The 144179-nt window shown below is 38.3% G+C and overlaps 1 protein-coding gene and 2 long non-coding RNA genes across 3 annotated transcripts; all 3 read right to left on the bottom strand.

The window, feature by feature from the left end:
* Window positions 1-33634: 33634 nt before the first annotated feature.
* On the bottom strand, window positions 33635-109347 carry LOC141567791 (uncharacterized). Its single transcript, XR_012490618.2, has 5 exons — window positions 108269-109347; window positions 76649-76732; window positions 51016-51189; window positions 36047-36156; window positions 33635-34906 (listed from the first exon to the last, which is right to left on the bottom strand). It is a non-coding gene; the product is annotated as an uncharacterized LOC141567791 (long non-coding RNA).
* Window positions 63996-68841, bottom strand: LOC141569154 (endogenous retrovirus group K member 10 Gag polyprotein-like). The gene has a single exon (XM_088799060.1). It carries the CDS (start codon window positions 68697-68699, stop codon window positions 67098-67100), a length of 1602 nt encoding a protein of 533 aa, XP_088655186.1. The 5' UTR covers window positions 68700-68841; the 3' UTR covers window positions 63996-67097.
* LOC148757856 (uncharacterized) lies at window positions 63996-69375 on the bottom strand. Its single transcript, XR_016021520.1, has 2 exons — window positions 68848-69375; window positions 63996-65682 (listed from the first exon to the last, which is right to left on the bottom strand). It is a non-coding gene; the product is annotated as an uncharacterized LOC148757856 (long non-coding RNA).
* Window positions 109348-144179: the final 34832 nt, after the last annotated feature.

Raw genomic sequence — 144179 nt, 5'->3', positions numbered from 1 at the left:
AAGTCTATATAGTGAATTACTCATTCACCCATGTGATTTGGGAAATGTGAGTATCATAATGATTGATAGACTTAAAAATGGGAGGAGGTATGGTGCTGTGCTTAAATGTCTTTCTATTATGAACTTATAGTTATGGTTGAGCGTACTATGTTCTGTAACCTGCATATAGAGCTTTATATAGATTATTCACAACTCTGTGAGTTAAGTATTATTTTCTTGTCACAACTCTGTAAGGTAAGTATTATTTTCTTCAATTTACACAGGAAGAAACCAATGCATGAGTTATTTAAAAGAGAGCTAGATAATTACATACTTAGTAAGTGACAGGGCTGGATTCAAGTCCAGGCATATGTTCATAACTGCTGTGGAAATATAGTGCAATGGCTAAATAGACAAAAGGTTATGCCCTCCAGTTACTACATTCTGTTACAGTTTTTGAAAAGGTATGGTGCTGGTATAAGAATAGATGGATTAACAGAAGAGTAAATTCAGACATAGACCCAGTATGTATCAGAATTTATAATCTGATAAAAAGTTTATCGAAACAACAATGAAATGATGGAAAATTCAATATGATATAATGAAGAACCTGGCTAACAATTAAAGGAGAAAAAGTTGTTAAGTTCCTAATTGATGCTGTATGCTAGAATGTATGAAACATTCCAGTTAGATTAAAGATTCAAATAAGAACATTTAAATAATAAAAGTACGGGAAGAAAACACAAATGAAATTGGTATAATCTTGGGATAGGGATTACACCAAAGATAGAAATCATGAAGGCAAGAGATAGATAAATTTGATTACATATCATTTTTAAGGTTTCTCTTTGACCCATAATACCATTAACAAATTTTTTTAAAAGTCAGCAATGAATATGCTTAATATATAAAAACTTAAAAATCAATAAGAAAAATATGAACAACTCAATGGGAAAAAAATGAGCAAAAGCTATGAAGAGGCAGATCATAAAAGAAAGAATATAAATGGCTTACAAGCATATAAAAGATGCTCTAACTTAGTAATAAAATAAATGTAAACCAGTACAAAAATTTACAACATTTTTAAATTTAACCGATTAATATAGCTTTTTTTAATTAAAAACACAAAACAATGTTGGCAAGGGTTTGAGGGAACACAGACATTCTGTCCTGGCAGAACATGAATTGGTTTAGCATCTTTAAATAACAGCTTAGCTATCAATTTATTTTTCAGAAATTTTATTTCCTAACATAATTTGTCAAATGTGAAAAAAATAATTGCAAAGATATTCATCATAGAGATTTTTATAATAGCAGAATAGTGGAAATAAACAAAGTATCTATCGGTAGGGAACCAACTTAATAACTAAAGACAAAAGCCACACAATTGATTACTATGTGGCTGTTAAAAATTATGACATAAGCTTAATGTATTAACACACCATAATGACCATGGTATTATCAAGTGAAAATAAATTATTAAACAACATGAATGTAATGGTTACATTATTATATGAAAAAATAAAGTATTATAAGGGGTGGTTTACACATGCATAAGAAATAGTTTTAAACATGCCAAGATAATAATTATCATGGTGATGGTATTACAATTCAAAGATACTTTATTTCTCTTTTATTATTTTTTCAGGTTTTCTCTGTCTTTGTTAATGAGCATATATTACTTCCATCATTGACAAAAGCAACAATACTTTATTAAAAGAAGACTTTTTTATCCCCTGAGATTCTTTCCATAAGAGCTCCTATTACACACACGAAGTGTGATCAAAACATACAGTGAATGCTGCTGCTGAGTGACATCCAGTGGAAAGGCAAGGATCTTCAATACAGGAAGCATCATGCGGGGAACCTTAATAACAGTATGTGGCAAGTTTCAACTTGTTCAGTGCAGTCAGTTAAGTGTGAGCTGCGGTTGAGAGAAGGTGTGTTTTAAAGTGTGCTATAAATCATCCTCCATCATAACAATGCTCCATGTCACACATTGCTTCTGGTACAGCAATTTCCATGAAATAAAAACATTACAGTGTGTCCTCATCCATCTTATCTGACACCATGTGACTTCTGGCTCTTCCCCGAAGTCAAAATGACCATGAAAGGAAAACATTTTGAATCAATTCAGGACATCGAGGCAGCCATGACAGCACAACCAAAGACACTCATGAAAGAGGACTTCCAGAACTGCTTCAGAAAATGGTAAGAACAGTGGGATAAGTGTGTTTGAAGTGAGGAGGACTATTTTCAGGGGGATTAATAGCAATGTGCCTTTTACTATAATAAATTTTTTTAATTTAAATATTCACCATATTTTGTGATCACACCTTGTATGTGATTTGTTTGCCTACCAAAGAGCAACAAGTGTCTAATGATTAGAGAAAAGCAAGTCCTGAACTTGGATGGCTGGGAGCCTTTGTCACCTGCTAGATGAAGAGCAGAAAGCCTCTGTGGATCAGTTTATTGTGAGCAGAAATTTTTGAACACTGTCCCGAGATCACTTGAGTGAACTCTCGTCCTCTACTCAGGAAAACTCTGTAATGAATATGGCATTTGGTTCATCCTCACATATTTGCCATTTGTTTCTCTGTGTTTATTGTCAGGTGGATTAGCAAAGAGTACTGAACTGTTCAAGAAATGTCAAAGAGGGAACTCTCAGGGTTATTCTTATGGCAAAAGTGTCTTAAATTTGGAAGACAAAGGAAAAGTTAATAAAACATTTGTGAGCCTCAAATCTTCTACCCTGCCACCCTCTTTGCTTATCTGTACACCATATATATCCACGGACATCATTATTCTCACCTCTTGGAAAGCTCTAGCAGAAAAGCCAGAGATGTCAAAGAAAATCCTCTCTGGGGTACAACATGTGTCCCCCACTTGAACAATTACAGCCTTGTGTTCCTCCAGGCTGGACAGGCTGACTGCACTCTTAAGTTCTCACGTGGTATACACATGAGATACGCCACATGTGTATCTCACTTTCCTATTGTGCAAGGTAAGAGAGAGATTCTCATACAGCCTGATAACAGCTGTTTTGTCATTCCTTCTACAATCTATGAGAACACCAAGGGAAAAATTCCAACTGTGAAGCAAGGATAATTGAAAATACCCTGAGTTTCTGATTAAGAGCAAGAAAATTGTACCAAACCTCAGAGAGATTTTTTTTCTATGCTTCACACAGAGGCCCCACCATCACTGACTCTTCGATGAAATTGTTAAAGTATAATAAATTATTATCATGTTCCTGTGGGAAACTATAACTTAGGAATTGTTGTTTGTTTGTTTTTAACTAAAAGCTCTGTTTATTGGCTAGCAATTTTTCCACCAATGGTAATAATAATAATAATAATAATATATAATATATATGTATAATATATAATATATATATGTATAATATATAAATATATATATATGTTTTTTATGTAGAAACACCCCTCTCACCCTAATCATTGCATTTCTTAGGCATACTTCACTTAGATTCCAGACAAGTAACATTACAATTCATCTTTGTATCAGCAATTGTTACATCAAAATGAAAAGACAGACGCATAACTACATAAATTGCACACAGAAAACCAGGTGGATAGGAAGAGACAGCTTTCATTTGCACATTTATATAGCTCAAGAATCTACTGAAGGTATATAAGAAACAAAATCTGAAAACTCATTTCCCTAGGTTTTTATTCATTTGTCAGAAAACTTTCATTTAAAAAAAGGTAAGACATAAATAGGTGACTGGAGAAGAATATATAGTGAATTATTCATTCTAGCTGGGCCATTTCAGGTCACAAGACAGGAGACTTCTTATAATCTTACTCATAATAGAGATCTAGAATGACAGAAGCTCTGTTAAATCAACTCATACTGCGTTCAGTTCTTCAGAATGTAGCACTGATAAGGCGTTGGTAGACCCAGGGGAGAAACATCTGAGATGAATTATATCAGAGAAAAAAAGCAGGTTGAAATGGAAGCCTGTTTTTTACAGCAATTTGTCCAAAAGTCCAAACAAAGGGAAAATATTGTACACCTTTTCATCTCTTCCTCCAACTCCGTGCCACCATATTAAGATAACTACAAAAACAAGCCGAACAGCATAATTTTAGGGTGAAGGGGAAAGGAAAACATCCAGCCTATGATTGGTTTTTTAGAATATTTTAAATGATTATAAAAATATTATGTATGCATAGAGGTAATTTTGAAAAATACCGACAAGCAAACTAAAGAAATCATCTTTCTTCTTACTACTCAGAAATGAAAACAATCATTGACACTTGGTATAAATTCTTTTGGTCTATTTTATATGGAGATATACATATTTGATGGTGATGATCATCTAAAACATATATACATATGAAATTCTCCCCAAAATTGGATTTATATTATATGTAGTGTTTGTAACCTGTTTTTTTACTGAACATTCTAGAATATTTGAATTATAATGTTACAATCTTTTAGATTGATCATTACCATCAAAAGTGCTTTTAGGCATCAATATACATATTATATAAAGTTAAAGAAAAAAAACCTTGCTATAGGATCAAGCAATTTCCTGACATATAAGACATGTATACCTGATCCTGGTTTTCCAATATCCTATGGCGTGTCATGAATGTCTAGGAAAAGAAGACAAGCTACATAACTTCTCTCAACTTCAGTTTCCTCACCTATAAAATGCCACAGTATCGTTGCAGCCTCCGTATCGTGCATAATTCAGTCCTCAAAATAATTATATAAGCAAAATAATCAGTTAAAAAGGGGCTTCCTAAAATGATACAAATACACCTTAAATATTTTATAGTAACTTAAAACATACAAATGAGTATTCATTAAGGTTATGAAATGGTGACAAAACCTTTTTTTCTTGCTTGCATAAACCACACCCATAATATACCTACAATTTTTCAGTTTTACTCTACAGAGAAACAGAACATACAGACACTTGTAAAATACTCTAAGTGCAAAATCCTTCTAGATATTTTCCCCCACACTAAATTTTACAGATACTGGTTTAGTGAATTTCTTTATTAAGACTTTCTGAACATTCAATTTAATTTTCATAAAAACTATCCATCTTTCTTTCCCATCTACATATCATCATTTTATATAACATCTAATCAACTTACATAATTTCAACAGCAAACACATGTGAAACACAGGTTTGGGAATAAACTTAACTGAACCTTCTGAGTTTATCCCTCCAATGAGGGCAGCTGAAAGATTCAGCACAAAAGAGGATAACCCAATGGCCTTGAGCATCCAGTGTGCTGTGAAGACCAATCAATGTGTGTTAGAGGGAAGGAAAGCTTCAGATAGCCATGGGCTAAGTGCATAAGGTTGCTATAAACATTAAATAAGGCAATGCATGAAAAATCTTAGCACAAGCCTTGGCACTTAATTAGCTCTTGGTAAACATTAGCTAAAGAGAGAGAGAGAATAAGAAAATGGCAAGAACCCTTTCTGTTGCTTACTCACACTCATTGGAATCTAGTCAAGTTTCAAACAAGACCAAGCAAAGAGAGCCTAGATGCTGAGGACTTGACGTCAGACTGCAATCAGATCTTAAAGATGGGGATCTGGTATAAATCAGATGCAGCAAGCTAAAAGTACTTTCCAGAACCCACGTTGTCTGGTTCTGATGACAAGTTATCATTGATGCCATTGAATACATGCCAAAGTCAGATGAAACCATATAGATTTATTATATAAGCTGGAAAAATGTTGGATCAAGTAGGCTAATAATCAGGGAAAAAAGAGACTGAGTGGGAGCATTAAGTGTTGGACTATTCTTGTAGTCCCAAACTATCTGCTTCATCATCTCTGGAACTTTTAATGTTTACATTTATAAGTGGCTGTTTAGTGTTTACTGTTAACTTCAAGCCAAGTGACAGTAAATGAAGCACCAGTGAAGACTTAATTTAAAAGAAATTATAAACTTGTGTTATCCTGGCTTTAATCAATTTTTATCATTATCCTTCTCATCCTAGAAAATTTATCTCTTGCCGCTAGCCCAAGCAGAGCTGTTTTCTTTTAAATTGTCCCTGTAGTGAAAAGGATGATAGCTAACACTGGATTTCAATGATCTGCACCTTGGAGACATAGGGAATGCAGTGAAAGAGTAAGTAGAAAGTACTTAACTTTCTATAAAATATGAAATTAACAGAGCAGAGACTGACAATCAGTAGATGGAGCATCGATAATGTAAATAAAAAAGAACAGTATGACAAAAAATGCAGTCAAAATACTTGAGAAGCAAGAGTTGATGCTGTTTTCTCTTGCAGGTAATGGATGTTGAAAAGATGGTAGATGAATAGAGGAAGCTAGAAGAGTCCTGGGACTAGAGTTGTGACTAAGGAAATATCATCAAAGAGCTGCCGTTGAAGTTTTGGGGTGAAATACCTATTAGCAGAAGAAAGAATGGAAAAAGAGGTTTCCTTACATGACAATTTGGAGCAAATAACTGGATCAAAGGCCAAATTTGGGTCATGTCAATTTGGTTCAACCTTCTGAGAGTCAGAGCTCTCACTGATAATCTGTGAGAAAGCTATGGGCCTCAAAATAGTTTTGCAGTGTCTTATAAAACTACATGCACTTACCATATGACCCAGCAATTACACTGTTGGGCACTTATCCCAAAGAAATGAAAACTTGTGTTCACATAAAAACCTGTACTAATGTTTACAGCAGCTTTATTCAAAATAGCCAAAAACTAAAAACAACTTAGGTAACTATCAGCGGAGAAACAGCCAAACAATCTGTGGTACAACAGTTTGGAATATCACTCCACAATAAAAATGAATGAACTATTGATACACTCAAGAACTTGGATTACTCTCTAGGGACTTACACTGAGTGGGGGCAAATAAAATAAATCTCAAAAGACTACAAATTTATGATTCCATTTATATGACATTCATGAAATAACAAAATTATAGAGCTGAAGAACAGATTAGTGGTTGCCAAGGATTAGGGAAAGCAGGGAGAGATGTGGATGTGGTTATAAATTGATTGCTGGAGAGATCCTTATGGTTATAGACAGTTCTGTACCTTGATTGTCGTAGTGGTTACATAGATCTACACATGATATAATTGTATAGACACACACACACGCGTGTGTGCACAGTACTACATGTAAAACTGTTAAAATATCGATAAACTCTGCAGATTGTACCAACGTCAGTTTCCTGGTGTCAGTATTGTACTATAGTTATACAGTATGTTACCCTTGGGGGAAACATTGGACCTCTCTATATATTGATTTAAAATTTCCTGTGAACCTGCAATTATTTTAAAATAAAGCTTAAAAAAGGTAGGCCTGTATGTACTACCTATGAAATATGGCTTTATATTATTAAAGTCAGTTGCCAAATAGAATTATGATGAAAGAAACTGAGAATATAAAACATGAGAAGTGAAGAAAAGAAATTCTAACTTTTTATTTGATATACTTCTGTACTGGTTGCATTTTTTTACATGCTATTCTTCTGTACAATTTGATTTTTTTTTACAGTGTGAACACATTGCTTTTATTATTCAAAAGGTGAGTAAGAATGATATAACTTAATTTTTTAACAAAAACCTATGGATGCTCTCTCCCCCACCCAAATTCATATATAATTATGTACACAATTTCAGCAATCTCGTAGACCCAAAGCCCATCCATGGATCTCCTAAATGGTATGTGTCCCTGAGCAGGTGCCTCTGCTTTAAAAAATGGATGCTTGTAGGAGTGGAGAGAAGTAGGGTCAAGGGACCTAGTAAATATATTCTGTAATCACCCTGGGATCTATTTGTTATGACCCCTCAGCCACCCTCAAGTGGGAAATAAAGATTCATTTCTTTGTCTCTTTGGAAGTGACTAGATGTGGAACTCTGAATTGCAACTTTAAGAACCACACCAAGGGTGATCATAACAAACATTAAGGAATAAATTAACATATAAATAACTTATTACTAAGAGTACTTAAAACAACATCAGGAAATAGAATAGTTCTTTGAGTATTTGTTTACTAGCCTTATTCCAAGCAATATGCTAGGCACTGGAAATAAGGCAGTGAAAAAATAGGCTTGTTTTCCACCTAGAAACTACTGGGTGCCTACAGGCATGAGAATGCTTTTGATCCACTTACTGCAAGACATCCCATCTTCTTGAAGACCTTCTATATATTAACAAGATGTATAAAGGATATATAAGAACTATGGAACCAAAGTAAAAAAATTTATATTCACCCCTAAAAGAAATACAATAAGCAAATATATGAAGAAATATCAGATATATGCATGGAGAGACAGAGAGACAGAGAATTGGCTATCAAATACCTATGCTCATACAGAACCCTTTCAAACAAACACTGGTTTCAATCTTTTGACTCAAACGTGGCAGAAAAAGCTAAATGATTCAATAATCCAGACAAATGATATCTTGGGGTTTTTTGTTGTTGTTGTTTTACAAAATGAAAGGCTTAATGTAATGCAATAGTACATTAATAGAAATAGGACTGATACGAAGACACATGAAACATTAAAAAGTTTGAAGTTTAGAAACAGCATGACATAGAACACATGTGGCTAATCACACAGATCCTGCAGCCAGACTTTCTGTGTTAGATCTTAAACCTGCCACTTAACAGCTCTGTAACCAAGGCTGTTACCTTACTCTCTGTGCCTCAATTTCCTCATCTGTAGAATGGATGTATGATAGAGTTGTAATGAAGGTTGAATGAATTAGAGTGCTGTAAACATGTTTGTCAGATAAATTTTTCAGCGCATATTTATTGGAATGAAACCAAATTCTATGGCTGTTCATAGGGAAAAAAAATCCTGAGAGAGGAGTTATTAAAACAGGTAAGAACTTACCAGATGGTAATATGAATAGGTGCTCTTCTAGATGGAATCTAGGCAAGGCCAAACCCGGAAGGTGAGAGCAGGTTTGGGGAAAAGCAGTTCTGGAGATATGCCACAAAAAAACAGAGACGGGCCTAAAGGGACAGATTAGAGGCACAGCAAAAAAGACACTGCCTGCCAACTAATAGTTTGGGTTTTACTTGATAAGTAATGCTAAGTCCCTGAAGGATTTTGAACAAATGAGAGACTTGATCAGTGCTATGCTTTAGGAAAATCAACCTATCCCATGGTTTAGATGAGGAGATGGAAAAACACCAGTTATAAAACCACTGTATATTAAAAGACCAGAAGTGTAATCAAGACCAAAGCAGAATGGTGACAATGAAGATAAATAAGAGACAGAAATGAACATAACTGAATAAAGAGACAGACAGATTAAAGAAATGGCAGGACCGGCAAAATAAATAGGAAATTATGAAAATAGAGCTGAGAAATTACAACATGCCAGACATGCTAGACAATTTCCTATAAGTTTTCACATTTAACATACCAAACAATCATATGAAAATAATTGTGGAAACTGGTAAAACTATTTCCTTGCTTTCCTGTAAGAAACTGAGGCTCAGAAAAGGTAAATTATTTGCCTAGCCACATGGCCAGTGAGACACAGAGCTAGTCTTCGAACCCAAAGCTACTGACTCCAGAGTTCAGTTCCACTCCACTATTCCATGCTAGTATCATGGGGAAGATGTCAACTCCATTTCTGGACACAACGCTGGACCTCCAGATGAATATTTTGAACAGGCAGCTGGAAAGTCATGAGTAAGTCTGAGGAGGAAAATCAGGGTTGGAAAATAAAATTCAGAAGCTTCATGGAAGTTTTGTAAGGATTAGTGAAGTCACTGAAGTGAACAATCCATAACTGATCATTTATAATTATTAACTTGCATGTTCACGTGCTGGGATGTAATCATATTTGTTTAAAGAGCCAACACAGCAGTTTAAAAGGGATTTGCAAACAGAAGAAAGCTGCTGTTGTCTCCAGTAAGCAATATTTTAGTGGCAAAACACCCTGTGAATGGTTTGTGAGTACAAAGCAGCAAGCATGTGAATAGCTTTTTACAATGTCACGTTCTCTTCTTCCGCTTGGGAAGGAAGCACAGTGCTACCATACGCAGATACTAACAGCACAGATGCTGGCGTTGATGTGAGCATAAATGCTGTCCCACACCAAAAAAACAAAAAACAAAAAAAATAAAGTACCATGCCTGTATACGTCTTACACTTTTATGTATCACGGCCATTATGGCAACCACACAGTGAAAATTTGTATCTTAGGATGTGAACGGATCTTTCTAGACAGTTTATCTTATCTCAGACTCCTCATAATTTATATTTGTCAATGAATCATATCCAAACAGAGCTCTGCTTCCTAGGTTGCTCAAGTGGCAGCCAGTAACCTGTATGGCTAAAGTTCAAAAATATAATTTAACAGTAATCCAGAGGAGCAAAATCTTTCTGATGCCTCTGTTGCCATGTTGTCAACATCTGACCACAGATTCAACATTAGTTTTTCCATTTCTTACTAACAGCAGTTTTCTAGAGCCAACAAATATATTCTTCCATACAATTTTATGTTTTGTAAAAGGTGACCTATACTTTTTTTAAATGCAGTTTCTTTAATGAAAATATTGTAATGTCAGTACATGCAAAGCAAATGCATATTAATGTGCGTTTACATCTGTCTCATATTAATATTCATGCCTGAATCCACATCCCTACACAAAGCCAATTTTCTGACCATCTGTGTGATGGCTGGTGGATGCAATGAATAAATTTTATTTGTGAGGGGAGTGATAAATCATGTATCTTCAGTTTTTTACCAACAATCTTTCTTCTAAGGTGCAAAAATGTTTTCACTGTGGTTTGGAATATTTAAGTAAATGAAATGCTTTAACACTTAAATATCTCTACATACTGTCAATTTTATAAAAGCCATGAAAATGCAATCTCAACACCTCAAACCAAATATAAAGAGAAGGAACTATGAATTTGCTTAGTTGGATTTGCCATCTCTGCTTCTTATATGAGTTCCAATCTTTTATAATAATTTTCTCAGTTGTTTAAAATGTCTTCCAGCTGTTTTTGGAAAGTTTCACAGAGTGAGACAAGGCCTCTGCAAAAAGTATTTCTGAAGTCCCAGCAACCATCAAGAACCTTAAACGTAATATGAAGTACAACCATATACAGTAAAAAAATTTCAGGGAAAGTTTATCAGTAGTTAGATTATGATCTCAGTAATTTCAATTTTACCCAAGTGAAATATCAAGATTTCAGTTTTAACAATTTGTTTGTAAAATTGGTGATCTGTTGGGGAATATTGCATCCATATATTAGAAACAATTCCCTTTCAGGATAGGAGAAACATGCAGTTCGTTAACCTGGTAAAAAGAACCTAAAAGGAGGTATTAAATTGAAAAGCAATCATATCATGGTAGGAAGAGCCTAAAAACATCATACCCTAAAAAAAGAAACATGGTCAGATGGCTTGAATAATGAAAATCATGTCCGGTGGTTTAAGGTGATTTCCTTGCATCTTCCAGGGATACTTCGTACGAATTCTAAGTAATATAGCTACTAGATTGAATCCAAATCCAAAGTTTCAATTTGACTTAATTTTCTTTCTCTGAGTTAGGGCTTTTCTAAGGTCCCTAAAAATGTCATAAATAGCACAAATGATAACTTCTAGGTCAAAACAGAGATAAATTGAAACTCGGTGTTCTCAATTACTGACTGCTGAAAGCTTCTATTTCTGCTTTAATGACTCTGAACAGTGTGGCAAGGTCAAATGGGTATTCTCAGAGTTATCAATCTATTGTAGATACAGCCCCAGTTAGCAAATGAATTTTCAAACCATAAATGGAGCAGGGTCGGAGAAATTTGTCTCAAGTAAGCAAGTTACCGAGTGAGCTCCTGCTGCTTGCAAGGCACCATCCTAAAAAGATTAAGATGCCACGCTGCCCTCAGAAAGCCTACCACCTAGCTAGTAATGAAGACAGATTCTCCCACAAGAAGATTTTCAACCATTTAGTTGGAGTATGATCAATATGAATTGAGTACTATAAAAAAATTTTAAAAGATGGTGCGAGTCCCACAAGCCCAGGAAATCAAGGAACCTCTCCAAGGGGACTTCAAGGCTGAAAAGATTCAGATGGTAAGAGAAAAGAAGTGATATCAGATGGGAGAAGCTTTAGAAAGGCTCAGAGCAGGAAGTATTTAGTGGGAAGAAGAAGGAGTAATGGGGGAAATTGTGGGTAGACCACTCTGGTTACATCTGAGAATTAATACTCAAAACTATGGAAGTTAAGGGAAATGATTTTGAATAGTATATATGTAGGCATTAAATAACATTGAATTTAAAAATTGGAAAAAACTCTCTTAGTAATTGTTAATTCTCCTACCGTGTTTCCCCGAAAATAAGACCTAGCCAGACAGTTCTAATGCGTCTTTTAGAGCTAAAAATTAATATAAGACCCAGTCTTATTTTAATATAATATAAGACCAGGTATATAATATAATATAATATAATATAATATAATATAATATAATATAATATAATATAATATAATATAATACCGGGTCTTATATTAATTTTTGCTCCAAAAGACACATTAGAGATGATTGTCTGGCTAGGTCTTATTTTCAGGGAAACACTGCAATTGCCTCAAGATGACAATCTCAGTTTGGTACCAATATATCATTCATACCATTCCATTACTTGCTAAAGCCCTCTTTTAAACAAAGAGAGAGCCAACCTCAGGCTTAAAGTCTACAGACCAGAATTTAATAACATTGTTTGGTTTCATGGTGTTTAATTTTAGTGTTAATTTAATTTATTCCAAGTAGTACTTATTGGTCTTCCATTTGTGGTAGTAATAAAGTTTCCTTTTAAGGAAGATTTATTTAAGATTTTTGTCAAATTACTTGTTTTTAGAGATAAGTAATAGAATTAGTGAAGGTGATGAACAAATGACTAAAGTTTGGAAAAAACTAATGTGACATAGTAACTGGCAAGATAGAAAGACAGGTTGGACTCAGTCCAGAAATGCCTCAGTATAGAAGCTGACTGGATTAAATTACCGCCCTTGATTTCAATTCCATTTGGTAATTCTAAGTATCTTGGTTTTCCTTGTATATGGTCATTGCTGAGGTTGTGTTTGTAAAATCTCTGTCAGGCCTAGAATATTTTTTAAAAATATACCTAAACTTTTTTCATATAAATGCAAAAGGAACATTATCTAAATGAGAAATGGAGAAAAACATAATAGTTTGCCAAACCCTAGCCCTCAGAGACTTAATGTAAGAGCTATAAACATAAAATACTTCACCAGAAGCAAAATAATATTTCTTTCATTAGATCGCTCAGGATTCCACACCATATACTTAAGTATGATTTAGCATAATATTGATATGCGTTTATATTTGCCAACTACTTATTTCACAGTGATATTATAAGGATTAGTTATATAATATTTCTTAAGTCTTTTAGGCTCTTAAAGAAAATATATACTATAAGATCAAGGTAATAGTAATAATAGTCATCATCATAATAGCAGTAACTGCTCATGCGTTTCAAACATGGGTCTGTGTTGATGGAAGAGGAAATTAGGTTGTAAGGTAAAACTGCAGGCTTATCAACTGGTTAGAACACAAAGATTTAGGAGGAGATCACCGTGGTGCTATCTACAATTTATCAAGGTCTGGAGTGGGGTCTGAGATTCTGCATTTGTAGCAACTCCCAGATTGCTGGTACTTCTGGTCTGAGGCCACACTTTGGTGGTAAAGCCTTAGACTACACCACTCTGTCAGGGTCAGATATAAAATATATTCCATTGACTGTCAGAGGGTTTAAGGAATTGTGTCTAAACACACCTCGGTAAATCTGTCACAACTGTTGCTGCCTCTCCTGGTTTTGCCACCTTTGCGCCTGTATTCTGTTTCCATTGTCCAATCCACTACATGTGTGAAAATTATTTCTCTCATTATCTCCGTGCCCTGCTCTCATTCTCAAACCAGATATGAACTCTTTGAACAGAAAATTATAATTTGTTCTAAAAATTGATTATAACGTTTGAACAAGGATTTATGCTCAAAAATATTGACTTCAGAACTCTTTGTATCATCAAAAAGTAGAAAAATACTGTTTCTTATAAGATATTCAATAATATAGGATATGTTCATGATATAGCATCAGATTAAAAACGCAGGATGTACAGCTATGTTCAGTACCCTTTAACTTTAAATGTAGGTAGAGAGAAATATATAAAGTAGTATGTATAATTAATAAATTAATTAGCATCTTATCTTTTTTCCTACTGAGTAATCATGAGCAAGAGAATGGAAGTGTAATTTTCCCTCCCTTCTCCCTGAAGAACAATAAAACCTGTAAGGTTGGAGAATCTTTTGCTCCAAAAAGGAGTACATGTCTTTGGTATTTCAGTCATAGCAAGAGAACAAGCTGGATCTTTATGACACAAGGATGATTTAGAAGTAATGGAGGTCTATTGCCCAGACCTAGGAACAGAATTAGATTCCTTAAGACTGTGAGATAGAGTAGTCAAGTGATGAATTTCTCCTCCTGATCTCTATTCTACATGCCCCACAAGTGGGCATGGATTTGAGAGATCTGGGTCTAAACAGCAATCCCTTGTGAGCCCTGACACCAGGGAGTCTTCACCACTGAATAGTCCATGAGAGCTGGGAACACAGTGAGCTAAAGATCAGAAGCCTTACAGATTTTTCCAGACTGTACAAGCCCTTGGGGTCTTTTACATCTCCAGGGAGCCATTTGCCAACCCAAAACCAGCTAGGTTAGGGCAGAAGTCAGATTTAATGGGACATGGAAAAAAACTTTTTAAAATGTGATTTTTTTTTCTCTTACATTATAGTATTATAGAGCAATGCACATACATACACATATACATGAACACTGAGAGGAAAGATTTCCAAATATTAATGGTAGCAAACATTTGAGGTTGGTTTATAAGAAAATTTTTTTTCTTCTTTATACATTTCCATATTTTTCAAAATTTCTGAAAAACACCTAAATTGCTTTTAAATTTGGGAAAAAATACAAGGAATGTCATTCTTTAAAATCAGCGCACACATCTTATTCACCTTTTTTATATGCAGCATCTAGCACAGTTCTTGTACACACAGCAGGCAGTCAAAGAATAACAACTAAATTAAATTAAATAAATAATTCAAAGCCCATGCCATAATGATAAGTTAATACAATCATCCTGGTGTGCAAAAAAGCAGTGCATGCACATATGAAAGAAAGTTATTCTGAGAATAGCTATTCAGAGAATATAATTTTACATGACTATTAAAAATTATTGTGAGAGAAGTATTATATAATCATTAAACAAAGGCAATCTGGGCTCAGGAACAGTGCCCTTGAGTTGGAGGCAGAGGCTTTGTTTAGATCCCCATCTTGCCCACTAATTTTATCCCTTTGGTAATTCACTGACCTTTCCAAACCTCCAATAGTTCAACTCTAAACATAAGTTCTATCAAATTAAACATTGTTTAGATCAAATGAAATGTAGAATGTGAAAGGCATTTTGAAACTATAATGTACTATACCAAACTATTTTTATTATTAGAGCATGTATTTGACAGAATTTGAAAGACAGACTAATAATATAGGTAATTCTTATAATTCATTTGTCAGGTAAAAAAAAATAAATTGAACTAGACATCTACTTCATACCTCTTTGTCCAGTCACTGATCCGATAAGTCAACTCCTAACATAACCACAAACTAATGTGATAAAAATTAATTTAGATGGAAGAAATGGAGGGTGGTTAGTAATTTCCTGTACTTTACCATGTACTAGTTCACTCATTTTTCATTCTTTCAACAATGTTTATTGTGTCAAACAATCTATTGACTGTAGATTTAGGAGGGAGCCAGATAAGTGTCTCTGAAACTTTCATTCTAGTGGGGTCTTCCATCAACCATCAACAAGTAAACAAATAAACAAGAGAATCCAAGATTGAGATAAATGCTATTAAAAAAATAAGCAGGACTATGGTCACCAGTGCCTCCAAGATAGTCCCCAATGATCCTGCCTCCTGATATTCACACCCTTGTAGTCCCCTACCACATTGCACAGAGTTTCTCTGACTGACCAATAGAATATGGAAGAAGTGATAGTATATCACTTTCAAGATCAGGTTATAGAAGACACCATGGCTTCTGTTTTTATGAGCCCCTCATGCTCTGTCTCTTTCTCTGGGGGAGAAACCAAATGTTACGTATGGAGGACACTCAGAGAGTCTATCAAGAATCCCATGTGACAAACAGCCAGCAAAGAACTGAGGCCTGCTAACAATGATGTGAACAGTCTTAGAAGTGGGTCCTGCAGCCCTTCAGATGACTGCAGCCTTATGAGAAATCCTGACCCAGACCACAAGCTCCAGATTCCTCACACAGAAAAATGTGTGAGACAATAAATCTTGTTGTTTTAAACTGCTGCACTTTGGGGTAATTTGTTACACAGCAATACAGGATGGTAAAATACACTGAAAAGACCTACTTGAGGAGATTATATTTGCTCTAAGATCTGAAGGACAAGAATGCACTATGCAAAGAAAAGCCAGGTTAAGGGAACAAACCAGCAAAAATGAAAAGGACATGTAATGTTTTTTTTGTTTGTTTTTTTGTTTGTTTGTTTGTTTTATTTATTTTTTAAATTTATTGGGGTGACAATTGTTAGTAAAATTACATAGATTTCAGGTGTACAATTCTGTATTACATCATCTATAAATTCCCATTGTGTGTTCATCAGCCAGAGTCAGTTCTCCTTCCATCACCATATATTTGATCCCCCTTACCCTCATCTCCCACCCCCAACCCCCCTTACCTTCTGGTAACCACTAAACTATTGTCTGTGTCTATGAGTTTCTGTTTCTCATTTGTTTGCCTTGTTCTTTTGTTGTTTTTGGTTTATATACCACATATCAGTGAAATCACATGGTTCTCTGCTTTTTCTGTCTGACTTATTTCGCTCAGCATTACACTCTCAAGATCCATCCATGTTGTCACAAATGTTCCTATATCATCTTTTCTTACCGCCGAATAATATTCCATTGTGTATATATACCACAACTTCTTTATCCATTCATCTATCGAAGGGCATTTTGGTTGTTTCCATGTCTTGGCCACCATAAACAAAGCTGCAATGAACATTGGAGCACATGTGTCTTTATCTATAAATGTTTTTGGATTTTTTTTTTTTTTTTAGACAGTGAACTTGATTTTTAATAGAAATAGTTAATCCAATCAGCATATGATAACAGGCATACTAGTGATAAGGATTATGAGATTTCTTTTTTTTTTTTTTTTTTGGCATTTTATTTTATTTTATTTTTTTTTTTATTAAATTTATTGAGGTGACAATTGTTAGTAAAATTACATAGATTTCAGGTGTACAATTCTGTATTACATCATCTATAAATCCCGTTGTGTGTTCATCACCCAGAGTCAGTTCTCCTTCCATCACCATATATTCGATCCCCCTTACCCTCATCTCCCACCCCCCACCCCCCACCCCCCTTACCCTCTGGCAACCACCAAACCATTGTCTGTGTCTATGAGTTTCTGTTTCTCATTTGTTTGTCTTGTTCTTTTGTTGTTTTGGTTTATATACCACATATCAGTGAAATCACATGGTTCTCTGCTTTTTCTGTCTGACTTATTTCGCTCAGCATTACACTCTCAAGATCCATCCATGTATGTTTTTGGATTTTTTGGGTAGATACCCAGGAGAGGGATTGCTGGGTCATATGGCAATTCTATTCGTAATTTTTTGAGGAACCTCCACACTACCTTCCATAACGGCTGCACCAGTCTGCATTCCCACCAACAGTGTATGAGGGTTCCTTTTTCTCCACAGCCTCTCCAACACTTGTTACTATTTGTCTTGCTGATGATAGCCATTCTGACTGGGGTGAGGTGATATCTCATTGTGGTTTTGATTTGCATTTCTCTGATGATTAGTGATGTTGAGCATTTTTTCATAAGGACATGTAATGTTTGAGAAGCAAACAAACTTTCTACCCCAGCCTGAGTCTGTGCATTGATTAGACAAGTCTCCATTCTGACCCTCATATGTACCCTATCGCTGGCAATTCTTGTTTTCCATTGCGACATCTACCACTGTCATGCTTTTTCCCTCCAGTGTTTCTTAGTAGAGGAACTGTGAGCATTTGGGTTAATTAGTAGTATAGGTCTGCCCACACATTGCAGAATGTTTTTTTTACCCCTGACCTTTCCCAGTAAATTCTGGGAGAATCTCCAGTACATGTCACAACCCCAAACTTCCCCCTCCCTCACTTTTCAAAACACCCTCCAGGAGGGCAGTATTGCCCTCAGTTTAAAACCACACAGTTTGGACTGTGGAGGCCACAGTGTAGTGAATAAAAGCATTCTTGGGTACCAGAGGTTCTTAGATATCAGAAAACCATTATACCTATCAGAAAACAAGCTTCATCTGCGTAAACCTTATTTTGTTAATCTGTTAAATAAGCCTTCCAAAGATTGAATGAAATAACTAATATGTAAAATAGAACAGATCTAACACATGGGAAATACAACATTTGACAAGTTCGCTAACTTGTTGCAACACTGTTGCTAACCTTTTTTGACATCAAAGGGATTATTCATTATGAATTTGTACCAACTGGACAAACAGTTAACCAAGTTTACTATTTGGAAGTGCTGAAAAGGCTGTGTGAAAAAGTTAGACAACCTGAACTTTTCACCAACAATTCATGGTTCTTGCATCACGACAATGCACCAGCTCACACGGCACTGTCTGTGAGGGACAATACACAAATAACTCTCTTGGAACACCCTCTCTACTCACCTCATCTGACCCCAATGCCTTCTTTCTTTACCTGAAGAAAAAGGAAATATGGAAAGGAAGACATTTTGATGGCATTCAGGACATTAAGGGTAATACAACAACAGCTTTGATGGCCATTCCAGAAAAAGAGTTCTAAAAATGCTTTGAAGGGTGGACTAGGTTCTGGCATAGGTGCATAGCTTCCCAAGGGAAGTACTTAGAAGGTGACTGTAGTGATATTCAGCAATGAGGCATGTAGCACTTTTTCTAGGATGAATTCACAAACTTAATTGTTATAGCTTATACTTAGAGATGGAAGCTATCATTAAATTATTTCTCCTCTCTGCCTAGCCAAATCCCTCTCACTCCTTAGAATCAAACTGAAGCCAGATCTTTTCCAAGAAGCTTCAGAGGCTTCCCTTCCCCTATCTTTGAATTTATTACACATGCATTGTCAACTGACACCTTTCTGAGAAAAGACGGCACATGAGGGCTATTATTCTCTGTGGAAACTACAAGAATATCCAAGACAATTTTTTAAGCCACATGGGGAGGCCTCCTCTTCTTCTCCACTGCAGATCACAGTGATGGAAGGTCTGCTCACCTCCCTACAATTCTATACCACCTTCTTGAGATTTTTTTCCCCATTGTGAGGGGTATAAATGATAAATGTCTAACTATTACAGTGTTTTGTACACATGAAACTAATTTAAAAAATTTTTAACAAGATTGGTTGCGGATGGGTGATGAACATACAATGTAATATATAGATGATATATTGCAGAATTATACACCTGAAATCTATGTAACTTTACCAACAATTTTCACCCCAATAAACTTTAATTAAAAAAAAAAAAGATTGGTTGTGGAGTTGGACACAGTCTCTACAGTACCCACCCCTTTCTTGTGGCCACACAGAAAAACACAGGGGCCTTTATAACCCAAATATCTGCTGCCTGGATGTCTCCATAAAACTTTCTGGCACTAAGGGGACAAAGATGGTGGGATAGTCTGCATCAATTTGAAAAATGCTCAAGCATGAATTAGCATCACCCCCGTATCTTAGCCCTCTCTGAAGAGCTCTATATCCCAAGTCTTGCCTTGTTTTGATTGCCTGCTTTCAGTGCATTCTCTCTACCTCTGTTTTGTGTCTTTCTTCCTTCAGTCACTCTCTTCTCTCTGGCCCACATAAATACCAATGTCAGATGCATCTGCTATTTCCTTTTCACTCTCCCACAAATGATCATCACTGTACAAAAATGTAAGGCAGAGTTTTAGAGTGAGAAAGGAGCTTCAGTATAACCAGCACAGCAAATAGCTGAACACGTATTATTATAATTCCTTTTACTAATAGTCCACCAACTCCTATTATTACAATTCCTTTTACTAACAATCCACCAGCTCTAATCTCCTGAAATTTGTTTTTCTCCTTTAAAATACAGCTGATAATCACCATGGAGAAAGAAAGCTTTAAAAAAAAAATAAAACACAAGAAACTTAAAGGGTAGGAAATGTTTCAAATGGCTTAGCATGGATGTTAGATCTATCATTCTGACCCTCTTTCTCAAATGGCATCAAAGCTCAGTTAATCAAAGATTTCCCTTCATTTTCTTGTTGCTTTTGTTGTTTCTCCAAAACATTGCCTCCACAATCACCTATATTACATTGGATAAAATCCTTTATTTTTATAAAGAACCCCCCCACTATGAACTGAAGATGCAAGTCAGAAATGTGGACAACTGTCTTTGTATGCGCCCACCTTCCTCCAGTGTGTGGTTGACATTTCCAAGCAACTCCACGCTGGAGAGTCCCACTTCCAAGGATTCCTAGGTTCTTACCCACCCTAAGTGACTACTATAGCTTAGCCTTCCTTCTCTAGAATAGAAATCCTTTGGGACATGTGCCCATGGTTTTTGCTCTTTTGTCCCTATGCCCCCCAATACTAGTCCTAGACATTATTGAATGATTGATTCTTGAAATCACACTCCCTTATCAATCAGTTTTTGCTTTCTTCATAACTGACCATATCCACATCTACTCACGACAAAGGCACTATATGTTAGTTCTTATGTTGGACTAAATAAAGAAAAGAAATTTAGAAAGAGCTTCACACATCATCTGGGTAATTATTTTGTATTTATAATAGAGCAGATTAATGTCCCTGCATTAATAAATGACTCAAATGCTGAACATGACAGGGGCTGAACATGATTATCTGAGTTTATTACTTAATCCACTAAATTAAACTAAAAACTCCTGTGTAGCAACAAAAAGAAAGCAAAATGTCCACCAACAGGTAAATTGATATGTCAATGGCTGTACCTTTAGCATCAGAAAAATCAGGTAAACTAGAGCCCTACCAATCACCTAGACAAATCTCTAACACTGATGTTTTCTAAAGCACTTTTCAGGAGAAATATAGTGTGTTACCAATTACATGAAGTTTAAAACATGCACAATGCTATGTTTGAAGAACATAGGTATATAGTAAGAATGTAAAGACCTCCTGGGAGTGATAAACCCCAAACTCAGGAATTAGCTACAATGGGGAGGGGACAACATGGAGAGATGAATAACGGGCCTTCATCTATTTTTGCAATCTTTTTCATAACGGGTGTTTTTACATGTTTATTTGATATATTATTATCTATACCCTCTGTACAGCTAAAATACACCATTTTTAATTTTTAAAAAAATCCTGTGATTTGATGTGACAAAGAATAACCTAAATGTTCTTTAACTTCAGCAAAGAACAAAGCTATTCAATGATATGGGAGTGGGGAATGGTCAGTTGGTGGATTCTAGACTTGACAGCACAGCCACAATAGCCCTAAAGAAATGGTGGTTTTGTAGTCTGCATGGCTTCCATGCTAACGTGCAAACCTAAATCCACTTAAGCCTTTACTTTAAATCCACACAGGCACCAAGCTTGCCCTTTTGCCATAAGTTGAGGAAGTACTAGTACAAGGAGCCTTAAGCTACTTGCCTGGGCAGTTAGTAGGATTTTATTCTGGTTTCTGGGCTCACTGTGGCATTGTCCCCCTAGTTCCCAGATAAATAGATTTCTGCTTTGTAACCAAGTGGCAGTATCTTGCCCTACAGATAAGTCTCAGACCACAACCCCACTGGCAGGAGTAGAAGTTCCACCTCCAAACTCCAGGATTCTGATGACCTGACAGGTGGATCCCATATACTATCTACGGTGCACAGCTCTGCATTGGATACTCCACGTGGGCAACTCCATGGCAACTAATTTGCTTTCCTGGAATCCTGAAATTAACTTATCCTGTCCCTATTTGGGTTCAATAAATTTTGAATTCACTTTGGGCTTTTTAATGATATTGTCCCCCATCATTTCCTACTTCCACAGTATGGATCTAAAGTGCTCAATCCTTAAATCAGTGCTTCCCAACATCTTACACACCATAGCACACACAGAAAATAAGATTTGTTCTTTTATTTGTTTGAGATATAATGGGTATATAACATTATATTAGTTTCAGGTGTACATAATGATTATATATGTGTATATATATATATATATATATACATATATATATATATATATATATATATATATATATATATATATATATATATGGTCACCACAATGAATTTAGCTAACACCCGTCAACCACAGTTACAAATTCTTTTTCTTATGATGAGAACTTTTAAGATCTAATCTTTTAGCAACTTTCAAAAATCCAATACACTATTACTAACTATAGTCACGTTACTGTACATACGAGATTTGTTCTTATATGGTACAACTGTTCCCAAAGGCCACTGGCCCAGGGTGATTGGCCCTCCAGACACATTTCAGCTGAGGATACCATTATTTGGGCACACTGGTAACCCATTTGTGCCTATTCTTTGGATGTCCCAGCCTTAAGGGGCTAGCAGGCTTCTAGCTTGGGTCCATTGATCTAATAATTTGTCTTTGGGTCATCTGGATTTCCAGGCTGGATTTTCTCCCTATTCTGTAGCCCTGGTGTTCATGGAAAAGTAATAATGTTTCTATATTGTATACCAATTCAAACCAAAGTTTAAGAGACACAGGTATGGAAAACTTGAATTTTCTTCAAACTTAAGTTGTCCAGTCAAAAAGCCTTCTAATTTGGAAGAATGAGAACCTCAGAGATAAGGCAGAATCTGACTTGAAAAACAAGTTTTTCTCTTTTCCTATCTGTGATTACCCTATTTCCCGCATACATTTAGTGTTATTACATTATGTGCCTTTAAATAATATTAATAGCTCCCAAATATTTGGTGTCTATTCTATGCCAGGCAATGTGTTCCAGGCACTAATTTGTTGATTCCTCACATCATCTTTAAGACAGAAATTGTTAATGTTATCTCATTGTGGTTTTTATTTGCAAAAAAAAAAAAAAAAAAAGAAAGAAATTGTTAATGTTCTCTATGCTCAGAGTTCCTCTCCTATAATGTAACCCATTGCATGTGCCAGTATCAGCTGACCTTCCCCATACCACCCTGTAGGCACTGGGGCTCAGGGAATCAATGCAAAATTGGTGATACTCTGACTATCTATATTGCTGTGAGTAATAAACTATTCTTCATCTGACTTAGGAGTATATCTTCTGCTAGCATCCGTGAAACAGTAATGAGGTAACTTATCGGCTTGCAAGTAGGGTAAGTTCTCAGACCCTTCACAGTTCTGACAACCTTCGCCTCTCTAGAATCTCACAGAAACGTGGGAGGGTCACATAGTACCCAGAAAACAGAGACAGGCCTTCAATGTCCCATCCATCTGGTCACAACTGGTGCTTTATGGCCCATCCTCACTTACTTCAGAGACAGCCATCAATCCCAATGGATCTGAGTCAAAATGGCAAATCTTTTCTTGACTAGAAAACCCTGTGCCTAGGATCCAGCCTTTCATATTGTCATTTCCCTCTGAGGCTCTGTCACCTCTGTGTCCACTATGAGAGAACAGAGTATAGGCATCCATCATGCCAAGATCTTGACAGTCTTAGAAAATCTCATCTCTCTCCTGTTCTTCCTTCTCTTACCTCTCTCTCCTGACCTCCAGGGCACTTTAATATAATCAGTTCAACAAGTTTATGCTTCTTCCTATGCAAAGATAGGAAGAGGACCCAGGGATTTGCCACCTTCTCTTTATGCATAGGAAAGGCAAAACACAGTTAATATCTCATTAAATGATCCTTCCATGACAGTAATTATTCAGTGTTGTTAGTTGTGGTTCTGTTAACTTTTTCTTTTTTTTTTCTTTTCTTTTTTAATTTTATTTTATTAAATTTATTGGGGTGACAATTGTTAGTAAAATTACATAGATTTCAGGTGTACAATTCTGTATTACATCATCTATAAATCCCATTGTGTGTTCATCACCCAGAGTCAGTTCTCCTTCCATCACCATATATTCGATCCCCCTTACCCTCATCTCCCACCCCCCACCCCCCCGCCCCCCTTACCCTCTGGCAACCACTAAACTATTGTCTGTGTCTATGAGTTTCTGTTTCTCATTTGTTTGTCTTGTTCTTTTGTTGTTTTTGGTTTATATACCACATATCAATGAAATCACATGGTTCTCTGCTTTTTCTGTCTGACTTGTTTCGCTCAGCATTACTCTCTCAAGATCCATCCATGTTGTCACAAATGTTCCTATATCATCTTTTCTTACTGCCGAATAGTATTCCATTGTGTATATATACCACTACTTCTTTATCCATTCATCTACTGAAGGACATTTTGGTTGTTTCCATGTCTTGGCCACCGTAAACAAAGCTGCAATGAACATTGGAGCACACGTGTCTTTATCTCTAAATGTTTTCAGATTTTTTGGGTAGATACCCAGGAGAGGGATTGCTGGGTCATATGGCAATTCTATTCGTAATTCTTTGAGGAACCTCCACACTACCTTCCATAAGGGCTGCACCAGTCTGCATTCGCACCAACAGTGTATGAGGGTTCCTTTTTCTCCACAGCCTCTCCAACATTTGTTACTATTTGTCTTGTTGATGATAGCCATTCTGACTGGGGTGAGGTGATATCTCATTGTGGTTTTGATTTGCATTTCTCTGATGATTAGTGACGTTGAGCATTTTTTCATATGTCTATTTGCCATTTGTATGTCCTCTTTGGAGAAATGTCTCTTCAAGTCCTCTGCCCATTTTTCAATTGGGTTGTTTGTTTTTTTGTTGTTGAGTTGCATGAGTTCCTTGTATATTCTGGATACTAGCCCCTTATCGGAGGCACTGTTAGCAAAAATCTTCTCCCATTCAGGTGGTGGCCTCTTTATTTTGTTGATGGTTTCTTTTGCTGTGCAGAAACTTTTAAGTTTCATATAGTCCCATTCGTTTATTTTCGCTTTTACTTCCATTGCCTTTGGAGTCAAGTTCATAAAATGCTCTTTGAACCCAAGGTCCATAAGTTTAGTACCTATGTTTTCTTCTATGCAGTTTATTGTGTCAGGTCTTATGCTTAAGTCTTTGATCCATTTTGAATTAACTTTGGTACATGGTGACAAATAGCAGTCCAGTTTCATTCTTTTGCACGTGGCGATCCAATTCTCCCAGCACCATTTATTGAAGAGGCTGTCTTTGCTCCATTGTATGTTTTTAGCTTCTTTGTCAAAAATTATCTGTCCATATTTATGTGGTTTTATTTCTGGGTTCTCAATTCTATTCCATTGGTCTATGTGTCTGGTTTTCTGCCAATACCATGCTGTTTTGATTATTGTAGCCCTATAGTACATGCCAAAGTCAGGGAGTGTGATACCTCCATTATTGTTCTTTTTTCTTAAGATTATTTTGGCTATTTGGGGTCTTTTGTGGTTCCAAACAATCTGATGATTTTTTGTTCTATTTCTTTAAAAAATGTCATTGGATTTTGATGGGGATTGCATTAAATCTGTATATTGCTTTGGGTAATATGGCCATTTTAACTATGTTGATTCTTCTAATCCATGAGCTCGGAATGTCTTTCCATTTCTTTGTGTCTTCTTCAATTTCTTTCAAAAAAGTCTTATAGTTTTCAGCATATAGGTCTTTCACATCCTTGGTTAAGTTTATTCCTAGGTATTTTATTCTTTTTGCTGCAATTGCAAAAGGAATTGTTTTTTGTATTTCTTTTTCTGAGATTTCATTGTTAGTATATAGGAAGGCAAGGGACTTTTGTGCGTTGATTTCGTAGCCGGCAACTTTACTGTATTCGTTGATTGTTTCTAATAGCTTTTTGGTGGAGTCTTTAGGGTTTTCTATATATAGCATCATGTCATCTGCAAAGAGTGATAATTTAACTTCTTCATTCCCAATTTGGATGCCTTTTATTTCTTTCTCTTGTCTGATTGCTCTGGCAAGGACTTCCAACACTATGTTGAAAAGCAGAGGTGATAGGGGACATCCCTGTCGTGTTCCTGAACGTAGAGCAAAGGGCTTCAGCTTTTCTCCATTAATTATGAGATTAGCAGAGGGCTTGTCATATATGGCCTTTATTATGTTAAGGTATTTTCCTTCTATACCCATTTTATTAAGTGTTTTAATCATAAATGGATGTTGTATCTTGTCAAATGCTTTTTCTGCATCAATTGATATAATCATATGATTTTTGTCCTTTATTTTGTTTATGTGATGGATCACATTGATGGATTTTCGTATGTTGAACCATCCTTGTGCCCCGGGGATGAACCCCACTTGGTCGTGATGAATAATCTTTTTAATGCATTGTTGTATTCGATTTGCTAGAATTTTATTTAGGATTTTTGCATCGGTATTCATTAGAGATATTGGTCTGTAGTTTTCTTTTTTTGTGCTGTCCTTACCAGGTTTTGGTATCAGGGTGATGTTGGCCTCATAAAATGAGTTAGGGAGTACTGTCTCTTCTTCAATTTTTTGGAAGAGTTTGTGCATAATTGGTGTTAGATCCTCTTTGAAGGTTTGGTAGAATTCACTAGTGAAGCCATCTGGTCCTGGACTTTTGCTTTTGGGAAGGTTTTGGATGACTGATTCAATTTCGTTACTGGTGATCGGTCTGTTTAGATTTTCCAGTTCTTCATGGTTCAGCCTTGGAAGGCTATATGTTTCTAAGAACTTGTCCATTTCTTCTAGGTTGTTGAATTTTGTGGCGTATAGTCCTTCATAGTATTCTTGGATGATCCTTTGTATTTCTGTGGTGTCCGTGATAACTTCCCCTTTTACGTTTCTGATTTTGTTAATCAGTGTCTTCTCTCTTTTTATCTTAGTAAGTCTAGCCAAGGGTTTCTCAATTTTGTTAATCTTTTCAAAGAACCAGCTCTTTGTCACATTAATTTTTTCTATTGTCTTTTTGTTCTCTATTTCATTTAGTTCTGCTCTAATTTTTGTTATTTCCTTTCTTCTGCTGACCTTGGGTTTTACTTGTTCTTCTTTTTCTAGTTCTTTAAGGTGTAACATGAGGTTATTTATTTGGGAGTTTTCTTGTTTCTTGAGATAGGCCTGTAATGAGATAAATTTCCCTCTTAAAACTGCGCTCGCTGCATCCCAAAAATTTTGGTAGGATGTATTTTCATTCTCATTTGTTTCTATGTATCTTTTGATCTCTCCTCTAATTTCTTCTTTGACCCAGTCCTTCTTTAAAAGTATGTTGTTTAATCTCCATGTATTTGTGTTTTTTCCCGCTTTCTTTTTACAGTTGATATCCAATTTCAAAGCCTTGTGATCAGAGAATATGCATGGTATGATTTCAATCTTCTTAAATTTGTTGAGACTGATTTTATGTCCCAATATATGGTCTATCCTTGAGAATGTTCCGTGTACACTAGAAAAGAATGTATAGTCTGATGTTTTAGGATGAAGTGCTCTATAAATGTCAATTATGTCCATTTCATCTAATGTGTCATTTAGGGCTACTATTTCGTTATTTATTTTCTGTTTGGATGATCTATCCATAGCTGTCAATGATGTATTTAAGTCCCCTAGTATAATTGTATTTTTGTCAATTTCTCCCTTTAGTTCTGTTAGTAGTTGCTTGGTGTATTTCGGTGCTCCCTGATTGGGGGCATAAATATTGATGACTGTTGTGTCTTCTTGTTGTACAGTCCCCTTCACCATTATGAAATGTCCATCTTTGTCTCTTGTTATCTTTTTCACCTTGAAGTCTGTTTCATCTGATATCATTATGGCTACACCTGATTTTCTCTGGGTACCATTTGCTTGGAGTGTCAATTTCCACCCTTTGACTTTGAGTCTATGCTTGTCCTTGTAGCTGAGATGTGTCTCTTGGAGACAGCATATGGTTGGGTTTAGTTTTTTGGTCCAGTCTGCTACTCTGTGCCTTTTTATTGGTGAGTTCAGTCCATTTACATTTAGGGTGATTATTGATATGTGAGGATTTCCTGTCATTCTATCTTTAGTTTTCTGGTAACGCTGTGTCTCCATTGTTTCTTTGCCTTTTTGTTGTTGTCTATTATTTCTGTGTGGTGGTATTCTATGATGTTTCCCTCTGTTTCTTCTTTTATTTCAGTATATATTTCAATTCTGGATTTATTTTGAGTGGTTACCCTTAAATTTATGTAAAAGAAAGTTTGATATTTAGAGTATTCCATTTTCTTCGGCACGCTTACTTTCTCCATTCCCATATTCCGGTTCAGGCCTTTACTCTCCCCCTTTTTGAGTTGTGGTTGCTACAAATTGTCCTTGTTGATGGTGGTCAAATAGCCTCCTTTAGTATTTCTTGTAGTGCAGGTCGTGTATTAGAAAATTCCCTCAGCTTCTGTATGTCTGGAAAGGTCTTTAGTCCTCCTTCATATCTAAAGGATATCTTTGCTGGATATATTATTCTTGGCTCATGGTTTCTCTCTTTCAATAGTTTGAATATTTGGTTCCACTCCCTCCTGGCTTGTAGAGTTTCTGCTGAAAAATCTGATGATAATCTAATGGGCTTTCCTTTGTATGTTACCGTCTTCTTTTCCCTGGCTGCCTTGAGGATTCTTTCTTTGTCGTTGATTTTAGAAAGCTTCAATACAATGTGCCTTGGAGAAGGTCTGTTGGGATTGAGGTAACTAGGTGTTCTATTTGCTTCTTGGATTCGAGGGTCCAGTTCTGTCCACAAATTTGGGAAGTTCTCATCGACAATTTGTTTGAATATATTCTCTGTTCCCTTCTCTCTTTCTTCTCCTTCTGGTATGCCCATTATTCTTATATTGCTCTTTCTGATGGAGTCAGAAAGTTCTTGTAGAGTTCTTTCATTTCTTTTAAGTCTCAAGTCTCTTTCTTATTCTATTTGTGTCATTTCCAGGTTTCTATCTACGATGTCACTGATTCTTTGCTCCATCTGGTCAACTCTACTACCTAAGCTGGTTATTTCATTCTTAATTTCTTCTATTGAGTTCTTCATCTCCAGAAATTCTATTTGGTTCTTTTTTAAGATTTCAATCTCTTTCGTAAAATGCTCATACTGTTCTTTGATTGAGTTTCTGAGTTCATTTAACTGCCTATCTGTACTTTCTTGTATCTCGTTGAGTTTTTTCAGAACTGCAATCTTGAATTCTCTGTCATTTAAGTCACATATTTCTGTATCTTTAAGTCCCTTCTCTGGAGATTTTTCACTTTCTTTCTGATCTATCTTGTTGCCTTGGTTATTCATGGCGATTACTGGTTTACTATTTCTCTTCCTAGACATCTACAGGAGTGACTTCTGCAACAGGTTGATAGAAAGCGGTCTTTCTTTTGTTTGCCAGTACTTGTTGGTAGAATGTTTTATTATTTCTCCAACTGCAACTAATTTTTCTTCTCCCACACTGTAGTGCTATGTTTTCTCTGCACTATTCCAACTTCTCACACAATGGCGGGATTCCCTGGGAGACGGGCTTCTCCTCTGTTAATAGTTCGTCTAGGTCACAGGGCGCAGTGTCCCGGTGGGTATGCGGAGAGCTTTTGATGTTCCAAAGCTCTTCCAGCTCCTGATTCAGAGCCCGTATATTTCAGCAGTTCTGTTTACTCCTGCAGGGATCCGCCCAGATAGGTGGGGTCAGGGGCGGGGTGAGTTGTGAGAGGTGGCCCAGAGCAATGGCGGCGACCACCACCACAGCCGGTCCTGCTTCCACAGCTCTCTCCCCTTTGCTGGAACTAGTTGGGCTGTGAATTTGTGTTTGCGGTCCACAGTTCTCAAAACAGCAAATTTTCTGTTGTTTTGATCTGACACTGCTACTGTTTCGCTTCTAGCACCGGGCAGGTGGGGGCGGGGCGAGTTCTGGGAGGGGAAGGAGGGGGCGGCTAGTCTCAGTGCCTAAGGCTCCGTTCTCTGCTCGGCAGTGCGGGCTTAAACCACCATTTTCAGCCTTTTTCCCTCAGTCTTTTCTCCGAGGTCTCTGCTGTGAGCGTTGGGTTCAGCCGTGTTATATGCTGTCCCCTTGGCCCTGTGGAGCCCTGGTGGAGCCCTAGCAGTCCGAATTCTTCCCTCTCCCACAGCTGCGGTAGTTCCGGGAAGCAGCGAGCCTGGCCCACTGAGTGAGGTCTGCGTCCTGCGCCCGTGCGGCTCCGTCTCTGCGTACTTCTCCCTTTCCTCCTCCCTCCACTCGCGCGAATCTCCCACCGTTAGGTGATTTCAGTCGGTAGTGGGCCTCTTCGTCTTGCCTGTCTGCTGTGCAGGGAGTCCTTTGTGGAGTTTTTGTTGTTCAATTCTTTGTAAATTCCAGGGGAGCTTTACAGAGGCTCGCCTCATGCCGCCATTTTTCCGGAAGTCCTCCTGTTAACTTTTTCTACCAGTGGCATCTCTTTACCCCCACCCCTTTTTTTTTAATCTTATCTTTAGGTATAGATAGGAAATATTTCTCTTGGTCTCTCGGTCAAACATCAAGCCAGTGGAAAGGAAACTGTCTTAGCTTTCTTTCTTCTAGTCCATCAAATTAAGAAGAACATTATCTGAATTACATACATACACACACACACACACACACACACACACACACACCCTCACACCCTAAAATGATGACGATGATGACAATTAACTCCCTCTCTGTATGTCTCTGTATGTCCCTAAATATATGTCTTCTTCCTGCCTGGCTAACCCCAACAAAGAGGTTTGGGAAAATGAGCTGAAAGAAAGTGAAATCAATTGTTTTTAAAAGATGCTTGGCAGTCTTTGGGTTTTGCCTTATTTGCAATGTTACATCAATGTTGATATCCTTTAATGATTGATTTTACTGATATATTTATGACAGTTAACATACCTGCACAGACAAGATTTCCTACAAGTGCCAAATCTTCGGTTTTCCCAACTTTAAATAAATTCTCAATTCTCCTAATCCCCAAACAGCCCTGGATATGTGTTAGCAATTGACTTTAACGACACAGTTTACATCTACCTCTCTTACAAGGCACGGACAGTACATTTACCCTTGGGGATACAAGCTTGTCTAGTTATGAAGAAATGTGGCCGTAGTTATATTTTCTAAGGTCCTACATAAATAATTCCTGGCTGAAAAAGAAGCAATTGAATCACCTTTTATGGTTTATCCCACCTTGGAATTTTGGAAGTGTAAACTCCCACTTGCATGAGGACAGAGTCTTTGCCTACTTTGTTCATGCTATATTTCCTAAGCCTAGAACAGTTCTATGCCCATAAAAAGTGTTCAATAAATATTTATTGACTAAATAAATAACTATATGAATAAATGAATAAACTTTATTAAGAGCTAGAAGATTAAAATATCCTTTATCAGATCCAAATTTAAAATGCTGCTGTTTTAGTTTTCTGCGGAAACAACGTTTTTTTGTTGTTGTTTTTTTAAATTTATTGGGGTGACAATTGTTAGTAAAATTACATAGATTTCAGGTGTATAATTCTGTATTACATCATCTATAAATCCCATTGTGTGTTCACCACCCAGAGTCAGTTCTCCTTCCATCACCATATATTTGATCCCCCTTACCCTCATCTCCCACCCCCAACCCCCCTTAACCTCTGGTAACCACTAAACTATTGTCTGTGTTTGTGAGTTTCTGGGAAACAGCCTTTTAATAAATTGTTCCCTGTATGTTGGCACTTCAAAAGGATCAACAGAAAATATTTTCTCTCCTTACCAATACAATAAAATTATTCACCATCTGAACCCTGTAAATATTTGGGAGCTTTCTTTCAAGCTTTTAGTTAGTGTTATTATACAGCTTTTCTCAACAGGGGTGTTACTGGCATTTTGTATGGGATTGTTCCATGCATTTCAGGACACTTAGCATCACTCTTGTGCCCCACTAACTGTCAGTGGTACTGTTCAGTCAATGTGATCTCCCAAACCATCCCCCCATACTACTCAATGCTCTCCATAAGAACCTATTCTAAATTTTTATTGGATAAGTTATATCCAAGACTTTCCAATTTCCTTAATGATAAAGTTCAAACTTGAAATCAAACCTGATCAAGTTCTTCATGAATTGTCCTGTTGCCATTGACAGTTTTATTTCCTGTGATAATTCCACATATTCTTGTTTCCAGCATCACAAATCTACCTGCCATTGCACAAATGTGCTTGTTCTTCCATGCCCCTGTACCTTCAGTCATGCTGTTCCCTCTGCCTAGAACGTCCTTCCAATCCCTGCCTCCCACATTCACCTGACTGACTAGCATGCGTCCGGCAAGTATAGCTCAAGGATTTCCTTGTCTTGTCTGCATGTCTACCTCACCCACTACTCAGATTTTATACTTGTTTGTGTCATTGTCAGTCTCTTCCCACTAACCATTGGGCTTTCTGAAAATAAGGAGTTTGGCTTCCTCATTTCTGATTCCCCAGACCTAACACTACGTGCACTTAGAGTATATGACATACCAAACCATATTATGTAGTATGCACTGTGCCACTAAAGTTTATAAGTCAAGAACAATGTGCTGGTATCCTGCCATGTGCTGCCACTATGCTGAGCTCTGGGGATGCCATGGTGAGGGAATAAGACAGACATGAGCCCTTCCCTCATGTCTAGACATTAAACAAGTAATTGTAACTGTGGTATGAGAAATAAAAGAGGAGGTACAGAAGGAAGGCTATGGGAGGGTAAGGCTTGGGGCTCTGTCATGCCTGGGTCCCCTCAAGGAAAGGACAGTGCAGGATAAGTAGGTATTAGCTGAGCAAGGAAGAGAGAGAAGAGTGTCCCAGGTAGAGGGAGTCTGTGGAGGGGTCAAGAGTGACAGACTCTATTCATTTTCTTGCATAATTTCAGTAATGCATTCAGAGTGAAGTTCTAAAGTCCAATTACCTAGGTTGCATGCAGGCACCATTTCCAATCCACATGACTCTGGGAAAGTCACAAATCTGCTTCATTCTTGCTTCTGTAAAATGAGGGTAATGATCTCACTCTATGGTATATTCACTGTTAGGACTAAATAAGATCATCTATTTAAAGTGGCTAGTACATAGTCTGGCATATAGTAAATGCTCTGTAAATATTACTTCATTGCTATTATTATTACTATTATTCAACAAACATTGATTATTCAACAAATGCCAAACCTTATTGGCCTCCCTCTCCTGCTCTGATGAGAGTGTCTTGCTTTGTTCACTGCTTTTTCATATATGCAACCAGAAAAATAGATAAGCCTTTAAATGGTGTGTTCTGCAATCTTAAAATAAGGAAAACAATGGGCCTGTGAGCCCAGTATAAGTAATCAAAGAAATATGTTTGTCATGAAAAATTCATATATAAAATTGGCAAACAAATCATGTGGCATCTTGGAGTCATATTCTTATAGTAAGCTTACCATACTGTTCGTTAAAAACAGATTTCTCCACCCTTACCCCTGGTCAGACCAATTAAGTCAGAATGGGTGAAGCATGGGAATCTGGTTTTCACATGCTCCCCGAGTGATAGTTAGGAAAGATAACTTTGAGAAATACTGGCTTATCTCAGTAACTGCTGCTACAAACCAAACACCTCAGAACTAAGTGATGTCAAATAACTTTATTAATACCATGGATTCTATAGGTCAGAGATTTGGAGAAGGAAAAGGAAGCATGGCTTGTCTCTGCTCCTCAGTGCCTGTGAAGACTCGAGGTGCTGCCATGTGAAGCCTCAACTGCCTGTCAACCAGAGTGCCCACCTGTAGCCATTCCAGCATGGCAGTCTCAGGGTGATGAGATTTCTTTACGTGGTGGCTGGTTTCTCCCAGAGTGATCATCCCAAGAAAACAGGGTGAATGCTGCATGGTCTTTTCCAACTGAGCCTCAGAGTCACATGGCATCACTCACTGCATTCTATGGATCAAAGCAGTCACAGACCCAACTAGATTCAAAGGGAAGGCACATAAACCTGACTCTCACTGGAAGGAGTATCATAGAAATTGGGGCATATTTTTAAACTGACATATGTCTTGTTTCAATACTTCCTGTGCACCCACAAACTTTCCTTTTCTCTAGACATTCTTCACATTTGTAAGGTTTTAACAAATACCAAAGCAAGGCTATGGATTACTGGTTTCTTGAAACCCATCTATAGTCCCAGATGATGTCTGTATCTGCTTATGAAAATATTCTGCTTTGTAAAGTTGGTTCCTAATGTCTTCAATTTGGAAACAACCCTTTGTTAATTCTATCTTTAAATCCATTGGCACTAATCCATCTTCTCTTTGGACCTCTTTAAAGAGGTTTAAAGATACTAACAATGTTTTACTCAACTTTTTGATTCACGTAAAACTAAGGATTAAAATCTTTGTAGTACACAGATTATAATTATGCCTTTTCTCTAAAATACTTCCTATATTCAGTCTTATATAAAATATTGTGATACAAAGTTTAGAAGAGATTAAAGGATGAATTTTCATCCTAATTCATGAGTCAATAAACAATGCTTTTGGCTGGTATGTGCCTTGTTTATGCATTTGAACATGTTTTATTCATGTTCCTGTATATAATTGTCCATACTTATGTCACACAATCCATGTAAATGCCTAAACATTGTAAATACATATATAATTTTATACTACTTGGGATTACATACAAATTAGATGTATCAGGTTTTTGTATATTTTGATATGACACTAAAATAGTTGAGTTCATAAGTTCAGTATTTGAAGCATATTAATCATTTCATTATAGCAAAATGCACAAATGCAGGAGAATAACAGCAGTCTATGTGATTGTTCCAGCAAGTTCTATTAGAAATGTGTGTATTTTTCCCCCAAAGCCATCTTCCTTTTCTTCGTTCCATGTAAAATTGATTCTGGGGAAGAAAAAGATTTAAATTCGTATTGGCATTTTCAAGGAATCACACTAACGTGAGATATTTTATCACATTAATAATCATTTTCAGAGATAAAGCTATTTTGGACATGTGAAATTTTCAATTCAGCTCAATGGCTATAGAACTAAATCTGTCACCAGAACAAACATAACCACATAGGCCGAATCACACAATAATAACCCTTCCATACAACTCCTCTAATTTGATATTGCTCCCTGTTATAAATTACCTTTGAGTTTTAAAGAATATAGTCTATTTGTTTTTTAATACACTGTGTATTTTCTTCTGATTACATTCTGATCACATTTTACAGAGAAAAATATATCTGGCCTACCAATGGCATAAAATGGGAATTTCCTCAGGGGTGTGTAAAGTGTACATAAATTTCAGCTCCTGTGTGAGATTTGTAGAGATGCTAATATTCAGGTCACTTGTGCACTGATTTTTCTTGGTGATTGGGGAGCAATGATTGCAAGCTCTGTGCAGTGTAATGAGATCATGGGCAGTTTGGCTTACATGTATAAAGATTTAACTCTTTTGCAAGTAGTCCCTCTGCCCCTGAACATTAGGTTTCTACATTGCCTTAATGTACCAGCCTCCCATCCCATCCACATTTATTTGGGGGAAAAAATAAAAGCAGTGTTTTCTTCACTTTATTCAGACTAAAAGGAAAAATTTCGTATATATGCATACAATTGTATGCTACACAGATGATACTAAATAAATACATTATAGCAGCTTTCATTTTTAATGGCTCAATTTTTTTTCCTTTGATTGCCTTCTCCAATAAAAGTGGAGTCTGTAGAAAAGCACCCTTCTGGGTAATCCATTGTCTCATTTTAACTCATTTTTATCAAGGAATTCCCCCTGCAGCAATCTCCACTGCCAGCCATTAGCTGTGCACATCTGCCCACCATAATGACCGCTCCTGTGTACATACCTGATTGCCATCTAATTTAGATCTCACCCATCAGACACTAATGCAATGTCTCCAGGGCCAGCTAAATTCTAGACTAGTGATGCATTACAATTATCACTTCATTTGGTCTTTGGAAGTGAATTAAGAGTGCCTGAGGTTGAAAATAGGTCAAATGCTTATACCAGGGGTCCTCGTCTTACCCGTGTCCAGTTTCATGTATGTTCTGGCAGAATGTGTGTCACATCATGGCTCTCAGAAGTTTATTGCAAGTGTGGCCAAAATAAAAGACTTTTCAATCCAGTCCCTTCTTCTATAAAAGCACAAAATATGGGTATGTTGGCATGATCACAAAGAAACATATTTTGTATCAATAAATAGGCCATATGTTAACATTTGTTCTATCTGAATTTTATTTATCTTTGATCTGCTTTCTTGCTTCTGTGAACATATCCCAATTTAAAGAGATCATTCATTTAAAGCAATAGAAATTAAATGAATAATTTCAAAGTTCTTATAAAATGTATCCACATTCTTGTCTTTAGACCCTGAACCTTTGCTCTTTTCTACTAGATTGTAAGGGACTAGAGAGCAGGGACCATAGGAGGACACTGTATTCTATACTAAGGTAGAGGGACTATCAGAAGACTTTAGTAAGGACAGTCCTAAGATGAGACTGAAGGACTTACTGAATGAGTGTGTTACTGGAGAGGAGAATGGTCAGGAGACTCCCACAAGGATCCAGACAAGAAATCACAGTGCCATGACTAAAGCTAAGGATGTTTCAAGAGATATTTTGGAAACAGGTGTAATAGGACTAGAATGTGGACAATGAGGGACTAGGAATGACTCAGACTTCAATCTTAGCTCTGACATGTAAAGATCTTAGAAGGCATCACTCCCATCCTTAAAACAAGAAACACCTGGACATACAAAATCAGCTCCTTTTCTTGGACCTGTCATAGAACTAAAGTAGCAAGGCAAACCATCTCCCTGAAATCTAGAGAGACAGGCACATCCTGAGGGATATAATAACCAAGATCTGTTTCCCTGGAGCAGAACCTGCAGGAGCCATAAACTGGTAGGAAGACTTAACTAATTGATAAATTGCTGGCAGCTCAGTGTAGACTAGTGTAAGATTGAGAAATGTATGGGAGCCATAGTCTGGAGGGGAGGAGTCTTTCCTGAGCTTTCCCTACAGGCACTCCACCAGGTTCTCACATTAAGGATCTGAGGAAGATCCTTTCTCCCTCCCAATCCTGGCAGGGGCATGGGGAAGAGGAACCACTGTGAAACTCACCCACAGCAATCTCCATAACAAAGGCCTATTCTCCAGGGGAAAGGACTTCAGCTGTGCACAATTTTGAAAACTTATCTCACTTAGGGGAAAGCAATTCCTCCCCCACTCCAGCTTCCTCTAGCCTTTCTGTCACATTGGGGGTGGGGGGGAAGTTCCCATAGTCATCAAGGAACCCAGATTCAAGGAAATTCAAGGGAAAGCAGCAGTCTGGGAATGGGGTATGGGGCAAGTGGGGATAGGTCAATACCACTGAAGGAGGAACAGAAACCCTTGTGAAGGCCTCAAGACATAGGCTCCCTATGAGCCTATGACTGAGACTTAAAGCGAAGAATACAGAACAATCCCCCATATCTACAGGTTCAGGATGCAGAGTTGGAGAGTATTTCTTAAGATGGAAGTTTTGTGAAATTATTCATAAATTGAGACCAAAAAAAAAACACGGTTAAATATGAGATTAAGGGAGAAAGAACAGATTTATAGAGTAAGGATTCAAAATTAACTGGTGGGAATAATCTGAAGGATGTCATAGGAATGCGGCAACAAGGTACTCTCATTGAGTTCTCCGAACTTACCACAAATTGAACATCTATAACCCATCAAAGGACCCTCTGCTCATCACAGAGAACAGCTAAGAGACTCATACAAGGATTACTTGAAGGTGGACACACTGGGCGAGCAGGGGAAGAGAGAAGGGAGTGGAGTGGAGATGCGGCCGCATCTGAGGCTGCGGAGACACAGGGAGTCCCAGGACAGAACAGAGACCACAAGAGCCAGGAGGTGGGCTCTTTCCCTGTATCCCACAGCTGATCTCTCCTGCAGAGAAAGCAGCATATCCAGACTTTGAGGCAGTAACCTCAGCTGAGACCTCCAGCTGGGCCCTAGGTCAGACAAAGGAAGTAAACACCATTCCTGGGCCCCTACCCCACTCTCCCAATCCTTCCCCCACCTTCCCAGAGACTCAAGCTGGCCCCTGAACTGAGGAGTAGTGTCAGATTATAGAGGAGCAGTAGCACTCAGGATCTGAGAAGACCTGGTTTGGAACTGCTGTGACACAGGGAAGAGGCTGGGAAGAGTGACACTGCTGGGCTGGAAGAGAGAAGACTCCTCCATCCCCAGCCCCCACCTTTTCTGGCCTGCCTAAGACAGGGCAATTACAACTGCAGAAATATACCCAGGGATCAGCAGCAGGTAGCAGAGAAAGCTCTGGGCTTTTAGCAGCTCATAAATCTCACGCCCTCCACACACACACACACACACACACACACACACACACACACACACACACAAACAGAGACATACAGGGAAGACGTGTCCTAAGACTCAGGAGATCTGGGCACAGGGCTGGCTGTGGTACTCTCAGTGCGCATATGTGTAGGCAAGAGCAGAAACTACACTGACTTTGTAAAAACTACCATCCAGACCCCATAACCCCACTCATCTAAAACTGCAGTGCCAGTGTCACTCTGGACACCAGGTGACGGGCTCTGCCTGCACAAGACGCAGAGGACTCTTTGGTACAGCAGAGGACAACGTGGAGATTACTTGGTGGGCTTAAACCAAGACTGGCACTACTTTTTTTGTTTTGTTTTGTTTTCATATTGTTGATTATTTTTGCCTGTGTTGAGTGAGGGTTATCGGTTGTTTTTACATGTGATTGTATTTGGTTTTTTCTTTGTTGTTGTTGTTTTTGTTGTGCTTGGTGATTTGCTTTGTTCTGAAATTGCCCTACCAGAGCCCAGCCCAAGAGGCACAAGATTCAACACACACAGACACCAACTCCATACCAAACCAGAGTATGGCTGGGTTTGACCTACAAGTGACACACCCAGAGGGGATTCTCTATAGGCCCAAGAGCCCATAGGGGCCAAGATTCATTTGAGTGGTCAACCCTCATGCAACAGATTATCCTCTGTGGGCAGAGCCACGTCTCAAAACTAGTCAGCCTAGGAGTCAATCCAACCTCCAGACAAGCCAAAAGCAATTGAAGCTCAACTTTAACAGGACAATATACACAACACAAGAGTAACTTTTGGAGCATACGGACAGAATAGGGAAGTGGTGCAAGTCAAATATAAAGGACACATACTACATAAGACCACCCAGCAAAAACCAAGAACCCTAGGGGATCTACCTAATACATCGACACAAACACAGAAAGTCAGCCAGAATAGGGAAACAAAGAAACATGTCCCAAATAAAACAACAGAAGAAACCTCCAGAACTGGAACAAAATGAAATAGAGGTAACCAACATATCAGAGGCAGAGTTCAGAACACTGATGATAAGAATGTGTAAGGTGCTTAGTGACGACATAAAGAAGGATAGAGAAATCATAATGAACAAGCAGTCAGAACTAAAGAACACAATTACTGAAATAAAGAACACACTTGAAGGAATTACCAGCAGGTTAGATGAGGCAGAGGATCTATCAGCGACTTTAAAGACAAGTTAGCAGAGATCATCCAAACAGAACAACAAAAAGAAAAAAGAATAAAAAACAATGAAAATGGTTTAAGAGACCTCTGGGATAACATCAAGTGCAAAAACATGCGCATCATAGGAATACCAGAAGGTAAAGAGAGGGAGCAAGGGATCGAGAACATATGTGAAGTAATAATGACCGAAAACTTCCCTAACCTGGCTAAGGAAACCGACATACAAGCCCAGGAAGTGCAGAGAGTTCCAACCAGGATGAACCCAAACAGGTCCACACCAAGACACATTATACTTACAATGGCAAACATTAAAGACAAAGAGAGAATCCTAAAAGCAGCAAGAGAAAGACAGCAGGTTACATACAAGGCAACTCCTATAAGACTATCAAATAACTTTTCTACAGAAACTTTGCAGACCAGGAGGGAGTGGCAGGAGGTACTAAAAGTGATGAAAAACAAAGGCCTACAACCAAGATTGCTTTATCCAGCAAGGCTATCATTTAACATAGAAGGAGAGATAAAGAGCTTCCAAGAAAGAATAAGCTAAAGGAATTTATTACCACCAAGCCAGCATTGCAGGAAATATTAAAAGGGCTTCTGTAAGCAGAAGAAAGATGAAAACAATCTAACTACAAATTAAAAAATGGCAATAACTATGTACCTATCAATAATCACTTTAAATATACATGGATTAAATACTCCAATCAAAATACATCGGGTGGCTGAGTGGATAAGAAAGCAAGCCCCTTGCATGTGCTGTATACAAGAGACTCACCTCAGATCAAAAGACACACACGCAGGCTGAAAGTGAAGGATTGGAGTAAGATATTTCATGCAAATGGAAATGAGAAAAAGGCTGGAGTTGCAATACTTACATCTGACAAAAAAGAATTTTTTTTTATGTTATTTTATTAAATTTATTGGGGTGACAATTGTTAGTAAAATTACATAGATTTCAGGTGTACAATTCTGTATTACATCATCTATAAATCCCATTGTGTGTTCACCACCCAGAGTCAGTTCTCCTTCCATCACCATATATTTGATCCCCAAGACTGGTGCAGCCGTTACGGAAGGCAGTGTGGAGGTTCCTCAAAAAATTACGAATAGAATTGCCATATGACCCAGCAATCCCTCTCCTGGGTATCTACCCAAAAAATCTGAAAACATTTAGAGATAAAGACACGTGTGCTCCAATGTTCATTGCAGCTTTGTTTACGGTGGCCAAGACATGGAAACAACCAAAATGTCCTTCGATAGATGAATGCAAAACAGAATTTAAAATGAAGAATATATGAAAAGACAATCATGGGCACTACATAATAATAAAGGGATCGATCTGACAAGAGACAGGTATTCCAGACAGGAAAATCAATATGGAAACAATGGCCTTAAATGACACATTAGATCAGTTGGATTTAATCGATATTTTCAGAGCATTTCACCCCAAAGCTGCAGAATACACATTCTTCTCAAGCACACATGGAATGTTTTTCAAGATAGACCACATGTTAGGCCACAAAACAAGCCTTGATAAATTTAACAAACTTGAAATCATACCAATTGTTTTCTCTGACTACAGTGCTATGAAATTAGAAATCAACTACAGGAAAAAAACTGGAAGACACACAAATACATGGAGGCTGAATAACATGTTACTAAATAAAAACTGGGTCAACAATGAGATCAAGAAAGAAATCAAAAGATATCTCGAGACAAACAAAAATGAACACACGACGACCCAAAATCTATTGGATGCAATGAAAGCAATCCTAAGAGGGAAATTCATAGCAACGCAGGCATACTTAAAGAAACAAACAAACAAAAAATTACTAATCAACAGTTTATCTTCACACATAAGGGATCTGGGGGAAAAAAACAGCAAAATAAGCCCAAAGGGAGTACAAGGAAGGAGATAATAAAGATCACAGCAGAAATAAATGAAATTAAGACCAGAAAAACAATATTAAACCTCAATGAATCCAAGAGCTGGTTTTTAGAGAAGATGAACAAAATCGACAAACTTTTAGCCAGACTCATCAAGAAAAAGAGAGGACCCAAATTAATAAAATCAGAAGTCAAAGAGGAGAACTGACAACAGACACCACCAAAATACAAAAAAATTTAGGAAATTACTATGAGCAACTATGTGTCAAAAATTAGACATGTGGAATAAATGGACAATTTTCCAGAAGCATACAACCATCCAAAGCTAACTCAAGAAGAAATGGAATACCTGAATAGACTGATTACCACCAGGGAAATTGAATCAGTAATCAACAAGCACCCAACAAACAAAAACCCTGTACCAGATGGCATTACAGGTGAATTTTACAAAACATTCAAAAACGAATTATTATCTATTCTCCTCAAACTATTCCAAAAAATCCATAAGAAGGGAAGTCTCCCAAACACTTTTTATGAGGCCACTATCACCCAGATCCCAAAATCAGACAAAGACATTGCAAACAAAAGAAAACTACAGGCTGATATCCCCAATGAACACAGACGCAAAAAATCCTCAACAAAATATTAGCGACCAGCATTTAACAATACATTAAAAAGATCATACACCATGATCAAGTGGGATTAATTCCTCGTATGCAAGGCTGGTTCAACATCCGCAAATCAATTAATGTGATACACCACATTAACAAAATGAAAAATAAAAATCTTATAATCATATCAATAGATGCAGAAAAAGTATTTGACAAAATCCAACAGCCATTTATGATAAAAACTCTTAAGAAAGTGGGAATAGAGGCACCATATCTCAACATGATAAAGGCCAATATATGATAAATCCACAGCTAACAACATACTGAATGGGGAAAAGCTAAAACTATTTCCCTTAAGATCAAGGTGAACAAGACAAGGTTGCCCACATTCTCCACTTCTATTCAACATAGTGCTGGAAGTTCTAGCCACAGCAATCAGACAAGGAAAAGAAATAAAAGGCATTCATATTGGTAAGGAGGAAGTAAAATTGTCATTATATGCATATGACATGATACTATATATAGAGAACCTCAAGGACTCCACCAAAAACCTATCAGAACTCATAAATGAATTTAGTAAAGTAGCAAGATACAAAGTTAATATTCAGAAAAAGTTGCATTTGTTTATACCAATAATAAAATATCAGGCTGAGACATCATCAAAATGGCGACGTAAAGTGAGCCTCTGTAAATCTCCCCAGGAATTTACAACTAATCGGACGACTATAACTCCACAAAGGACTCGCTGCACAGCAGACAAGCAAGACGGAGAAGCCCACTACTGAATTCACCTAAAGGTGGGTGAATCCTGTGAGCAGGGGAGGAGGAAAGGGAGAAGTACAGAGATGGAGCCGCGCGGGTGCAGGATGCAGACCTAGCTCAGTGCTCCAAGCTCACTGCATCCCGGAACTACCACGGTTGTAGTAGAGGGAAGATCTCGGACTCCTAGGGCTCCGTTTATGGCCCACAGGGCTGAGGGGACAGCATATAACATGGTGGAACCCAACACTCACGGCAGATACCTCAGAGCAAACACTGAGGGAACAAGGCTGAAAACGGTAGTTTAATCCCTCACTGCCAAGCAGAGAATGGAAGCCGTAGGCACTGAGACTAGCCGCCCCCTCCATATCCTCCCAGAGCTCACCCCGCCCCCACCTGCCCAGTGCTAGAAGCAGAACAGTAGCAGTGTCAGATCAAAAGAACAGAATAACATTTAGAGATAAAGACACGTGTGCTCCAATGTTCATTGCAGCTTTGTTTACGGTGGCCAAGACATGGAAACAACCAAAATGTCCTTCGATAGATGAATGGATAAAGAAGTTCTGGTATATATACACAATGGAATACTATTCGGCGGTAAGAAAAGATGATATAGGAACATTTGTGACAACATGGATGGATCTTGAGAGAGTAATGCTGAGCGAAATAAGTCAGACAGAAAAAGCAGAGAACCATGTGATTTCACTGATATGTGGTATATAAACTAAAAACAACAAAAGAACAAGACAAACAAATGAGAAACAGAAACTCAGACGCAGATAATAGTTTAGTGGTTGCCAGAGGGTAAGGGGGGTGGGGGTGGGGGGTGGGAGATGAGGGTAAGGGAGATCGAATATATGGTGATGGAAGGAGAACTGACTCTGGGTGATGAACACACAATGGGATTTATAGATGATGTAATACAGAATTGTACACCTGAAATCTATGTAATTTTACTAACAAATGTCACCCCAAAAAATTTAATAAAATAAAATTAAAAAAAAAAAAAAAAAAAGAACAGAATATTTGCTGTTCTGAGAACAGTGGACCGCAGACACAGATTCGCAGCCCAACTAGCTCCGGCAAAGGGGAGGGAGCTGTGGAAGCAGGACCGGCTGTGGTGGAGGTCACCATCATTGTTCTGGGCCACCTCTCACAACCCACCCACCCCTGGCCCACCTATCTGGGTTGATCTCTGCAGCAGTAAACAGAACTGCTGAAACATACGGGCTCTGAATTTGGAGCAGGAAGAGCTTTGGAACATCAAAAGCTCTCCGCATACCCACCGGGACACTGCGCCCTGTGACCCAGGTGAACTATTAACAGAGGAGAAGCCCGTCTCCCAGGGAAAATGTGGAGATTAAACAACATGCTACTAAAGAATGACTGAATCAAAGAAGAAATAAAAGGAGAGATCAAAAGACACTTACAAACAAATGACAATGAAAATACATCCTACCAAAATTTGGGGGATGCAGCGAAAGCAGTTTTAAGAGGGAAATTTATCTCATTACAGGCCTATCTCAAGAAAAAAGAAAAATCCCAAATAAATAACCTCATGTTACACCTCAAAGAACTAGAAAAAGGAGAACAAGTAAAACCCAAGGTCAGCAGAAGAAAGGAAATAACAAAAATCAGAGCAGAACTAAATGAAATAGAGAACAAAAAGACAATAGAGAAAATTAATGTGGCAAAGAGCTGGTTCTTTGAAAGATTAACAAAGTTGACAAACCCTTGGCTAGGCTCACTAAGATAAAAAGAGAGAAGACACTAATTAACAAAATCACAAATGAAAAAGGGTAAGTTATCACGGATACCCCAGAAATACAAAGGATCATCCAAGAATACTATGTAGGACTATATGCCACCAAGTTCAACAACCTAGAAGAAATGGACAAGTTCTTAGAAACATATAGCCTTCCTAGGCAGAACAATGAAGAACTGGAAAATCTAAACAGACCGATTACCAGTAACAAAATTGAATCAGTCATCCAAACCTTTCCAAAAAGCAAAAGTCTGGGACCAGATGGCTTTACTGGTGAATTCTAGCAAACCTTCAAAGAGGCTCTAATACCAATCCTGCTCAAACTCTTCCAAAAAATTGAAGAAGAGACAGTACTCCCTAACTCATTTTATGAGGCCAACATTACCCTGATACCATAACCTGGTAAGGACATCACAAAAAAAGAAAACTCCAGACCAATATGTCTGATGAATACAGATGCAAAAGTCCTAAACAAAATTCTAGCAAATCGAATACAACAATGCATTAAAAAGATTATTCATCATGACTAAGTGGGTTCATTCCCGGGGTACAAGTATGGTTCGACATCCGCAAATCCATCAATGTGTTCCATCACATAAACAAAATAAAGGACAAAAATCATATGATTATATCAATTGATGCAGTAAAAGCATTTGACAATCTTGGCCTTAACATAATAAAGGCCATATATAACAGACCCTCAGCTAATTTCATAATTAACGGTGAAAAACTGAAGCCCTTTGCTCTACGTTCAGGAACACGACAGAGCTGTCACCTCACCCCAGTCAGAATGGCTATCATCAACAAGACAATTAGTAACAATTGTTGGAGAGGCTGTGGAGAAAAAGCCTGTTACCATACACTGTTGTTGGGAATGCAGACTGGTGCAGCTGCTATGGAAGGCAGAGTGGAGTTTCCTCAAAAAATTACGAATAGAATTGCCATATGACCCAGCAATCTCTCTCCTGGGTATCTACCCAAAAAATCTGAAAACATTTATACATAAAGACACGTGTGCTCCAATGTTCATTGCAGCTTTGTTTACAGTGGCCAAGACATGGAAACAACCAAAATGTCCTTTGATAGATGAATGGATAAAGAAGTTGTGGTCTATATACACAATGGAATACTATTCGGCGGTAAGAGAAGATGAAATAGGATCATTTGTGACAACATGGATGGATCTTGAGATTATAATGCTAAGCGAAATAAGTCAGACAGAAAAAACGGAGAATCATATGATTTCACTGATATGTGGTATATAAACGAAAAACAACAAAAGAACAAGACAAACAAATGAGAAACAAAATCTCATAGATGCAGACAATAGTTTAGTGGTTGCCAGAGGGTGAGGGGGTTGGGGGGTTGGAGATGAGTGTAAGGGGGATCAATATATGGTGATGGAAGGAGAACTGACTCTGGGTGGTGAACACACAATGGGATTTATAGATGATGTAATACAGAATTATACACCTGAAATCTGTGTAACTTTACTAACAATTGTCAGCCCAATAAATTTTTAAAAATCAGGAGAAATTAAGAAAACAATCCCATTTACAATTGCTTCAAAGACTGTAAAATACCTAGGAATAAATTTATCCAAAGAAGTAAAAAAATCTGTACTCAGAAAATTATAAGACACTGAAGAGAGAAATTAAAGAAGCTACAAATAGATGGAAACACATACCATGCTCATGGATAGGAAGAATTAATATCGTTAAAATATCCATTCTGCCTAAGGCAATACACAGATTCAATGCAATTCCTACAAACTACTAAGGACATTTTTCAGAGAAATAGAACATATAATCCTAAAATATATGGAACCATAAAAGACCCCAGTTAGCCTCAGCAATCTGAGAAATAAGAAAAAAATGGGAGGTATCACAATATCTGACATCAAATTATACTACAAGTCTACAGTAATCAAAACAGCATGGTACTGGCATAAAAACAGACACATAGATCAATGGAACAGAATAGAGAGCCCAGAAATAAATCCATGACTATATATACGGTCCTTTAATCTACAACAATGGTAGCAAGAATTTATGGTGCGGTTAAGACAGTCTATTCAATAAATGGTGTTGGAAATCTGGACAGACATACGCAAAAACAATGAGGCTGGACCACCTCTTTACACCATATACAAGAATTAATTCAAGCTGTATTTAAGACTTAAATGTAAGATCTGAAACTATAAAACTCCAAGAAGAAAATATAGGAAGAAAGTTCACAGACATTTCCATGAGTTAGATTTTTAGTGATATATCCCCTCAGGCAAGAGAAATAAGAGAAAAAATAAACATGTGGGATTATGTCAAACTAAAAAGATTTTCCACAGCAAAGGAAACCATCAATAAAACAAAAAAGGATCCTACTGAATGGGAGAAGATATTTGCCAATGATATATCCGATAAGGGGTTAATATCCAAAATGTATTAAAAAAAAAAAAACCCACTCAACTCAACTCCAAAAAAACAAACCACCCAGTTAAAAAATAGGTAGAGGACATGAAGAGACATTTTTCTAAAGAGGACATACAGATGGCAAACAGACATATGAAAAAATGCTCAACCTCACTAACCATTAGAGAAATGCTAATAAAAACCACAATGAGATACCACCTCACCCCAGTCAAAATGGCTATCATCAATAAATCAACAAACAAGTGCTGGCGAGGATGTGGAGAAAAGGGAACACTTGTGCACTGTTGGTGGTATTGCAGATTGGTGCAGCCACTATGGAAATCAGTATGGAGGTATCTCAAAAATCTGAAAATGGAACTACCTTATGACCCAGCAATTCCATTCCTAGGTATGTATCTGGAGAAATCCAAAACTCTAATCTGAAAAATTTATGCACCCCTATGTTTCTGGCAGCATTATACTCAATAGCCAAGACATGGAAACAACCGAAATGCCCATCAGTAGATGACTGGATTAAGAAACGGTGGTACATTTATACAATGGAGTATTATGCAGCCATAAAGAAGAATGAAATCTTACCATTTGCAACAATATGGATGGACCTAGAGAACATCATGCTAAGTGAAATAAGTCAGACAGAGAAAGAAAAATACCATAGCATCTCACTTATATGTGGAATCTAAAAAAAAGAATAAACGAATGAACTAATCAGAAACAGTTTTGGAGACATAGAGGAAAAACTGAGGGTTGCTAGATGGGAGGGGGTTTGGGGATAAGGGGGAAGGTGAGGGGATTAGAAAGCACCATCGGTAACCACAAGATTGCTACGGGGATACGAAAGTCAATTTGGGGAATGCAATCGATAATGTTGTAAAGATTTTGTAGGGTATCTGATGAACACTTGTCTCATTAAGGAGACCACCTCAGGGATGATGTAGATGCCTGATCACTGCACTGTACACCTGAAACTGAAGCTGAACAATAATGAAAGTCAACTATAATTATATATATATATATATATATATATATATATATATGTATGTATGTATGTTTACAAGTGAAGTACAGCATTAGGAGTAGAGACAGTGGAAATGTTATGGCTGTGTGCGATGTCAGAGGGGTAGTGGATGGGGGGAAAGGGGTTATCACTGTGTGAGGGATATAAATGATAAATGCCTAACTATTACACTGTTTTGTACACCTGAAACTAATTTTAAATAAATAAATAAAAAGGAAAAAAGAGAAATAATAATCTGTGCTATAGAAAAAAACAAACAAAAAAATTAACTGGTGGGACTGGGACCCTAAATTCAGGAGGAGAAACTGCCAACTTCAGAAAGAAGAAAAGAAGGCCATTCTTTCCATTGAAAGGTATATCTTCCATGGCAAAAGGAGTGAAGGGGGAGACTATGGATACAGATTACTGTGTTACTGTAGGCAGAAAGAATTAGAGCTACTGGGAGAGAGGGGGAGGAAGGGAAGGAGGAAATAAGGGGAGACAAAGGAGGGAGAAAATGAGATCATCCTTAAGAAAAAATGCAGCTACCAGATGCGCCAGAACTAGAGTTAGGTGTCCTAGAGCAGATCCAGGATGCCACCTTGCCCGTCAAGATGAAATTCAGCTAATTATAATGAATTATAATATTATTGGTATTGTGGTTAGGGAAAATCTCCACCCCGTATGTTGAGATGACAGTTCTGACCCAGCCAAATAGGGCAAAAATCCCTCCTCCCCGTGGAAAAGAGTGATCAGTGAGGACCCCCCTAGGAACACCTATAATGGCACCCCTAAGTCTTGAATATTTTGCACCTTCATTTTTAGTGAAATAAATGTCTGTCTCATTGTTCTTTGGGGCAGCTGCCCTTCTCCAGGCCTTTGTGCTCTCACCGTCTTTGAGAGTATACTGTCTTTCTTTAATAAATCCATTGATTGCTTGGCTTATTCACTGCATCCTTGATTTCTTTCCTGTGACGAACACCAAGAACCTATTTTTTGGCAACAAGTGTGCAGATGAAATTGGGAACAGAATTTGAAAAAATTCACGCATACTGCTTCATCAAGCCATATTTTTCTATAGACTGATCATTTCCAAACATTTTTTTAATTTTATGCTTGATTTTAGCACTTGTCCAAGTATATGAATATTTATGTATGTGTCACACAAGTGCTGCTGTCAATTTTTATTTAACTAAAGCTTAATTTATTTCTGTATCTAGATAAAAAGGCATTATATAATACATATATCACATACCCTAAGATCATCATGTTCCTGCCCTAGAGCATTTTTTCTCTATTTTGAAGGTACTGGTCTGTAGCAGATTTTTAAAAAATAGCTGTATAAAAGGAACTCAGCCATCAAAGCCTAAACTCTTCTAATGTAGTGTCTGAAGCAACCTAACCACGCACATAGACCTCAGTGCACCTTCATTTGTTAACACTCATGCCTATCTACCTTGGAAACGATCTCTGGGGCTTCCAGCATCTGGCTTGAGCCAAGAAACATTTGTTCAGTTTCCTACCCCAGCTTCCTCCCCAGGAAGAGCTCTTTGACTTGCGAAATTCAAGAACTTTTAGAGATTCACATCCTCCTAGTTGGAGCCATTTCCTCCAATGTCCTCTTCCTGTGTGTCACGCCTAAAGTAATTGCCCACTGTGTCTGTCCTGGACTTGCAGACAAAACCTGGCCATTCTCAACTAGTCTATAGCAGTTCTGCATTGCTTATTAAGATTTGTTGTCACCTTCCTTGCTGTCAGCTGTCATTTTGCTTTTCTATCAGTGTGACTTTGACTTTCAACCTCCTCTGCCCTCTTCTGGTTTGCTGTTTCTTAGCTTGGCTGGGGCGGGGAGGTAGGGCAGTTGGGGGGTGGTAAGAAAGCAACCAAAAATGTTGAGACTAGAATACTAAATGGGAATGAAGAGTAAGAAGGGCTAAGAGGCCTAGCTTTCATGCAGGGACATGAATCTCCTGCTTCTTATCTTCACAGGTCTTTTCTACTTACTCATTCAGATCAAAGCTATGTTCCAGACTGACCTCTATATACATGATATACCACCATATATATCTTGAGTTTTCTTAAAGCAAAATAAATACCATCATAATCAAGCTGCAGTAAAAGGAACATTTCATTGCTCCGTAAAAACTGAGGGAAGTTAGAGGGAAGTTGTTTGAACAATAATGTATTTTTCATACTGTTTCAGCAAAGTGTAGATCTAAAATTAGTATAAATTGTCACAGTTTGTACACTTATGTTTTCTTTTAAGCTTTTATGTTAGGAGGTGGTCCTACTTCTCCCATCTGTTTTCACACTATACGATATGAACCAATCCACAGAATTGATGACCACCTTCCAGGCGACCTCAACTTGGCAAAACCCAGAGAAGAGTTAATGAAGCAAATACCCACTCAGCTGACTTCTCAGGAGTGGCCCAGCTACAAGACAGAGAGAAGTATCTAGTAACTGCTCCATCTGTATCAGCTATCCTCATTTCCATTATAAGCCACAAATGGCAAAATCAATGGGGAGAGATGAGAATGGAATATAAAAAGGCCTAAAACTGCTACAAATCACTGCTCTGCCCTGGGAAGACTGCGCAGAAACTCCTTGGAGAGTTTCTCTGAGAAAGGCTCTGCTATTCAGCCAAAGTACTAAGCTTCTCCTTAAGGACCTTGCTCCCAAGTGAACAAATAGGCTTTGGGTACCTCCCAAACCATCCAGGGAGGGAATAACGTCCTGTGCATCGAGCTTCTGTAGGCTCACTCCCAGCGAGACCCCAGCACAGGGGAAGAGAGAAAGCACAGCTACTCTGATTGGTAACAGCAAATCAGGTGCTTGTCCCTAAGCCTCCAACCAGCAGGATGAGTGGTCCCCCAGGTGGTCAAGAAGTATATAAAACAGAGAATAGCAGGGAGGTCTCCCTCAGCTCAGGCTCTCTTTGTTCCTTCAGTAGTTAAATTCCCTTTTGTCATCAAGAGGAGGGACTCACCCTTAGATAGTCTTCTGGATCCCTTGGTACTGTCAGAAGAAATATTTTTTGAAATATTCAACTCTCTCTTCTTCCATATTCATTTTTAGTTCTTCAATAATTCATTCATTCACTGATTCCAAATAATTAAAAAACTCTTAATATGTTCCGGGTGGTTTTTCAGGGGCTGAGTCCCTGTATATCGTAGAGAGAACAGAAAAGCCAATAAATATGTAGCAAAAAATCTAAGGTATCATGAAGGAAAATAAATAGAATTAGGGGAGAAAGAACAATGGGACAGAAAAGGCCTCCCCAAGGAGATAAAATTTGAAATCAGACATGGAGAATAAGAAGGAGCAGCCATGGGAAGATCTGGGAAAAGAGTGTTCCAGAAGGGAACAGTAAGTGAACACAGAGGCCACTTGGAGTGCTCCTAGAAGAGAAGGAAGGAGGCTAATGGACCTGGGAACAGCAAGCAGTGGAAAGACATGATGGAAACGAAGATGAAGAGCCATCTATATTAGGATCGTGAGGGACCTCATAGGCCATGGTTAAATATTGGATTGTGTTCTAAATGTGACAGAAAACCATTGGAGGTGAGGACAGAGGAGTGACATAATCATTCTGGCTGCTTGTGGAGGATATACTTGAAGGGGCAACAGAAGAAATGAGACCTGGAGGAGGCTCTTACAGTGGTCCCGGCAAGAACAGTGACTAGGATTAATCTGGTAGTGGTAGAGAAGTGGTTAGATTCAGGACAGGTTATGAAGTTAGAACTGACAGGATCTACTGAGGGATGGAGTGTGGGGCCTGAGAGCAAGAGAGGAGTCAAGGAAAACTCCAAGGTGGTAGGCCTGAACACATGGCTATGTGGTGGTCCTCCCGACAGAGACTGAGAAGAAAGAACACAAGATAAATAGTGGGGAGAACACAGGATAAATAGGAAGGTCTAAACACAAGGATGAACATTGGAAGCGCTGATCTGAGGGAGGTCAATAAAAATCACGTGAGGCCTTTTGATTAAGGTTCATCACTTCCCATCATCAAGGGAATAGTTTCCATTTGTCTTCTCCCACATTCAAGTACATTCATAACATAATACTACCACCACTGGGAACTAACTGAGTGAAGAACAGAGAAGAACGTATTCTAGGCTTGGTATGCTTATGCAAAGACACAAAGATGGCCAGAAAGAGAGAGTGAAAGGGAGCAATGAAACAAGGTCTGTGAGATAGACAGGAGCCCAATCATGAAGGCTTACTAGTCGTGTTACATAGGACAGTTATTAAACCTTTCTGTGTCTCAGTTTCCTCATCTGTAAAACAGGATGATAATAATAGCACCTACCTAATAGGACTTTTTTTAATTAATGAAGTTTATCACAATGTTTTTTATTTACTAAATTTATTGGGGTGATATTGGTGAGTAAAATTATATAGGTTTCAAGTGTACATTTCTATAATACATCATCTATATATTACATTGTGTATCAAATGGTTTTTTTGTTGTTGTTTTTTGTGTATTTTAGTTCCAGGTGTACAAAACAATGTAATAGTTAGACATTTCACCCTTCACAAACTGATAAGCCCCCTCCCCCAATCTATTGCCCCTCTGACATCATATATATCTATTACAATTCCACTGTCTCTATTCCCTATGCTGTACTCCATATCTCATGACTATATATATATTAAATTATAATAGACATACAATATTATTCAGCTTCAGCTTCAGGTGTACAGCCCAGTGGTCAGGCGTCTACACCATCCATGAAGTGGTTTCCCTAATAAGACATGTGCTCATCTGACACCTTACAAAATCTTTACAACATTATTGATGATATTCCCCAAACTATCTTTCATATCCCCATGGCAATATTATACTTACCAGTTTGTGCTTTCTAATCCCCTCCCCTTCTCCTTCATCCGCACCCCCCTCCCATCTAGCCACCATCAGTTTTTCCTCTATATCTCTGAGACTATTTCTGTTTACTTTGCTCATTTATCAGTTCTTTAGATTCCACATATAAGTGAGATCATATGATATTTGTCTTTCTCCATCTGACTTATTTCACTTAACATAATGTTCTCTAGGTCCATTGATATCATTGAGAATGGTAAGATTTCATTCTTCTTTATAGCCAAGTAATACTCCATTGTATAAATGTACCACAGTTTCTTAATCCAGTCATCTACTGATGCCTAATAGAATTAATGTGTTAAGATCTGTAAAGTTTTTAGAACAGTGACTCATATACAATTAGTATTATAGAAATGTTAAACTTAACAAATAAGTAAAATTTTGGTCTTTTCCCTAAGCAATGAGAAGAAATTAGCAGTGAATGACATAACTGGATCCTACAAATGAAAAAAAAAAAAAGAAATTAACATTTAATTATACTTTTTTGGTGGTAGAGAAAATAATAATGGAGATTATGGTGCCTACATTTTGGAAGTCACAAAGATAAATATTAGTACGTTTCTTTTAAATACATTAAATTATAGCCTACCCTAGTGACCTAAAATATGTCAGGCCTTCAAATTGCGAATTTAAAACTAAAGCTTATATACATGGTATCTCCCAGTTTCTTGATGTGGAAATTATCTCCAGAGCCCTCCCCAGGATTTCTGCAAATTCTCCATGGTTTGCTGTTTCTCTTCTTGTATGTACTTTAGTGGAAGAGTTGGTGACTATGAAATGTTTAAAAGGTGGAAAGTGGAAAGAAAGGAGAAATTATTGGCCTGGCAAGGACTGCAGCTAGTCACCCTTGATGTCTGACTAGTTGTTCTAAGCAACCCCAGTATTGGGGGCTCTCTTACCCAGCTGTTGATGCACCCATCCAGCCACCACCATCACACTCACATATTCCAGAGCTAGCACGAGGCTACTGCAGCCAAGTACGTGTCTTGTTCCTGGACAGGATGTGACAGTGAAAAGGGCCAGATTAAACACAGCTTCACTAAAAGCAATGCAAAGTTAAAAAGAGTGTTTTGTGGGGAAGCAATATATTGGCTTGTGTTTTGGACAGATAACTAGTGGCAGTGTAGAGATTTGGAGATAAGGAGATGGGTTAAGAGGCTATGCCTGCAATCCAAGCCTGCTAATAAGAACCGTCATGACCTAAATCCTTAGCCATAAGGAAACACTGAGGAAGATGAATCCTACTGACTTTATAGAGGTAGACTCAACAAAGCTGTACAGTAGTTTGGATATGTGTGTGAGGTTTTTAACTAAGAACCCTGGGGCAATAGTGAAGTTACAAAGAGAGGTTCAGAGCACAGGAAAATAGGCATATTGGAATGGCAGGACAAGTGATAATGGGATAGGCTTGGGACGTGGTGTATTTGACACTGAGGGCAGTAGGACATATCCTCTCTCCTGTGTGTTAACATGTTCTGGGTTCCAGAGCCACTCAGACCAAGGGTGCAGTGCAGTTCAACAAAGATTTATTAAGCACCTGCTGTGTTCCATGCCTGAAACATTATGCTTTACACCCAATATTTCATTTAATTCTCACAACAGCTTCATTCAGTAGGTATTGTTAACTCTGTGTTGATACCTGAGGAAACTGACTCCAAAAGCTTAAATACTTTTTCCAAGGCCAAAGAGCCCTTTGTGCTGTGATCTGCCCCCTACTCCTCTCCATAGCAACATTGGTCACCCCATGCTGGGTTCTCCCATTCTGGTCCCATGCTCTGAATCCTTAGGGAATGAAGGTTGTCCTTATTATTCTTGGTGGGTTAGAAGCTTAAGAAATATTTATGTTTGAAGGACTTGGGAAAAGAGCCCTCCTAAGCCAGCTTTGGCACCTCTTACCATGGATAAGCAACAGAGTATAGTGATCAGGTATAGACTCTGAAGCCAATCTGCTGGGTTTGGATCCTGCCCTGCCAATTACTAGTTTTATGACCTGGGGCAGGTTACTTAACTTCTCTGTGCCTTGCTTTACCCTCTTGTAATAAAGGAGCAATGTTAGTACAAAACCAGTATCTTTATTGTGAGCATTAAATAAATTAATATATAGAAGGTACTTAGAACAATACCTGGCACATGATAGGTACTAAATATATATAGCTATATTATTCTGACAGTCCTATTAGAATATCCCTAGACACATCCATTTTACTGCCAGTCCCCTTGAAATCGTGTGTTCTAATGGAAGCAGTCAGGCAACCTGAGCCCTGGTAATAAGACAAATAACTATAATCAGTGTTGTTAATGCTTCTTTTAAACCTTAATATTTTTATTTTACCATCTTAAGTCCACCCGCCCATTTCATAAAATATTATTAATCTGGTCTAAACTAACAGATTAAATGTTAGGAAGACTTTTAAAAATTGAATCAGAAAAATACCTGCCCAGAAGTAACTTACTGTAGTAAGTCAATTCAGTCAAACACAGTGATCAATTAGTCCAAACAACCAGCCAATTCAATAAAATCTGCTTTTTGTTTATGTTTCTTTTTCCCCTCAATCAGAACTAAGATGTGTTTCAGAGATGGTATTTACTGATTTGGACATCAATGTGGAATCTCTACATTCTCAGAAAAAGCTCAGGGACCATCTAGGATGCATGCTTACCTCAATTTCCATGAGGAAATGTAAGCCAGAGATGTGAAGTGGCTTAGCCAAAGTTCCTGAGCTAATTATCATCATAGGTGGAAATGAAATCAATGGCTTCAACTCGAAATGCAGTGAGCTTTCCACTATGGCATGCTGACTCTAAATTCTGCTCTCTTCTCCACTAGGTCACTATTCAACATGCCTTTTGATCATGCAACCCCATCAGTAAAAAACGATTGAGCAGGCAACACAATGTATACAAAATATAAATAATAATGGATTAAATAAATTATAAAATCTACACAAAACTGTAAGTTTAAAAGTTGAGGTGTTTTGTGTTTTTTTTCTTTACCTAAACGGACCATCTTGGGTACATCTGGAGCTGATGGCCCTCCCATCCTTAGAGGCCACAGCATTGGGTACTGTCTGGGGCATCCAGTGGAAACAGTATAGAGTTTGCGATCACCTCAGTCACCCCTACATAGCTTTTGTGACTGTATTTGTATTCTTTTCCCACTGAAACCGATTACCACAAATTTAGCAGCTTAAAACAACAAATTTATTATCTTATGATTTCTATGTGTCAGAAGTCCAGGCACAACATGGCTCAGCTGGTTCTCTGCTACATGTCTTACAAGGCAGAAATCAAGGTGTGGGCAGAGCTACATTCCTTTCTGTAAGTGCTAGAAGAGAATACATTTCCAAGCTGTTGTAATCAGGTTGTTGACATAATTCAAGTCCATGAGGTTGTAGGACTAAGGTCTCCGTTTCCTTGCCAGCTGTTGACTGGGTGTTTTTCTCAGCTTCTAGAGGCTACCCATTTCCCCTGGCTTGTGGCCCCTTCATCTTTAAAGCCAGCAATGGTGGTTTGAGCTCTTCCCACAGTTCAAATGTCTTTGACTGACTTCCATTCTGCCTCATCTTTCCAACAGTCAAATCACTTCTCTAAGTCTCAATTCCTTCAACAGCAAAATGGGAAGAATTACACATAGCTCAGATGATTAACTTAAGGATTAAATTGGGGTTAATAGATATGAAAATATTTCGAACACAGTACTCAATGTGGGGAGATGTTGGAATTGGGGAAAGTTAAAAGAGGAAAGGAGGATCAGGGAAGCTTTACATTGCATTGCAGATGATCAGTATGACTGATAATAGGAGAATAAGTTGAGTGTCCATAGAACACTGAAGTTAAGGGAGATGTTATTTGTAAAGGTATTCTATAAATGCTATAGTGGTATATAAATTTTGGGGATTTTTATAAAATATCATATACAGGGGAGAGATGTCATCAAAATGGCGGCATGAGGTGAACCTCTGTAAATCTCCCCTGGAATATACAACTAATCGAACAACTATAACTCCACAAAGGACTCCCTACACAGCAGAAGGCAAGACGAAGAGGCCCACTACTTAATTCACCTAAAGGTGGGCTAATCGCACGAGCAGGGGAAGAGAGAAGGGAGAAGTGCAGAGACGGAGAGCTGCGGGAACAGGACCCAGACCTAGCTCAGTGCTCCAAGCTCGCTGCATCCTGCAACAACCACAGCTGTGGGAGATGGAAGAACTCGGACTGCTAAGGCTCCGTTTATGGCCCACAGGGCTGAGGGGACAGCATATAACACGGCTGAACTTACCACTCATGGCAGAAACCTCGGAGCAAAGACTGAGGAAAGAAGGCTGAAAACAGTGGTTTAAGCCCACATGGCCAAGCGGAGAACAGAAGCCTTAGGCACTGACACTAGCCACCCCCTACCTACCCTCCCAGAGCTCACCCCGCCTCCACCTGCCCAGTGCTAGAAGCAGAACAGTAGCAGTGTCACATCAAAAGAACAGAATATTTGCTGTTCTGAGAACTGTGGACCGCAGACACAGATTCGCAACCCAAGTAGTTCCAGCAAAGGGGAGGGAGCTGTGGAAGCAGGACTGGCTGTAGTGGTGGTCGCCGACATTGCTCTGGGCCACCTCTCACTACTCACACTGCCCCTGGCCCCACCTATCTGGGCGGATCCCTGCAGGAGTAAACAGAACTGCTGAAACACACAGGCTCTGAATCTGGTGCAGGAAGAGCTTTGGAACTTCAAAAACTCTCCACATACCCACACGGACACTGCGCACAGTGACCCAGGCAAACTATTAACAGAGGAGAAGCCCATCTCCCAGGGAATCCCCCATTGTGTGAGAAGCTGGAATAGTGCAGAGAAAACATAGCACTACCGTGTGAGAGAGAAAACAAAGGCTGCAGTCAGAGAGAAAATAAAACATTCAACCAACAAGAACTGGAAAACAAAAGAAGGACCTCTTCCTATCAACCTCTTGCAGAAGCCACTCCTGTAGATGTCTAGGAAGAGAAAAAATAAATCATTAATTGCCATGAATAACCAAGGCAACAAGACAGCTCAGAATGAAAGTGAAAAGTCTCCAGAAAAGGAACTTAAAGATATGGAAATATGTGACTTAAATGACAGAGAGTTCAAGATTGCAGTTCTGAAAAACTCAATGAGATGCAAGAAAACACAGAAAGGCAGTTTAATAAACTCAGAAACACAATCAAAGAACAGCATCAGCATTTATGAAAGAGATTGAAATTTAAAAAAAAAAAAAAGAGAGAGAATTATGGGAGATTAAGAACTCAATAGAAGAAAGTAGAAAGAAATAGCCAGCTTAGGTAGTAGAGTTGACCAGATTGAGGAAAGAATCAGTGACATTGAAGATAGAAACCTGGAAATGGCAAGGATGGCAGAAGAAAGAAACTTGAGCCTGAAAAGAAATGAAAGAACACTACAAGAACTCTGACCCCATCAGAAAGAGCAATATAAGAATAATGGGCATACCAGAAGGAGAAGAAAGAGAGAAGGGAACAGAGAATATATTCAAACAAATTGTCGATGAGAACTTCCCAAACATGTGGACAGAACTGGATCCTCGAATACAAGAACCAAATAGAACATCTAAATACCTCAATCCCAAAAGGCCTTCTCCAAGGCACATTGTATTGAAGATTTCTAAAATCAATGACAAAGAAAGAATCCTCAAGACAACCAGGGAAAAGAAGATGGTAACCTACAAAGGAAAGCCCATTAGATTATCATTAGATTTTTCAGCAGAAACTCTACAAGCCAGGAGGGAGTGGAACCAAATATTCAAACTATTGAAAGAGAGAAATTGAGCCAAGAATAATACATCCAGCAAAGATATCCTTTAGATATGAAGGAGGAATAAAGACCTTTCCAGACATACAGAAGCTGAGAGAACTTTCTAATACACGACCTGCACTACAAGAAATACTAAAGGAGGCTATTTGACCACCATCAACAGGGACAATTTGTGGCAACAAAAACATAAAAAGGGGAAGAGTAAAGACCTGAACTGGAATATGGAAATGGAGATAGTAAGCATGCTGAAGAAAATGGAATACTTTAAATATCAAGTTTCCTTTTGCATAAACTTAAGGGTAACCACTCAAAAAAATCCAGAACTGAAATATATACTGTAATAAAAGAAGAAAGAGAGGGAAACATCATAGAATACCACCACACAGAAATAATAGACAACAATAAAAAGGCAAAGGAACAATGGAGACACAGCCTTACCAGAAATCTAAAGATAGAATGACAGGGAATCCTCATATATTAATAATAACCCTAAATGTAAATGGGCTGAACTCACCAATAAAAAGGCACAGGTAGCAGATTGGATCAAAAAAATAAACCCAACCATATGCTGTCTCCAAGAGACACATCTCAGATACAAGGACAAGCATAGACTCAAAGTGAAAGGGTGGAAATACACACTCCAAGCAAACGGTATCCAGAGAAAACAGGTGTAGCCATACTGATATCAGATGAAACAGACTTCAGGGTGAAAAAGGCATCAAGAGACAAAGATGGACATTTCATAATGGTGAAGGGGACTGTACAACAAGAAGACATAACAGTCATCAATATTTATGCCCCCAATCAGGGAGCACCAAAATATACCAAGCAACTACTAACACAACTAAAGGGAGAAATTGAACAAAACACAATTATACTAGGGGACTTAAGTACATCATTGACAGCTACGCATAGATCATCCAAACAGAAAATAAATAACAAAACCGGAGCCCTAAATGACACATTAGATGAAATGGACATAACTGACATACATAGAGCACTTCACCCTAAAACGTCAGACTATACATTTTTTTCTAGTTTACATGGAACATTCTCAAGGATAAACCATATATTGGGGCATAAAATTAGCCCCAGCAACTTTAAGAAGATTGAAATCATACCAAGCATATTCTCTGATCACAAGGCTTTGAAATTGGTTATCAACTGCAAAAAGAAAGCAGGAAAAAACACAAATACATGGAGATTAAACCACATACTTTTAAAGAACGACCAGGTCATGGAAGAAATTAGAGGTAAGATCCAAAGATACACAGAAACAAATAAAAATGAAAATACATCCTACCTAAATTTGGGGGATACAGCGAAAGCAGTTTTAAGAGGGAAATTTATATCATTACAGACCTATCTCAAGAAACAAGAAAAATTCCAAATAAATAACCTCATGCTATACCTTAAAGAACTAGAAAAAGAAGAACAAGTGAAACCCAAGGTCAGCAGAAGAAAGGAAATAACAAAAATCAGAGCAGAACTAAATAAAATAGAGAACCAACAGACAACAGAAAAAATTAATGTGACAAAGAGCTGGTTCTCTGAAAAGATGAACAAAATTGACAAACCATTGGCTAGACTCACTAAGATAAAAAGAGAGAAGACACTAATTAACAAAATCAGAAATGAGAAAGGAGAAGTTATCATGGACACCACAGAAATACAAAGGATCATCCAAGAATACTATGAAGGACTATATGCCACCAAGTTCAATAACCTAGAAGAAATGGACAAGTTCTTAGAAACATATAGCCTTCCTAGGCTGAACCATGAAGAACTGGAAAATCTAAACAGACTGATCACCAGTAACGAAATTGAATCAGTCATCCAAAACCTTCCCAAAACCAAAACTACTGGACTAGATGGCTTCACTACTGAATTCTCCCAAACCTTCAAAGAGGATCTAATACCAATCCTGCTCAAACTCTTCCAAAAAATTGAAAAAGAGACAGTACTCCCTAACTCATTTTATGAGGACAAAATTACCCTGATACCAAAACCTGGTAAGAACATCACAAAAAAAAGAAAAATACTGACCAATATCTCTGATGAATACAGATGCAAAAATCCTAAACAAAATTCTAGCAAATCGAATACAACAATGCATTAGAAACATTATTCATCACGACCAAGTGGGGTTCATCCCCAGGGCACAAGGATGGTCCAACATCGGCAAATCCATCAATGTGATACATCATATAAACAAAATAAAGGACAAAAATCATATGATTATATCAATTGATGCAGAAAAAGCATTTGGCAAGCTACAACATCCATTTATGTTTAAAACACTTAATAAAATAGGTATAGAAAGAAATACCTTAACATAATAAAGGCCATATATGACAAAACCTCAGCTAATCCCATAATTAATGGTGAAAAACTGAAGCCCTTTGTTCTACATTCAGGAACACGACAGGGCTGTCCCCTATCACCTCTGCTTCTCAAGATAGTGTTGGAAGTCCTTGCCAAAGCAATCAGGCAAGAGAAAGAAACAAAAGGCATCCAAATTGGGAATGAAGAAGTTAAATTGTCATCCTTTGCAGATGACATGATACTATATATAGAAAACCTTAAAGACTCCACCAAGAAGCTATTAGAAGCAATCAACGAATACCATAAAGTTGTTGGCTATAAAATCAACATACAAAAGTTCATTGCATTCCTATATACTAGCAATGAAATCTCAGAAAAAGAAATACAAAAAGCAATTCCTTTTGCAATTGCAGTGAAAAGAATAAAATACCTAGGAATAAACTTAAACAAGGGTATGAAAGACCTATATGCTGAAAACTATAAGACATTTTTAAAAGAAATTGAAGAAGACACAAAGAAATGGAAAGACATTCTGTGCTCAGGGATTGGAAGAATCAACATAGTTAAAATGGCCATATTACCCAAAGCAATATACAGATTTAATGCAATCCCCATCAAAATCCCAATGGCGGGAAAAATGGCGGAGTGAGGTGAGCCTCTGTAAAGCTCCCCTGCAATTTACAAAGAATCGAACAACAAAAACTCCACAAAGGACTCCCTGCACAGCAGACAGGCAACACGAAGAGGCCCACTACCGACTGAAATCACCTACAGGTGGGAGATTCGCGCGAGTGGAGGAAGGAGGAAAGGGAGAAGTGCGCGGAGACGGAGCCGCGCGGGCGCAGGACGCAGACCTCGCTCAGTGCACCGAGCTCGCTGCTTCCCGGAACTACCGCAGCTGCGGGACAGGGAAGAACTCGGACTGCTAGGGCTCCGCTTGTGGCCCACGGGGCTGAGGGGACAGCATATAACACGGCTGAACCCAACGCTCACGGCAGAGACCTCGGAGAAAAGACTGAGGGAAAAAGGCTGAAAACGGTGGTTTAAGCCCGCACTGCCGAGCAGAGAACGGAGCCTTAGGCACTGAGACTAGCCGCCCCCTCCCTCCCCTCCCAGAGCTCGCCCCGCCCCCACCTGCCCGGTGCTAGAAGCAAAACAGTAGCAGTGTCAGATCAAAACAACAGAAAATTTGCTATTTTGAGAACTGTGTACCACAGACACAAATTCACAGCCCAACTAGTTCCGGCAAAGGGGAGAGAGCTGTGGAAGCAGGATCGGCTGTGGTGGTGGTCGCCGCCATTGCTCTGGGCCACCTCTCACAACTCACCCCGCCCCTGACCCCACCTATCTGGGCGGATCCCTGCAGGAGTAAACAGAACTGCTGAAACATACGGGCTCTGAATCAGGAGCTGGAAGAGCTTTGGAACATCAAAAGCTCTCCGCATACCCCCCGGGACACTGCGTCCTGTGACCTAGACGAACTATAAATAGAGGAGAAGCCCGTCTCCCAGGGAATCCCCCCATTGTGTGAGAAGTTGGAATAGTGCAGAGAAAACAGCACTACCGTGTGGGAGAAGAAAAAAAAGTTGCAGTTGGAGAAATAATAAAACATTCTACCAACAAGTACTGGCAAACAAAAGAAAGACCGCTTTCTATCAACCTGTTGCAGAAGTCACTCCTGTAGATGTCTAGGAAGAGAAATAGTAAACCAGTAATCGCCATGAATAACCAAGGCAACAAGATAGCTCAGAAAGAAAGTGAAAAATCTCCAGAGAAGGGACTTAAAGATACAGAAATATGTGACTTAAATGACAGAGAATTCAAGATTGCAGTTCTGAAAAAACTCAACGAGATACAAGAAAACACAGATAGGCAGTTAAATGAACTCAGAAACTCAATCAAAGAACAGTATGAGCATTTTACGAAAGAGATTGAAATCTTAAAAAGAACCAAATAGAATTTCTGGAGATTAAGAACTCAATAGAAGAAATTAAGAATGAAATAACCAGCTTAGGTAGTAGAGTTGACCAGATGGAGCAAAGAATCAGTGACATCGAAGATAGAAACCTGGAAATGACACAAATTGAAGAAGAAAGAGACTTGAGACTTAAAAGAAATGAAAGAACTCTACAAGAACTTTCTGACTCCATCAGAAAGAGCAATATAAGAATAATGGGCATACCAGAAGGAGAAGAAAGAGAGAAGGGAACAGAGAATATATTCAAACAAATTGTCGATGAGAACTTCCCAAATTTGTGGACAGAACTGGACCCTCGAATCCAAGAAGCAAATAGAACACCTAGTTACCTCAATCCCAACAGGCCTTCTCCAAGGCACATTATATTGAAGCTGTCTAAAATCAACGACAAAGAAAGAATCCTCAAGGCAGCCAGGGAAAAGAAGACGGTAACATACAAAGGAAAGCCCATTAGATTATCATCAGATTTTTCAGCAGAAACTCTACAAGCCAGGAGGGAGTGGAACCAAATATTCAAACTATTGAAAGAGAGAAATCATGAGCCAAGAATAATATATCCAGCAAAGATATCCTTTAGATATGAAGGAGGAATAAAGACCTTTCCAGACATACAGAAGCTGAGGGAATTTTCTAATACACGACCTGCACTACAAGAAATACTAAAGGAGGCTATTCGACCACCATCAACAGGGACAATTTGTGGCAACCAAAACTCAAAAAGGGGGAGAGTAAAGGCCTGAACCGGAATATGGGAATGGAGAAAGTAAGCGTGCCGAAGAAAATGGAATACTCTAAATATCAAACTTTCTTTTACATAAACTTAAGGGTAACCACTCAAAATAAATCCAGAATTGAAATATATACTGAAATAAAAGAAGAAACAGAGGGAAACATCATAGAATACCTGTGACGGGCCAGCCGCCACGAGTCGATGGGTTCCCGAATGGGGGAGTGGGAATGAATAAAAGACACTCTCACATATGATGGCGATCGCGGAACTTCAGTGATCCTGAAGACACTAAGTTTATTTTACTGCACCCATATAAGCAGTTTGAGCACGTGCAAGTATGTATTAACATAACAAATGTAAATTCTTTAGCTTTCACATAGAGGATACAAAATTCACCGAAACTCACAAGTAATTATCTTATCAATTGCCCTGATAGGCATCAGCCTTCTGTGTCCGGGAACTGGCCGCTCCCACCAAATTCCTCAGCAGCTTACAAGCTCAAGATCCCCTCAGGTGCAGGCAGAGACAATTGCCTCAGGGGGAGGAAACAGGTAGCATAAACCGAGCCATTCTGCAAAGCTCAGACTTTCCTGTAACCATGGCTCCCCACATCTCCCCCTTTTTTATTTTATATGAACAAAATCCATCCAGTCAGGATGGTGAGGTGACGGCGCCTGTCTTAGGCATCCCAGGACGCCTGCCTCAACTTACCCGTCATTGGTACTCATATTTTATCATACAAGCCCTGTCTTAGGTGTTGAAGCGGCTCCCAAGTATGTACCCGTCATTGACTAATCCGTCCCTCATAAATGCACAGGGGTGAGAGTCTTACGACTTTCCTTAAGCTCAAGCTGATGGATGTCTAATGAGGATGGAGAGTAGGCACAGAACCAAACAGACACAGAAGCCCAATAAACCTACTCAAAGCATACTCAATTTCTTTAAAAACCTGTAAACTTTTTTCAGCATACCAAGGTCCAGAAATATTAACAGGAAGCATAACAAAAGATGGTTGTTTAAGTATCATAACATGAGTTCCTAATGGTACCCAAGAAATACAATTTGCTAAAGAACAATTACTACAGGATATACTAAATTGATTTCCTATAAAGTGTACATTAACATTTCCAATCAACAGTGCATAAGGAGAAGGAACACAAGCAGATATATTAATAGTCTTAGCAACAGTAGTCCAATCTCTAGTCCCATCTTTCAAGACACTCACATGACTGCAGGGAGTGCCTGATTTACAGAACTCAACTATTTGAACAACTTCACGTATTACTCCCATAAGCCTCCATAATGAATTTTGCTGATATTGTGTATCAGAAGTCCAAAGTCCAGAAATCAGTTCTCAAGCCCATCCTGACTGGTTACTTCTTGACCAGTTAATGATGTATCTGCCTGTTCCAGGAATGTCATAACGAACAGGATCATTGCCAGGACAGTCTCTCCATGGGACAGTCTCAATATTTAATTTCAATCTTTTATTGCAAGATGGATGTGATGGAGGGATGGGCAGATTTATTCTGTGTCCTCCTGACCAATCACCTAGCATATTAAGACGAACAGTCCATCCAACTAAAGAGTCATTAATGTGCATAGTGACAGGAGAACTACGCAAGCACCAAGATGTTGACCTATTATTTGCAATACAAATAGGCAAACTTGTTCTTATACCATTATAAGTAAAATTCTTCTCTAGTTGTTGTTTTATGTGTCCATCAGAAGGCAATCCTAAACGCCTGAGTGTCATTAACATAGACTGGAATCTCAGGACCGTCCCACACAGCGGGGTGGAGGATTGGTGGATCAGGTACATAGGCCCAATACGTCTGGTCAGGTTCCGCTTGGCAAAGCATCAGTAGCATCATCAATGGGCTGAGGGTCCACATGTCGCACCAATCTTTCTGGCAGCCACCGAGGGCCTTCTGCATCCTGTGGAAAAACACATACATGTCCTCGTCCCCATATGAGGACTGGATCTGGGCCTTGCCAAGAGCCCGTAAGTGGGTCTTTCCGTTTGACCAAAGCCTGAGGAGCAGTGGAAGGATGCCAAAAGCGCTCTGCAGCACTCTTGCCATGGGCATCCAAGGTCAAAAAATTTTGAATAAAGAGAGAATGAGACAAATAATTATGAGGCGTCAGGGGATATAACTCCCCCTTTTTTATTTTTTTGCAAATTAACTTTTAATGTACCATGAGTACGTTCAACAATCCCTTGTCCTTGGGGATTGTAAGGAATGCCAGTAACATGATTGATCGAAAATTGCTGGCAAAATAGAGCAAATTTTTTGCTGGTATAACCTGAGCCATTATCTGTTTTAAGTTTTTTAGGAGTTCCAATCATGGCAAATGCAGCAAGACAATGTCTAATTACATGAAATGTGGCTTCTTTCCATAATATTTTCGAGCTTCTAAGCGGCTCTCCTGAATTAAACTGGCCACAAATTCATAATAAGGTGTAAGATTCTTTTGTGCAGCCACATGGAGGTGTATCCATCTAAGTGGCCCTTCTTGCCACAACACTGCTGTGGGTGTATGTTTGGTGTCTAAAACATACACATATAGAGGTTTAGAATAATCTAAAAAAGAAACATGCTGTTGCTGAATGGCTTCCTCATCCTTAGAAAGAGCCTTCCGTGCAGGCTCAGTAAGAGACCTGGGCGAGGTCGGATCAGAATCTCCTTTTAAAATTTCAAACAGTGGTTTAAGATCTCCAGTAGTTAGTCCCAAAGAAGGGCGCAGCCAATTAATATCTCCCAACAGTTTCTGAAAATCATTAAGAGATTTAAGATGATCTTTTTTAAGCTCTATTTTTTGTGGAGTGAAATACTGAGCAAATAACTGAAATCCCAAGTAAGAATAAGGCTCACTTCTCTGTACTTTCTCAGGTGCAATAATAAGACCTGAGGCTAGAAGGTTCTTTTTTATATCTGCAAAGCAAGCTAACAACATTCCTTCTTTCTTACAAGCCAATAAGATGTCATCCATATAATGAATGATATACACAGAAGGAAACTGTTTTCTGGTGTTATCAATTGCTTCACTAACAAACTTTTGACACAAAGTGGGGCTGTTTGCCATACCTTGGGGGAGGACTCGCCATTGATATCTTTTTATAGGTTCCTGGAAATTTGGACTAGGAATACTAAAGGCAAATCTCTTGCAATCTTGCGGATGAAGGGGAATAGTATAAAAACAATCCTTCAAATCCAAGACTATTTTATAAGTGTCTTTTGGTATGGCAGAGGGATGAGGTAATCCTGGTTGCAAAGCCCCCATAACTTCCATAGTTTCATTCACTTTTCTCAAATCCTGCAACAATCTCCATTTTCCTGATTTTTTCTTAATTACAAAAATGGGTGAATTCCAAGGCGACTCCCTGAATTGAGTCTTGCCTGTTGATTGAGCACTTCCCTCATAGGCTTTCCCTGAAGAGCAGCTGCCGCTATGGCTATGCCCTGGGTAAAAGAGGGGCCCACATCAGTACACAGGCGAAGGTATTCAGATAAATCTCCTTTTTTTCTAATTGGCCTGATAACGGCTTGACATGCCGAATTGGCATTTTCATAGGCAAGCTGCGTTATAAAGGACTGGGTAGCCATTGACGCCCCAAAAATCCGTCCAGCCGCAGTGGTAAGGCGGGACACAAAATCTTGGAACGGCTCATCCGCTCCCTGTCTTATCTGAGATACATGTTCCTCTTTGCGGGAAGTGTCTGGTAGCATACGCCAGGCTTCCTTTGCAGCGGCAGAAGTCTGAGCATAAGCTCCTGCCGCAAAGCCCATTTGGTTATTTATTTCAGCATAAATGCCTTCACCGGCCAACATCTCAAAAGTAATGGGAACTCGCCTCAAATTGTTCTGATTAGCTTTCTTTTTGCAGTTTTCATAAAACTCAGATCTCCATAAGAGATGATCGCCTCCCGAAAGGCAAGCATGAGCAATAAGCTTCCAATCCTCTGGAGGGATGGCTTCAGTAGACAGAATATCCAAAATTGCCATGGTAAAAGGGGCAATAGGCCCATACTGCACACAAGCCTCTTTCAATTCTTTTATCTGCTTCCACTGGAAAGGCCTCCAATCCCTAACCCTACGTCCTGCCTGATCATATCTTTCAAAAATAGGATATACGCCAAACTGCTCTGTAGATTCCCCTTGCTTGTGAGCCTCTTCACAAGCTATTTGAAGAGGGGATAGTACAACAGAGTCCGATCCTGGCTTAACATAACTTGGCGAAGGCTCTGCAGGCATGTCCCAAACCGGGGACTGCGGCGGAGGTCTCCACCTACAGGACTCCTCAGGAGGTGGTGCAGAGGGATCAACTATGGGGGGATCTTTACCCCGAGGACAATTTCCTCCGTCTACAGCAACTTTAAGTTCTATCAACTGTCCCTGAATCTTTTTTATTTGATCTGCAAGAGAAAGTGCAGTATCTGCAAGTTGCTCGTCCTCCCGAGCCACAGCCACTAAAGGAGGGTTTTTGTCCCTATCATATTTGGCTCCCTCATCTTCTAATTTTTCTTGATCCTGAGGTTTTAAATCTTTCTGGTGCTCGACCGGAGTTTCCTGATAAACAGGCTCTTTATTAACCTTAAGAACTCCCTCTAACAACTTTGCGCTCTCTCCCTCCTCATCACCGGCTTGTTTCACTTTCTCTAATTTGCATTCCTCATGTTTAAGGTTCAAACAGTCTCGGATCAAAGTCCACAGTCCAAATGTTTCCACAGGGACCCGCTGAGGCCCGTGGTCAGTGTAAAAATCCTTTAACTGTTTTCCCACTTTCTGCCAGGTTCCCAGACTGACAGTGCCTTTTTCTGGAAACCACGGACAAACTTCTTTTACAAATTCTAAAAACTTATCTAACTGTTCTCTGCTCACCCGACAGCCATGGGCGGCAAGCAATTTCTTAAGTCCTCTAACATACAGGTCCTTGCTGCTAGCGTGACCCATTCTTTTCCCTAACTCGGTCCTTCTTTCAAACAAAGAAACAATCAGGTGCCCTTCTGGATTGGGGCCCAATCAAGCTCCGTGACAAAAAGTCGTGGAACTATCAATCATTCACACATTCATTCAACCGAGGGGATCGTGTCTCACTCACCGTGCATCCACTGATTCAGCTCTAATACAAGCCGGGGCCCTTCCACGCGGTGTTCCTCACTGTTACCCCCGTATTCGAGCCCCACGTTGGGCGCCAAGTGTGACGGGCCAGCCGCCACGAGTCGATGGGTTCCCGAATGGGGGAGTGGGAATGAATAAAAGACACTCTCACATATGATGGCGATCGCGGAACTTCAGTGATCCTGAAGACACTAAGTTTATTTTACTGCACCCATATAAGCAGTTTGAGCACGTGCAAGTATGTATTAACATAACAAATGTAAATTCTTTAGCTTTCACATAGAGGATACAAAATTCACCGAAACTCACAAGTAATTATCTTATCAATTGCCCTGATAGGCATCAGCCTTCTGTGTCCGGGAACTGGCCGCTCCCACCAAATTCCTCAGCAGCTTACAAGCTCAAGATCCCCTCAGGTGCAGGCAGAGACAATTGCCTCAGGGGGAGGAAACAGGTAGCATAAACCGAGCCATTCTGCAAAGCTCAGACTTTCCTGTAACCATGGCTCCCCACAAATACCACCACACAGAAATAATAGACAACAACAAAAAGGCAAAGAAACAATGGAGACACAGCCTTACCAGAAAACTAAAGATAGAATGACAGGAAATCCTCACATATCAATAATCACCCTAAATGTAAATGGTCTGAACTCACCAATAAAAAGGCACAGAGTAGCAGATTGGATCAAAAAACTAAACCCAACGATATGCTGTCTACAAGAGACACATCTCAGCTACAAGGACAAGCATAGACTCAAAGTGAAAGGGTGGAAATTGACACTCCAAGCAAATGGTACCCAGAGAAAATCAGGTGTAGCCATAATGATATCAGATGAAACAGACTTCAAGGTGAAAAAGATAACAAGAGACAAAGATGGACATTTCATAATGGTGAAGGGGACTGTACAACAAGAAGACATAACAGTCATCAATATTTATGCCCCCAATCAGGGAGCACCGAAATACACCAAGCAACTACTAACAGAACTAAAGGGAGAAATTGACCAAAACACAATTATACTAGGGGACTTAAATACATCATTGACAGCTATGGATAGGTCATCCAAACAGAAAATAAATAACGAAATAGTAGCCCTAAATGACACATTAGATGAAATGGACATAATTGACATTTATAGAGCACTTCATCCTAAAACATCAGACTATACATTCTTTTCTAGTGTACACGGAACATTCTCAAAGGTAGACCATATATTGGGACATAAAATCAGTCTCAACAAATTTAAGAAGATTGAAATCATACCATGCATATTCTCTGATCACAAAGCCTTGAAATTGGATATCAACTGTACAAAGAAAGCGGGGAAAAACACAAATACATGGAGATTAAACAACATACTTTTAAAGAAGGACTGGGTCAAAGAAGAAATTAGAGAAGAGATCAAAAGATACATAGAAACAAATGAGAATGAAAATACATCCTACCAAAATTTTGGGGATGCAGCGAAAGCAGTTTTAAGAGGGAAATTTATCTCATTACAGGCCTATCTCAAGAAACAAGAAAACTCTCAAATAAATAACCTCATGTTACACCTTAAACAACTAGAAAAAGAAGAACAAGTAAAACCCAAGGTCAGCAGAAGAAAGGAAATAATAAAAATTAGAGCACAACTAAATGAAATAGAGAACAAAAAGACAATAGAAAAAATTAATGTGACAAAGAGCTGGTTCTTTGAAAAGATTAACAAAATTGACAAACCCTTGGCTAGACTTACTAAGATAAAAAGAGAGAAGACACTGATTAACAAAATCAGAAACGTAAAAGGGGAAGTTATCACGGACACCACAGAAATACAAAGGATCATCCAAGAATACTATGAAGGACTATATGCCACCAAATTCAACAACCTAGAAGAAATGGACAAGTTCTTAGAAACATATAGCCTTCCAAGGCTGAACAATGAAGAACTGGAAAATCTAAACAGACCGATCACCAGTAACGAAATTGAATCAGTCATCCAAAACCTTCCCAAAAGCAAAAGTCCAGGACCAGATGGCTTCACTAGTGAATTCTACCAAACCTTCAAAGAGGATCTAATACCAATTCTGCACAAACTCTTCCAAAAAATTGAAGAAGAGACAGTACTCCCTAACTCATTTTATGAGGCCAACATTACCCTGATACCAAAACATGGTAAGGACAGCACAAAAAAAGAAAACTACAGACCAATATCTCTAATGAATACCGAGGCAAAAATCCTAAATAAAATTCTAGCAAATCGAATACAACAATGCATTAAAAAGATTATTCATCACGACCAAGTGGGGTTCATCCCCGGGGCACAAGGATGGTTCAACATACGAAAATCCATCAATGTGATACATCACATAAACAAAATAAAGGACAAAAATCATATGATTATATCAATTGATGCAGAAAAAGCATTTGACAAGATACAACATCCATTTATGATTAAAACACTTAATAAAATGGGTATAGAAGGAAAATACTTTAACATAATAAAGGCCATATATGACAAGCCCTCTGCTAATCTCATAATTAATGGAGAAAAACTGAAGCCCTTTGCTCTACGTTCAGGAACACGACAGGGATGTCCCCTATCACCTCTGCTTTTCAACATAGTGTTGGAAGTCCTTGCCAGAGCAATCAGGCAAGAGAAAGAAATAAAAGGCATCCAAATTGGGAATGAAGAAGTTAAATTATCACTCTTTGCAGATGACATGATGCTATATATAGAAAACCCTAAAGACTCCACCAAAAAGCTATTAGAAACAATCAACGAATACAGTAAAGTTGCTGGCTACAAAATCAACGCACAAAAGTCCATTGCTTTCCTATATACTAACAATGAAATCTCAGAAAAAGAAATACAAAAAACAATTCCTTTTGCAATTGCAGCAAAAAGAATAAAATACCTAGGAATAAACTTAACCAAGGATGTGAAAGACCTATATGCTGAAAACTATCAGACATTTTTGAAAGAAATTGAAGAAGACACAAAGAAATGGAAAGACATTCCGTGCTAATGGATTGGAAGAATCAACATAGTTAAAATGGCCATATTACCCAAAGCAATATACAGATTCAATGCAATCCCCATCAAAATCCCAATGGCATATTTTAAAGAAATAGAACAAAAAATCATCAGATTTGTTTGGAACCACAAAAGACCCCGAATAGCCAAAGCAATCTTAAGAAAAAAGAACTATAATGGAGGTATCACACTTCCTGACTTTGGCCTGTACTACAGGGCCACAATAATCAAAACAGCATGGTATTGGCAGAAAAACAGACACATAGACCAATGGAATAGAATTGAGAACCCAGAAATAAAACCACATAAATATGGACAGATAATTTTTGACAAAGAAGCTAAAAACATACAATGGAGCAAAGACAGCCTCTTCAATAAATGGTGCTGGGAGAATTGGATCGCCACGTGCAAAAGAATGAAACTGGACTGCTATTTGTCACCATGTACCAAAGTTAATTCAAAATGGATCAAAGACTTAAGCATAAGACCTGACACAATAAACTGCATAGAAGAAAACATAGGTACTAAACTTATGGACCTTGGGTTCAAAGAGCATTTTATGAACTTGACTCCAAAGGCAATGGAAGTAAAAGCTAAAATAAACGAATGGGACTATATGAAACTTAAAAGCTTCTGCACAGCGAAAGAAACCATTGACAAAATAAAGAGACCACCAACTGAATGGGAGAAGATTTTTGCAAACAGTGCCTCCGATAAGGGGCTAGTATCCAGAATATACAAGGAACTCATGCAACTCAACAACAAAAAAACAAACAACCCAATTGAAAAATGGGCAGAGGACTTGAAGAGACATTTCTCCAAAGAGGACATACAAATGGCAAATAAACATATGAAAAAATGCTCAACATCACTAATCATCAGAGAAATGCAAATCAAAACCACAATGAGATATCACCTCACCCCAGTCAGAATGGCTATCATCAACAAGACAAATAGTAACAAATGTTGGAGAGGCTGTGGAGAAAAAGGAACCCTCATACACTGTTGGTGCGAATGCAGACTGGTGCAGCCCTTATGGAAGGCAGTGTGGAGGTTCCTCAAAGAATTACGAATAGAATTGCCGTATGACCCAGCAATCCCTCTCCTGGGTATCTACCCAAAAAATCTGAAAACATTTAGAGATAAAGATACGTGTGTGCCAATGTTCATTGCAGCTTTGTTTACGGTGGCCAAGACATGGAAACAACCAAAATGTCCTTCGATAGATGAATGGATAAAGAAGTTGTGGTACATATACACAATGGAATACTATTCGGCAGTGAGAAAAGATGATATAGGAACATTTGTGACAACATGGATGGATCTTGAGAGAGTAATGCTGAGCGAAACAAGTCAGACAGAAAAAGCAGAGAACCATGTGATTTCACTGATATGTGGTATATAAACCAAAAACAACAAAAGAACAAGACAAACAAATGAGAAACAGAAACTCATAGACACGGACAATAGTTTAGTGGTTGCCAGAGGGTAAGGGGGGTGGGGGGGGGAGGTGAGGGTAAGGGGGATCGAATATATGGTGATGGAAGAACTGACTCTGGGTGATGCACACACAATGGGATTTATAGATGATGTAATACAGAATTGTACACCTGAAATCTATGTAATTTTACTAACAATTGTCACCCCAATAAATTTAATTAAAAAAAAAAAATCCCAATGGCATTTTGTAAAGAAATAGAACAAAAAATCATCAGATTTGTTTGGAACCACAAAAGACCCTGAATAGCCAAAACAATCTTAAGAAAAAGAACAATGATGGAGATATCACACTCTCTGAATTTAGCTTGTACTACAGGGCAACAGTAATCAAAACAGCATGGTATTGGCAGAAAAACAGACACATACACCAATGGAATAGAATTGAGAACCCAGAAATAAAACCACAAAAATATGGACAGATAATTTTTGACAAAGAAGCAAAAAACATACAATGGAGAAATGACAGCCTCTTCAATAAATTGTGCTAAGAGAATTGGATAGCCATGTGCAAAAGAATGAAACTGGACTCCTATCTGTCACCGTGCACCAAAACTAATTCAAAATGGATCAAAGACTTAAGCATAAGACCTGACCCAATAAACTGCATAGAAGAAAACATTGGTACTAAACTTATGGACCATGGGTTCAAAGAGCATTTTATGAATTTGACTCCAAAGGCAAGAGAAGTAAAAGCTAAAAAAATAAAAAAATAATAAAAAATAAACGAATGGTACTATATGAAACTTAAACGCTTCTGCATAGCAAAAGAAACCATTGACAAATTAAAGAGGCAACCAACTGAATGGGAGAAGATTTTTGCAAATAGTGCCTCTGATAAGGAGCTAATATCCAAAATATACAAGGAACTCATGTAACTCAACAACCTTAATTTAAAATGGGATGAGGACCTGAAGAGACATTTCTCCAAAGAGGACATACAAATAGCAAATAGACATATGAAAAAATGCTCAACCTCACTAATCATCAGAGAAATGCAAATAAAAACCACAATGAGATATCACCTCACCCCAGTCAGAATGGCTATCATCAACAAGACAAATAGTAACAAGTGTTGAAGAGGCTGTGGAGAAAAAAGAACCCTCATACACTGTTGGTGGGAATGCAGACTAGTGCAGCCGTTTTGGAAGGCAGTGTGGAGGTTCCTCAAAAAATTACGAATAGAATTGCCATATGACCCAGCAATCCCTCTCCTGGGTATCTACCCAAAAAATCTGCAAACATTTATTCATAAAGACACGTGTGCTCCAATGTTCATTGCAGCTTTGTTTACAGTGGCCATGACATGGAAACAACCAAAATGTCTTTCGACAGATGAATGGATACAGAAGTTGTGGTATATATACACAGTGGTATACTATTCGGTGGTAAGAAAAGATGATATAGGAATAGTTGTGACAACATGGATGGATCTTGAGAGTATATTGCTAAGCAATATAAGTCAGACAGAAAGAACAGAGAAGCATACGATATCACTGATATATGGTATATAAACCAAAAACAACAAAAGAACAAGACAAACAAATGAGAAACAAAATCTCATAGACACAGACAATAGTTTAGTGATTACCAGAGGGTAAAGGGGTAGGGGATGGGAGATGAGGGTAAAGGGGATCAAATATATGGTGATGGAAGGAGAACTGACTCTGGGTGTTGAACACACAATGGGATTTATAGATGATGTAATACAGAATTGTACACCTGAAATCTATGTAATTTTACTAACTGTCACCCCAATAAATTTTTAAAAAATCATATACCAAAGGAAACACAAGCTAACCTTATGGCTAATTATAATGTAATTTGTACTCCCAAAAGGATCATAATTAAAATATATATGTGGAAAAACTGAACATAAGCCAGCACAATTATCATAGAGCCTGTAGATCTGCCAATATCATTTGGTGATAACAAGTATACCCTGGGCTCTATAGATATTGTCATGGGCCAGTTACTTAAATTCATTCCTCATCTCTAAAATAGGGATAATACTAATAGCCTGACTTTAGGGTTGTTGTGAGAATTAAAGAATGTATGTGGCATACTCAGCAAGATGTGAGGCTATAAATATCATCTATTATTTTACCATCAAATTCAAAAGAATGAGACTATGATCCCTGGGTCATAAATCCAAAAATATGGCAACCAATAATCTATTGCTAGCTCACAGCCCTTACTAAACAGTAAAGAGTTAACATATTCCCAAATATATATGTATATATATATGAATAAAAAAGAATAAAAATATCTTTCAGGTCACAGTAATAGATATTTTTTTCATTATGTACTCTAACCCGATTTTGGCTTTTTTGCTGCTTGCAGAACTTGGAGCAGTAATGTTTAAGTGAATTTGCAGTTTCAGCAAACAGCAGCTCTGGAAAATGTTTCCAACGGGTGCACCTTCATCCTGAGTAGATTTAGTCAGGCATGGTTGCCTAGATTGTTGACACCTGGTGGTTTTTATGGCACACACTCAACTAAGAATAATAGCAAAAGAGAGGACCAAGTATAGACAGAGATATCACACACTGGGCCTGGGTAAGCCAGTTGCACTGCACACTTTCAAGTATTAGACATTTCGCTACAAGTATACCACATCTCTGGCAGAATTTCAAGATACCATGAACTTGTATGACCCCAAGAGACCTGTTGCGGAACTAAAAGAAAGCAAAAAGAGATTTCAAATATCAAATGCCTTACTACCTGATGCGTTACCATTTAATGAATATAAAATAAAATGAAAATCAAAGGACTTTTTCCTTCAACGTGACAGGCTCCAAGGAAACTCTTAAAATAGAAAATATGAAGCAAATCTAAGTAAAGATTCTATGTGGAAAAAAAGAACAAAAGAAATGAAGAGAAAGTCAGTGAAAGAGAAAAAGAACAAAGGAACGACAATGAGATTTTAGAATGGCTGTAAATTAGGAGAAGAAAGACTATTTTAAAAAACTTGTTTATTTCTTCATACAACAAACATTAATTAAGCATCTATTATGTATGTGTCAAGCACTATGCTAGCAGCCCTCCAAGAGCTTAATTGTCCAGCAGAAGGAACGATGAAACGAGAAAGCAGAGAAGAAAATTTTGAGACAGGGGTAAGTAAAAACAGAATGACTTAGAAGGGATAGAGGAGGGGTACCTAGCTCTGTGGCATCAGGAAATGAAGAAGATTAACCCAAGAAGACAACATTAAATAGAAAAGGGAAATAAAGCTGTGTCCCCCAGACGGAGAGCAGCCACTCACTTGTTGCTGAAATCTGGAGCAAGTCAGTCCTGTCTGTAACTCATTTCATAAAAGAAGGTTCTCAGACTGCTCAGCCCAGGACTCCTATAAATACAATAAGCAGAAGGTCATATTTATTCCTCTCATTCTTCATATTCCACTTTCATTCTGTTTGAAATGCCTATCAGTGCTACCTTCAAAATATATATCCAGGATCGGACTTCTTCTTGCACCTTCTATTCATCGCTATTATTATGGTCTGAGTCAATGTCCCCTCTTGTCTGAATTGATGCAATGGCTTCCTAACAAGTCTGCTTCTATACACCATTATTAAGAGCAGTCAGAGGGAGCCTGTTCTTTTGGGACATGACATTCCTCTAATCAGAATATTACAATGGCTCCCTATTGCATCTTGGCTCACAGAAGCATGCATCATCTCTCCCCACCCCATCTCATCTTCTATTACACCCCATCCCCCACACATTCCTCTCCAGCCACACTGTCCTACTTGCCATTCTCCCAACACTCTTGACACGGTTCATGGTCTGTGCTCTAGCAGTTCTCTCTGCCAGAAATGTTCTTGCTCCAGTTTCACTCTGTGGGTGTCTTTGTCTCCTTCAAGGCTTTACTCAAATTCTACTTTCTTGTTGAGTTCTACTCTAACCACTCTAGGGATCCCTACAACCTACCCTTACATTCCCAATCCTCCCGATTATCTGATAACTTATTTATTTCCTTTGTGTATTGTTTACTGTTTGTCTCCTCTCCTCTAGCATGTAAGCTCCAAGAAGGCCGGGATCTTTGTCTGCTTTGCTAACCATTAGCATTAGCCACTATGTCTTAGAAAAGTACCTAGTACCTAGTAAACACCTGATAATTTTTGAATGAGCAATACACCATTCTAAAGACAAATACAAAATTAAATAAATCACAGGATCTGCTGGTAAGACCCCTGGTCCCCCCTCTTTCACCCAGCTCACTGTGCAAATTGATAGAAGATAAGAGGGGAGAGGCTGGATCCTCACAAAACCAGTGTGCCAGAGAGCCTGGTGGAATGGAGAGAATACTGTATAGGATGTCTGAATCAAGATTCTAGTTTTGATTTTACCACGATTATGTGACCTGGGCCTCAATTTTCTTGTTTATATAAAGGATAGGTAAGGTTAGACCAGGGAGAGGCAAACTTCTGCCCTCAGTCCAAATCCAGCCCACTTGTTTTTGTAAATAAAGTTTTCTTTACAGCACAACCATGTCCATTCATTTTCATATTGTCTATAGCTACCTAAGTGCTACAATGGCAGAGTTGAGCAGTGATGACAGAGACAGTATGGTCTGCAAAACCTAAAACATTTACAGAAAAAGTTTATCCATGCCTGGGCTACACCATCAGAATATAAGAACCAAGAAAGCAGACTGCTTTGTTCACCACAATACCCCCAGCACTTAGAACTTTGCCTAGCACTTGGTAAGTATTCAATAGATATTTGAATATCTCAGATTCAATAGATATTTGAACTCAGGGGTTTTCAAGCTGATTCAATGAACCTTGGTAGGTTAAATAATAATAGAAGCAACTGATAGAAAGTGCCACATGAGCTAAATTTGTATCAACTTCTTTCTTTAATCCTCGCAATTCCATGAGGCTTGTTTTATTCTTATCATCCCCATTTTATAGATGGAGAAATTGAGGCACAAGGAGGCTAAGTACCTTGCCCATAAAAGTAAGTGGGAAGACTCGGGACCTGAACCCAAGCAATATAACACCACAGTTCATACTTTTACCTACTGCACACACATCCTTTCACCTGGCCAAAAGGACTAAGGCAGCTACTCATTTAACTGTTTTATCTGTTGGCTTCTACATATGCTTTTCATTAAAGAAGGGATCTACGGAATTTAAAAGTTTGAAAACCACTGAATTCAATCTACTTAGGTCACTTTAACACTCTAAAATTTAGTTTACCAAGAGCTGATCTAAAGAAAAAGTTAATAAAATTGCAACCCGAATCCTTGACTTTCCCTCCTCTCTTCACATGTGGGGGCCCAAAAGACAACCTTGTGGAACTCACCTCCAAATGCAGGAAATGAAGAAGACTCACTGCTTCTTAAACAAAGTATAACCCAAAAATCAATTGTAACTTTTATGTCCAATGCACTCTTCAAAAAATGCAGGAAAGTAAGTGATTCAAAGTGACTCAGAATCTAATTGAACTTTTAATTGCTTCACTTATCGCACAAGCTTAAAGGATGAGCTGGATAGGTGCACAACACGTGTAGAATTCCTAAGACTGAATCTGAAACTAGTAGGACAATGAAATGGTGTGAAGTCTCACTCCAAATTCCAAGGCTACTTCTCTTGGTCCTGAACCTCTCTTATTTTTCAGAATGGAAGAACATGTTTTCCAACACAGACATCAATAAGTCAGGCCATGGAGAAGCTCTAGGCCAAAATTAAATCTTGGGTGCAGGCATGCACACGATATCATCATATATAGCATATGGAGCCATAAACACTATGTGGAACCAGCAACTATAAATTATAAGTGTATAATTCCTTTGAATTCATAAACCATAAAAATGTAGCTCAAGTTGTTTGTGTAGTCATTTGAATCCCAGAAGGAAATACAGAGCCACGATTCAAGAGTTGCTTATTCTTTATTTTTATATAATGGATGGATCTTACTTCTCAATTCATACATGCCCTCTTCCCATTGGGGCCATCCATCCTCATGCTCCTCTCCCTGTCAGCCATCCCCTCCCAGCCTGGTTCCCCCCAAGCTCTCCCCTCTTCGCAGAAAAGGCCCCTCCATGGCAGCAGCCTGATGGGAGTTTGGGGTTGTTCCTCATCTCATTAGCAAATTTTAATAATTCACAAGTGTATAGCATATCTTGTGACTAGTCAATGGCTTTTTTCCCCCATGGGATGCAGGATATGTAGCACTGCACTCCATGTATTATTACATGTTTATAGATTACAGAAATACAAAAGAATAACAATGCTTATTGAGCACTAATTTCTTTGTGAAAGTATGATTTTAAATTATTTCTTCCCATTCCCTTGTCCTCAAAATCCTCAAGTCTACATTCAAACCTATTGTGCTCTTTCTTTCAATCCTATGCATTCATCTGCTTATTGACCTAAAAATGAGAAATCAAATTTTTATTGATCATTGACTATGTGCTTAGAAATGTGCGGTAATCGAAAGGATGTTTTCTTCTCTCAAGAATGTGCAATCTGGTTAAAGGAAATAAAATAAATAAAATGTAAAATACAATATAATACACTGCAGTGGAAAGAGAACGGAATTAAAATCAGGTAAACCAGGGTTGCATTTGAACTCTGCTGCTTCTTAACTGTGCGATATTAGGTATGTCATTTAATTTATCAGAACAATAATTTTCTCATCTTAATAAATGAAGATGATAATATCTACTTTTCTGAGTTGCTGTGAAAGTTAACAATATATACCTCTTACTTGCTATATGTCATTGGGTAAGTTACATAACTGCTCAATTTCTCCATTTTCTCATCTGTAAAATACATATAAATGTTCTTATCATGAAGTTATAGAACTAAATGTGTTACTATATGTAAAGCCTACAGAATAGTGCCTCATGAATAGTAAGTGCTCCATAAATGTTAATGGTTATAGTTGTTGCTATACATGAAGTACATATCCCATACCACTTAGTAGGTGTTCAAAAGTATTATAAGGTCATCAAAATGGCGGCGATAGGTGAGCCTCTGTAAAGTTCCCCTGGAATTTACAACTAACCAAACAACGATAACTCCACAAAGGACTCCCTGCACAGCAGACAGTCAAGACGAAGAGGCCCACTACTAAATTCACCTAACGGTGGGCTAATTGCGCAAGCTAGGAAGGACAGAAGGGAGAAGTGAGGAGAAGGAGCCCTGCAGGCGCAGGACGCATACCTAGCTCAGTGCTCTGAGATTGCTGCATCCCAGAACTACCTCAGCTGGGGGACAGGAAACAACTCGGACTGCTAGGGCTCTGCTTATGGCCCACAGGGCTAAGGGTACAGCATATAACACGGCTGAACCCAACACTCACGGCAGAGACTTCAGAGAAAAGATTGAGGAAAGAAGGCTGAAAATGGTGGTTTAAGTCCTCTGCCAAGCAGAGAACGTAAGCCTTAGGCACTGAGACTAGCCGCCCCTTCCCTACCCTCCCAGAGCTTGCCCCGCCCCCACATGCCTGGTGCTAGAAGCAGAAGAGTAGCAGTGTCAGATGAAAACAACAGAATATTTGCTATTCTTACAACTGTGGACCACAGACACAGATTCGCAGCCCAACTAGTTCCGGCAAAGGGGAGGGAGCTATGGAAGCAGGACTGGCTGTGGTGGTGATCGCCGCCATTGCTCTGGGCCACCTCTCACAACTCACCCCGCCCCGGGCCCCACCTATTTGGGCGGATCCCTGCAGGAGTAAACAGAACTGCTGAAATATACGGGCTCTGAGTCTGGTGTAGGAAGAGCTTTGGAACTTCAAAAACTCTCCCCATACCCACACGGACACTGCACCTGGTGACCCAGGTGAACTATTAACAGAGGAGAAGCCCATCTCCCAGGGAATCCCCCATTGTATGAGAAGCTGGAATGGTGCAGAGAAAACATAGTACTACAGTGTGATAGAGAAAACAAAGGCTGCAGTCAGAGAGAAAATAAAACATTCTACCAACAAGTACTGGAAAACAAAGGAAAGACTTCTTCCTATCCTGTGGCAGAAGCCACTCTTGTAGATGTCTAGGAAGAGAAATAATAAATAAGTAATTGCCATGAATAACCAAGGCAACAAGACAGCTCAGAAAGAAAGTGAAAAGTCTCCAGAAAAGGAACTTAAAGATATGGAAATATGTGACTTAAATGACAGAGAATTCAAGATTGCGGTTCTGAGAAAACTCAACGAGATGTAAGAAAACACAGAAAGGCAGTTTAATGAACTCAGAAACACAATCAAAGAACAACATGAGCATTTTATGAAAGAGATTGAAATTTGTAAAAAGAACCAAAGAGAATTGTTGGAGATTAAGAACTCAATAGAACAAATTAAGAATGAAATAGCCAGCTTAGGTAGTAGAGTTGACCAGATGGAGGAAAGAATCAGTGACATCAAAGATAGAAACCTGGAAATGACATGGATGGAAGAAGAAAGAGACTTGAGACTTAGAAGAAATGAAAGAATTCTACAAGAACTTTCTGATTCCACCAGAAAGAGCAATATAAGAATAATGGGCATACCACAAGGAGAAGAAAGACAAAAGGGAACAGAGAATATATTCAAACAAATTGTTGATGAGAACTTCCCAAACTTGTGGACAGAACTGGATCCTCGAATATAAGAAGCAAATAGAACACCTAATTACATCAACCACAACAGGCCTTCTCCAAGGCACATTGTATTGAAGCTGTCTAATGTCAATGACAAAGAAAGAATCCTCAAGGCAGCCAGGGAAAAGAAGACGGTAACCTACAAAGGAAAGCCCATTAGATTATCATCACATTTTTCAGCAGAAACTCTATAAGCCAGGAGGGAGTGGAACCAAATATTCAAACTGTTGAGAGAAATTATGAGCCAAGAATAATATATCCAGCAAAGATATCCTTTAGATATGAAGGAGGAATAAAGACCTTTCCACACATACAGAAGCTGAGGGAATTTTCTAATACACGACCTGCTCTACAAAGAACACTAAAGGAGGCTATTCGACCACCATCAACAGGGACAATTTGTGGCAACCAAAACATAAAAGGGGGAGAGTAAAGGCCTGAACCGGAATATGGGAATGGAAAAAGTAAGCGTGCTGAAGAAAATGCAATACTCTAAATATCAAATTTTCTTTTACATAAACTTAAGGGCAACCACTCAAAAAAATTCCAGAACTGAAACACATATTGTAATAAAAGAAGAAAGAGAGGGAAACATCATAGAATACCACCACACAGAAATAATAGAAACAATAAAAAGGCAAAGAAACAATGGAGACACAGCCTTACCAGAAATCTAAAGATAGAATGATAGGAAATCCTCACATATCAATAATCACCCTAAATGTAAATGGACTGAACTCAACAATAAAAAGGCACAGAGTAGCAGATTGAATCAAAAAATTATACCCAACCATATGCTGTCTCCAAGAGACACATCTCAGCTACAAGGACAAGCATAGACTCAAATTGAAAAGGTGGAAATTGACACTCCAAGCAAATGGTACCCAGAGAAAACCAGGTGTAGACATAATGATTTCAGATGAAACAGACTTCAGGGTGAAAAAAATAACAAGGAAAAAGATGGACATTTCATAATGGTGAAGGGGACTGTACAACAAGAAGACATAACAGTCATCAATATTTATGCCCCCAATCAGGGAGCACCGAAACATACCAAGCAAATACTAACAGAACTAAAGGGAGAAATTGACTAAAACACAATTATACTAGGAGACCTAAATACGTCATTGACAGCTATGGATAGATCATCCAAACAGAAAATAAATAATGAAATAGCAGCCCTAAATGACACATTAGATGAAATGGACATAACTGACATACATAGAGCACTTCATGCTAAAACATTGGACTATACATTCTTTTCTAGTGTACATGGAACATTCTCAAGGATAGACCATATACTGGGACATAAAATCAACCTCACAAATTTAAGAAGATTGAAATCATACCAAGTGTATTCTCTGATCACAAGGCTTTGAAATTGGATATCAGCTGCAAAAAGAAAGCAGGAAAAAACACAAATACACGGAGATTAAACAACATACTTTTAAAGAATGACTGGGTCAAAGAAGAAATTAGAGGAGAGATCCAAAGATACATGGAAACAAATGACAATAAAAATACATCCTACCAAAATTTGGGGGATACAGCGGAAGCAGTTTTAAGAGGGAAATTTATATCATTACAGGCCTATCTCAAGAAACAAGAAAATCCCAAATAAATATCCTCATGTTACACCTTAAAGAACTAGAAAAAAGAACAAATGAAACCGAAGGTCAGCAGAAGAAAGGAAATAACAAAAATCAGAGCAGAACTAAATGAAATAGAGAACAAAAAGACAATAAAAAAATAAATTTGACCAAGACCTGGTTCTTTGAAATATTAACAAATTGACAAACCCTTGGCTAGACTCACTAAGACAAAAAGAGACAAGACACTAATTAACAAAATCACAAATGAAAAAGGGTAAGTTATCACGGACACCACAGATATACAAAGGATCATCCAAGAATACTATGAAGGACTATATGCCACCAAGTTCAATAACCTAGAAGAAATGGACAAGTTCTTAGAAACATATAGCCTTCCTAGGCTGAACCATGAAGAACTGGAAAATCTAAACAGACCGATCACCAGTAACGAAATTGAATCAGTCATCCAAAACCTTCCCAAAAGCAAAAGTCCTGGACCAGATGGCTTCACTAATGAATTCTCCCAAACTTTCAAAGAGGATCTAATATCAATCCTGCTCAAACTCTTCCAAAAAATTGAAGAAGAGACAGTACTCCCTAACTCATTTTATGAGGTCAACATTACCCTGATACCAAAACCTGGTAAGGACAACACAAAAAAAGAAAACTACAGACCAAAATCTCTGATGAATACAGATGCAAAAATCCTAAACAAAATTCTAGCAAATCGAATACAACAATGCATTAAAAAGATTATTCATCACGACCAAGTGGGGTTCATCCCCAGGGCACAAGGATGGTTCAACATCTGCAAATCCATCAATGTGATACATCACATAAACAAAATAAAGGACAAAAATAATGATTATATCAATTGATGCAGAAAAAGCATTTGACAAGATACAACATCCATTTATGATTAAAAAACTTAACAAAATAGGTATAGAAGGAAAATACCTTAGCATAATAAACGCCATATATGACAAACCCTCAGCTAATCCCATAATTAATGGTGAAAAACTGAAGCCCCTTGCTCTACGTTCAGTAACATGACAGGGCTGTCCCCTATCACCTCCTCTTTTCAACATAGTGTTGGAAGTCCTTGCCAGAGCAATCAGACAAGAGAAAGAAATGAAAGGCATCCAAATTGGGAATGAAGAAGTTAAATTGTCACTCTTTGCAGATGACATGATGCTATATATATAGAAACCCCTAAATACTCTACCAAAAACCTATTAGAAACAATCAACGAATACAGTAAAGTTGCTGGCTACAAAATCAACGTACAAAAGTCCATTGCATTCCTATATACTAACAAGGAAATCTCAGGAAAAGAAATACAAAAAACAATTCCTTTTGCAACTGCAACAAAAAGAATAAAATACCTAGGAATAAACTTAACCAAGGATGTGAAAGACCTATATGCTGAAAACTATAAGACATTTTTGAAAGAAATTGAAGAAGACACAAAGAAATGGAAAGACATTCCGTGCTAATGGATTGGAAGAATCAACATAGTTAAAATGGCCATATTACCCAAAGCAATATACAGATTTAATGCAATCCCCATCAAAATCCCAATGGCATTTTTTAAAGAAATAGAACAGAATATCATCAGATTTGTTTGGAACCACAAAAGACCCTGAATAGCCAAATAATCTTAAGAAAAAAAAACAATGTTGGAGGTATCACAATCCCTGACTTTAGCTTGTACTACAGGCCTACAATAATCAAAACAGCATGGTATTGACAGAAAAACAGACACATAGACCAACGGAATAGAATTGAGAAACCAGAAATAAAACCATATAAATATGGACAGATAATTTTTGACAAAGAATTAAAAAACATACAATGGAGAAAAGACAGCCTCATCAATAAATGGTGCTGGGAGAATTGAATAGCCACGTGCAAAAGAATGAAACTGGTTGCTATCTGTCACCATGTACCAAAATTAATTCAAAATGGATCAAAGAGTTAAACATAAGACCTGACACAATAAACTGCATAGAAGAAGACATAGGTACTAAATTTATGGACCTTAGGTGAAAGAGTATTTTATGAATTTGACTTCAAAGGCAAGGGAAGTAAAAGCTGAAATAAACGAATGGTACTATATGAAACTTAAAAGCTTCTGCACAGCAAAAGAAACCATCAACAAAATAAAGAGGCAACCAAGTGCATGGGAGAAGATTTTTTGAAACAGTGCCTCCGATAAGGGGCTAATATCCAAAATATACAAGGAACTCATGAAACTCAACAACAAAAAAAACAAACAACCCAATTGCAAAATGGGCAGACGACCTGAAGAGACATTTCTCCAAAGAAGACATACAAATGGCAAATAGACATATGAAAAAATGCTCAACATCACTAATCATCAGAGAAATGCCAATGAAATCCACAATGAGATATCACCTCACCCCAGTCAGAATGGCTATCATCAACAAGGCAAATAGTAACAATTGTTGGAGAGGCTGTGGAGAAAAAGGAACCCTCATACACTGTTGGTGCGAATGCAGACTGGTGCAGCCATTATGGAAGGCAGTGTGGAGTTTCCTCAAAAAATTACGAATAGAATTACCATATGACCCAGCAATCCCTCTCCTGGATGTCTAACCAAAAAATCTGAAAACATTTATACATAAAGACACGTGTGCTCCAATTTTCATTGCAGCTTTGTTTACAGTGGCTAAGACATGGAAACAACCAAAATATCCTTCGATAGATGAATGGATAAAGAAGTTGTGGTATATATACACAATGGAATACTATTCGGCAGTAAGAAAATATGATACAGGAACATTTGTGACAACATGGATGGATTTTGAGAGTATAATGCTAAGCGATATCAGACAGAAAAAGCAGAGAACCATACAATTTCACTGATATGTGGTATATAAACCAAAAATAACAAAAGAACAAGACAAACAAATGAGAAACAAAATCTCATAGACACAGACAATAGTTTAGTGGTTATCAGAGGTTGAGGGGAGTGGGGGTGGGAGATGAGGGTAAGGGGCATCAAATATATGGTAATGGAAGGAGAACTGTGGTGAACACACAATGAGATTTATAGATGATGTAATAGAGAATTGTACAACTGAAATCTATGTAATTTTACTAACAATCGTCACCCCAATAAATAAAAAAAGTATTATAAAATAATACCAGCAATGAGTGAGACAATAAATTATTTTATACCAAATTGTGTAACATAGGCTAAAATAATCTTTTTAAAGTAAAGAAACTCCATAAAAAAGTGAACACAAGGACTGAAACAGGTATTTTGTACACCCATGTCATTGCAGCATTATTTGCAATAGCTAAAAGGTGGAAACAACCCAAGTGTCCACTGATGGATAAATGGATAAACGAAAGGTGGTATGCATGCATACAATGGAATATTATTCAGGCATAAAAAGGAAGGAAATTCTGACACGTGCTACAACATAGATAAAACTTGAAGACATTATGTTAAGTGAAAGAAACCAGTCACAAAAAGGCAAATATCGTATGATTCCACTTTTATGAGGTTCTTAGAGTAAGTCAAATTCATAAAGATAAAAAGTAGAATGCTACCTTCCAGGAACTTGAGGAATGGAGGGATGAGGAGTTACTGTTTAAAGGGTACAGAGTTTAAGTTGGGGAAGTTCTGGGTGGTGATGACGGTTGCACGACAATGTGGATTTAATGCCACAGAACTGTACATTTAAAAAAGGTGAAAATGGTACATTTTATGTTGTGTGTATTTAACCATACAACAAAAGTTTAGAAATAAAGGGCACTGTAAAGAAGTTTTGAGAAGTCTAAGACGTCTTCTTAGAGCAGGTGGCATGACTATTGCACCTTAAAAAATAAGATCTGGGAAAATGGCACATTCCAAGTGAGGCAAACATGTGAGTAAGGGCCCAGGTGGGAAAAGGAGCAAGATGGCAGAAGACAGGCCTGGTTATAGAGGTGAGGCTCTCTGCTGGAAAGCGGCAGCCATAGTGAGGAGGCCTCGCTCCAGCCGCTGTACTTTTCTACCCATCACGTCTCAATTGCAGACACTCTTACCTACATCAACCTTCAAGTAATCCTGAATTTATGGCACCTCTCAAATTGGTGCCCTTTCATCTCTCTTCACACATTTCTTTCTCGTTGGAAAACCCTTTTTTCTGATAAATTCTACTACCTCAAAACCAGGTTCCAAGGTCAGCTCCTTTGCAAAGCCTTCCCTGGTTCTCAAACTTCCTCCTGTACTATACAAGGTGTGATCAAATAATACAGTGAATGTTTAAATTTTAAAAATAATTATTACATTAAAAGACACATTGACATTAATCCTCCTCACAATACCCCCCCCTTTTGCTTTGAACACACTTATTCCATTGTTCTTGCCACTTTCTGAAGCAGTTCTGGAAGTCCTCTTTCATGTCTTTACTTCATCCTCCATCATGACAACACTCCGTGTCACATATCACTTCTGGTATGGAAATTTTTGACAAATAAAAGCATTATGCTGTGTCGTCATTCACCTTATTAACTGGATGTGGCATTATGCGATTTCTGGCTCTTCCCCAAAGCCAAAAGGACTATGAAAGAAAAAAGTTTTGAATTGATTCAGGACACTGAGACATCCACGACACACAACTAAAGACACTCACGAAAGAGGACTTCCAGAACTGCTTCAGAAAGTGACAAGAATGATGGGATAAGTGTGTCTGAAGCAAGGGGGAATATTTTGAGGGGTATTAATGGCAATGTGTCTTTTACTGTAATAAATTGTTTTTATTTAAGCATTTACCATATTTTTTTTATCACACCTCAATAAGAATCGATGCTCATCAAAGATGAGGGCTTTTATCTTTTTCTCATATCCAGGCCCTAGCACAATGCGTGAGGTATTGTTGATGCTGAATAAATGCATTGTGGAGTAGACAAATATGGAGATTACAGAAATACAAAAGAATAACAATGGTTATTGAGCACTACTTTCTTTATGAAAGTGTGGTAAAGTTCCGACTTGATGCACTGGATACTAGTTAAGATAGGGAAAAGGAAATGAATGGGTTGAGGAAATGTAAGTCTAAAAAAAGTACACAGAATGTATCGGAAGAACAAAGGAAGAGTTTGAGGAAGCAATTTTGGAGGACCATACTGAAGTCCGGGCAGGAAGTTATAGGGACCTGAATTAAGTAATTATGATGAGAATGGAGAAAAATATTTGGGGGAATATCTCCTTCACTTAGTAATTGATTAAATGTGAAAATTCAAGATCATAGATAATTTTAATGGGTTAAAATTTTTATTGTGGAAGGTTGAAATTATATAGTTTAATTGAGACCTAGAGAATGGCAGGATGAAAACATTTAATGGCAGAGTTCTGCTTTCAAGGAAAACTGAGTCTCTGTGTTTATAGGAAGAAGGAAACATAACAGGAGAGTGGACATTGCAAGTCCTGACTGAACAAATTCACTTAACACATCATTTTCCAGGCTGCTACCTTCCAATCTATATTACAGATCACTTTCTTTTGCTTTCCCATTTTTAAAGGGCTCTCTCTTCATAAAACAAAGAGACTATTTTTCAAAGCTACTTTATTACCAGGACAGGACTTAAAAAAAAAAAAAGACTGAATTTAATTATATACAACATTCAGTTAAAGATGAGCAGAATGAAATCTCCACTTAATGAACTTAACATCCCTCTTTGAGGGAAAGAGTAACCTGGTATAAACATCAGAGGGATGTCTTTTAAGGTCCCTATGTGACTTTAAATAATGGGAGACAGTTCCTTTATTCACTCTCTCCCCACTGTGGTGTGCCTTGGGCCAAAAATAACTTTGGCTTCCTGCCTGCCAAAACTGACTGACCAGAAAAAACCAAAGCTTAGAAGAGTCACATTTGCTAAGAGAAATAACCCAAGGTGCTTTCTGCTTTCCTCTTAAGGGGCTTTGATGATTATACCACTATACATACTGCAACTTTACAACAAGAAATCATGACTTCAGGTACTGGGAAGCTCATACTCTATATATACATTGGTAGTGAGCCCAGTTACATTAGGGAATAATGATAGGGCAGAAGGATGCTCTTATCTCATCTGAGAGATGACTATCTGGTTGTTATCATCATCCCAAATGCAAAGGGGAAACTGAGTCCCCTGAAAGCAGGCTTTCCCACTCAAGTGCAGACAGTACTACTATACAGACAATACTATTATAATGCTACGGAGCACCCTCAGAACACCAGAAGGTTACACATAGTCCAAAGCTCTGGAAAAATAAGCAGAATTGTTTAACAATTAAGTCAGTGCTATGTCAAGGCTGGACTTTCTTGGGGGAAAATTATTTCTCAGGCAATCAACAAGTAATTTTAGATGGGTGGACTACTCGCCAAAAGATAATGGAGATTTTCACAAAGCTTAAGTTATAAAACTCCAGGCAATGAAATAAAAAAGCAAGGTAAATCACCATCAGTTTATTTATGTTATTCATACCATTCTAATTGTAAAACTCGATCTGAAGATGATAATCCTAGCAGGGTTACAGAGATTCCATTCCAGTGTTCCCCATTGTTTCCAAAGGCAGATGTGCTTGTGCACACATTCCCTCCATACACACAGAGCCGCTTGGCTGTGGTCCCAAGAAGGTGACAGAGTTGTTCTCTTCCTCCAGTCCTACCATTAATAGCACCACTCAACATTAGACTCTTGGGATTTTAAACAAACCTAGGAAAGCACTCACCTAATAGCTCTCTCCCAGAAAATACAAACAAAAATCATACAATGAATTCTGAAAAGGAGTCATTGGTTTGTAAATGCCAGTCTTAAAACCTGTGCCCATATGAGATAACATTTTTAGCAGACAAAAAAAAAAAAAAAATGAGAAAAAGAAAACAAGGGGATGAGTTTTCCAAAAGATAAACTTGTTGAATTAAAAAAAAAAAAAGTCTTTTTTCTGATAATATATGTTCCCTGTATTTTATATATTAGAATATCATTTTATTTATAAAATGAAGGTTAATACATCATGCCAGACTTTTTCATGTTCTTACATTAATAATTTGTCAATTCCCAAACATTGTTTTTGAAATATTGCTAGTTGATGAGATTAGACAGATTGGGAACTGCTAGCTTGGTCCAATTTTGGGTGCCCTAGGTGCAGAGTTGAGTTAATAACACTCTTCAGTTCGTAGTGCACTACTCTCATCAGTCCACAAAACGCTCCCTCTCCTGTATTATCTTTCCCTTCATCTCGGCTCCACTTTCCTACACTAATCCACGTGAGTACACACCTCAATGTGATGAGTGAAAAAGATAAGCAATGGTCTGCATATACTAAAAGCATATTTACACACAAGCAGCATCACATATTTTATAAGTATCTATACAAATCCAAGCCCTGTATCTGTTCTCTCATTTTTCAACTGAAATAATTGAGGACCAGAGAAGTAAAATGACTTATCCATAGTCATAAGAAGATATGAGTCAGAGCTGAGCTATAAACCAAGCCATCTTGTAATCTGTCTGTTTTTCAATAAGATCTTTGGCCATTTTCCTAGATCAAAACACATTATAAAGAAATTGTGAAAGCAATGAAATTAATCACATACATTCATAAATATATTCATTAAATCTCAAAACAAAAACTCTCTATGAGTCTAGCTATTTCTATAAGGTTATACTGATCATTTCAAAGGTCTTGTGGATGAGATCCATCTAGGATATCATAAGTTGGAAAAAATTTATTAGGCATTGTCTTATTGAAATGTAATTGACATATAACATTGTATTAGGTGTACAACATAATGATTTGATATATGTATATATTGAACAAAATAATTACCACAGTAAATTGAGTTAACACCCATCACCACACATTTTTTTCTTATGATGAGAATTTTTAAGATCTCTCTTGGCAATTTTCAAATGTTGTTGGTTGGTGCAAAAGTAATTGCGGTTTTTGCATTTATTTTTAACCTTTAAAACCGCAATTACTTTTGCACCAACCTATTATACTACAGTGTTGTTAACTATAGTCACCATGATGTACATTATATATATTTTTTTTTAAAAAACATGTGATGTACATAAGTTCCCTTAGAGATCCTCCAAAAGTGCTTTTGTAAAAGAGTGGGGAGCATATAAATCACAACAATCTAGAAACTTCTCTAGGATGTCTCTGAACTCATCCCATCCAAGCCTTGGGCTCTATCTTCCCTGGCATCTCCTTTCCAAATCCCAAAGAGGATACAATTTACTCAAGTCCCACAGCCACTTGCAGTCCTGTTTTGCCTTCAAGGTTGGAATTAGAAAATGTCTCCTTCAGAGACATCAGTGTCTGTCACACTCCCCCCCAAGGACCTGTCCTGTGGAAGCCACAGGCTGGGGCATTGCACAAATCTTTTTTTTCACACTTATACTAGAATTCATGAAGTGACTGATTCTAGTATAAGCCTCCAAAATATTTAATTTGTTACTTCTAATATAAATCACTGCATAATTTCATCTAATTGCTTAGAAAATACTATATAGTAGCATCTTATTGTCACATGCAGATTATCCACAAGAAACAATCCCTTCACTGATGGGGCTTCTATAGGTTCTGACAAAGGCCATAGAGCTTGATTGAAGACTGTTTATTTATAATAAACAGGAGAGAATGGCTCCCACTCTTGGCTTGGAGATTTCAAAATTAAACTGAAATCCCTCCAAAAATCAGTAAGTAATTCTATTATATAACTGTGCCCAGCAATATATCACTGAAAGTCTGTAAAGCCAAGGGCAACCTTGAACATGCACACTATTTCAGGAGCTTCAGTATTCCTTGTTTGAGAGGTGTCCCGATGTCATGCAGGGTGGCCTGCGGGGTCTCAACTCCCACTCTCCACATAAGAACGCAGGATGTGGTGAGGCCAAAAAGGAACACCCACGGAGCCATAGGTAGGGGAGTCATACCACTATAGTCTCATTGGAGGCTGGATCCACACTGTCCACAACCCGCCATCCTAACTGCAATCCACGCTTGCCAGCTCAGCCACCATCTTCTTGCTATCCCCCATTTTCTGCCAGCGTAGCCACAGCAGTTATATTAGTGGCTGATGGCTCACTGGTTACAGCTGACGGCCAACTAGCCACAGCTGATGGCCAGCCAATCACAATTGATGGCTGAGTCATTTACTACCTGAATCATTTATTACCTGAGTCAGCACCTTTCTATGGGAGGCCGAGAGCCTGGAAACTGCTCTCTTGGGCTCCATCCCCACACTCCACCCCTACAGGGTCTCACCTCACAATCTACGTGACAAGCGTCTTCCGCGAGGCACCCTGTGGGAGGAGCCTGGAGGTGAATGCAATATCCAGGACACAGCCAGTCTCTCTGGGCACAGCCAGGGTTTCTCAGGGCACCACCAGTACTTCTGGGCACAGCCAGACTTCCTGGACTCAGCCAGGGCTCTCAGGGCACTGCCACTCTCTCTGGGCACAGCCAGACTTCCTGGGCACAGCCAGGGCTCTCAGGGCACTGCCACTCTCTCTGGGCACAGCCAGACTTCCTGGGCTCAGCCAGGGCCACTCAGGGCACCGCCACTCTCTCTGGGCACAGCCCGACTTCCTGGGCACAGCCAGGGCCTCTCAGGGTACCACCAGTCTTTCTGGGCACAGCCAGTCTTCCTGGGCATAGCCAGTCTTTCTCACATATTTTCTACAGCGGCTGGTTGAGACACAAAAGCAAACATCTGCCAGTTCCACTACACGGTGGTATGTTCCCAAACAGACAGTCAAGCGGTCCATTAAATTAGGGATGGAGCCCATTCCCCATAGTTCACAGTCATTCACCAGGGCTGTGCGTTAGTTAACCTCACAATGTGTGCCCTCTCCGCAGGGCGAGGGCTCCAAGTCCTCCCCAACCTGGGGGTGAGGGCCTCAGCAAGCAATTCCCAGCCCACAGGGTCGCAACGACCTTCTCTTTCTCCGGCCTATGCTGGTTGGGGAACCGGCCAGGTCTTTCCACCTCTCCACGGGGGTCCAGCTTTCCGGCAGCTGCTCCTCCTGGTCTTCCTGTGACTGAGTGTTCATATGCACAAACTGCTCCACCGCCTTTTGGAGAGCTTTGGCCTGCACGGTACTCTGCTTGCTATGCCATTTGTCGCGTGGGGTGGCCTGCGGGGTCTCTGCTCCCACTCCCCACATAAGAACGCAGGATGTGGCTAGGCCAAAAAGGAACACCCACGGAGCCATAGGTAGGGGAGTCATACCACTATAGTCTCACTGGAAACTGGATCCACACTGTCCGCAACCCGACCACTATAGTCTCACTGGAGGCTGGATTCACACGACGTGCGACCTGCTGTCCACTTTTCTGCCAACTGACCGACTCTCTCCGACTCCCCTCGACTCTCCTGGACTCCCCAACGTAGCCGCGTCAGTATATTAGTGGCCAATGGCTCATTGGTTACAGGTGACGGCCAACTAGCCACAGCTGATGGCCAGCCAATCACAGTTGTTGGCCATTTACTACCTGAGCCAGCACCTTTCTATGTGAGGCCGAGAGCCTGGAAACTGCTCTCTGGGTCTCTGTCCCCACACCTGAGAATTAGGTTTTTCAGTCACTAACCTGAGACTGATAATGTACAGTTTATTTCAGCAAAAGTGATGATATTTGCATAACAAGGATGGCTTTCACTGCTGTATAAAATAAGACTTACTTGTTTTAACCATTTGCATCCATACAGCCATCCTACTTCTCTACGAACTACTCTCTGATCTCAGTGAGACTATCCATCTATTAAAATGCTTACTGGTTACATTCCTCTTCTTCAGCTTTTCATAGACTTCACTCTAAATGAAGTGTGCTTTAGTGTTTGACACATTGCTTCCACTGTATTTGTGTAAGATAAATCTTCAGATACAGTACTCTATGTTTTAAAAGACAAAACAGTGTTGAAGTGAACATTTTCCACAACTTTTTCATAGAATTTGATTAGTTTACTGCAGCCACATAGTCACTAATCTTCTCTATACACCAATTGGAAAAGACTGTCTTTGTGTCTGCCCGCTTATACTATTTATTGGAAGGAAGGAACGGAGAGAGGAGAGAGGGAGGAGAAGGAAGGGAGGGATATAGAGAAGGATATAGGGAGGTAGGGTAGAGAAACTTGCTTGAATACAGTTATTTCTTGGGAAAAAAACGCATCACAATAGAAAAAAGTCAAACCTGAATAATAAAAAAATAACTCGAGTTAAAAGTTATTTATTCTATGATAGAATTGAATATATCAATCAAAATTAATTAGCAGTTTCTTCCCCTCTAGTTTATCACATAATAGCTCTACACAAAATATATATCTGTATGTATGTTTGCACACACACACACATTCCAGTATGCTGGCCATAGTAGAGGCACAATCGAAAGCAAGGCTTGGAGACATCCTTCGTATTTCATATATACTGAGAATTACTAGCTCTGTGCAAGTTACTTGTGACTTTAACAATAACTCAATGTCTCTGAGCTTCAGTTTCCTCGTCTACTAAACAGGAGTTATGATTATTCCTGGCTCAGAGGGTTGCTATGAGGATCATGTGAGAAAACGCTTGTGAATCGTTGGGCCCAGGGCTGATGTATAGTCAGGACTGTAAGCGCCAGCCATCATCATCCCCATTACCATGGTCTTCATCGTTGTCATCATCAACAGCACAGTGCAGAAAGAACCTGGACTACCAAAGGCAGTGGTGCGTTTAAGGAAAACTTTTCATGGAAATTCTTCTTCATGGCGTCCTGCTCTCTGCTACCCTATTTTGTGGCAGGGAAATTCTCCAGGTATGTGGCTTGGCTCCAGTCTCAAGAGAAGTGCTGAATCCTTTAGAGAATGTCTGTAGATGTTAAACAGTGGTTTACACTATGAGTGGCCAACACACAATGCAATATGTAGATGATGTATTATAGAATTTACACTTGAAACCTATATAATTTTACTAACTAATGTCACCCCAATAATTTAATAAAAGAATAAAATTTCCCATCATTCACAGAAATGGAAAAACATGGATTTCTTCAAAATGGTGTGAACATTATTTAATAATTTGGTTAGCAATTAAAGATGACAGAATGCTGTATAATTTTGTCTGTAAACTCTGAACTTGGACATTTAGTTTTAAAATGAACATCAGTTGTGAAAGTTAAATCACTTGCTTCTAGGATTTTTGTAGTCAATCAATTTCTTCACTCTTTTTGGTTCTGAGTTGTTAAAACTTCCTGGTAGGTGAACTTCTTCCCAGCATGATGGCAGATTTGAATTAATAATCTTTTTGAAATTGAAAAAAATGGTAAGTGTATTGATAAATTGTATGATAAGTGGTTGGGAAGAAATCATTGACATAGCATGGTGAATTACAATTTAAAATAAGACTTAATTTTCATATATTTATTTATTCTTATAAATTAGACTCAATCACATGCCTTTGCTTTTAGCTACATATCTATATAAAACAGTATATTTAAAAATAGTTCATTGTAAAATGAGAAAAAATTGAAAAATTTCACTCAGGAAAATTGAACAATAGGGAGAATGAACTTCCTTTGACCTGGGATAAATGAAAAAGTAATTTCAACCAAAAATGACGTTTCTCCCTGCAGATCAGGAAGGTAATGTATGGAGATATCTTTGCAGCATCCAGACATGTGATTTTAGGATGCTGCCAGATGTTATATGTGCTCTAGGAGACCTCACAGAATTGGGTAGGAAGCATAGAATATGCTGCCTGAGCCACACACAAGAAGGACCATGGGCCAGTAAGGAAATATTGCTGCATAAATCAAGCACACCAAAAGCTCCTGTAAGAGGAGGCTCAGGGGCACTGAGATGCTTGCCTTAGTTTGCCCCCATCAAACAGGGGACAAGGTTGGCTGGGGTGGGGAGTACCAGATCCAAACTTACTTCTAAACCGTTTCCTCATCCTCTTCCCCTAGGACATGGGAGGAAATGGCATACAAGGGAACAGTTCAAATTACGCAGAGTTCATTTCAATTTAAATTTCAGGCCATAATGATATGATTGCCTGTTATATATGTTCTCCTTCTTAGTGTTTATTACAAATGTGCTCATTTTTTCATTTATTTCCTTATTTTCCTTTCTTCATTTAACTATCAAGCATTAATTGCATTATAATTTTGCTAGGAGCTGGCAGTAAAATAAGGCAGGGGTGCTGGCCACAAGGGACCTGTGAATGGTTCACTGCTCGTGGAATTCAGTCTAAGTGGAGATATAGTCAGTAAATTAATAAACTGAATAAATAACTTGATTATTGCCCACGGTGGTGGCCGCTGTGAAAGAAATGAATTGGACACAATGAAAGAGAACAATGCTGGGGAGAAAAGTACTTAGATAGGGGGGTCGGGGTGATGTCTTTGAGTAGGGGACATGGAAGCTCAAACTGAGCCAAAGGTGGGTCAGCCATGCAAACAATGAGGTGGACATTCCAAGTAGAGGGAACAGCATATGCAAAAGTCTTGAGGTTTGCACTCCCTGAGGTGCAAAGTAGCTTGGTATTTTCAAGAAAGAAAACTACTGTCTTCTTACACAGCTGGAGCTTTTTGAGTAAGGGAGACAGTGGCACAAACTGGGAAGATGGGTAGGTGCATGCAGGTTATGCAGAATCTTTTAAGGTGAGGCAAGAAGCTTGGATTTTCTTTGAAATGGAAGGCAAAGTCATTAAAAATGCTTAGGCAGGGGTGACATATGAACTAGTTGGTGTTTTAAAAAGAGTACTGGGCCTGCTGTGTGAAGAACAGATGGAGGCAGATAGGAGAGGGAGAAAGAAGAGCTGTAAAGACGGTCCTGCACCGGTCTAGGTGAAAGGACGAAAGCCTGTATGGGATGGTGACAGAAGTGAGTGGTGGGGATGGGGCAGATAGTGCAGGTCAAAGCAGCAGGACTGAGTGTGGGAGCTGGTCTGTTTGTCCTCTGGAGTCCTGCAGCTCTGGGAACACCATTTGAAAAACACTAATCAACATGGTGTCAAATGAGTTTGATTGACATTTTTTTAGACACATAACAATTATTTGACTGAACTGAGCAGATAACCTAGTAGTTGGTTTTATAGTTCTTCTAAAGCTAAGATTTCAGTTTGTCGTATTCAAGTTACAAGACAGTTTTTGATAATGGAAGTAACTTATTGAGGTCTATAAAAGCTTTATTTACAATGGCCAAGACATGGAAATAACCAATGTGTCCTTCGATAGATGACTGGATAAAGAAGATGTGGATAGTGGTTGCCAGATGGTAAGGGGGACGGGGGTGGGGGGTGGGAGATGAGGGTAAGGGGGATCGAATATATGGTGATGGAAGGAGAACTGACTCTGGGTGATGAACACAATGGGATTTATAGATGATGTAATACAGAATTGTACACCTGAAATCTATGTAATTTTACTAACAATTGTCACCCAATAAATTTAATAAATAAATAAAAAGAAAATTAAAAAAAAAAAAGATGTGGAATACATACACAATGGAATATTATTCAGCCATAAGAAAAGATGGAATAGTGCCATTTGCAACAACATGGATGGATCTTGAGATTATTATGCTAAGTGAAATAAGTCAGACAGAAAAAGTCGAGAATTATATGACTTCACTGATATGTGGGATATAAAACGGAAAGCAACAAAGGAACAAGACAAATAAATAAAGAAACAAAAGCTCATAGACAGACAATAGTTTAGTGGTTACCAGAGGATAAGGGGATAGTAGAAGAGTAGTAAAGAGGGTCAATATATGATGATGGAAAGAGAACTGCCTCTGGGTGGTGAACACACAATGTGATATATAGATGATGTATTATAGAATAGTAACCTTGAAACCTATGTAATTTTACTAACCATTCTCACCTCAATAAATTAAAATAAAATCGTTGACCACATGTTTTATTTAAAGTGTTCTTTGGAGGAAGTAATTTTTAATCCTTGCAATCTTGTGATTGACATCTCATGATTGAAAGTCCAGATCAAGGAGACAGCATAATCAAGGGAAAACGCCATCAGGAGAAAGAAAGCAAAGATGAACTGAGTCAATGATTTAATAGCACACATAAAAAAATAAAACTAAGTCACATTGCTGTGCTCGATATCTGTGTCTAAAAAACTACACTCTCTTTCAATGAACAGTGTTTGGAAGGTTAAGACAATGGTTTTGTGCTCTTTAGGCCCCAGGAAAGTTGTGCTTCTGTATTTAATTTTGTTGCATAGCACATGCCCTGATGGAGCACAGACTTGATGATTCTAATTCTCTTTCAGTAGGACTTCCAGCAGGGCTTCTTTGTCACTTGCTGCTCGTGCAGAATGCAGCAGCACATCTGCTGACTGATTTGAGAATGGGCAATCATATTACCCCATCCTGTATAATTTGATATGTGTGGGTCACTGAGGGGTCCAGCAACATTTCTTTGTTTCTCTCCCTTTCTGTCTCTCTCTTTAAAAGGACGAAAATTACAATTCCTCTGTATCCACACCTATCTATTTTCACAATCATTTATCTTTTCTTAGGGAGAATTGTTTGGCATTTTACCTGTCTCCAATCACATGTCATTTTAAGCTAAAGGTATCCATGCTGTTTGTAATGTGAATGACAAGGAAAAAAATGAGACTATGTGGTAAGATTATGAGGCACTGTTTTAGTAGATTTTATTTCTACTTAAAGAGCCTTATATCCCACGGAAGGATGAAGAATTTATCCTATCCTATCCTATCCTATCCTATCCTATCCTATCCTATCCTATCCTATCCTATCCTATCCTATCCTATCCTATCCTGTCCCAGTCCATTCCATTCTGTTCTGTTTCATTCCCTTCCATTCCATCCTTCTACTTATGATTCTTAAGCCTAACAGCAGCCTACAAAAGACAGATAGTTGTGTTGTTGAAGCTTTGCCCATGGTTGGCAATGTAGCTTTTAACCCACATGGTTAGTAAATGTTGGAAAATCTGTGGATGCAGAGGTCAAGGCAAGAATCATGACACTGTGGACTTCTCTGGACCAACAGGTGCCTCTGTTTATTGTCCTCTGAGCATCCTAGTTTAAGGTTATTCAGAACAGTGGGAAACTGGATTGGAAGAATGATCAGCAATGTGTGTGCACAACTCTGGGCTCCGACCAAAGGGGAAGCGTAAGACAAGGTGCAAGATAACAGACACACATCCTGCCTTTAAAGACATATAAGCATTGGGCCTCTGGTTTCCTTCACTGGAAAGTTTACTGATGTAAATTGGGTATAGGGGAAGGTGAGAAGATTGTAAAGAGGGGCAGGCAGTTCAAATAGAAGTATTTCACCCACCATAGGTACCCCATGAGGTAAAGGTGGGCAGGTCCTAGGGACAGTACCTCAAGGGGCATCAATTATAACAAACCATTTCCCAACTATCTAGTGTTTTCAGAACAAGGAAATCAAACTTTATAGTCTCTTATAACATTTATTCCATTTATCCTTTCGATATTTTTAGTTGCTACTGTCAATGCTCATCTAACTTTTCAAAAGACAAGAACAAATTTTAGGAAGGAACTAGAAACCATGTGAAAACTGTAATATTCATCATTAAGAACTGGCGTAATTTACCTGAGGTGTCAGCTACCTAGATGTAGGCTTGGGTGAAGAGCCTAGTTTGAAATCACAATTCTAGTTCTTGTCAGTGTCTCTATAAGTAGATTACTTATGTCTCTGCCCCTCAGTTTCTTCATATGTAAAATGTAGATAATCATATCACCCTCTCAGTGTTACTGTGAGAATTAAATGAGATAATGAGGGTCAAATGAGGGAATAATTGTGAAGCTTCTGCCAGCACCTTTCCCTGCCTCCTCAAAATTAATCTTGAGTTTCATCTATTATTCTTTGGAATTGGGAATGCCCTCCCTGACTACTCAAGCCCACAATATGTATATATTTATTATATGTTGCTATATACTACTAGTTAAATATATATCTTTCTTTCTTAACTAGTCCAGGTAGTTTCTAAGTCTTTGTGAGCATAGCATATAACTTGTATTTTTTTGGTTTAGGCTATTGGATCGAGTATGGTGAGTTGTACATGGGCCACACTTAACAGAGATTTGTTCATTGATAACTGGAATGACTTACTGACTTTTTAAATTCAGTAGCTTTCCTAGTGATATTCTGCTTCCATCTGCTCTTCACACAGCAGGCCCAGTACTCTTTTTAAAACACCAACTAGTTCATATGTCACCCCTGCCTAAGCATTTTTAATGACTTTGCCTTCCATTTCAAAGAAAATCCAAGCTTCTTGCCTCACCTTAAAAGATTCTGCATAACCTGCATGCACCTACCCATCTTCCCAGTTTGTGCCACTGTCTCCCTTACTCAAAAAGCTCCAGCTGTGTAAGAAGACAGTAGTTTTCTTTCTTGAAAATACCAAGCTACTTTGCACCTCAGGGAGTGCAAACCTCAAGACTTTTGCATATGCTGTTCCCTCTACTTGGAATGTCCACCTCATTGTTTGCATGGCTGACCCACCTTTGGCTCAGTTTGAGCTTCCATGTCCCCTACTCAAAGACATCACCCCGACCCCCCTATCTAAGTACTTTTCTCCCCAGCATTGTTCTCTTTCATTGTGTCCAATTCATTTCTTTCACAGCGGCCACCACCGTGGGCAATAATCAAGTTATTTATTCAGTTTATTAATTTACTGACTATATCTCCACTTAGACTGAATTCCACGAGCAGTGAACCATTCACAGGTCCCTTGTGGCCAGCACCCCTGCCTTATTTTACTGCCAGCTCCTAGCAAAATTATAATGCAATTAATGCTTGATAGTTAAATGAAGAAAGGAAAATAAGGAAATAAATGAAAAAATGAGCACATTTGTAATAAACACTAAGAAGGAGAACATATATAACAGGCAGTCATATCATTATGGCCTGAAATTTAAATTGAAATGAACTCTGCGTAATTTGAACTGTTCCCTTGTATGCCATTTCCTCCCATGTCCTAGGGGAAGAGGATGAGGAAACGGTTTAGAAGTAAGTTTGGATCTGGTACTCCCCACCCCAGCCAACCTTGTCCCCTGTTTGATGGGGGCAAACTAAGGCAAGCATCTCAGTGCCCCTGAGCCTCCTCTTACAGGAGCTTTTGGTGTGCTTGATTTATGCAGCAATATTTCCTTACTGGCCCATGGTCCTTCTTGTGTGTGGCTCAGGCAGCATATTCTATGCTTCCTACCCAATTCTGTGAGGTCTCCTAGAGCACATATAACATCTGGCAGCATCCTAAAATCACATGTCTGGATGCTGCAAAGATATCTCCATACATTACCTTCCTGATCTGCAGGGAGAAACGTCATTTTTGGTTGAAATTACTTTTTCATTTATCCCAGGTCAAAGGAAGTTCATTCTCCCTATTGTTCAATTTTCCTGAGTGAAATTTTTCAATTTTTTCTCATTTTACAATGAACTATTTTTAAATATACTGTTTTATATAGATATGTAGCTAAAAGCAAAGGCATGTGATTGAGTCTAATTTATAAGAATAAATAAATATATGAAAATTAAGTCTTATTTTAAATTGTAATTCACCATGCTATGTCAATGATTTCTTCCCAACCACTTATCATACAATTTATCAATACACTTACCATTTTTTTCAATTTCAAAAAGATTATTAATTCAAATCTGCCATCATGCTGGGAAGAAGTTCACCTACCAGGAAGTTTTAACAACTCAGAACCAAAAAGAGTGAAGAAATTGATTGACTACAAAAATCCTAGAAGCAAGTGATTTAACTTTCACAACTGATGTTCATTTTAAAACTAAATGTCCAAGTTCAGAGTTTACAGACAAAATTATACAGCATTCTGTCATCTTTAATTGCTAACCAAATTATTAAATAATGTTCACACCATTTTGAAGAAATCCATGTTTTTCCATTTCTGTGAATGATGGGAAATTTTATTCTTTTATTAAATTATTGGGGTGACATTAGTTAGTAAAATTATATAGGTTTCAAGTGTAAATTCTATAATACATCATCTACATATTGCATTGTGTGTTGACCACCCATAGTCAATTCTCCTTCCGTCACCATATATTTGACTCCCTTTCCCCTCTTCTACAACCCATCCCCCTTTAGCCTCTGGTAACCACTAAACTATTGTCTGTGTCTATGAGTTTTTGTTTGTTTTTGTCTTGTTCATTTGTTGCTTTCAGTTTTATATCCCACATATGAGTGAAATCATGATTCTCAGCTTTTTCTGTCTGATTTATTTCACTTAGCATGATAACCTCAAGACCCATTCATGTTGCAAATGCCAGTATTTCATCTTTTCTAGTAGCTGAGTAATATTCCATTGTGCATATGTGCCACATCTTTATCCAATCATCTATCAAACGGCACTTTGGTTGTTTCCATGTTTTGGTAGCCATAAATAATGCTGCAATGAACATTGAGGTACATATATCTTTACGAATAAATGTTTTCAGATTTTGGGAGTAGATACCCAGAAGAGGGATTGCTGGGTTGTGGTAATTCTATTCCTAATTTTTTGAGCAACCTCCATACTGTTTTTCATAGTGGCTGTACCACTTTACATTCCCATCAGCAGAGTATGAGTGTTCCTTTTCCTCCACAGCCTCTCCAACACTTGTTATTACTTGTCTTGTTCATAATAGCTATTCTAACAGGTGTGAGTTAGCATCTCATAGTGGTTTTGATTTGCATTTCCCTAATAGTGAAGGTGAACATTTTTTCACATATCTGTTGGCCATTTGTATGTCTTCTTGGGAGAAGTGTCTGTTCAGGTCCTCTGTTCATTTTCTACTTGGATTATTTGTTTTTTTGTTGTTGTTGAGTTTTATGAGTTCTTTATGTATTTTGGATATGAGCCCCTCATTGAAGGTATTGTTTACAAATGTCTTCTCCCATTTGGTTGGTTGCCTCTTTGTTTTGTTGATGGTTTATTTTGCTGTGCAGAAGTTTTTACTTTAATATAGTCCTATTCATTTATTTTTACTTTTACTTTCCTTGCCGTTGAGGTCAAATTCATAAAATCCTCTCTGAACCCAAGGTCCATACGTTTAGTACCTATGCTTTCTTCTATGCAATTCATTGTTTCAGGTCTTATATTTAGGTCTTTGATCCATTTTGAGTTAATTTGGGGGTATGGTGACAGAAAGCAGTCTAGTTTCATTCTTTTGGCCATGGCTTTCTAATTTTCCCAGCACCATTTATTGAAGAGGCTTTCCTTTTATAACAGATTAAAGATTTATCAAAAATTGATTAATAACTTTATTTCAATTATAAATACATAATTGAACGAAGGTGTTCTAATGCATTCAATATTTTAAAATATTGGTGTGCTGAATGCCAACCAATATGGGTAGGACTGAAAATGGGCACAAGAGGTTATGAAAATATTCTAAAGTTCGATTGTGGTGGAGGTTACACAATTCTGTAGATGTATGAAAATTTATTGGTTTGTACACTTAAAACAAGTGCATTTTATGGTATGTAAATCTCAATAAAGCTTTTATTAAAAGCCAGTCATTAGAAGCTGTGTTTTAAATCATGTACCAATCCTCTCTCTCTCTCTCTCCCCTCTCACTCTCTGGCCTCCTCCCTCCCTGAAGAAGGGAAGGATCTCCAAATGAACAACAACATATGTGAATATCATTTAAAGGAGCCATCATCAGAATCCTGGAGGAGATAACAAATGCCATGGACAGCAACAGCAACAACAAAACATGGTAGGTGATTTGAAAAAAGATAATCAATATTCCCAGCCTGGGAAATTTGAAATATTCTTGGAGACATAGCATGGCCACATGGGGCCATAGTAAGAACACAAGGGAAGTCACAGTTTGGAAGAGAGAAAGGGTGGCTTATGTCTGAGGTATTGAACTTGAAGGCAGAACATCTGAGGGAAACCTTTGTCAAATCATGACTGGTTATGAGAAACATGAAGGGAAAGTGAGAAAGAGGAAAGATTGCCTGCAGCTTACCATTTCTTTTCTCATTATTAAGTATAAAGAAATGGGTCTGGGTCCCAGAAATTTTTCTAAGTCCTCAGAACTTCAGCTTTTAAAGATATTAGGTTTCCTCAAATATGTTTAGTTATGAAATAGTTAAATTATGAATTAACAAGAATTCCAATGTCTTGAAAATGTAATTCAACAACTATATATTACTGCTAGTTAAAGCAATTTTCCAAGGCATGGACTGCATTAGCGCTATAAGAACATCTGCTTCATGTGTTTTTCTTCTAGGAAATTAATAATTTTGGCAATGTGTTTGTGATGTTCTTTCTAGCATGTGTTATAGAGGATTTTGTTGCAACTGCTGCTTTGTGTATTCTGGCTCTTGAAGATGATTTCTCACTTACTAAGTTTGAATTTTAAATCTTGGGTTTGGCTGTGGCTGTTGCCAGACAGCAATATCACAGAGTTAGGATGAAGTTAAGAATATTTTGTTGTCATTTTGGATTTCTAACTTTATTCAGAGGGAGAAAAAAAGACCTACATAAGCTCAGAATTACAGGCATGTGAGGTATAGACTAATATTTTGCTTCAGATGAACAGTTTTGCTTGTTCTGAAAGATGTGTAGGGCATGTGCTATTGAAACAGCTCATTCCCAAACTAAGCAATAAATCTAGGATTGACAGCTGCACAAACTCATCATCAAAGCAGGGAGGTGCTATGTTCACTGTGTAGGCATTCAGGTAATTGAAGAATAAGAAGGTAGGAGTGAAATGACAGGACTCCACTGCTGAGAGAGGAATCAGAGATTTTTAAATTATGATCTGTTCATAATCACCAGATTTGAAAGTATATGGGATTATAATAGCTATGTATGATGTCAGAGGGGTAGTAGATTTGGAGGATTATCACTTTGTGAGGGGTATAAATATCTAATCATTATGTTGTTTTGTACACCTGAACCTAGTAAAACAAAAAAGTACGCAGGAGATCTTTAAGTGTTTCTAATGTTTAACATTCTAATCATGGAACTCATAAAAAATTTAACTTATCTCCTGAAATATACTCGGATTACCCTCTTAAACACTAGCACCAGGAATCAATTAGGGGGTTTTTTTTTTGGAATTAAAAAGGCATTTTTCAGAAAAGCCAATATGATTCAGGGTTTTGTGAAAAACTATGAGTTTTAAATACCTTTTTCAGAAAGTTAAAACCTTCTTTATTTTAATTTATACTTTAGGGTTGTGTTTTTATGTGGCAGTTGGTCAAATACCAAGAACAAAAAGAAAGAACCTTTAAAACATACATTCAATGAAATAAATGAAATTGAATACTGAGAACATCAGTCACTAGAGTTACAAAAATTATAAATTTATTGTTGATAAGATAAATTGCTTCAGATTCTCCATAATCTTGTTTGCCATGAAAATTCTTAAAACACTTTCCATGAAATCATCTTTGAAATTTTTACAAAAGGTGGCCGGTCTTTCTGATGGGAGTATACTTTGTCTACTGTGGAGATGTGTATATCTGCACTGTAATGCTCCCTTTGACTTATTGACACGGCATTAGAGAGAAAGTGACAAACTGTTTCCAGAAAACTGATTCTCAACTGCATCCTTTAAGACTAAAGAATTTTTAATTACTTAAAGAGGAAGGAAAATATATAAAGGCATAAAACTTAAATGGGTGATACAATTTGAAAGGTTTCTTTAGAAAATTAGAACTAGAACTTCAAGATTTAGCTGGAAGATATTGTCAATTACACAAGTGTTTTGTTGTTGTTTGTTTGTTTGTTTTGTTTTTAATCCCTTTTCTAAAAGATGCCATCTCAATAACTCATGGAGGGTAGCATGATTTAATGAAGTTCTCTAAGGCAGGGAGCAAGTTTTCCCTACCCCCTGGCATCTCAGTGATAAAATAATTCTCCTACAGAAATGTCTAAAACAGGGAAGAACTGTTTGTGTACTTTATATAAATCTGTAAAATGACGTCCTAGAAGATATGATTGCAAACAGGTGAAAATCAGACATTTCTAACCCTAAGGTGGTTCAACACAGAACTTGCTGTAGATCTGGGAACACGAATAACAACCAGGAAGATCCTTTTAATAGTATACCAGCGACATCTGCTGTCAGGTAATGGAAATATCAACAGAAGCCATTTCGTACGCTCCGTGCGGAGGAGGGCTCTGGGGGAAAAGTGGCGAGACTGTCACAGGTGCAGCTAATTATGGAAACTAGAATGAGCTTTGGCTGGTGAAAGGCTGAGTATTCTGCGGAGACTGAGGAGGAGAGAGAAAAGAAAAACAGAAATTGGTCCTTGCTTTGGCCTAAGTTGTGACCCTGTAAAAGATATCTGGCCAGGATGAGCCTCTGTAAAAGGTGAGGAAGAATTCTGTAAGAGGTAAAGGGAAAGTGTCGCCAACAAGAATTACATTTTCCCTGAGCACTTAGCTCTTTTAAGAGAAAATCTCTCCTGTGCTATTTACTTTATCTTTCTTTTTTCTCCTTTTCCACTCTCCTCCCTAATTGCACCTATAAATGTTTTAGATATGGAAATCTGTTGATCATCCAAGGTTTTTTAATTGCTTCATGAATTAAGAAATTTCTGGCTTTAGAACAATACAATAAACTTTTCAGATGATCTAAGGTATTTAAAAGTTGCTTTATAAATTAGGGAATTTCTGGCTTTAAAACAATGCAAGAAACTTTTAAAACTAGACAGACCCTCATAGACCATCTAGTCTGCATTTAACGTGAGGAAACTGAACCACCTTAGGGTTAGAAATTTTTAGGTGTCCTTGGAGTCACTTTCAAGGTGACAGAACTCAAACTGGATACGAGTTTTCCTCATAGATGGAGCCCAGTAAGAATAAATTTTTCTGCAAAGTGTCCGTGCCTATAAAATTTTCCTCAAAAGTTTTCCCACCGCCAGCCTGTTTTTTATTGGTTTTGCATATGTTTGGAATTTCAAAGTTTTAATAAACATTGTGCATTTTCCTCATATATGTTTGTCTCATTTTCTTTGAGCTATTTTGAGGAAAATCAGAATTTAATATAAATACATAGGCTTCAAGAGAAAATAAACTGGGCAGTTATCTCTAAGTTAATGTATCCAATATATTTCTGAAAAGAATAAACCAATTTAACTCTAAATTTTGTGTTTTTATGGTCTTTTCTAACACACATGAAGCGCCTAGCTTTTTGTCCTTTTTTCCTTTATCATTATGCAACTTTCTGCCATCACGATGCTATTTATTGTAAAATGAAATTTCCTAGAGGGTCAGGACATAGTCTTTAATTTTTTTTGTAAATCAAGTAGCTTCTGGTAAACTGGATGCTTACCTTTATGGTAAAGTGTCTAAATATTAATTTTGTTAATCAATGTTTTAAAGAAGATTTATTTTCTCCTACAATTCTCATTCACAACAATTAAATATGCAGTGCCTCTGCAAATCAGCTACCATATAAACCAGAAAATCACATCTTTTAATGTGTCCTTTATCTGCCAGAATAAAGCTCCAACCATGCCTTTTTCTTTTAATGAGATGTGTTATATATTAACCTTTCATTTTTCTAGGAACACCCTGGAGAGGAAATTTCAAATGTTAAAAAAAATAAATAAATAGCAACCATTAAAATGTTTTCATTGTAATCCTTTTATAAAGAAGACGAGCAAAGCCAGAGTATTTTCCAAATTCATTCTAGGTATATAGAAGCTGACAATGTTAAATTTTACCTGAGCCCTGTGCTCCTGGAAAACAGTGAAGGTTAAAGGAATTCTCCAACCCTTTTGTGTCTGGAAAATGGCTTATTGCAAAGAACACTGTGACTTAAATAAAACTCATAAATGCCCCCTTGCTTACCTATGACAAGGCCAGCCTTTGCTTCATAAATGATTAGCGGATTCCCGAATCCTTATTGATCAAACAGAACAAAATGTTTGTTAACCAAACTTTGGTTAAGCTTATCTCCTTCCTTTAGGCCTCTGAACTTGAGCATACTCTCAACCTGAGATAGCATACAGATCCTATTTATGGATCCCTCCTGGAAAATAGGCTGGTGTCGGAGTAAAACATTCTTTGATCTACTGTTTTATAAGCCATCCTTTCATCCCACTTTTCTGCACCCAATTCTTCACTCCTCTTATAAAATAAATGCCCTTTTTGCCTAACTCTTGAAACACTGTATATCTCATGGTCACAGTGCTCTTAGTAATGCAGTAGCCCCCTTACAACATTCCAATAGTCCCTTTCCCACCTTGCAATAATCCTTTCAAATAAAGTCTCTCCTTACCAAGTCTGGATTTGTTGTTTTTTTGACAAAACCAAGAAATCTAATTAAAGCTGAGGGAAATTGACAAAAACAGTTCATAATTATAAAATAAATTCTTCTTGCTCTAGAAGCAAAATCATATGTTCATCAGGGTATTCACATTACTTATATTTTTTTTCTTCAGTCAAACATAAAATTTCAAAACTCTTCAAGGGCCATGCTTTCTGGAAAATATTTGCATTCAAGTGAATAGTGATTTTTTTTTTTTTTTTACACAAATTCTACTAAAAATCCTAGTGTATTCCAAGTTTCATCCTGGTATATCAAGTTCCCCAAATTTTCTAAGATCCAAGCTTACCTTCAATGAGTAAAAGAACTACTTATGTAGTATTAGCTCACTAATCTTCTTTCAACTTCTTTATAGTGGGGTGATAAATCTAAATATCTTTATTCAAAATTCTTACCAATATGCTTAGTATTCACTTGTTTACCAAAATACAAATCTAATTTTTCAATGACAAAACCAAACATTATAAGGCCCTGTGCTACCACAAATCTTCAGGACATTTCTATGCTCAGAACTGACCAATACCATATGCCATATTATGTAAACAAATATGTACCAATGGATTCAATTGTATAAGCCACAGGAGGAAACAGAAATGATGAGGTGAACAGATGTCTTAGAAGCATAATCATTTCTCTGACAATCTAGGAGACAAAGACCTATGTTTCCCTTTTGCCTGTGGAAATAGGTTGGAAATCTTTACATAACTGCTCTTTATTAAAAATACATATAGTAAACATTAGTGAAACAATTAGTTGGCTTTTCATAAACTTAAAAGATCCAGGTAAATGTGAGTTAATTTAGCTAATGCTCTCTTACGCGTGTTGGAAATAATCATTCATTTCCCTTGACATTAGTTCTAGGCTCAGATCCAATGCCTATATACCTGATTTATTTTTACTGTGTTTATTTAATGCTGCTATTTATTTATTCCTTTATTTGTTAAATATTTGTAGGACAACTACTGTGTGTTAAGCACTGGGGATACTATTCTGAACAAAATAGATAAAAATCTCTGTCTTCATAGAACTTGTAATTTAGGTAGAAAATGAAGCCTATAAATGAGTAAAATATATACAATGCTGTGGAATTTGTAATTTAGACAGAAAACGAATCAAATAAATGAGTAAAATATATAGAATGCTAAATGAACTAACAAGAAAAAATAAAGCAGGAAAATGAACTACAAAATATTGTGGGGCAGGAGGATTTTAGGAACTGACAAGGTGACTTTTGAGACAAGATCTCAAGGAAGTGAAAGAGATAGGCATGCAGATATCTGGGGTAAGAACACTAGCAAAGAGAACAACAAATGCAAAGGCCTGGAGGGAAGAACACGTCTATATGCAGTGCTAAGCACTGCAGAGGATAGAAAGATGAATAAGCTCAAAGATCTCAAAATCTAGTAAGAACGCTTAGAATACAAACGTACAAAACTGATATCAAGCTGGAAAAGTGGAACAGACAGGATGAGGTGGGGCTGGGGTTTTGGGGAGGGTGGTCATAGAGGAGCTCAAATCTGAGAGGAGTCTATACAAAACATGTGGGCCAATGAAGTAGCACCCCAGGGCTAACTATAGTTAGGACCAAAACGGGGAAATAGAAATATTAAATATTATGTAGATATATATATTATTTAAATGTATAAATATAAATATTATATAAATATATATATGTCAATTATGTTTGTACATATACATCACTTTTCCCTGTGCATAGACTTTTCCTCTATTCCTCAAATGCATATATGGAAAGGGCCTTTCTTATACTTGTTATTTGAGAAAATGAAGTGGAAAATTATTTGTCAACTATAAAGCCCTATCAATATAGGGGAGAGGAGAAGGGTAGGAAATGGCACCCAGCTGTTAATTTAGAACCCAGAAGAGTCCAAGTAATTATTTTCTCTCAAATTGGAAAAGACAACCATTTAGCAATATCGTGAAATTTATGCTTTTTTTCCTGGCTCCCTACCCACCAACTGTAGGCCTCTAACTTGACCACAGTCACCCCTTCTTACTTCCGAATCTATGTCTTGCCTCCGTCAACAGGACCCTGTGGCTGCAAACATCTCTCTTCAGTCTTTACCCCTGACTCCCACTGTGGAATCCCTTTTTTCAGTCATTCAGTCTGTGTGGGGTTGGGAGAGATTCAAATATGAACAAAACACCGTCCTTGGCCTCAATGTGGGGCGAGGCAAGTAAACCAGTGTCGATGAAAGAACATCCAGTCTGACAAAAAAGTCTTGTAAGAGTTTTTTTGAGCTAAACTGATAACAATTGCTAGAAAGTAAAATCTCAATGGATTGAGAAAATGGCAGTTTTGCAGTTTATACAGTGCAATCAAAGGAGACGTAAGGTGGGTTATATGAAATCTATGGGAGGTAGATTACGAAGGCAAGGAAAAAGCAAAGTGAGGAGATAAAAAGTAAAATGTAGAGACACATACAAAGGTCTGACAAAGTTGTTTACCTTTTTTGATATCAGAGGGACTATTCATTATGAATTTGTACCAACTGGACATACAGTTAACCAAATTTATTGTTTGGAAGTGCTGAAAAGGCTGCGTGAAAAAGTTAGACAAAAACAAACTGAACTTTTTGCCAACAATTCATGGCTCTTGTATCATGACAATGCGCCAGCTCACACGGCACTGTCTATGAGGGAGTTTTTAGCCAGTAAACAAATAACTGTATTGAAACACCCTCCCTACTCACCTGATCTGGCCCCCAATGCCTTCTTTCTTTACCCAAAGATATAGGAAATATTGAAAGGAAGACATTTGATGACATTCAGGACATCAAGGGTAATACGACGACAACTCTGATAGCCATTCCAGAAAAAGAGTTCCAAAATTGCTTTGAAGGGTGGACTAGGTGCTGGTGTCAGTGCATAGCTTCCCAAGGGGAGTACTTTGAATGTGACCATAGTGATATTCAGCAATGAGGTACATAGCACTTTGTTTAGGATGAGTTTGCTAACTTAATTGTCAGACTTTGTATTTCTTTTACATTGGTTGGTACAGGATAGTTAATAACAAATGCACACAGAGATGATATGTGGGCAACAAGATGACAATGTGGTCTCCTGCTCTAGTGCTGGCGGTTGTGCCTTCAAGGGGCCTGGAGAAGAAGATTACTCTGACATTGCAAAGGTACATTTGCTTAGATGCACAAAGACAATAGACAATTTCAAGGTTAAAAGTTGACTTTGTCAAGGAAGCTACAAGCCTAGGACATGACTACCCACCATGACCCACTTTTAGTTAGGAATTTTTGTATTCAGAGCACACCCTGTGTGGCAACTTCAGTCTCTGGATTTGCAATGCCTGCCACATGGGCCTCCCCTGAGATTGTCAGGTTTAGTATGTTGTCCCTTTTTCGTCCACACAGGAAATTATAATACAGTGCAGCACCCACTGGGCTGTGAGAGTGGGTGGGAGGAGTCAGGGAAGCCCCAGGAGGAAAAGGTTGAGGAAGAGCTCTAGGAGTAGGCTAAATCCAATCCCTATTCTGAAGAAAATTAGCCAAGGAAATCAGTTATCTGAAAGTGTTAATAATGTAATATAAGTGTTATAATGCATTTTCCTTCAAGCAAATTTACTATTTTTAAAGCAGTTGTTCTAAATAAAAGAAACCAACCTTGGGTGAAGACCTCCTGAGGGGAGAAACTTTGGAACAAGTTCTTCGGAGCCCACTCCTAGCAGTAAGGCTGGCTAGTTTAGGCTGGTGAGGCAAATGACTCAGCCTGAGGAAGAGCTTACCTGGGAGCAGGGACTTTTCCCCCATTCAGCAATCTAGGGTATAAAAATCACCTAGCATTCTGCCCCCACCCATGCTTAGGCACTGGCCATCGTGCCTTGTTTCTTCTCACTCTGCAGTAATTTCTCATTTTGGATTGATGTCTACCTGATGGTTAATAAAGATATGAAAGACAGTTTGGAGAATATAATCAATAATGTTGTAAAGATTTTGTAGGGTGTCAGATGGGCACTTGTCTTATTAGGGAGACCACTTGTTAGGGAGACTGTGTAGATGCCTGATCACTGGGCTGTGGACCTGAAGCTGAAGCTGAATAATATTGAATGTCAACTATAATTTGTAAACACACACACACACACACACACACACACACACACACACACACACGGTGCCAAAACATATACACACGTTTTAAGAAAAGAAAAAACTATTAAAATTGTAATGCTCAATATATACCGATAACAAAAGATGAATACAAATCACGTTTGACTTCTACAATTACAAGAGGTGCTCAAAGTAGTTACCATCACCGTCCAGACACTTCTGATTATGGCGAACTACTGCTTGAGCACGTTGACCAAAGTGTCCACTTGTGTATACACTTTTTTGGCACCCCAGTATATATAGTCACAGGATATGGAGTACAGCATAGGGAATATAGTCAATGTAATTGTAACAGTTATATATGATGTCAGAGGGATAGTTGACTAAGGGTGGCTATCACTTCGTGAGGGGTGTAAATGTCTATTACATTGTTTCGTACACCTGAAACTAATAAAAAAATTATGAATTTCCTCAGCTTTAAAACTGATGTCCATCAGAACGTTAGGGATCCTGTGTCTCAATTCCAACTCTTTCTATTTGATTTGGGGAAACAAGACCTAAGTCTCAGTTTTCCCATTAGGTTATTAAAGAATTGTTGAGTTGCTGTTTATTAACATTCCTTAAAGACCAAATGCCCCATTCTGCTATTCCATGTATTATCCCTTTAAAAGGCTCTAAAAGTACCCCCAAATCTTCATTTATGGTATCTAGGAAATACACCCTTTCACAACTCAGAAAATCTAAAGTTTAAGTTGGTGGTCATTTTTCCACACAACTTTCTTCGTGTTTGAATCTTTAAAAAATGTTTTATATACGTGAATTTTAAATTCCATTTCTAATTAAGAACATATGGGCATAAATACACATTTTATTTCATTATCTATTTGTGAAAACAGCAATTGAAATATTTGTAAAGAATACACAAATTCTGGCATCTTAAAATATAAAATCAAAGTGGAAAATATTAGAGATGCTGATGTTTAGATCAATTCAGATCAAGATGATATTCTTTCTGTAAATTTATTAAAGTAATAATTTTAAATATACTGTTTAACATGAAAGCAATTGATTTTATCTAAAAGAATAAAGAAAAGCCCTGAGAAGACTTCCTTTTTTTTGGGGGGGGGGGCTTACTAACTACAATTAAACAGTGAAAAAAGCTGTCTGCATTTTTTTTATTTGCCCTATGCATAGTTCAAAAGCTATTGTTTGCTGCCCCCTGGCTGTAAAGAGATTCCTTATATTTCAATAAAACTGGCTAAAAATATTATTGTATTAAAAAAGTCAACTGGAGAATTTAGGAAAGGTATCACCTCCTATAGATATCAGGATAATAATTAATACTGATTTTGAACCTGAACTTTTAGATCAGACTGCTTGGTTCAAATTTCAGCTCTGCTGTGTGACCTTGGTCAAGTTACTGAAACTCTCTTTTCATTTCCTAATCCATAATAATAAAGATATAAGAATAATAATGCCTACTTTATAGGGCTAGTATGATAATTAAATGAGCTCATAAAGTGCTTCGACTGTTTGGCTCAAATGTTGAATATTAGAAGATGTCATACTTCAAAGCAACAGTGAAGAACTGGAAACTGTCCACTGTGACACCAGCTCTGCTAATCTCTCTGACCCTGCTCTACTTTTTCTTTTCTTGTAGCACTTATCACCTTCTAACATACTATAGAACTGGGTTATTTATGCCATCTAATATTATTTGCCTGCATACCATCACTAAGTAAACTGTAAGGGCACAGGAATCCTTGTTTTGTTCTCCAATGCGTGCCAAGCACCATGTCAGAGGCAGGCACATAGTAGGTACTTAATAAATATTTGCTATTGAATGATTTTGCTGCCATAATTTTATCAATATCCATAGAATCTTAGACTCTTAAAGTTGCAAGGAGTTTTCAAGAACAGAACATGCATTCATCAACCTTTTGTAGACTTAATCTGTGACGGATGTTATTCAAGGGGCATGGTTTACAAAATAACTACTGCATAATTTGAGATCAAGGAACAAGCAAACACAAAAATAAATCTTTTCAATACACTAATAGAGTTAAGAATAAGATGTTGAGGATTGAAAATGAGAGTGTAAATCTCTGCAGGTGAGACAACTGAGCTGAGATGTCTGGTATAGTCTGAGCAGAGAGCACAGAGTATGTTCTAGCACAAGAACATCTCGAACAGAACCATGAAAGAGCGCAGTTCTTCTGGGGGATCTAGAGGAGCATAAGGTGCTTATGGTGGGATTTATTGCTATAATTATTGGCTGAGGTGCCCTCAGGTGCACAAGGGCCTTGTTTGTGATTATGGGTATTAACAGTTTTTGGTTTGGTTTGGTTTGGTTTGGTTTGGGTTTTGGTCTGGTTTGGTTTTTGGTATGGTCTGGTCCGGTCCGGTCCGGTCCGGTCCGGTCCGGTCCGGTCTGGACCAGGCACAGCTACAAGCTGAGGGAGAGTACCAGTGAGGAGCAGGGACGAGGCTAACAGAGCAAGGTTGTTATAGGTAGATAGTCCAGGCTTTTACAGGTGGATAATCCAAGATCAGAGCAAGCAAGGAACCAAGAAATACAAAGAGATGAGAGTCAGAGAAAGTCATAGGGAAGTCATAAATGTGATATGGTGCTATTCTGTGTGGGAATCCAAGTATCATAAAAGTGTTTTGTTAAATTTAAAAAAAAAAAGTTTTTAAGGATCAGTGTTTCAGAACAACCAGCAGGAAGGAACAACCAGAGGGAGGCTGCCCAGAACTGGGATAGCAAAAGAAGAAAAGTCTTCAGCCACGGGCCAGAATAGAACCTAGCTAAGCAGCTTCTCAAGAACAACCTGAATGAGGATTTAAAATTAATCTAGAATCACCCCATTGTTATACCTGGATATTATTATAAGTTGGTTTAGTTTATTTTAATAGTTAAGTTCCCTGGTCATCTAAGTATGATGCATCCCAAAGTATAGGTGCAATTCTTAAAGGCACGGAATTTCAATAAACAGTCTTTTGATGTCTCTGAAATCTCAAGTTAAAGAGTCTCTCCTGGAATCAAGAAGGGGAAACTGAACAGAGTGACCTTAACTAGCACTGCACCTGTCATCCCACTTCAGTTGTCTCACCTGCAGAGATTCACACTCTCTCATGTCCAGAGAGGGCAAACCAGCCACAGAATACTGTCAAAACAGACTATCCCTGCCTGGGTAGGCCAACCACTTCAAAGACCAGGTAACGCATCCAGCAGGTTACCATGCTGACATGGTATACAAGAAGGCAAGAATCTACTGAATTTTAGTCCAACATTGGGCTTTAACAATCATCATGTCAGGGCGGCCAGGTGGCTCAGTTGGTTAGAACATAAGCTCTGGACAACAGGGTTGCCAGTTCGATTCCCACATGGGCCAGTGAACTGTGCCCTCCACAACCAGAGTGAAGACAACGAGCTGCCACTGAGCTGCCAGAGGGGTGGCTGAATGGCTCAGTTGGTTAGAGCACGAGCTCTCAACAACAAGGTCACCAGTTCAATTCCCGCATGGGATGGTGGGCTGTGCCCCTTGCAACTAAAGATTGAAAATGGCAACTGAACTTGGAGCTGAGCTGTGCCCTCCACAACTAGATTGAAGGATGACAAGGAGCTAATGGGCCCTGGAGAAACACACTGTTCCCCAATATTCTCCAGTAAAATTTATTTTAAAAAAAAAATAAAAGCAATCATCATGTCCAGTCTTCCCATTCTGAGACTTTGTGGTGTTAGTTACATGGCTAGCTGATAACTTACACTACAGCTCTTCCAACTTACCCAACTTGTTATAGTGAGTTCAGGGAGAGAGAGGAGAAAAAAACAACAAAAAACCTTCAAACCAATAATTCTGTTCACAAAATGATGAATTGGTTGATGATTTTTTCCACCTTTTAAGTTGTTCTTCTTGGCACAGTATAGATCTCATCATAGGGAAATGGAATTCCCTTCCATGGATTGATTATATTAACAGTCCTTAAGAAATTAGATCCTTGATGATTTTAATTGCAATCTTCTTAAAGGCAGGGAATTTTAATAAACATGCCATTGAGAATATTTTCAGGTTTACAATTGTACAAGGTGTGACAAACTTGCGAACTCATCCTAGACAAAGTGCTACATACCTCATTGCTGAGTATTACTATGGTCACCTTTGAAGTACTCCCCTGGGGTAGCTATGCACAAACGCCAGCACCTAATCCATCCTTCAAAATAATTCTGGAGCTCTTTCTGGAATGGCCATCAGAACTGTCGTCGTATTACCCTTGATGTACTGAATGTCATCAAAACGTCTTCCTTTCAATATTTCCTTTATCTTCGAGTAAAGAAAGAAGGCATTGGGGGCCAGATCAGGTGAGTAGGGAGGGTGTTCCAATACAGTTATTTGCTTACTGGCTAAAAACTCCCTCACAGACGTGCCGTGTGAGCTGGTGCATTGTCGTGATGCAAGAGCCATGAATTGTTGGTAAAAATGTCATCTAACTTTTTCACTCAGCCTTTTCAGCATTTCCAAATAGTAAACTTGGTTAACTATCCAGTTGGTATAAATTCATAATGAGTAATCCCTCTGATATCAAAAAAGTTTAGCAACACCATTGCAACAGTTCGTGAACTTAATTGTCAGACTTTGTATATGGTATATATGTTAAAAGTGGGATAATTTTCAATTATGTTTGTGGGGACAGAGCCCCAGAAAGCAGTTTCCAGGCTCTCGGCCTCACATAGAAAGGTGCTGGCTCAGGTAGTAAATGGCCATCAACTGTGATTGGATGGCCATCAGCTGTGGCCGTCAGCTGTAACCAGTGAGCCATTGGCCACTGATATAACTGCCGCGGCTATGGAGGAGAGTCGAGGAGAGTTGAGGAGAGTCGAGGAGAGTCGAGGAGAGTCGGTTGGTTGGCAGCAAAGCGGACAGCAGGTCGAATGTCGTGTGAACCCAGCCTCCAGTGATACCATAGTTGTATGACTTCCCTACCTATGGCTCTGTGGGTGTCCCTTTTTGGCCTAGCCATATCCTGCGTTCTTATGTGGGGAGTGGGAGCAGAGACCCCACAGGCCTCCCCGGACGACAATGTTATATCCTTTTTTTAACTAGTAAAACTTATATGACACAGACAGTAGCTTACAGTTCTCAGCAAGATGTTTTTTCTAAAGGGCAGATAGTAAATATTTTCTACTTTTCAGTCCATGTGGTCTCTGTAGCAACTACTCAGTTCTGCCATTGTAGCGCAAAAGCAGCCATAGACAATACATAAACAAAGAGGCTGTGTTCCAATAAAACTTTATTTACAAAAACAGGAAGCAAGTTCAATTGTTTGCTGACCCTGATCTATATGCTGTTCTGTGTCTTTTTTTTTTTTTCTCTCTCTCTCTCTTTTCCATATATCTTAGAGTGAATTTTACATCAGGACATTAGAAAGATCTCCTTTTTAAAGGAACATATAACAATCTAATGTATAGATGTATTATAATTTATTGAGCCAAGCCTATATTGATAGACATGTTGGTTGTTTTCTAATTTTTTGCACTTATAAATAATTGCTAGTAAATTATATTTTATATATTTCTTTGTGCAGATGTATGAATATATATGTTGGATAAATTACTAGAGGTGGTAGCATAAAATTTAATTGAAATTGCTAAATTGCTCTCCAATTTTGCATTCCACCAATGACATATGAGACAAAATGTCCTACTTCCATGTGGCATTATATTTGTATAAAAATAAAGTTGAGATCCAATTTCATTATTTCAGTTTTACAGGTGGGTGCTCAGTTGTCACTAGATGATTTATTAAGTACATTATTTTTACCCACTAATTTGAAGTATTATCTTATTAAATGCTTCTGCCTTTAATAGCAGCCAAAAAAAATGTTCCCTCTCAATATATGAAATAAAGAATTTAAAATATGAATCTCATTTTCATCAGTTACCTTCTCTTCTTCCCCTCAAATCTAGGAGTAATCAATTTTATCTTGATGCTGTGATGTATCAATCTATAACAAGGAACAGAGATCAATTTAGATAAAGACATTATCCATGATCTACTTATGAAAATATCACAACTAGCTGTTGACACATAAGCATGAGTAGCAAGTAGGTGTGTGCATATGTTTTTATCAGAGTACTATTACACTGCCTAAGCCCCCTCCAAAATTCTGCAATTCTATGAAAGAACTATATAAAGAACTGATCTCAAAACACTGAGATTATGTCAAAGTAAGACCTGGTGGAAGAAGAAACCCTTCTTTAGGACATTTGTCCTTTGGCAGCTGTCATTGAGCAGTGCAAAGCATAAAGATAGATTACCAAGGGTCATTCTAGATCTGCACTATCCACCACACACACCATATTGTGAGTATTGGACCACATTACCTACAAGCCACATATGACTATGGAGCACTTTAAAATGTAGATAGTCAAAATGTGATAGGCTGCAAAATACTTACTGGATTTCTAAGAAATTATGAGAAAAGAATGTAAAATATTTCAATAAATTTTTATACTTTTACGTATTGAAATGCTAAAACTTTAGACATATTCATCAAATGATATACAAGGTCTGACAATTATGTTCATGAACTTGCCAACATGTGCTTACACTGACAGCACTGTACAAACAGCTCAGTAAAGTTTCAAACCTGGGTATATCAGTGTCTCACAGCTGTTTTTGTGTCAACGTGTGGTGGTATCTTGCTGAGTGGCATTCATTATTGTTGCGTGTTTTTGTGTGCTTTAGCCAGAATGTCTGAGCTTGAATTAGAGCAAAACACAAACATCAAATTTCTTGTTAAACTTGGCAACAGTGGAAGTGAAATCAGGGACATGTTAGTCCAAGTTTATGGGGATAATGCCATAAAGAAAGCGGCAGTGTATAAGTGGAGAAAACGTTACTCTGAGGGAAAGAACATGTCACTGATAAAGAAAGGTCAGGGCAGCCAGTAACGAGCAAAACTGATAAAAACATTACAAAAATTCATCGAATTGTGTGTCAAAATCATGGGCTGACTGTGAGAAGCATAGCAGACCAAGTAAACATTGATAGGGAAACAGGAAAATCTTAACTGAAAATCTTGGCATGAGAAAGGTTTGTGCACAAATGGTCCCAAAGGAGCTCACTGATGAACAAAAGCGAAAGAGAGTCGAAGTTTGCCAAAACCTTTTGGAGAGGCGAGACAATGTTTTGGGCCATGTTATCACTGGTGATGAAACATGGGTGTACCAATATGACCCTGAAACAAAGCATCAAAGTGCACAATGGAAGTCAGCCAATTGTCCATTACCAAAAATGTTCCATCAGTCCAAATCACGAATCAAAATGATGTTGCTGTTTTTATACCAGAGGGATCTTTCATAATGAATTTATACCAACTGGACAAACAGTAAACCAAGTTTACTATTTGGAAGTGCTGAAAAGGCTGCATGAAAACGTTAGATGAAAATAACCTGAACTTTTTCCCAACAATTCGTGACTCTTGCATCACGACAATGCACCAGCTCACTCAGCACCGTCTGTGAGGGAGTTTTTAGACAGTAAACAAATAACTGTATTGGAACACCCTCCCTACTCACCTGATCTGGCCCCCAATGACTTCTTTCCTTACCCGAAGATAAAGGAGATATTGAAAGGAAGACATTTTGATGATATTCAAGACATCAAGAGTAATACGACGACAGCTCTGATGGCCAATCCAGAAAAAGAGTTCCAAAATTGCTTTGAACTGTGGACTAGATGCTGACATCAGTGCATAGCTTCCCAAGGGGAGTACTTTGAAGGTGACTGTAATAATATTCAGCAATGAAGTATGTAGCACTTATTCTAGGATGAGTTTGTGAACTTAAATGTCAGACCTCGTATATTATGAAATTTAACTTCACTCTTTCTTTTTACTTTTTTAATGTGAATTTACAATATTTGTTATTACAAAAAATTACAATATTTGTTATTACAGACATGAATCATTTTATATATCTATTAGAAAGTACTGTTAGTTCTTGGCAGCAAAACTATAATGTCAGGGTATGACTTGAAGAATTAGTTGTGACTCTTGTAGACCACAAATGGAAACTGTGATCATAAGGATTCCTAAAAGTTCAGTGTGAATAGTAGAAAATACAATGCACTAGGAGAAAGAACATTATTAATTCTGTGAATACAGATTAAGCAACAATTATTGCCAGGAACATGCTTGACATTGGGTCAAAGCTATAGAGTTCTTGATAACCATATAAATTTGACCTTGTCAAGGCATTTACACCTCTGAGTAGTATTGGCCTCACTTGAAGAGAAGATATTGGAATGTATGCAGTCTTGAAATCCTTTTCTGCATCAAGATCTATGATTCTAAACATATTTCAATTTTGTAATCAAGGTCTCTAACTGGATATGCAACTATATTAGAAAAGCTTATGTCATAAATTTATAAACCACATTTTTCACATAATTTACTATGAGCTTCTTTCTCAGCATGTAAATATATTTCCTTAGTGTCTAAAACATTCAATTCTGTAATAAATGGTGAACTAAAAAGTGATAAAATCAAATATATTTATGTACCATATTTGGACAGTTTTGTTTTGAGGTATGCAGATTTTTTCCATTCATTTATTCAATACTTATTTAATAAATATAAGAGACAATGCTGTAAAGAAAAAAAATCATAAGTATAATCCCTGTTCTTGAGTAACTTATCTCTACAAAGCTTTCTCAATTTCCTTGGTTAGTGTTACTCCTGAAGTTATTTAGTTACTCCATTGTTCATGCCTCTATTACAACACACAACACACATTATTGTCCTTTTTCTGTTTACATTTCTGCTTCTTTCCTATAGACTGTAATCTCCTTGGCAAAGGAATTATCTTATTCATCTTTGAATCCAGTACTTAATGTATAAGAGATGCTCACTAAATACTTAACATAAGCAATAAGGAAGAGACAGAAAATAAGTGCCCCACATGTGATACCCTGAGGACACACCATCAACTATGCAATATTTTTGCCAAGAATGTATTGCCTCAGTCTATTATGAGAAAACATAAGATAAGCACAAAATGATGAACATTCTACTAAGAAAGGGGGTATGGGGAAATTACATTCTTACAAAATATCAATGTCATAAAAAGACAATGAATGGCTGTGGATATGTTCCATATTAAGAAGACTGAAAAGACATGACAAAAGCAATATCTTACCTTAAACTGTATCTTTTACTGGAGAGGGAAAAAATGCTATCAAGGACATTATTAGGTCAAGGGACAAAAGGGAATATGAATGATAGAGTAACATATTGTATCAATATTAATTTATGCGTTGATAACTTCATTGTGGTTATATAAAAACGTATCCCTATTCTTAGGAAATATACATGCAAATATTTAAAAGACTATAATATTTGTAACTTTCAAATAGTTCACTAAAAAATTGTGCATACATACACACACACATGCACACACATGCAAACATACACAAAGAGAGCAAATGATAAAGCAGTTGGGGTCAAATGTTAGCAATAGATGAATCTGGGTAAAGGGTACACATATGGTCCTTGTACTGTTTTTATATTTGCAGCTTTGAAATTAATTCCAAATGAAATGTTTTTAAAATGAAAATAAAATATGTAAAAGATGTTCAACTTCACTACTATTCAAAGAAATGTAAATTAAAGCAATGAGAAAACATTATTCACTATTGGCAAAAATTTACAGGATGCATAATAATGTCTCTCACATGCTGTTGAAGAGAATAGAAATTGAGAATTCTTTTTGTGGATAATTTAGCACTATCAATATATAGTTTAAACCTTTCAACCCAGCAGTTCAACTTCTAGGAATTTTTTTACAGATTGCACACACTTGTGCACATTGACAAGGTATAAGATGCTCACTTCAATATTGTTTGTAATAGCAAAAAAATGGTAGATAACCTAAATATCTAACAATAAGTTAATGGTTAATACATAATGGAACATTTATACCGTGAAGTAATGCATAGCCATTAAATTGGATGAGATAGATGCAGGTATTCTGTAATAGAAAATATTCCAAGATATATTGTCAATATTTTTAAAACAATTTCTAAAACAGCCTATATAGTACAATCACCTTAAAAAAATAACTTATATCTCAAGTACAACTAAACTCTGGAACAACCATCATTGAGAATCACCTAAAGTCTAGCTGAACTGAAGCCCTACAACTACAGATATACAGATGACACATCAAGACTGGTAGGAGGGGCAGAGACATGGAACTGGCGGGTTCCACACCTGCATGTGACCATTAAAAATCAGGAAAGCTATCTCAGCTGCGGAGATACTCCCCAAAATAACAAAGGGGTCCTAACCCCATACCAGTCTCCTCAGCCCAAGCTTCCAGTGCTGGGAAGAGAAGTCTCCATAACTTCTGGTTGTGCAAACCCACAGGGATTGTGGCTGAGTGAGACAGGGGGTGGCTAGAGTTCCAGGCACTGTTAAAGGGACTGTGCATGAACTTACTGACAGGTACACTCCCTCTGAGCTATGGCGCTGGGGCAGCAACTCAAAAAGTACCAGGGATATATGGGGAGGAACTGAATTATCTAGCTTTGGGGCAAGGGTTGGAGGGGCAGCACTCTCCTGGAGGGAGGAGCAGTAGAAGCCATTGTTTCTTTGTTGAGCCCTCCCCTACCTGTGTGCAGACACAGGCACATGCCATATCTGAGTCTCCACCAACTGGCTATCACCTATTGTCTGCCCCGCACTAGTGATTCCTGGATACCCCACCCTACCCAACTTTTGGGCACATCCAAGCCACTTCCAGTGGCTTTTCCATACAAACAATCTGTCTTAGCTCATGATGCAGACTTTCATAAAAATCTCTCAAAAGTTCACAAAACCCAAACAAGTAGCATCTGGCTTTGGCATGTCCTGTACCTCTGGCTGAGCAGCCCTAAGCCCAGAACAAGTGATAGCCAACCTCAGTTCATGGCTTGCCCTCTCAAGGCATCTCCAACTACAACATAGGTGGCAGCCATTTGTGGATTGCTGTGGGGCTTACACCACGTGGTCCCAGCCAGAGGACATGTTGCAACTAAATTGATCTGCAGTGCGTCCCCTTCCAGGAGGCCCCAGGGTTGGCACACCTGGTGGCTAGCTTCAGACCAAGCCAGAGCATCACTCAGCTGCCTTCAAAGATGACACACCCAGAGGGCAGAATGGGCAGGCACCAGAGCCTGCTATAGCAAACCCCACTCTGTAGAGTCAAGACCCTTGCACCACAGCTCTTCCACTATAGTCACGGCCAGTCCTCACAACCAATCAACCTAAGGGTCACTCTCTCTAACTGATGTACAAACAGCAACTAAGTCTCAACTACAAGAGGAGGGCACACACAACCCATCCAAAGGACACACTTGAAGTACCCAGCTCTGGTGACCAGGGAAATGCACCATCGGGTCCCATGGAATAACTACTACATAAGACCACTCTACTAAGACTGGGAGGCATAGCAGCCCTACCTAATACATGGAAACAAACACAGGGAGACAGCCAAAATGAGGAGACAAAGAAACATGTCCCAAATGAAAGAACAGAACACAGCTCCAGAAAAAAAGAACTAAACAAAATGCAGAGAAGCAACCTACCAGACACAGAGTTCAAAACACTGGTTATAAGGATGCTCAATAATCTCAGGGAGAAATTCAACAAAGAGATAGAAAACATAAAAAAAGAATCAATGAGAAATGAAGAATACAATAACTGAAATAAAGACTACATTAGAGGGAATCAACAGTAGATTAGATGAAGGAGAGGACTGAATCAACAATTTGAAAGATAAAGAAAAAAGCAAAAAAAAAGTAACATCTATGCTTCACCGCATAAAACTTACATGACAAACTGCAAAAAGTTGGTCAGCTTCAAAAAAAGAAAGGAAGGAAGGAAGGAAGGAAGGAAGGAAGGAAGGAAGGAAGGAAGGATAGCAGAAAACACCCAATCAGAATAGCAAAAAGAAAAAATAATCCAAAAAACTGAGGATAATTTAAGGGGCCTCTGGGACAACATCAACTGTACCAACATTTGCATCATAGGAGTACCAGAAGGAGAAGAGAGAGAGCAAGAAATTGAAAACTTATTTGAAGAAATAATGACAGAAAACTTCCCTAACATGGTGAAGGAAATAGACATACAACACCAGGAATCACAGAGAGTCCCAAACAAGATGAACCCAAAGAGGCCAACACCAAGACACATCACAGTTGAAATGCCAAAGTTTAAAGACAAAGAGAGAATCTTAAAAGCAGTAAGAGAAAAGCAGTTAGTTTCCTACAAGGGAGCTTCCATAAGACTGTCAGCTGATTTCTCAACAGAAACATTGCAGGCCAGAAGAGACTAACTGAAGTCAAAGTGATGAAAAGCAAGGACCTACAACCAATATTACTCTACCAAGTAAAGCTATCATTTAGAATCGAAGAACAGATAAACAGCCTCCCAGAAAAGAAAAAGCTAAAGTAATTCATCACCACAAAACCAATATTACAATAAATGTTAGAGGGACTTCTTGAACAAGGAGGAGAAAGAAGAGGAGGAGAAAACAAAATTAGAAGTATGAATAATAAATGGCAATAACTACATATCTATCAACAATTACTTTAAGTGCAAATGGATTAAATGTTCCAATCGAACAATAGGGTGTCTGAATGGATAAGAAAACAAGACCCTTACATATGCTCCCTACAAGAGACTCTCTTCAGATAGAAAGGCACACACAGACTGAAAGTAAAGTGATGGGGAAAAGATATTTCATGAAAATGGAAACAAAAATAATATTTAAAATTCTGAGGTAGCAGTACTTATACTAGACAAAATGACATTAAAACAAAGGCTATAACAAGAGACAAAAAAAGGACCCAGTAATTCTACTTCTGGGTATCTATCCAAAGAAACCCAAAGTACTAATTCAAAAAGATATATGCATCCATATTTTCACTGCAGCATTATTTACAATAGCCAACCTATGGAAACAACCTAAATGTCCTTCAATAAATAAGTGGATAAAGAAAAAATGGGTGTTTTTTTTTTTCCAAAGGTAAAAATGGCTGCATGAGGTGAGCCTCCGTAAAGCTCCCCTGGAATTTACAACGAATCGAACAACAAAAACTCCACAAAGGACTCCCTGCACAGCAGACAGGCAAAATGAAGAGGCCCACTACCGAAATCACCTACAGGTGGGAGATTCGCGCGAGCGGGGGAGGAGGGATGGGAGAAGTGCACAGACGGAACTGCGCAGGCGCAGGGCGCAGACCTAGCTCAGTGCTTTGAGCTCGCTGCTTCCCGGAGCGACCGCAGCTGCGGGAGAGGGAAGAACTCAGACTGCTAGGGCTCCGCCAGGGCTCCACAGGGCTGAGGGGGCAGCATATACCACGGCTGAACCCAACGCTCACGGCAGAGACCTCGGAGAAAAGACTGAGGGAAGAAGGCTGAAAACGGTGGTTTAAACACTCACTGCCGAGCAGAGAATGGAAGCCTTAGGGACTGAGACTAGCCGCCCCCTCCCTCCCCTCCCAGAGCTCGCCCTGCCTCCACCTGCCCAGTGCTAGAAGCAGAAGAGTAGCAGTGTCATATCAAAAGAACAGAATATTTGCTGTTATGAGAACTGTGGACCGCACACACAGATTCGCAGCCCAACTAGTTCCGGCAAAGGGGTGGGAGCTGTGGAAGCAGGACCAGCTGTGCTGGTGGTCGCTGCCATTGCTTTGGGCCACCTCTCACAACTCACCCCCTCCCTGTCCCTACCTATCTGGGCTTATCCCTGCATGAGTAAACAGAACTGTTGAAACATACGGGATCTGAATCAGGAGCTGGAAGAGCTTTGGAACATCAAAAGCTCTCCGCATACCCATGGGGACACTGCGCCTTGTGACATAGACGAACTATTAACAGAGAAGAAGCCCGTCTTCAGGGAATCCCCCCATTGTGTGAGAAGCTGGAATAGTGCAGAGAAAACATAGCACTGCCATGTGGGAGAAGAAAAATAAGCTGCAGTCAGAGAAAAAATAAAACATTCTACCAACAAGTACTGGAAAACAAAAGAAAGACCGCTTTCTATCAACCTGTTGCAGAAGCCACTCCTGTAGATGTCTAGGAAGAGAAATAGTAAATCAGTAATTGCCATGAATAACCAAGGCAACAAGACAGCTCAGAAAGAAAGTGAAAAATCTCCAGAAAAGACTCTTAAAGATACAGATATATGTGACTTAAATGACAGAGAATTCAAGATTGCAGTTCTGAAAAAACTCAACGAGATGCAAGAAAACACAGATAGGCAGTTAAATGAACTCAGAAACACAATCAAAGAACAGCATGAGCATTTTACGAAAGAGATTGAAATTTTTAAAAAGAACCAAATAGAATTTCTGGAGATTAAGAACTCAATAGAAGAAATTAAGAATGAAATAACCAGCTTAGGTAGTAGAGTAGACCAGATGGAGGAAAGAATCAGTGACATCGAAGATAGAAACCTGGAAATGACACAGATAGAAGAAGAAAGAGACTTGAGACTTAAAAGAAATGAAATAATTCTACAAGAACTTTCTGACTCCATCAGAAACAGCAATATAAGATAATGGGCATACCAGAAGGAGAAGAAAGAGAGAAGGGAACAGAGAATATATTCAAACAAATTGTCGATGAGAACTTCCCAAACTTGTGGACAGAACTGGATCCTCAAATCCAAGAGGCAACTAGAACACCTAATAACCTCGATCCCAACAGGCCTTCTCCAAGGCACATTGTATAGAAGCTGTCTAAAATCGACGACAAAGAAAGTATCCTCAAGGCAGCCAGGGAAAAGAAGACGAAACTTACAGAGGAAAGCCCATTAGATTATCATCAGATTTTTCAGCAGAAACTCTACAAGCCAGGAGGGAGTGGAACCAAATATTCAAACTATTGAAAGAGAGAAATCATGAGCCAAGAATAATATATCCAGCAAAGATATCCTTTAGATATGAAGGAGGAATAAAGACCTTTCCAGACATACAGAAGCTGAGGGAATTTTCTAATACACGACCTGCACTACAAGAAATACTAAAGGAGGCTATTCGACCACCATCAACAGGTACAATTTGTGGCAACCACAGCTCAAAAAGGGGGAGAGTAAGGCCTGAACTGGAATACTGGAATGGAGAAAGTAAATGGGCTGAAGAAAATGGAATACTCTAATTATCAAACTTTCTTTTACATAAACATAAGGGTAACCACTCAAAAAAAAAACCATAATTGAAATATATGCTGTAATAAAAGAAGAAACAGAGGGAAACATCATACAATACCACCACACAGAAATAATAGACAACAACAAAAAGGCAAAGAAACAATAGAGACACAGCCTTACCAGAAATCTAAAGATAGAATGACAGGAAATCCTCACATATCAATAATCACCCTAAATGTAAATGGACAGAACTCACCAATAAAAAGGCACAGAGTAGCAGATTGGATCAAAAAAATAAACCCAACCATATGCTGTCTCCAAGAGACACATCATAGCTACAAGGACAAGCATAGACTCAAAGTGAAAGGGTGGAAACTGACACTCCAAGCAAATGGTTAACAGAGAAAATCAGGTGTAGCCATAATGATATCAGATGAAACAGACTTCGGGGTGAAAAAGATAACAAGAGACAAAGATGGACATTTCATAATGGTGAAGAGGACTGTACAACAAGAAGACATAACAGTCATCAATATTTATGCCCCCAATCAGGGAGCACCGAAACATACCAAGAAACTACTAACAGAACTAAAGGGAGAAATTGACCAAAACACAATTATACTAAGGGACTTATATACATCATTGACAGCTATGGATAGATCATCCAAACAGAAAATAAATAACGAAATAGCAGCCCTAAATGACACAATAGATGAAATGGACATAATCGACATTTATAGAGCACTTCATCCTAAAACATCAGACTATACATTCTTTTCTAGTGTACACGGAACTTTCTCAAGGATAAACCATATATTGGGACATAAAATTAGTCTCAGCAAATTTAAGAAGATTGAAATCATACCAAGCATATTCTCTGATCACAAGGCTTAAAATTGGACATCAACTGCAAAAAGAAAGAGGGAAAAAACACAAATACATGGAGATTAAACCACATACTTTTAAAGAATGACTGGGTCAAAGAAGAAGTTAGAGGAGAGAACAAAAGATACATAGAAACAAATGACAATGAAAATACATCCTACCAAAATTTTTGGGATGCAGCGAGCGCAGTTTTAAGAGGGAAATTTATATCATTACAGGCCTATCTCAAGAAAAAAGAAAAATCCCAAATAAATAACCTCATGTTACACCTTAAAGAACTAGAAAAAGACGAACAAGTAAAACCCAAGGTCAGCAGAAGAAAGGAAATAACAAAAATTAGAGCAGAACTAAATGAAATAGAGAACAAAAAGACAATAGAAAAAATTAATGTGACAAAGAGCTGGTTCTTTGAAAAGATTAACAAAATTGACAAACCCTTGGCTAGACTTACTAAGATAAAAAGAGAGAAGACACTGATTAACAAAATCAGAAACTTAAAAGGGGAAGTTATCACGGACACCACAGAAATACAAAGGATCATCCAAGAATACTATGAAGGACTATATACCACCAAGTTCAATAACCTAGAAGAAATGGACAAGTTCCTAGAAACATATAGCCTTCCTAGGCTGAACCAGGAAGAACTGGAAAATCTAAACCGACCGATCACCAGTAACGAAATTGAATCAGTCATCCAAAACCTTCCCAAAAGCAAACGTCCAGGACCACATGGCTTCACTAGTGAATTCTACCAAACCTTCAAAGAGGATCTAATACCAACCCTGCACAAACTCTTCCAAAAAATTGAAAAAGAGACAGTACTCCCTAACTCATTTTATGAGGCCAACGTTACCCTGATTACCAAAACCTGGTAAGGACAGCACAAAAAAAGAAAAATACAGACCAATATCTCTAATGAATACAGATGCAAAAATCCTAAATAAAATTCTAGCAAATCGAATACAACAATGCATTAAAAAGATTATTCATCATGACCAAGTGGGATTCATCCCCGGGGCACAAGGATGGTTCAACATACGGAAATCCATCAATGTGATACATCACATAAACAAAATAAAGGACAAAAATCATATGATTATATCAATTGATGCAGAAAAAGCATTTGACAAGATACAACATCCATTTATGATTAAAACACTTAATAAAATGGGTATAGAAGGAAAATACCTTAACATAATAAAGGCCATATATGACAAGCCCTCTGCTAATCTCATAATTAATGGAGAAAAACTGAAGCCCTTTGCTCTACGTTCAGGAACATGACAGGGATGTCCCGTATCACCTCTGCTTTTCAACATAGTATTGGAAGTCCTTGACAGAGCAATCAGGCAAGAGAAAGAAATAAAAGGCATCCAAATTTGGAATGAAAAAGTTAAATTATCACTCTTTGCAGATGACATGATGCTATATATAGAAAACCCTAAAGACTCGACCAAAAAGCTATTAGAAACATACAACGAATACAGTAAAGTTGCTGGCTACAAAATCAACGCACAAAAGTCCATTGCCTTCCTATATACTAACAATGAAATCTCAGAAAAAGAAATACAAAAAACAATTCCTTTTGCAATTGCAGCAAAAAGAATAAAATACCTAGGAATAAACTTAACCAAGGATGTGAAAGACCTATATGCTGAAAACTATCAGACATTTTTGAAAGAAATTGAAGAAGACACAAAGAAATGGAAAGACATTCCGTGCTCATGGATTGGAAGAATCAACATAGTTAAAATGGCCATATTACCCAAAGCAATATACAGATTCAATGCAATCCCCATCAAAATCCCAATGGCATATTTTAAAGAAATAGAACAAAAAATCATCAGATTTGTTTGGAACCACAAAAGACCCCGAATAGCTAAAGCAATCTCAAGAAAAAAGAACAATAATGGAGGTATCACACTTCCTGACTTTGGCTTGTACTACAGGGCTACAATAATCAAAACAGCATGGTATTGGCAGAAAAACAGACACATAGACCAATGGAATAGAATTGAGAACCCAGAAATAAAACCACATAAATATGGACAGATAATTTTTGACAAAGAAGCTAAAAACATACAATGGAGCAAAGACAGCCTCTTCAATAAATAGTGCTGGGAGAATTCGATAGCCACGTGCAAAAGAATGAAACTGGACTGCTATTTGTCACCATGTACCAAAGTTAATTCAAAATGGATGAAAGACTTAAGCATAAGACCTGACCCAATAAACTGCATAGAAGAAAACATAGGTACTAAACTTATGGACCTTGGGTTCAAAGAGCATTTTATGAATTTGACTCCAAAGGTAACAGAAATAAAAGCTAAAATAAACTAATGGGACTATATGAAACTTAAAAGCTTCTGCACAGCAAAAGAAACCATCGACAAAATAAAGAGACCACCAACTGAATGGGAGAAGATTTTTGCAAATAGTGCCTCCGATAAGGGGCTAATATCCAGAATATACAAGGAACTCATGCAACTCAAAAAAAAAAAAAAAAAAACAACCCAATTGAAAAATGGGCAGAGGACCTGAAGAGACATATCTCCAAAGAGGACATACAAATGGCAAATAGACGTATGAAAAAATGCTCAACATCACTAATCATCAAAGAAATGCAAATCAAAACCACAATGAGATATCACCTCACCCCAGTCAGAATGGCTATCATCAACAAGACAAATAGTAACAAGTGTTGGAGAGGCTGTGGAGAAAACGGAACCCTTATACACTGTTGGTGGGAATGCAGACTGGCGCAGCCGTTATTGAAGGCAGTGTGGAGGTTCCTCAAAAAATTACAAATAGAATTGCCATATGACCCAACAATCCCTCTCCTGGGTATCTACCCAAAAAATCTGAAAACACTTATACATAAAGACACGTGTGCTCCAATGTTCATTGCAGCTTTGTTTACGGTGGCCAAGACATGGAAACAACCAAAATGTCCTTCGATAGATGAATGGATAAAGAAGTTGTGGTATATATACACAATGGAATACTATTTGGCGGTAAGAAAAGATGATATAGGAACATTTGTGACAACATGGATGGATCTTGAGAGTGTAATGCTGAGCGAAATAAGTCAGACAGAAAAAGCAGAGAACCATGTGATATCACTGATATGTGGTGTATAAACCAAAAACAACAAAAGAACAAGACAAACAAATGAGAAACAGAATCTCATAGACACAGACAATAGTTTAGTTGTTACCAGAGGGTAAGGGGGGTGGGGGGTGGGAGATGAGGGTAAGGGAGATCAAATATATGGTGATGGAAGGAGAACTGACTCTGGGTGGTAAACACACAATGGGATTTATAGATGATGTAATACAGAATTGTACACCTGAAATCTATGTAATTTTACTAACAATTGTCACCCCAATAAATTTAATAAAATTAAAAAAAAGAAGAAGTGGTACATATATGCAATGGAATATTACTCAGCCATAAAAAGGAATGAACTCTTGCCATCTGCAACAACATGGGTGGACCTAGAGGGTATTATGCTGAATGAAATAAGTCAGACAGAGAAAGACAAATACCATATGATTTCACTTATATGTGGAATCTAAAAAACAAAATAAATGAACAAACAAAACAGAAACAAATTTATAGATACAGAGAACATTTGATGTTTGCCAGACAAGAAGGGGTGATGTGGGGGAAGGATTAAGAGGTACAAATCAATAGTTACAAAATAGTCATGGGGATGTAAAGTACAGCATATGGAATATAGTCAATAATATTGTAATAACTATGTATGGTGTCATATTTATCAGGGCAGTCACTTCATAAGTTATATAAATGTCATATCACTGTGTTATACACCTGAAACTACTAATATAATACTGTATGTCAACTGTGACTGAAAATTTTTTTTTAATTATTTTAAGAAAAAGCATTGAATCTGTTTTCTTAGGGCACTCTCAGCAACACAAAGCTAGCTGGGAGTTCAAATTTGGCCAAAAGCTCAGTGATTATTCCCAGGCAATTTCAATGTTCTCAGAGCAAAATGTGGAAAGATGAAGATAGAGTCAAGAACGCTTTTGTGATTTAGGATTCTTTTCCCATTTCTAGGCACATATTTCAGAGAATCTTCTTTGAGACAAATAAGAGAAACAGAAATACAATTATCAGAGAAGATATATATTATTAAGTCAATGGTGGTAGGGAAAATGACTAATTAAACATATTTCTGGCCATATAACAGTCCTTTATCCTTTACAACTTAGAATAAAATAAATTTTAGAATAAATTTTAAATTAAAAAGTTAATTATCTAAAATGAAACCTTATAAAAGCTATGGGGGAGAAAAGGTGAATGCTTAATTGATCTCAAGTTGAAAAGAGCTTTCAAAATATAAAAGCAAATTACAATGGTAATTTGGACCACAATCTATAATTATTTAAAATGGACCACATAAACGTAATTATGTTTTTTGAAAGCATAAACTTAAGAGGCAAATTACAAATTTGAGAATAATACTTTTAGTTGATATGATTTTTTCAACAAAAACGTGTTGGCCATCTATTACATGTAAGATATTCCTGATTCCCGGGTGTGCGGTGATGAATGATGATGCAGTATGCTGTCTCACACATGCAGTGTACCTGCTAGCAGGACAGACAGAACAGTACACGTTATCCAATCAAGTATTTACTTACAATGTGATCTGTGCTACAGAGGAGAACTAGGAGGTATCAGATAGAAAGTGATTAACAGTGGGTCTGGATCTTCCAGGCAATCTTAAAAAAAAAAAGTTATTACTCTTATAGTAACAACAAAGGAATAAATATGTGAGAATTTTTAAAGAAAACAAGTTTGAGGTACACTTTTTAATGATGAAAATGTACATTTATTTTTCTATGATATTATAACATCATCTAGATAAAAAGTAAATGTTTCTGAGAATTGTTTAAATGTTTCAGTTACATCCAGAATATAGATCTGAATATATTCTGATATATGACTGAACTTTTCACTTCATAGTATCTGTTATATAAACTGTATTTATTAGATTCTGCTATCAGAATAAAAAGTATTTCCAAAAACTGGTGTTCTCAAGAAGTAGTACTCTTTCTTCTCATTAGACTAAGCCTATGAGTATGTTAAATGGCATAAAAGTGTCTCTAGTACAAGTATAGTGTATTATCTCAAACAGACTATTATAGAATTTTGCTACTTTAGGTTCAAAGTGTAAGAGCACATCTAGCTATGATTTAACCCAGTGTTTTGACTGTGATATTCTATTGTTTAAAAGATAAACACATTGTTTCAGTGACCATTACAGCTAACAGTCAAAATTGATACTTTCAACTTTTTACTCAGTAGGCTAGCTATTCCCAAAACAATATCAAGAGAATGTTTCAATAAGGATTTGGAGTTTTCAGTTTAAAGTGATTTATTTGTTCCTTGGAGAAATGGCTGATTCCAAGTCTTGAGAAGAGAACGTACAATGTGAGCCTGGTACATCTTGTGCCAGAGCCCAGGACATGTTTAAGAAAAATGAGAACATGTCAAACATAAGAGCTAGCTCAAAGAGCTCCCACTGGCCAACCCTTGGATAATTGGAGCATCAAAAAAAATAATGGCTTCAATCATTTGTAACACACTAAGTAAAAATCCAACTGCTCGCTAAAAATCTATGTGAAGGCTCAGAAAAACTCATACCAACACTGAAAATGAATAAAGAAAAAATACATATGAAAAGAACTATGAAGATAAAATGTGAAGTACAATTGGTTACAAACACATCTGATAAGTAACTTGTATCTAGAATACATAAAAATTCTAAAACTCATAATAAAAAGACAGATAACCCATTTGAAAATGGATAAAAGATCTAAATAGACAGTTCTCCAAAGAAGATATACAAATGGACAATAAGAACATGAAAAAATACTCAACATTATTAGCCATCAGGAAAATGGAAATCAAAACCACTATGAGATACCACTTACATCCACCAGGATGATTAGAATAAATAAAGTCAGAAATTAACAAGTGTTGACAAGGATGTGGAGGAATTGAGCCTTCATATACTGCTAGTGGGAATGTAAGAAGGTACAGCAATTTTGCAAAACAGTGTGCTAGTTCCTCAAAAGATAAAGCACAGTGTTACCATATAATCCCATAATTCCACTCCTAGGCAGAACAACAGACATGCAAACATGTTTTCACACAAAAATTTGTTCACAATTGTTCATAGATACATTATTCATAATAGTCAAAAAGTGGAAATAACCCAAACATCTATCAACTGAGGAATGGATAAATCAAACTGGTATATCCATACAATGATATATTACTCAGCAATAAAAAGAATGAAGTACTGATACATGTTACAACATGAATGAATCTTGAAAATATTATGCTAAGTGAAAGAAGTCAATCACAAAAGACAACATATTGTATGATTTCATTTATATGACATGTCTAGAAGAGGCAAATCTATAAAACCAGGAAGTAGATTACTGATTGCCTAGAGCTGGAAGGACTAAAGAGAAATGAAGAGTGACTGCTAATGTGTATGAAGTTTCTTTTGGGGGTGATGAAAATGCTCTAAAATTAATTGTAGCAATGGTTGCACAACTCTGTGAACATAACTAAAAATGATTGGAGTGTATACTTTCAATAGGTGACTTGTATGGTGTGCAAATTATATCTGAATAAAGTTATCCCAAAAAAAAGTGGATTAGGAAAATAATTGTGGTTACATCCATTAAAAAAATTGTTTTCATGTTAAGGCCAACTTGATTTATCTTACAAATCTACAGAGGGTGCTGAAAAAATGTATACATATTTTAAGAAAGGAAAAAACTGTATTAAAATTGTAATAATATATACCAATAACAAAAAATGAATACAAGTCATGTGTATACAATTTTTGGCACCCCTGGTACAAATAAGTTTCTCTTGTTTTCAAGTAATGTGATACATTCAGAATATCTGTAATTAAAATGATTTCGGACTGGCCCAGCTAGAAACAAATAGGCCAATGGAATAGAATGCCTAGAAACAGGCCAAACTATATGTGGGAACTTTCTATATGACAGAAGTAGTAATAAATTCAGTTGGGATGGAGGGGGAAATAAATAATTCGAAAAATTAATTTGGCACAAGTGGTTATCCATATAGAAGAAGATTAAATTAAATCCTAACCTCATATTATATACACAAATAAATTCCAACTACATCAAAGACCTAATATTAAAAACTTGTTCAGCAAAAGTTATTGTAAACAACATAAAAAGACAAGCCATTTCTATTTAGATACTCTAGAGAAAATAAAGTACATATACATTGCAGCATATTTTGTATTAGGAAAAATTAGAAACAATCGATATTTACAAGAATACAAGCACTGTGATTTATTCATACAATAGAAATCTATACAGCATTAAATGTAACATGAGTAAATCTCTAAAATATAATGTTGTGTTGAAGAGTATATTTTAAAAAGATATGTAAAATATTATACCAGTTATATAAAGTTTAAAAACATTTTTAAAATACTGTATTTTTAATGGATACATACATATAAAGTGGCATGCAAACAGGCATGAAAAGAATATGCACTACCTTGAAGGCAGTGATTATCATGAGAAAAAAGGGAGAGAAGAAACAAAATGAAAGTGTAGGGCTTTAACTTATATGGAACTTTTGCTTATTAAAAAAAAAAAAAATCTGAGGGCAGCCGATGGCTCAGTTGATTAGAACATGAGCTCTCAACAAGGTCTCCGGTTCAATTCCCACATGGGATGATGGGCTGTGTGCCCCCTGCAACTAAAGATTGGAAACTGCAACTGGACTTGGAGCTGAGCTGTGCCCTCCACAACTAGATTGAAAGACAATAACTTGGAGCTGATGGGCCCTGGAGAAACACACTGTTCCCTAAGGTTCCCCAATAAAATTTAAAAAAAAAATCTGAAGGAAATAAGGTAAAATCTTCCCAGTGTATATATAGGGATCAGTGCATTATTTTCTGTATGTTTGACATATTTCATAATGTAAAAAATTAAATGCCCAAAAGAAAATTTTAAGACACACACAAAAATCCTATTTTATAAGATTGTCTTCATGCCTACTATAAACACTATAAATATGTATATATACTATATATATGTTAATATACAGTGGTACCTCGGTTTTCTAACATAATCCATTCCAGAAGACCGTTCGAGTTCTGAAATGTTCGAAAACAGCCGAAAGCTAGGCCTCAGGATCTTGCACTCAGCAGAAGCTGCGTGACATGTTCGACTTCCAAGGCATATTCGAAAACCAAAGCATTTACTTCCAGGTTTACGGTGTGTGTGTGTGTGTGTGTGTGTGTGTGTGTGTGTGTGTGTGTGTGTGTGTGTGTGTGTGTGTTGGGACGGTTTTATTACTGTGAGCACGCCTTGGGAGCTTTCCGTCCCCCTCCCTCCTCCAATATCTAATCGGAGCAGTTTTCCTGCAAACGCAGCAGTTAGAGGCTTTCCCGTCAAAACAGTATCGAGCAATCACAGCTGTTAGGGACAGACCTCCCCCGCACCCCGGCCAGATTTAACCAATCCCTAGAGCCACAATAGCAATGGCGTGAATCCCCCCCATATCCAGAGGCCTAACCCTATAAAACAAAGCGCCCGACCCCAGTAAGTGCTCAGTCTTTTGGGAATAATCCCACTGAGCCGCCGGCGTAATAAAGCTGTGTTCTCCCTGATCTCTGCGTGCCGCTTGAATCTCTCGGTTTCCGCCATTTTCTGCAACATGTAATATATATATATATATGCTCTACCTCTACCTCAGACAGATGGCTGGATAGCTATACACACAGACAGATAGATCTAGAAAAATAGGTAGATCAATCTAGAAAAACATTCACTTAATATTAACATAACATGTTATCATATAGCATTGGCATGTTTTTCTTTATTATACTTCTCAAGTTTTGATGAAATTTTTAATAATGAATATGCATCAATTTTTTTTTAAAGTCAAAGAGCTTTGCTTTATTTTTTTTTTCTTATTTTATTCAGATTCCTTAGTTTTTACCTAATGTCTATTTTATGTTCCAGAATCCCATCAGGATACCACATTACATTTTGTTGTCATGTGTCCTTAAGCTTCTCTTGCTGTGACAGTTTCTCAGATTTTCCTTATTTTTCATGACCGTGATAGTTTTGAGGAGTACTGGTCAGGTATTTTGTAAAATGTTCCCATGTTGGAATTTATCTGATGTGTTTCTCATGATTACACTGGAGTTATGAATTCCGAAGAGGAAAACCACTAGTGTAAGGTATCATTTTCATTACATCACATAAAGGGTACCTACTAGTAACATGACTTATCACTGTTAATATTGACCTTAATCACCTCGCTGAGGTGGTGAGTCCTGTTTCTCCACTTTAAAGTTACTCTTTATTCCCCCTTTCTTTGGAAGGAAGTCACTATGTGCTACCCACACTTAAGGAATGGGTAGGTATACTCCATGTCTTCGAGGGAAGAGTACCTACATAAATTATTTAGAATTCTCTGCATAGGAAATTTATCTCTTATTTAGTTGTTTATTTATTTATTTATATTTACTTTCTTACTTATTTGCTTATTCATCTCAGCATGGAGTCAGGGATATTTATTTTTACCTTGGGTTATAATCTATTACTACTTTATTTTGTTGCTCAAATTGTTCCAGCTTTGGTCATTGGGAACTCTTCAACTGGCCTCTGTGTCCCCTTGACGTATCCTTCTTGTAACAGTGACCCTATATCTTCTACTTTTGAATTTAAACCTCTGATGTAATTTGATTTGACAATGGTTTGGATTAGGATTTTTTGAAAGTTCTTTTTTTCCTTTCTTTGCTTTCCTTTCCTCCCACCAAATCTTGATGACTCTGTTTACTGTGCATTTACTATGCATACCAGTTCAATGGTTCTGTTTACTTTGGACCAGTGTCCACACCTGGCCTGATAATTTGGGAGGGGTATTTTTGCATTTGTATGGGATTCACTCCTGAGCCTGGGGCAGACCAATCTCTAGGAAGTGCCTTTTCCTGAAGTTGCCTGGCCAACTTTTCCTTCCTTTGTTCTGCCCCTTCTTGTGTGTCTATAAAACTTGTGGCAATGTTAAGAGAAGGAAGGCAGTCTTTGTGACATTGAGTCAACTGTCTTCCCTTAATGTGGCATTTTGGAATAAAACCTGCTTTTCTTTCCACCAATCTCACCTCTCGAGTTTTGGCTTTCATGCAGCAAACATTTGGACCTTTTGCACAGTAACAAATTGGCAATTCAGATGGGACAGGATCTGACCGGACCTGGATCTGCTGAGTTCACTACCCCAGGGAGGGAGCAAGGAATGAGCACTGCAGTGGTCCGATTCACAGCTGCTCCTGGCAGGCTCGCCCTGGGAGGGTGATTACCTGTGATATGAACCAAGCCAGTAGCCCCCCACTGAAAAACCTTTAAGTTTTCTTTCCTACAGGGATTTTAAGTTCCCTTTCCTTAACTTTCCTTTCCCCCAGTTTCTTAGCTCCCTAGTTCCTGATCTTAGTCGCCTTTCAAATCAGCTTTTCAGTCTTAAACAGCAGATTGATCCTAGCCTGAATCATAGGAAGTCCCGGCTCCCTGCTCCAGGCCATGCCAGGCCCAGCTCCAGGGTGAACACTGCCACCTGAATGACTGAATTAACCAGAGGAAAAGACCACAGGCTCCATGGAGCTAAACAGAATTTCTATTACACAGCCATCTTGTGTCAATGGCTTTGGGTCCTGCTTCTTGGCGAACACTTTTAACTCTGTTTAACCAAAATCTATATTCCTCATTTAGGGGACTTGGGGATACAGACGATTGCCAGTTCCAACCAAAGAAGCCAACACAGCCTTCCAAGATCTCGGTCTTCCAGGCAGATCTTGAGACACCTTCCTCTCATCTGAGATCAGATAGGGCAAGAGTTCTGTGAATCACCCAACAGGTAGGGACAGCTCTACATCCCTGCCCAACAGGAAGCAGATAGAGAAGAAAAGACACCCTGCCCCACGAGGACCCCCTTTTTTTCCAATTGTATTGGGGTGACAATTATTAGTAAAGTTACATAGATTTAAGGTGTACAATTCTGTATTACATCATCTATAAATCCCATTGTGTGTTCACCACCCAGAGTCAGTTCTCCTTCCATCACCATATATTTGATCCCCCTTACCCTCATCTCCCACCCCCCAACCCCCTTACCCTCTGGTAACCACTAAACTATTGTCTGTGTCTATGAGTTTTTGTTTCTCATTTGTTCGTCTTGTTCTTTTGTTATTTTTGGTTTATATACCACATATCAGTGAAATCTTATGGTTCTCTGCTTTTTCTGTCTGACTTATTTCACTTAGCATTACACTCTCAAGATCCATCCATGTTGTCACAAATGTTCCTATATCATCTTTTCTTACCACCAAATAGTATTCCATTGTGTATATATACCACAACTTCTTTATCCATTCATCTATCGAAGGACATTTTGTTTTTTTCCATGTCTTGGCCACCATAAATAAAGCTGCAATAAACATTGGAGCACACGTGTCTTTATGTATAAGTGTTTTCAGATTTTTTGGGTAGATACCCAGGAGAGGGATTGGTGGGTCATATGGCAATTCTATTCGTAATTTTTTGAGGAACCTCCACACTGCCTTCAATAACGGCTGCACTAGTCTGCATTCCCGCCAACAGTGCATGAGGGTTCCTTTTTTTTCCACAGCCTCTCCAGCACTGGTTACTATTTGTCTTGTTGATGATAGCCATTCTAACTAGGGTGAGGTGATATCTCATTGTGGTTTTTATTTGCATTTCTCTGTTGATTAGTGATGTTGAGCATTTTTTCATATGTCTATTTGAGGCCCCCTTTTTTTATCGTGTTATACAAGGGCCTTGCCCGTTGTGCTAAAGGGGGTAAAAATCCCGCCAATACCCCAGCAGACCCAAATATGTCTGCAGTTGGGAGACTTGGTCGGCCGGGGAAAGGCTTGTATTTTGTCAATAATTGCCTCAGGTACGACCTTTGTCTTACCCGACCACACAACACCCAAAAGCTTGACAGATAAGCCACGGCCTTGGACCTTTTCCTCGTTCACCGCCCAGTCACGTGACTTCAGGTGGCAGAGAAGAGAGGGATCTGCTTGCCCTAAATCTGAAAAAGAATCAGATGTTAGTAAAATATCATCAACATAGTGAAACAAGGCCACAGAGGACAGGTCATCCCATGGTGCCAAATCCTGGGCTACGAGCCCATGGCAGATAGTGGGGCTGTGCAAGTATCCCTCGGGAAGGACTTGGAAACTCCATTGCCTCCATCCTAAGTAAAAGCAAACTGCTCTTGACACTCAGGTGCAATGTCAATGGAGAAAAAAGCATTTGCCAAGTCCACTACATAGTGATACATTCCCAGGCGGACAGTCAGACGATCCATCAAATAGTGTATTGAAGGCACTGCAGCGTGCAAATGTAGTGTCACCTTATTTAACTCCCTATAGTCCACAGTCATTCGCCAGGTCCCATCTGGCTTCTTGAAAGACTATACTGGGGAGTTAAAGGGACTATACTTCAGCCTCACAATATGTGCCTTCTCCAATTCCAAAATTGTACGACCAATCTCCTCCTGTCCTCCTGGCAGACGGTACTGTCGCACTGTAATCACACACTAGGGCTGCGGCAACCCTTGAGGAGGGTGGTGAGCATGCCCACATGTCACCACTTTCACCACCCAGATCCAGAGACGGAGCTCTCCAACCGACGTCTGTAAACTGATGCCATGTACGTCCACTTCTAGAATACATTCTGGAACGGGGGAGATATACACCTTGTAGGTACGGGGGGCTAGGGGGAAACCTTCCTCTACCCAGTGGTAAGGAAACAGCTTTTACCATCACCATTTTTCACCCATAAGCATCAATGCAGCTTGCTGGTCCGGAGAACAGTTCTGGGTTCCCATAAACAAGACTGCAGTCTGCCACAGTGTCAACTAGAGCCAAAACCCTCTGCACATTAGAAGGGGACCAATGTATGGACAGTTCAATGTGGGGCCTCTGGTCCCTGTTCGTCCCCTCTGACCAGGTACCTTGGTCCCACCCCTAATCAAGCTGAAAGGAGTCGGCCTCAAGTGGCCGCATGAAGTCCTGGAGGGACACGGTTCACGCTTTCTCAGACTTCTCCTTTAGGTTTCGCTGGAATTGCTGTTCTGAACGCAACGTTCCAAAGTTCCAACAAGGGTACATTGGTTTGTCGGTGTAATTTTTCCCTGACAACCCCTGCTGCCACGAGATCACGCCACATCTGTGCACGTGTTACTGTCTGAAGCCTACGACCTCGCCCCTTAATTTTGATTTGGCTATCATGGTTTCGACTTCTTAGACCTCATGTCTTAACTTCCTTTGCTGCAGGCTTTCAACATCCCCTAGGGTGGCCATGGCGAATGTAACTTCATGGATCCGCCGCCCCACATAGGGCGTAAGAATGGCAACCAAGGATCCAAAAGCACTTGCAGGGGCAGTATCCAAAACCAGATCTCTCATGCTGGTTGTAAAACGCTCGTCATCCAGCCCCCACATATTAGGGTTGAACATAGCATGTCTCATAGCCATTTCACAGATGATTTGAGTAAGTTCAGTATACGATTGCCATTTACTCACAGTGTCTGGCAGCTCACCAGCCTCTGCCATACTGTGCGTACCGCAGCAGTGAGCCACTCCATTAGAGTGTGGTTGCCCTGGTCTTGGGCCTACCTATAGCAATTCTGTAACCTTTGTCACAGGGATGAAAGCTAGCTTTTCCATCTTGCCTGGGGAGCAAAGAATGCTGTCTGCCCCCTCATCCCATAAACGTAGTAGCCAAGCCGAGACTGGCTCTCCAGGACGCTGTCTGTACCGCCTCCCCAGCTCCTGCAACTCAGTGGGAGTGTATGGGGTGTAGGTCGTGAACTCAGTCACAGCTGGGTTACGAGCAGCAATGCCCCCAGGGCCCAAATGATTCTCGTGCTTTACCTTTTGCTTCAAGATGGGCTGGGCATGGCGGTTGGGAGCTACATTGTCTCCACTCACGTCGTCCACCTCTGCCTGGCAGTCTCCACTGTGGGGCTCCTCCTCTAACAGGTGGACCCAAGCTTCCAATGCCTCCCACCGGGACACATGGTCCCGCACCAGGGTTATTCCAGCAAGCATTTCCTCTAAGTTGTGATGCACCCTGGTGAGAACCTCTGCCATCTGACGGTCCCGAGCTTCCAGCGCCTCCCCCCCCAGGGCTGCTGGTTCGGCACTTGAGCTATTTAATTAAGCGCATCTTCCAACGGAGTGAGGAACATCCAGCCCACACTGCCAGCTGTAGCCTTCACCTCTTCCAGCAACCACTCAGCCAGAACCTGCAGGTCCTTCTCCACGCTGGCCAGAGAGCCATCCATGTCCTCCCACCCCTCCTAGGGGTCCAACTTCTAAGAACAGTGGTTACCGGGTACCACACACTGTGTGGGGGCCACACATCCTCCTGCCCAGAGTCAGACACCATTCCTACCTGGCCGGAATCCTGCTCGCCATGCCAGATGTCAGAGTGGGTGGTGGCTTCGGTGCAAAATGTCCAAAACCCTCAGAGCCTATAGCAGCAGCAGATTACCAACAGGCAAGTGATGCCTTCTATGGCCAAGAGGGTAGTGTGCCATCTGGAGGCTCAAGTCTCCTGGGCAGATCGTGCCTCCCATCCCCAGAGCCTCTCCTAACTGTCTTCCCGAAGCTGAGCTTTCACACGCGTAAACTGCTCCATTACCGCTCTGGGCATTCTGGCCTGTGCCATATTCTGCTAGCTGCACCATGTGTCATGCAGGGTGTCATGCGGGGTCTCTGGTCCTGCTCCCTGCATAAGAACACAGGATATGGTGAAGCCAAAAAGGCATAGTCACGGAGCCATAGATAGGGGAGTCACACCACTATATTCTCGCTGGTGGCTGGGTTGGAGACACAGGAAGCAGGAGCCACATGATCCACAACTTGCCGTCCACTTCTCTGCCAACCAACCTCACTTACTTACTGTATTTGTGCTTGCTAGCTTAGCCACGGCAGTTGTATCAGTGGCTACTGGCTAACCTGTAACAGCTGATGGCCATCTACTGCGGATTGTGTGGCTCCTGCTTCCTAT

The sequence above is a fragment of the Rhinolophus sinicus genome, chromosome 6, assembly GCF_057876585.1.
Source record: "Rhinolophus sinicus isolate RSI-liver-muscle chromosome 6, RSI-T2T, whole genome shotgun sequence".
In the NCBI taxonomy this organism is placed as follows: domain Eukaryota; kingdom Metazoa; phylum Chordata; class Mammalia; order Chiroptera; family Rhinolophidae; genus Rhinolophus; species Rhinolophus sinicus.
This window is presented reverse-complemented; position numbering and strand designations above follow the sequence as displayed.

Excerpts from the sequence above, each read along its gene's own strand:
- LOC141569154 (XM_088799060.1), bottom strand. The coding sequence starts at position 68,699 with ATGGGTCACGCTAGCAGCAAGGACCTGTATGTTAGAGGACTTAAGAAA.